The sequence below is a fragment of the Callorhinchus milii genome, unplaced genomic scaffold, assembly GCF_018977255.1.
Source record: "Callorhinchus milii isolate IMCB2004 unplaced genomic scaffold, IMCB_Cmil_1.0 Scaffold12, whole genome shotgun sequence".
Classification (NCBI taxonomy): Eukaryota; Metazoa; Chordata; class Chondrichthyes; order Chimaeriformes; family Callorhinchidae; genus Callorhinchus; species Callorhinchus milii.
In genome coordinates this window covers 3750759-3894937 of record NW_024704753.1, presented here as the reverse complement: position 1 = coordinate 3894937, position 144179 = coordinate 3750759, and the positions used below count along the sequence as shown (strand labels likewise).

The window sequence follows — 144179 nt, the reverse complement described above, 5'->3', positions numbered from 1 at the left end:
GTTGATAATTTGTATCTGACCCTTCATGCTGTCACTTATCACATGCACTTGGCAAAGCAGGCTAGTCTCTCTTTAGAATAACTGCAGTCTTCGCAGGAATAACAGAGTGTACACAGGGACATTCCCTGAAATTTGCTGTTGCAGACGACTATCTACAAGTACCAATGTCGCTTCGATATTCTATTCTAATCTATTCCTCCACATATTTCCTTGGTTGTCTGAACTCTTCACTACTATTACTTCATTGATCAGCACATGCACTGTATGAACTATTAATGGAAAATAAACTACTGAATTATGGGCTCTCACAACAGCTCAGTGAGTAAATGTAGAATTCGGCTATACAGATGTAAAAGGTCCCTGGTTTGATTCCTCTGTTCCGTGCAGAGAAACCTGACCACAGTCATGGCAAAAAAATGGGAGACTATGAACAAGCATCAATGTCCCTCGGAATTAGGGAAGTGAACAAAATAATCCAGAGTTTCTGTTCCTAATTACTGTCTGCTTCACCTCTGCTGAACAGTGCGAGGATGTGAGTGGACGGTTCAGGGCAGGATCGACCGGCTTGTGAATCTCGGACCGTAAATTTACAACTACAGAATGATGAATTACCCAGCTTCGTAAAACAAGGGACCCAACTGGAAGCGAGGGGAAATATAGACATCTAAAGGATTTCATGACCTTCATGGTTCACGTATGTGCAAAGTGACAGCAGTTCATAGCGGTGCATGCAAGATTTATTGTGATTGATTCATATACAAAATTGGTCGCAGCAGATATTGTTACCAAAAAAATTGCTAATTTTAAACAAAATCTATCAGACTCAGTTATACTGCATGGCTGAATGAGAGTGATCATATTTTTTTAAAGCAACAAAACATCATTTAAAGGTACTAGCTGAAAGACCAAAATGGGTATCACCTTAAAATTATATATTTTTTCTTAAATCCATCGAACACAACCATCTGGTCTTATCAATCAATGATATGTGGGGAGCACAGAGACGTTCCAAGCAGAGCAGGAAATTTTCACTCAGCATTTAACGTAGGGCAATTTAGCTTCTGCCTTGGGTGAGCAAATAAAAATACAAAGCAAGTTGCCAGCTTGGATGTAACATGTACATGGTTATCCCTCCAGCCCTGATCCCTTATAAATTCTTCCTGCTCTTTCTTGCTAGATATATGTTTTTGCCTGAATTCCACCTTCCCTCTAAACTGTTCGGAGCCCTTTATGAACAGTGTACTGCTCAGAGATAGGAATAATAGATCGTGCACAGTAACATTTGTTTGGAGATATTCAATGTAAACGACCATAATAAAATTGTATAGGAAGGGATTCCAGCTGAATGACCTTTGCTGCCATTGTGGAGTGAATGTAATGGTACATTTTATCAGTTTTGAAGTAGGGTCTGGGCTGAAATATCTTTCTTTTTAAATCCCGACTTTCAACAAGTCCATTTTTATTTCAGATTGCCACCGTTTGGAAATTTCCATCCAGAACAACATCTTTATGTGGGTTGCTTCAAATTTTCCTCAATAAGATAAAATGCTTAATATAAAAAATGAATACGATAATAGGACTATAGGATTTAATATAGGGCCATTTGCGTTGTTGAAATGTCTCAATAGTGCTTCACTCTATTTACTGTAAAATGTAGAGACTAAGCATTCGTCAATCAATGCAGCAGCCAATTTGGGCACAGCAAAGTCGTGAAGTGAATGACGAATTTTATCTGGAGGATTGTTGGCCAGAGCAGTGGGAGAAACTCCTGTTTCTTTTCAAATAATGCAATGGGATCTTTATCTTCCACCCGAAAAGGCAGACAGGATCTTAGAATCATAGAATCGTACAGCACAAAAAGAGGCCATTCGGCCCATCGAGTTTGTGCCGGCTCTTTGACTGTCAATCCCACTCCCCAGCCCTTTCCCCATAACCCTGCAAACCTGTCCTCCTCAAATACCCATCCACTGCGTTTCTAAAAGTAGTTATCGAATCGGCCTCGACCGCCCTTTCAGGCAATGCGTTCCAGATTCAAACAACTCGCTGTGTGAAAACATTTCTGCTCACCTCCCCTCTGCTTCTTTTAGAAACTATTTTGAATCTGTGGCCTCGAGTCACCGACACTCCCACCAGTGGAAACAGTTTTTCCCTTTCCAACCTATCAATTCGCCTCAGAATTTTGAAAAACCTCTATTAGGTCTCCTCGTAACCGTCTCTGCTCCAATGAGAATAATCCTATCCTCTCTCGCCTTTCCTCATAATCAACGTCCCTCATTCCTGGTACCATTCTTCTAAATCTCCTCTGCGCCCTTTCCAATGTCTTAACATTCCCTCCAGTCAGAAAAGCAGCCGTTCACCACAACTCTTTGCTTTCTGTCTCCCAGCCAGTTTGGGATCCATGCTGCCACTGTCCCTTTTATACCATGGGCTTCTATTTTTTTTATGTGGCATTTTGTCAAATGCCTTCTGAAAGTCCATATAAACTACATCAACTGCGCTACCTTCATCCACCCTCTCCGTTACCTCATCGAAAAATTCTATTAGATTTGTTAGACAAGATTTGCCTTTACCAAATCCGTGTTGGCTGTCCCTAATAAACCCATATTCTTCTAAATGAAGACTTATTCTGTCCCGGATTATAGTCTCCAGGAGTTTCCCCACTATTGCTGTTAGGCTGACTGCTCTGTAGTTCCCAGGTTTGACCTTCTGTCCCTTTTTGTACAGGGGAGTAACATCGGCCACTCACCAGTCCTCTGTGTCCAACGAAGATTGAAAAATTGTAGCCAAAGCCTCCCATAGTATCCTTGGCTGCATCCTGTCCGGAATGGGTGACTTGTCTACCTTCAGCCCAGTCAACCTTTTCAGTACTTCCTCTCTGTTTATACGTATCCTATCCATTTCCTCTACCCTATCCTCCGATACTGCGGCATTTGGTACATCCACTTCTTGTTTTAACATCTCATCCCTAGAACTACACTTCCAATAACAACTTGAAGTGATAAATAGAAAAACAAAATCCTTTCCTTCCTGGTACTCTCAGCACTTCTTAAAAAGTGAATTTTATTTCAGAGAAATGTTTTCAGACAGATTCATAATTGCTACTAATCCATATTATGTTGAATGTGCAGAGTATATTTATGAGTCATTTGTAACTTAATGAACTAAAACAGTGCGAAAGTTGTATCATGTGAAACCCAGAGTGCTATCACGAGGACAGAAATTCATCATTCAGCAATTAATAAACCGAAACTTTAGTTGGCACGTTATCCTGTTTCATCTGATAGTTTTATCTTGTTATATTTGTGTTTCATATTCTCTCTCTGTTTTTTTGGAAACGTTGGCAGTTAAAAATTGGTGCTATTTTCACCTTTTTGATCCCTGTTTTTTCTCCCCCATCCTCTTTTACCCGGCTTCTTCAGTCAGATGGGCAAGGGAGGTTGAAATAAGGCAAGTCAACCCTCTCCAAATCCATACTGAACCCCACTTGAGCACTGAATGCCAAATGAGAATGGCCTGGTTTGACTCACTCTGGGATTTCCATCCTTCGCTCTGGGGAAGCACCTTATTTCTGTTTAGTGCATCCCTTTGGGGTTACAGCGGCAAGCTGGGACTCATCGCATATGTACTAACTCTCGTCCTGTCATCCTGCACAACATTTTGCACTAACAACAAAACATTTGATGCACATGGGTTAATTATAGACGATTTTTAAAAAAAAACTCAAATGACTATAACGCAACCTCAACTCATATCTATAGCAGAATCTCAGTTTCACACCACAGCAAAACAGTAGCTAATATGCGAGGAGGAAGGCAATAGAGGAGTGTAGGAGAAGGTTAGCGAAGATATTCTCCCTTATGCAATTGGTCATTCACTTCACGGCTGTTTGTTGGATGTTGCTGTGCACAAATTGGCTGCATCGACTGCCCCACCATTAGCGGGCGGACCTTCTGCCACTCTGCCCCACCCTTTGAAACTGCATCCCACAGTCCCTCAACCTCGCCCCTTCGTTTGCCTCCTTCAAGACCCGTCTCAAGACCCTCCTCTTTGGCCGTATCTTTGGTCACCCTCTTTCCCCCGCTGCCCTCCACCCTCCCCGATCCCGATCCCCAGCTCGGGTCCGAAACTTTGATTGTCCAGCACCTTGGGACGTCCTGCCTACGTGAAAGGCGCTATACGCATGTAATTTTGTGATTGTTGCCTTGTTCAACGACAAAATCCACAATTTACTCCACTTTCCGGTAAATCCAGGAAAGTGCTTTGAAACATCCTCTCGACATGAAAGGTCCTATATCAAAAGTAATTGTTATTTAAGAATTATTAATCAAACAGGCTGGGCATTGCAGAGGACAGCTAAAGCGGAGAGGTACTGTTTTTTTTAAAATAAGAAGTGAATGAGACCCACAGGCAGGTGTTCCAAGAGATTAAGAAGTTTGATTCCTAACTAAAACACAGACAAACAGTCACTAAAACTTTTATTTCACACCACAGGAACTTTAAAAAAAAACGGCTAAGTTATCAACTCGCTAGACCAAATCCTACTGTGGTGTTTCAATTTAAGCTATATTTTCCATTGCAATTTGGAATATCTAGTTAGAAAATTGTACATTTTCTGAGGACACGATCTGATCACTGATCAATCTATCCGATGTCAAAATCAACGGTTTGATTCACTTAGAAAATTCTGATCTACTATTTTGAGTTTTCATTGGCTCGTTTTGTCATTTCATTGCACCAAAGTTTCATTTGCTCAAAGATTTAATGTGGGTCAATCAGAAACTTAACCTCAACTTCCTCCTCTAGACTGCAGTTGTACCACATTTCATGGAGCAACGACAACTTTATAGCCGTATCCAACACCAAATCACATCCTTTGACTGACAGATACTGTTCCGCCACAGCGGAAACAGCACCTGCACAGGCACCACCTCCTCCTCCTTCCACTTTGGGTTATTTTGCTGTGCTGCGCATGAGATGTTAAACCAAGGTCCTTCAACGCCTGATCAGATGGTACATTAAAGATTCTATCCGACTATTTCAAAAGAGAAGGGAGTTTCTCCCAGTGCTCTGGCATTTCACATAGCGCCTTTCACATTGGAGAGACACTTCTCCGCGTATACTGTAAAGTGTGGTGACTGTACAATTTGTAGGCGGGCGCAGCAGCCGATTTGCATGCAACCTTCTGACTCTGAGGCTAGAGTGCTGAGCCAGGCTGACGCACATTCACAGGTTTGAAGCACGTGGATAAGACGATTGGGGGTACAGGATTATAAAATGAGGAAACAGCGAGTCAAACTAAGTTTAGAAGGAAATATAGTTTGGGGGCTAAACCTGAATCAAACTGCACGGTTTCTATTCAATTCATTAATCACTTGTTGGTGAGTCCGAAATGAAGGCCATAAATAATAATAAAAAAAATTAGCCTTATATTTGATATAGCGTCTTTCATGTCTGACCTGAAAGTCTGACCACCATCCAACCACGTCAAAACTGCTACCACAGGCCATTGATTTTAGAACTGGAGAACGATGCACTGGAAATCTGGGGAATATGTAACAAAATTAGTCGATAACAAAATGACAAAGGGGGCAGGTACTGGTAACTTTACAAAGCTGTCAATGTTTAGTAAGAAAAGTGTTGGAAACAATCACAGACTTGGTTGAAACAGAGCTTGGAGTTTATTAAAGCCATCAAATTGGTATTTACAGATACACATCTCGAAAAGATCAATCATAAATACTGGAGACATAAGAAACATTGACTTGAAATTAAATACGAAACTTGATGGTACAGTAGAACAAAAGTGCGGAAAGGGATCAATTAAAATTCAGAGTGAAGGTTGGGAGCAAAGGCGAAAGGATGGATGGCTTTATATAGTACTGTGATGCCATATAAACAATGCTACTGTTATTCATTATAACAATCCTTACATTTCATACATACACACACTATATCCTGTATATTTCACATTAGGAGGATACCTCAAAGAGCTTCTCACAATATATTGTAAAGTGTAGTGACTGGATTTTTAGGGGGGAAGGTAGCAGCCAATTTGCTCACGGAAATGTTGTCACATAAAACCAATGGAGTATGTGATCAATTTTATTGGTTGGGGGGGGAGTGGGGGTGGTGTTAGCCGGGACACTGGGAGAGAGAAACTTTGTTGTGTCACCGTTGGTGATCGCATTCAGCAAAGCTGCAGGAAAGAAATTTGGGTTTGAATTTTCTCAGATCTGCTCCACGGTAAAGAGGGAAGGCATCTCCGGAAAATCCATCTCAAAAAGTCTTGTGACACCATCAATGGGTCTGTAAATGTCATTCAGCCTCCACGAGCTCCTCTAAATGGCTATTAATCTGATCAAAGACCATGCCTGCAGAAATAACAAATATATTGCAGTTACCCTGCACTCCACATCAGTGACAAAGATACATTTGTCAAAGCTTTCTTTGGTAGCATTGCCCGCAGGCAGGCAGGCCTTGGAACTGGAGAACAACACATCAGAAGGAAATATCTGGATTCTTCCCACTCCTTCCGTTGGGATCATCTGGGCGTCTTGTTCACCGTAGACCTATCATCATTGGTGCTAACTTTGACGGGTAATAAGAGCGCTGAAGCGAGAGGAATAAACGAAATAATAATCAAATTAAGACTCAGGAAATTGCCCATTTGGGCTCACAGTGCTTATGTGATTTTCCACAGAAAAGCTGATGTGAGTCAGAGCGTTGCAATTGGTCTCAGAGCCCCAGGCTACAGAGCAGAAAATCTGTCCAGTATTTCCACTTATGATCACTATCATGTGACATGTGGTAAAAGTGTGTGGGTGTGGATTTTGGGTGAGATCAAGTTCAGCCTTGTCTTTCTTTCTCCCTTATTGTCAAAATAGCCTGCAATCACTTACCGCCCAGTATAAATGTCACTAAAGTGGGCTAGGAGTCAGCTGCTGGCATCCAAAGCGCTGTGGCCAGCAGCAATTACCGCCTTAATTACTGCCTTAATTAGGAGATTTTTTTTATTATTATTTTTGCATCCAATTTGTCATTATGAAATGTGCCCCACCTCAGCGGAGAAAAATACATATTACGAGGGAATTGGATACACATCTGACTTGACAGAAAATGAGATTTTTCTTTTTCTTTCTTTCCTCTCTCAAAGAAACGTCTCTCTTCTTATTAAAAATAGACAACTACATGGCCACACCCGAGAAACGTCAGCAATGATTTCAATTTCCAATATTTCATGTACTTAGGTTAGCAAGGGCTAGAGGCTATATTGAGTCTTTTTTTTATATATTGCATTTTGTAAAGCACTTCAGAATAAGGCAGGATTCTATACTTATGGTTGAACTCTTGTTTTTAACACACTTCCTTGTACTTGGTTTATGCAGTACTCTCATCGCTGCATTGATTTCCAGGTTAAATTGATTTCAAACCACCATCCCTTTGGAAGCCAAAGGAAATGCTAATCAATGTCTTCAGACTCCAACCTCATTTGTCGACAGTTACAAGTAGACTGGATGTATATGGTAGACACAAAGTGTGATGGACGAGAAGTCTAAGTCTTTTAAGATGATCCATTGGGAACCATTCCCTTTTAAAATCAAGTTGCATTTTCAGTCTGATTTTTACAATCCATTAAGCTTTCCCCTTTTTCAAAAGAAAACAAATACTGTACAATTTTTTTGGAGGTGAAGCGAAATGGGGAAAGGTGATGAAATTTAAAATTGCATTCTTTTTATTAAAAAAAATAAAATTTGAAATAAAGAGCTGCTAGAAAACCAGGGTATCATATTATCTGAAATGGTAGCTCTCTCACCTCCAAGTCAGAAGGCTGTGGGTTCAAACCCCTTGTCGGGACTTTGATCTTACAGACGAGGCTGTAAGACTGGTAGATCACTTTCCCGCAGTAATAATTCCTTCCAAAAAAATAATAATAATATGACCACTAAATCCACGGCTGTTTGTGGGACGCTGCTGTGCGCCATTGGCTGCCGCTTTTGACATTTACAATACAGTCAGTCGGCTTTACAGTATATCCTGTGAAGCGCTTTGAGACGTCTCGAAGACGTGATAAGGCACTATATCAAATCCAAGGATTATTAATTGTTATTCGGTGCAGTGTTTGGGGAGTGCTGTACTGTTGGAGGTACCGTCCTTCGGATGAGACCTTAAAACCGAGGTCCGGTCTGCCTGTTCAGGTAGGCTTTCCCATGACACAATTTGAAACGAAGGGGAGTTTCTCCCACTGTACTGGCCGACAGATAAAAATGATCGTTCTCACATTAATGTGCGCACAATTGTTTTACGAAATATAGTCACTGCACTTTACACCAAAATGCTGTGAAGCACTTCGAGATGTTCCACTGACGTAACAGGTTCAAAATCAAATACAAGAATTATTATGGTTGTAAATGAGGACTACCCCCCACCCCCCCACCGCCCCGTCTCCCACACATCCCACACTGCTCCTGCAATGGCAAAGCTACTGTCTGCCGTAAAACTGAGCCACACACATCTGTGTGTTTCGATGGCTGGCTGTGCTTACCTGAGCAGAACTTAGCCTCAGTTCCCTGCTGTCAGGAACATTGCTCCTAATCACCGTCTGCAAATCCCTGCCGGAAAATGCCCACGTGTTGATGTCAGAAGAGGACAGAATCTGGCTTGTCGAATGCTCCTTGAATAACCTAATTGGACTCACACACAGAGAACAGGGCTCGTTATGAATGGGTGCAATGCCGAGGGCAACCCACGGAATCATAGTCCAGGAAGAGTCAGGACAGGAGAGGGGAAAACTGCCGGAGGCAGAAAGAGAGAGAGAGAGAGAGAGAGAGAGAAAGAAGCAAAAATCAGGGATCTTCAACAAAACATAGGGGGTAAAGTCAATGCATTCCGCTTCGGTTTGACACGGGAAAGGAGAGCGAGAGGTAGCATACGTGTAACAATAATAATATTATCATACTAATAATATTTATATTTATATATTGTCCTTCACAACTAACGGAGCTGAGACAAGAGCGTGTTACAAGACAAAGAAACTGACCAAGCTAACAAACCAAACCGTCCCACTGTGAACTGAAAACCTGCCTAAAATTGTAAAATTCTGTTCAGACCCAACAGCAAACAGTTTAAGGAATCATCCTTTTCAATCTCTCCCTGTCCCGGTTGCCAATGGATCACACGACTTGTTCTGCCCAGATAGGTAATATTCAAAATACCATTAAACTCTGTCACCAGGGAAACAAGGCCATGATTAACTTCAGTCGATCATTTCAAAGCTGCAGTTTGCCAGTGCTTCTCCTTTATCTTCACACAATGGGACGTGTGATACAGTCCTACTAATGAGGTTTAATAATGTCACAGAGCAGATAGGGCAACATTAACAACTGACAAGTGCCAACAGCTGATGGGAAATTAAGATCCCTCTGGACGTATAAGTTGATAGTTCAGGCTGATAAGAGTACTTCAACGTTGCCATTCTCTTATAGTGATGTGGTTACACTAAATTTTCTCACTTTTAAGTCAATCAATAGACCTAAGGATTTCCCAGCTGCGTAGCTGTGCAGTTGCCTCATCAGTTGTGTTTAGTGTACCCTATAGAAGCAGCAGAAGAAGATGATTTAATACCTTCTTCACACACAATCAAGTGCTGGTATGTTTCCTGGAAAATAATATAACATGGGTGGTAAACTTTAGGGATACCAGTGTCTGGCTCCATGAATCTGCCTCTTGATTTTTTGCAGCCCTCAACCCAGCCGTGCGGAGGATGATTACAAAACCCTTACAAGAATAATAATAATCTTTGCATTTGATACAGCATCTTATCACGTCTTCGAGACGTCTCAAAGCACTTCACAGCCTATACGTAAAGTGAATTGACTGTATATTTCGTGGGTGAAACGCGACAGCCAATTAATTGCGCACAGCAGCGTCCCACAAACAGTCGTGGATTGAGTGACCCAAATTATCTTTTTTTTAAAAAAATTGGGGGAGGGATTACTATCCCCGGTTACAACAATAACAACCACTAACAATTTTACACATTACCTTCACTTCGGGAGGACATCTCAAAGCACTTGACAGAACTGGCTGGGAGCCCAGGCTGGGGGTGGGGAGGGTGGTGAGGAGGAGGGGAAAAGTGACCAGGTTTGTGGTTGGAAAAAAAACGACATAAGGCAGGCTTTAAATGGGGGGTTGGGGGGAGTTCCAGAAAGCGCAAACGCAGAGCGTCTGGAAGCTCAGTCACCGATGGTGGAACAGGTCAGGCAGTTGGGGAGGGGGCACGGGTACGGTCAGTGTTCACTGGGCAGAGGAACCAGCACCAGATCCGGACCGGCACCTGTAGGGTTGTAAGTCTCGGTTTCACTGGGAAAAGACACTGAACAAACTGTTGGGGGGCTCTTCTTTGTAAACATGAAAATGGAAAGCAGACTGCTGCAGATTAAGGGTGCTCAGGAGGTGGCAGGGTGCCAGGGGATGTCCTGTAAATTGCAAGCAGCTGTTTCCAGGCTCAACACCAGATACACACACGCACAAGTTTGCTTTTCAATGCCATAATTCTTGCTAAGAAGGATGGGTACATCACAGATACTTTCAGATGTGGCATTTAACTATATAGTCGTTTTTAAGGAGTTGGAAAGAAGGAAGAGACAGTTTGAGACGGAAACACACAGATTTTCATACATATTAATGGTAACATACCAACAGTTTCCAATTGGAATAGACCGTTGGCCGCCAATTTCCCAAAAGATCCCCTTCGACACGTCTAACTCACCTCTATTAACTTCCAGAGAAATGTGTCTCGTGCCTTTTCAAACTCTTCATGGTGCCTTGTCCCACCATCTCCCAAGATCACAAATTGGTTTGGATGAAGGAGATCCTTTGGCCCACCTTCTAGAACATCTACCAACGAGACCAAACCTGGATGCAATAGTCCAGATGTGGCCTCAACAAGGCCAGATGCAACTTTAAAACCATTCATGTCTACGTATGTCAACGTATATGGTACACCCTTAGTTCGAAATCCAAATATTTTGCTCTTTTTAAAAAACACAAATTACAGTATCTTTGTGGTTTTGGTGAACAAGATAACAAAACCCCAATGCCTCTCTCCAGTTCTGATATCTCAGGTACATTGTCTTTTCAGCAAATATCCGCACTATCCTTCCTTCTCTCAAATCTTACAAGGTTATATTTTGCTCTGCACCTGCCACCTCTTTACTCACACAACCCTGATACTTCCCGATCCCTCTGGATGTTGTGCACGTCCAATCATTTGTTGCTCCTCCCCAATTCAGTGTGACCTGCACACTGGGGCCTCTTTGATAAGCAGTCTCCAAAGCTTTTGTAATTTTTTTGAGCTCTGCAGGGCAAGAGCTATCAACGCTGGCAAATGAATCTCTAGGTTCTGCATTCACTGCGTCAGTGGCAATTACTCCCAGGTCAAGTGTAGATTGAAGTACTCTTGTTCAAACAATGCATTTTCACGTTTAAATCCAACCCAGGGAGCGCATCGCTGCTATCTGTATCACCACAGCACCGCCAGTTTCCATAGCAGGCAGCCTTCTGGCCTCTCTGAGTGAGAATGCCAATTTAGCACCAATTAGTGGTGAATTACAGCCAGCTTTCTGCTGTAAACTCAGAGTCGCTGGGTCCTGGATGAGATTGTCCAGACTCGCTTCACATCGTACCCCTGACTTCATCCATCAGTCTGCGCCGAGATTGAACTCAGGCTCCAGAGTTGAAGACAGCGAGCTCAGCAACCTGTTCATCTATTTTTCCTGTCTGTACAAATGCCCGATATGCAAAGAGAATTTTAATACAACGTGTGCTGATTACTTTTGCATTCTATGCAAAATACCGCTGTTTATAAATGACTGGCATTACACATGAGTGTTTTCCCTTGAATGATACATAATACAACAGCAACTTGTATTTATATAGCGTCCTTCAGGCAGGGGCAGCATCTCGGAGCAATTGATAGAGCATTATAGAAGAGTTGTGGCCAACCCTTAGCCCTCGGGCTAGAAGTGGATTGACTGTGTATTTTGTGGGCAAAATGCAGCAACCAGTTGCGCACAGCAATCTCCCACAAACAGCCATGGAGTGAGTGACCAATGTTTTTATTAGGGGAAACACCGGGAGAAATTCCCTTCATTTTTTGAATATTGCCATGGAAACCTGGACATCCACCCGAGCAGGCAGACGGGACCTCAGTTTGACGTATTATCTGAAGGACGGCACCTCTGACAATGCATTGGAGCGTTACAACAACAACAACAAGATTCCATTTATTGAGCGCCTTTCACATCGGGAGGACGTCCCAAGGCGCTGTACAGTTGGGTTAGTCAAGGTGGTCCAACTGGTGGCCAATGGACCGACCCCCACACACAGACACACACACACACACACGTACAGAATGCCAAGCGGTTCCTTCGTGGGCGCAGGTTAAGGTACCATGAACTGAAATATGTGGCCCACTCACTTGGACTGTACGGTCCAAAAGTAAAATACCTGCTCAAATCATTTTGCTAAAATAATTAAAACATTTTGTACAGTTGTCAGTTGACAGTATCTCCCCTCAGAGCGTGAATGTTGTGGGTTCAAGCTGCACGTTGGGACTTTGAAGTTGACGCTCCAGTGCTGTGCTGAGGGTCGGGGGTGTCATCCTTTGGATGTTAAACTGAGGTCTCCCCGGTTTGTTCACCTCGACATTAAAAGATCCCGTGGCACTGTCTGAACACAGGAGAGTGCTCGTCACTATGATCTGCTCAACAGTCCCCCAAGTAAAACCGATCATTCATTTCATGGCTGTTTGTGGGACATTGCTGTGCGAAAACTGGCGAAAGCGCATCTGCCTACAAAATAAGACAATCACTTCGCAGGAAAGTCCGTGAAGGCTGTTTGAGATCTCTTCCCAATGAGATAAGTGCTACATTAGCTGCCCGGGTAATTAATTATTAATTATGGTTGCATATTAATGACGAGACAGTCGCATGTTCAGTTGGCTGCAGCGAATCACACGTTTTAACGCCTTTTGATTCAGCTACAACTGTGCAACCGATCGCCGCATCTCGTCCTCAGCCCCCTGTACAGCCAAGCAAGTGGCCTCGCAGTGTGGCTGAGGTCAGCAACTCCCCACAGTCGCAGACTCTGCAGCTGTGTCTCGCTGTTCCACAGATCCCCAGAGCCTGCACCTCGCTGCCTTTTTAATCATTTCAATTTAAAAAACAAACATTTTTGAAATGTTTCAGCGGCTGCCGAATATGCAGCTGCAAACAATCGTAGAGTTAGGACTTTATCATTAAAATCCCCTCCGTGCTTTGGATGCAGGATGTGGCCACAGCCCTTGTAAAGAAACCTCAAAGTAGTGGAACATTGTCCAGGGTTCAACAATGCTGATCCCTACAAGCACCTTTAAACAGAGTTTCTGTAAACTCTTTAAGGAATATCAAACAAGCTTATTTTCTGATCGCTATCTGGTGCTATTGTAATTTGGGAAACGGCATCAATCACCACCTACCTAATTTGTAAAATGTCAAAATTGCGGGTCCTGATTTGGCAGCGGACACAGAATTCAGTGCCTTTTTGTTAAAAAAAGAACCTTTTTATGATCTCGATTCAGTTGGAGTAGGGTTAAAAAAAAATTAGCAATTTTTAATGAAAATGAAAAAAAAATAACTCGGAGACTTGTTCGGTGCCAAAGCAACTCATGCATTTAAGGTGGGGCGGTCAGGTCCCTGAATGAATATTTTTTGTACTCCAAGAGTACCTGGATAGAGTATTTTTCGGAGCCAAGAAGCAGCAACGACCGGGGGCTCGCATAGCTTAGTCACAAGTTGCAATGTAAAACTAAAATGAAAGAATCCGTGCGAAAGCTCAAGGCAATTCTCAACTCCAAATTCAATTTGAACGCCATACTGTACTGTAAATTCCTCTTACAAATGCCTGTGCCCTGAAAAAGAAAATATAGTCTGCATTTGCATACAAGCAGAGAAGGCACAATAGCATTTAAAACCTGCATGCCTCGAAGCAAAATAATGTTATATAAAATAGGAAGGGCTGTTGAATGATAAGCACCAAGCCATCAGGTAATCCTGGCTTTATTTTAGATGCTCACCATTGGAAGTCAAGATAAGAATATTTCTATTAAAAGCTTTATTCCCCATCAAAAGCACATGACTTGGATGTCACACACGCACTTGCCATGGACCACGCAATCATCTTCCCTGTATATGTGAAACATGCAAATATACGACAGTGGAGCACAGTAAAACTGCGTTGAAATAAATGGGGCAGAGAAATATTACAATAAAAATATCACAAGAGGCTTTTACGTAGGTTAAAACAAAATATTGATCAATTTCACTGCAAGGAAAGAATTTCTTTAGGTTCCTTTTTCCATCCTTCCACATTCCTTCGGGTGAGACGTTAAACTCGTGTCTGCCAGTTCAGGTGGACGTCAAAAGGTCCCATAATGAAACACTAATTATTATTATCCTTAAATTTGATATAGCAACATATCACATCGTTGAGACATCTCAAAACACTTCACAGAATATACTGTAATGTGAATTGACTATATGTTTTGTGGGCGAAATAAAACTGGCCGTGGCTATTCATGCATGAATTGGCTGCAGTGTTGACTTACAACATATAGTCACTCCACTTTATAGTATATCCTGCGAAGCATTTTGAGACGTCGTCCAAAGTGAGAGGCGCTATATCAAATGGAAGGATCATTATTATTATTTGCATGTAGATATTTGTTGCTATGCACTGCGCTCTTATTTTGATGCAATTTTGTGCATGTAAATTTAATTGATATCTCCAGCTGTAGGGCTTTCAGGGAACAGTCTGAAGTCTGCTTATATGAAAGGTTTCCACAACTGCTCATTTTCCCGCTGATGAAATGAGGTGCTGGAATCATCCTGACATAATAACACTGTGCTTCTCCTGTGCAGCTGAATGTGCTGTTAATCCCTTAAATTTTTCTTCTGCCTTTTCTTTCAGGCGGAGACACATGCAGAGCCTACAATCGCCAATAAATATATATTTTTTTGAAGGGCACTGCATAAAAATTGCCAATATTAGATTGGGACACTGTTAGATTAATGTGCGTCTGTAACACTGGTGTTATTGAGAATCTGCCTCTAAGACATAGCAGGAGGACTGTGAAGGTTGGATTAAGCAATACTACATTACAGAAGCCCTTCTCCATCTAAGTGATTCTGCAATATAATACAGCATAAGGGAAGCACTGAAAGTTATTACTCTAGCTTGGCGTAGAACGCTTTCCCCGTGGTGATTTGATTCAAGAATCTTCCAGCGTATATGTTAAATATCCTTCAGTTTGTTTACTTCAACTTTCAGGAATCACGATTGTATTAATTAGACTCTCGCTCCGCTATCGGTGAAGAGCAAACTATGATGCACAACTACCTCTGGAATCAAAACAGAGTCCCTCGTAACATAAGTGTTTAGCTACATTTCTGCAGCAGAAATCTATTTGGGTAATTAATACTCACACAGACAGTCTGCAGTCTTCGCCCCCCCGGTGGGTGCCAATCAGACACAACCTCGGGTGCAGAGCACATCAGCAGCCCCACGGCCCGAATTGCGTTGGACAGATCTCAGTCTCCAGCACAATATAAAAAACCTGCAAATCAATGCTGCTTGCCTTGGGCCACTGTTGTGTTATCCTTCCTCGCAACCCATTAAGGCACTTAATTACAGAGCCGCCACGGAGAACTGTAACTTCAAAACGAGTGAGGCGCGAGACCGACAATGAATAAGTGGGTTGTCAAGTGAGAGGAATAATCTGGGAAACGCTCACGCAAACACAATCCAGCACAAGATTACGGCATTTCGAAACTCGGAATTTTAATTTTAATTTAAATTTGCTCGTGTTTAATTCTTTAATCCTCCCCTGCCCAACCAGACATAGCGAGAGCAGCCAGGGCAGGGCTCCCACCTTGACTTTCAGATTATAATAATAATAATAATCCTTGCATTTGATATAGCGCTTTTCACGTCTTCTCGACGTCCCAAAGCGCTTCACAGAATATACTGTAAAGTGAATTGACTGTATATTTGTGGGCGAACGCGGCAGCCAATTGCGCACAGCAATGTCCCACAAACAGTCGTAGATTGAAAATGACCAATTTATTATTGTTTTGTTTTGGAGGGATTATTATTAGGCTCTGTGTGGAGTAAGGAAACTTGCCCGAGGTTTCACCCTCTGCCTGGAATTGAACTCAGGTCTCTCACTTGCAAAGCGAGTGCTCTAACCACTGAGCTACGGGACTCCACTATGCCTGAAGACGATGTCCTGGGTTGGGCAAGCACATCTGGAACATAAAACATAACCCCACCCCCCCCAACCCCCTCCCCCCAAAACTGGGTGCAGCCCAACCACCACTTGATGACTTGATAACATGTGACGTTAAGATAAAAAAAAATGTCCATTTGGCTCATTCAATCTCATCCTTCTGGATATTTTTAATTGGTCGCCCGGCTGTCTGACACGAGCGGAAACTCACCCACCGCGCTTAAGACCATTCAAACCAGACTAAAAGTTTCACCTATATATTTCCACGTACACAGAAAAAGGCGTCTCAAAGCGCTTCACAGAATGTACTGTCACGTGAATTGACTGTACATTTTGTCCGTGAAATGCGGCAGCCAATTGCGCACAGCAGTGTCCCACAAACAGTCATGGATTGAGTGACCAAATTATTATTCCTGTTTATTTTTGAAGTGATAAATACGCCCGGAAAGCGATCTGCCAATCAACTAACAACTGGCTTCCTACTTACTAACCAGAGGCGTGTGGAGTAAGGAAACTTGCCTAATGTTTCGCCCTGCCCGGATTATCCAGGAAAGGGCCAAGCTTTTATTCCAGACAGGAAGAAATGGCTCAATTGAAATGACCCGCATTTCTCTCTCTCTCTCTCTGTTTTAATTGCTATACCTAAGGTCACTGTGCCCTGTTTCCAGGTAATCAGCCACTTGAAATTGAATACAAGCCACAACTCTCTCAAGCGTATATACACACAACAGACACATATTACACTACATTAAGTGCGCCAAATTTATACATAGTAGATTGCAGATATTCAAAGCAGAGACGAGCCTAGTTTTCAGCCTAATTCAACTGCAATTGACAATGATGTAGCACCAGTCCTACACATCTACCCCACACCGTCACAGAATGTAATCCATGCCACAATATGACAACAATACAAAATTACACTTGTGTAGCGCCTTTCATGTCATGAGAACGTCCCAAGGTGCTGGACAGTGACATCTTAATCTTGTTCTAGATCTAGTCAACAGTGCTAGCCCAACCCTCGGGCTGTTAAAGTCATGCTGGAGGTGGATTTACTTCCTAGATTACCTCCTAACCTCTGGAACTCTCTCCCGTCTCACCCCCTCCTCCCACCTATCTACCCACCTCAAAACCTACCTCGTCAAACACATCTATGGCCACCAGCTCTTTCCCCCACCATTCCTTGGCATCCAACTCTCTTCTTGTAAAGCACTCCAAGACGTTACCCTAATGAAGGGTGCAATATAAATACAAGGATATCGGCTAATTCAATGCAATCCAGAAAACCCAAGACCTTGCTGATTTGGATGCCTTATAACTACAAAAGCACACAGCAAGTAGAGTTACACCTAACCACCAAGTTATTGAGAGAGAGAAACCAAAAGTGGGGGAACGATTTCATGGTTTCAGAAGAGAAAGCAGACGACCTTGAACCATCGGAAAAGCAGCCATCAGTCGCTGGGAATCTGTCATTATTATTACGCCCTCAACAAGCCTGAGCTGAAGTTTAATTTGCTACAAAAAAAATATGAATTCTCTTGACTAAGGTTTAGTCGAATATCGTCACATTGAAAGGTTAGTCCTGACAGCTCACTTGTTGTCTGTCAGCACCAATGCAGCACTATCCAACCATTACCAGTAGAATTGTCATTGAAACTTACACACGTCTTTGCCGAGGGGGCTGTAAAGGAAGGAGCAATTACTGGAGGAAGCTGTGGGCACCGCACAGGCAGTGACACAGCACAGTTCACTGACTGTCCGTGCACATAGCAGGTGGCTTTAACACTGCTCACACGACATTTTAACCCTTCGAGGATTAAACGCCCTTTGCATCTCTCAGACGCTGCAGTTCAACATACATTACAGAAACCCGGTTCGCCCTGAATAAATTTGGTCCGCTGCCTCATGGTTGTTTGTGAGACGTTGCTTGGCACAAATTGGCTGTCGCGTTCTCCTGCAAAAATACACAGTCACGACACTTTATAGTAAAGTGTTTTGAGAGGTCCTCCTGGGATAAACAGGGCTATGTCAGGGTCTGGAGTCGTGCCTTGAAGGAGGCAAGGGAAGGAGCGAGGCGAAGGGATTGTGGGATGGAGTTCCAAAGAGTGGAGGCAGAGAGGTTAAAGGCCTGGCCGCCAATGGTAGATTGGGAGACCTGGAGCAGGCCAGAGCCTGCAAAGTGGAGGGAGCGGACAGGTGGATAGGAGGTCAGACATGTAGGTGGGGGCAAGGTCGTGGAGGGGTCTTGAAAGTGAGGGCGAGGATTTTGAATTCTATCCTCTGAGGGATGGGAAGCCAGTGGATCCGGGCGAGGGTGGGGCTGATGGGGTCACGGAGCCTGGTGCGGGAGAGGACACGAGCTGCAGAGTTCTGGATCATCTGCAGCTTGTGGAGGGAAGAGTCGGGGAGGCCGACAAGGAGGGAGTTTCTGTCGTTGAGCCTTGAGGTGACGAATGCGTGTATGAGAGTTTCGGCGGCCTGAGGGTTCAGGCAGTGGTGGGAGTCGGGCAATGTTGCAGAGGTGGGAGAAGACAGAGCAGGTCACGGCGTGGATATGGGAGAGAAAGGACAGTTGAGGGTTGAACAAGACGCCCAGGTTCCTAACTGGCTTGGTGAGATGGAGTCTGCAACAGTGGATGCCGATGCCGCCAGTGCCTGAGGTGCTGAGGTGCTGGCACGGGCCAATTAGGAGGGCCTCAGTCTTGTTGACATTCAGCTGTATAAAGTTGGCTCTAATCCAGGAGTTGATGTCAGACAGACATTCTGTCAGGACGTCAGTAGTCCTGGAACTGAGGTTGGAGGCAGAGAGATAGAATTGGGTGTCATCTGCATACATGTGGAAGTTGACCCCGTGTCTTTGGATGATGTCACCGAGAGGGAGCATGTAGAGGTTGAAGAAGAAGGGACCGAGGACAGAGGCCTGAGGAACATCACACGAGACTGTGCGGGGGCTGGAAGAGAAACCGTTGGCGGTGACAAATTGGAGACGGTGTGAGAGATAAGACCTGAACCACTCAAAGACAGAACCGTGAGGGTTGAGGTGAGAGGAGAGGCGGTGCAGGAGGATTGAGTAGTCCACGGCATCAAAGGCAACATAGAGGTCGAGGAGGCAGAGGGAGCCCTGGTCACAGATGGACAAAATGTGGTTTGTCACCTTGACAAGAGCAGTTTCCGTGCTGTGAGGGTCTCGAGCGCAGCAAATTCAGCACAAGCCTGAGTCCAGCCTGTAATCTGATAAGACTGCAGAATCAGAGCTAACGCAGCATGTAACAACTAAACACTAGATTCAACTTGGATCATCACAATCAGAATTCAATCTGATCCCTGGTGTAAAAGGGGCTTAAGCAAAGCCAAAAACAGTTAAGTGGTGGTTAGAGACCTTATATAGTGGATTAGGTGTTGCTAAGTACAAGGGAGACTGTCAAAATACNTTTTTTTAACAAAACTGTGCACAGTTCTCTTGAAAATACCAACCCATTTGGCAAATAAAGAGTCTTAAAAACAATTCAATGCCCCTGTAGAAGCAAATGCACAGAAAAAATATTTTTGCTGGGTTTTGGGCATCAATTAATAACATTAAGGAAGAAAGAACATGTAGTTTTATCGCATCAAAACAGCTCAGAACACTCAAGAGTCAAGTGTAGTGACTGTTTTGGAGGTGTTTTGCGACAGCAATATCCCGCAGTAAGCCACAATGTTAAGGAGCAACTATCTGGTTGCTGATCAGGATAGAGCGAGAGAAAGAGAAAAAGGGAAATGGGGATGAAGGGAGTTCGCATTGTAATTGGACAACTGTTCTTGTAGTATTTGTCACGTTCGGTTCGTACTAGTTCAGCTCAGTTGGTATCACTCTCGCCTCAAGGTCAGCAGTTTGTGGATTTGACTGCACAACAGAAGGATTTCAGCTCCCAATCCTGGCTGACCATTTAGTGCAGGACTGAGAGAGAAAGAGGGAGAAAAAGGAGGAGAGAGAGAGAGAGAGAAAGAGAGAGGTGGTGGGTGGGAGAGAGAGAGAGAACTGCATCGTTGAAGGTGCCTTCTTTCAGATTAACTTCAGCTGTGAAAAATGCCACTTTTTTTTTGGCCGGGATCAGCTGGCAAACAAGAAATGAGAGTACAGCAAGTCTGATTGATATTTGAGGGAAAGAACAATCGGTGAGACTTCCTCACATTAACCCAGGAAACTAGGTTTGCGTTCCCAGGATTTGTCTGCGTTTAGTTCAGATTTCTATCATTCACCGTTTTCGTTTTATCCCCATAGCAACACAACGCATCTCACAAGAGTAACGCTGTGCCTTTAAAATTGTTCATCTAAATGGAGGCTGTTTACTACGCTGTCGATACGAGGCATACGAGAGATACACAGAGAATGAAATGGCTATTACTCTTAATTTGCTTTGTAGTCCCGTGACATGTACTTTTAACCCATTCATCTTCCAATCGGGCAGCTTCCGCACCTACGCAAAAGAATAGCCGGATTTTTCTCGAAATTACGGTGCGTTTTATTTCATTTTATTTTATTTTACTTTGCTGCCGTGTGCCATTTCCTGGGACTTCAAAAAGGCCTGCAAAGTGAAAACGAAAATAAAAAAGAGTTTCTGCCGTTCTGCTCGCGGAACAAAAACTAGCTACGTAGCCACGGTCGAGGAGAGGAGGGTGGAGGGGAAGGATTCCAAATAGAAAGGGTGAACCAAAAAGAGGGCTTAGAAGAAGGAAGGAGAAAAGGCAGCGAGTGAGAAGGCGGTGTGAAAAGAAGCTTCGGTCAACTGATTGTTCACTTCATGGCTGTTTGTGGGTCTTCGCTGAGCGCAAATTGGCTGTCACGTTCACCTCCGCAACACACAGTCACTGCACCTTACAGTGAATTCTGTGGAAACGCTTCTCGTCTGCCTGTTCGGGCGGACGGACATTAAACATCCCACTGCACAGCTTGAAAAGAGAAGGGAGTTTCTCCTGGCGTCCTGGCCAACAATCCCCCAGATAAAAAACAGTCATTCACATGGTAGTAGTTTATGAATTCGCTTTGCCCCCTCCTCCCCCATTTTCAGGTTGTGCCTGAAGACCTTCCACTTCAACCTACAGTAATCACCCCCCCTCTCCCCGGCTCAGCTTTGTGCTCCGTCACTGTCAAGTGCTCTGGGACGCTATCCTGCGTGACGGGCACTATATAAATGCAAGTTGTTGTTGTTGTTGTTGCGAGCCGTGCTTGTCAACAAAATACGCAGACACTACAGTTCACAGCAAAATCCTGTGAGGCGCTTTGAGACATCCTCCAGAATGCAAGGGCTATTATTACTATTAGTATCCTCATACAACATATACAGCAGGATTCGAGGCACTGTACTTACTGGTTGATATGAGCCTCAGCATTGTACTCTGAGACGTATCAGCCCCGCGATCAGGGTCAACGTGAACCTTTGTGCCACTGCCACCAAAATAAAACAACCCTCAGATGAATGAATTGCTGCATGGTTCAGATAAACTCTAGGAACAAGAAACCTCTGCCGTACATTAGGAAATTAGTCAATGCAACAGAACGAATAGCGTTCCCCGGCTATTATCACAAGCTCCCCCTCACCCCACCCACCCCCACTATGGTTGCAATTATAGATAGGAACTTTTCGAATCGTGCTATTGTTTGGTTCGCTCTTTTATTGTGTTCCCCTCACGCCTACACACACACACATGGACGTACACACGAGCACATGCCCGCAATCACACACGCAGACGACCACAGGCCCACACAAACGCGCCCACACACGATACACCAAAAAAATTGTGTCAAACCCATCAAGGGATCGATTCTATGTGACTGAAAATTACAAGAGTCTAAAGAGTTCAGCAACTGACCTGCTTCTTGCCCACTGTGTTGCACACTAATCCGGATTTAAAACCATCATTAAGGTTGTGCAAGTCAAACGAAGTAAATGTAAATGCCACTGGTCGGCATAATTAAAACAGTCAGGAACGTGGTTTAATGTCTCATCCGAAGAGCTGGGCCCCTGCACGTACTGGAGTGCCAGTCGAGCTTAAAGTCACCCATGTGGGACTTGAACCCACAACCTTTTGACCCAGAAGCAAGAATGCTATCAACTGAAGCAAACCGACAAACAGTGAACACCGACCACACCCTCATTACTACATTCATCACCAAACTACCAAACTTGCACTGTTCTGGACTTAAGAGAACAAACAAAGAAGACCTAACAAATCCAGGAGTGTATTCTGTGCAACACATGTGGCAAATATCCTCAATTGCCTGGATTTCCTGAGTTTGGCAGAATCTCCCTTTTGCATTTATCCCATCGTTTCAAGCGAACTTAACAATACAGCTGCGAGCATAATTCAAGAGCCCATATGTATGTAATAAACAATGCACAGACCACATAAAAGCGCAAAATTAGGAGATGGAAAAATAAAGGGCACAATCAACAAATGCGCTGCACAAAAATTGTGCAGTTTCCTCCTCAATTTTATGGCAGTCTGTCGCCAAGTAAAGCTCCACTTCAAAAACTTGGCTAAAACGTCCAGACACTGTGGACAGGGTACTAACAAGCTGCCTTGCAGGACATTATCACGACAGATAATAACAGGAGCTCCTACTGAGGGAGCAGGAAGCGTTACCTACTGGTTAGGCAAAGATAGCACCAAGCTGGGAACATCAAAGGAATTTGAAGCATTCAGAACCTGAAGCAAATGCAGCATTACAACCAGCACTTAACCCCTCAGCTGAATTTGACTTCAGTGTTAGATGAAGTTCTGTGACGGAAAATGTCTTCTCAAGCTAAATACCCAGCAGTCGGTCCAAACAACTCGCATTCACGTTGCGCCGTTTATATGAAAGAGCATCTCAAAACGCTCAGACAGCCCTTATTGTCACGCGGAACAAAGTAGTCAACGTTTTACTGTGATGTGAAAGATTCACTCCCACTGCTGCCCACCGAAAGATCAAGAACTCGGAAGTCTTTGTAAATGTATGACAGTTTTGGAGTACAGTAATATTAGAACCACATTTCCTTGGGGGTCTAATGTACTGAAAATCTCATGCATTAACTTCCACTGGCTTGAAGCTTTACTCCACATGTTCTCTGCAAATATAGATTTTTTCTTACTGTTTAAGGAAATCCAGTTTGAATTCACTGATTGACATTCTCCTTGTTACTGAACACCGTTTGAATCAGATTTGTCGCATGGCCTTAAATCAATAAATAATCCTTACATTTGATGCAGCGTCTTGTCAGGTCACCGAGACATCTCTAAACGGGTTGTCGAGTTGTCTCGAAGAACTTCACAGGATATACTGTAAAGTGGAGTGACTGTGTACTTGAGGCCAAAATGCCTGGCGGCCACTTTGCACGGTGCAGGTCATTTATTTGCATGAATAACGGAGCAAGCTTTTTTCTCGTCGTCGGTATTTCCCTGCAATAAAGTTGCTTCTTCTCATTCTCATAAACTGTAACATTCTGGGAAACACAATGCATCGCCTTTTATATAATAATAATAATCCTCGTATTTGATATAGCGCCTTATCACGTCTTCAAGAAGTCTCAAAGCGCTTCACGGAATATAGCGTAGTGTAGTGCCTGTGTATTTTTGTGGGTGAAACACAGCAGCCAATTGCACACATGTATGTAAAGGGGATTCTTTGGCTCTCTAACTCAAAGCACCACGTGACGTGGTACTGATCCACGCAGATCAGGAAGGTCCCGGTTTTCGATTCCCGATCAGCGCTGAGCCAGGCAACGGGGGATTCCAAGGTTAGCCTCAAGATTCCCTGGAACGTCAACCGGGTGTCCCTGATCTCAATCCAGAGATTTTGCAGCAGAAGTGGACGTGTGTGAATCCTTGGCAACTGCAGTGCTTGGGCGAGTGCATGATGAACTCCACCGTCAAACAGCTTGGCAAACACTCGCTGCTCGAGGCTCTCACATGAAGAATGACCACTTAAGTGAGACGCAGAGTGCTCCTGCCATATGTGTATGCATAACCCAAGCATGAATCATTGCTTCAACAGGAGCAGCGATTAGAGGAGAAACACTGGAATAAAAACTGAAGTCAGAAACAAAAGCTCCTCTCTTTAACGTGCTCACAGCTCTACACACGGCGCCCGATGCATGCATTCCGATTAATGTACAGCAGAAGTGTACCTATAATGTACAGAATCATAGGTAATTGTCAATGTTTGTATGCACAATACTACAGTCGAAGACTTTAATGATTGAGCTGGATAAAAAGATACGATGACAACAACAACAACAACAACAAGATTCCATTTATAGAGCGCCTTTCACGTCAGGAGGACGTCACAAGGCGCTGCACAGTTGGGTCATGACCCGAGCAGGGGGAAATGGTCAGGGTGAGGGGAGGGAAGGGAGGGAGAGAGGAGGGGAAATGGTCACGGTGAGGGGAGGGAAGGGAGGGAGCGAGGAGGAGGAAGAGAGTCGAGAGGGGAGCTGAAGGCACGGTCAAAGAGAAAGGTCTTGAGACCGGCCTTGAAGGAGGAAAGGGAGGAAGCGGCGAAGGCACTGGGGATGGAGTTCCAGAGCCTCGGGGCTGAGAGGCTGAAGGCCCGACCACCGATAGTAGGGCGGTTGGGGCGGGACGTGGAGCAGACCGGAGCCAGAGGAACGGAGGGTACGGGCAGGTAGGTAGGGTGATAGTAGGTTGGAGAGGTAGGAGGGAGCAAGGCCGTGAATGGCCTTGTAGGTGAGGATGAGGATCTTGAAATCAATCCAATCTGGATTTACACAGCGCCTTGCAGGTTGGCAGGACGTCTCAAAGCGCTTGACATTGCTAGCTGGGCACCTGAGCTGGGGATTGGAAGCCGGAGGGGGTGAGAAGGGGAAAGATGACTTAAAGCACAGTCAAAGAGGTGAGATGTGAGATAGGCCTTGAACGAGGGGAGAGAAGGAGCGAATCGGGAGGGAATCCAGAATGGCGTTCCAGAGAGCAGGAGGGGAGGTGGGGGCAGATCTGAAATGTGACAGGAAGCGTTTGCTGATACCATGATAGCAACATTTATGCGGGAGATAAATTATCTAAAGAGACAATTTTTTAAAAAAGCATTGCTCCCAAAACAAAAAGATCTATTTTTTGAACGCTTACCGGTAATTAATAATAATAATAATCCTTGAATTTGATATAGCGCCTTATCACGTCTTCGAGACGTCTCAAAGCGCTTGACAGAATGTACCATAAAGTGAATTGACTGGATATTTTATGTAATCATTGCCAGAAAAAGCACAAAATTCGTACTGTCAAATAATACTTACAAATCATTTGCCTTTCACAGCACAAGTCTGAACTTCGTTCAGCTCAATGGGATTATCACAGTTGACTCGACTTAAACCCAGGGACAAACAAATAAAAATAATTAAAATTAATTAAGATCTAAGCTTAGTTAAGAGGAAAGAATTTTAATTGCTGCTCATTCTCCCTTGGAGAAATAAATGAAACCTCCCAAGCTTAAGAAAAGGAATTAAATCCTCACTATATAACGGTGAATTCAATGTTGTGAATATTTAAGTTACAGTCGGCAGCAGTGTCAGCTGGGTGGCATCAATCCGAATCACTGGGCAATGGGAAATTAATCACTTGATTCCACGCTAATTTCATAGCTAATCATCAGATTGAAAAAAAACACAGATATGCAAAACCAAACGCGAAGAGCAAAAAAAAAATCAAGCTCATGAAAATGACTTGTGCTACTGCAGTTATCAGCTATTTATTTCTTCTCTCTGGCAAACTTCCTGCTACTCGACCAGCTTATCCTACCCCCCACCTTACGCTTTAAAGTTTTCTCTCGCAGGGTTACCAGGAACCGAGTGGGAAGAATCCTGCCTCCCACTGACTGGTCTCCCCCCCCCCTCATCAAGGTCCTACGAACGAGCCAGGCTGACTGTGCCATCATCAGCAACGCCCTTTGGTCCTGGGCTATTGTGGACCTGCCCGGCTCAGGAACCACACGTCCAAGACCATCGCAGAGGGTTGGCTCAAATCCGACATTCTGTTGCCAAACACATCATTCAGTTGCCAGCTCAGCTCTTAGGAGATCCCACTTACCTCCTTCCCCCCACCCCCGGCTTTTAAATTTTAAGTTGGAGTTGAGGTACAGATCAGCCGTGATCTAATAGAATGGCGGAACAGGCTCGAGAGGCTGAATGGCCTACTCCTGTTCCTCTGTTCTATGTTCTCCACCACCCCCAACCTAGCTATATGCGACCTTGATGAACTTTGATGCAGATCGATCTTGTGCATGTAAAAACAGGTCACATTACGCAACCAGTTTGCTTGAAACCTTTCAGCCTGTGCGGAGTGAGCTGACCTCAGGGGTTGTTAAGTGGCCTCAGTGCCACGTAACAGTCGGGGAGGGAAACAATTTAATGGCCTGAACAAATTACCGCCCGACACATACACCTTCGGAGGATCGCAATGCGGCAAGAGGAACCGGTTTGAAGTGAAGCGAGCGGGAGACTGATTTGATTTGATCTGGTCGGGGTTTTTGGTCGATCCAGAAATAAAGGCAGCACCTTTACAGCACACGGAGGGATATATAAGCCCGGCATTGTGTAATTTTGGAACCATTCCAGTTCCCAAAGTGAAATATAATTGCTCTATTAACATCTCTCAATACTACAACTACTGTACATACATTTAATTTTACTGTTATGCTCAACTGATCAACAGGAGTAAGACACATTAAGAGGTAATCTCACTCCGTCAGGCTGGTTACACTTATTGCACACAACATTCTCCCTTTACATCACTGCAATTGCGTGCGTGCGTGTGTGTGTGTGGTGGGGCGGGGTAGAGGTGAAACTCAATCAGCTGGGTGTAGAGTGATTTTGATGTACTTCGTGGCATTCTGACATTGTGTGTTAGCCTGGCTCAGTTGGTAGCACTCTTGCCTCGCGAGTCAGGCGGTTCTGGGTTCAACAACAACAAAATTACGTTTGTATAAGCTCCTTTCACTATTTCTTTCACTATTCCTCGCGTCAACTCACACAGTCTCAGTTGACGCTCCAATGCATTGCTTGAGAAGCCGTCCTTCGGATAAGACGTTTAAAACGAGGCCTGTTTAGGTGAACGTTAAAAGATCCCGTGACACCATTCGAAAAGAGAAGGGAGTTTGTCCCAGTGTCCTGGCCAACAATCCCTACAAATAAAATTGGTCATTCGCTTGTTCGTGGGAAGTTGCTGTGCACAAACTGGTTGCAGTGTTCACCCACAAAACACACAGCCACTCCCTCCATTTTGCAGTAGATAACAACAACCCTTGCATTTGATACAGCGCCTTATCACGTCTTCGAGACGTCTCAAAGCGCTTCATGGGATATACTGTAAAGTGAATTGACTGTGTGTTTTGTGGGCGAAACAAATAAATCCTGTGAGGGACTTTGCGACGTCCTCCCAACGTGAAAGGAGCTACATTAAAAACAAGGATGATGATGGTTATTATCAATAAGTAAATTTGCATTGGTAACCAAACCACAGCAGTGAGTGACACACAGGCTGCTGTCGACGTGAAAAATTTCTCTCTTTCTCACCGCAGGTTTGAGAACTGCCGAGCAACAGAGACATCAGTTTCAGTTCAAATCTCACATTGGGTTAGTGAATCCAGGTGAAGCTTTGCAAGGTGCGTTCTCATTTAGGACACAGCCTGCTGGCATCAATCCATTCGTAATTTATCAACCTTCCGAACACCATTTGCTGCAGACATCATTACTCCAGTAGATTTTACACAGACATCATGTCACCGACACATCCTCAGGACAGATTTCACAACAGTGCGGGGGACAGGAGTCCGACAAGAGTATTAATAGGTTTTTGCAACATAAGAATTAACGATCAGTTTTCCATGTTCTTATTTCTTACTGGGTTGCGGGGGAGGGGGGAGGAAAGAGGAGATGACAGAAGAGTACCACATGTTGGTTCGCTCTGTAAGGGCTTTATTACCAGAAACATCTAACCATGGCATTTGCATTTCATTACAAGCAGAAGACCAAGCTAGCACGCATTTAAACGCAGACCGATTTGCATTGATCTTATTTCAAGGACGAATGAAGAGAAGCACATGCAGATCACCACCAACAACTTTCATTTATATGTTGCCCCTTTGTTACTTCACAGTTTTCTGTAAAGTGTAGTGATTGTATTAACGCACCAGCCAATTTGCGCACAGCAATGTCTCAACAAACAGCCAGGAAGTGATTGACCACTTTTTAATAATTAATAATAATCCCTGCATTTGATACAGCACCTTTCACATCACACGGACATCTCAAAGCACATCACAGGATATGCTGCAAAATGCAGTGATTGTGTATTTGTAGGTGAATACAGCAGCATATTTCGTCCCACAAAGAGGAACAAAGTGAATAACCAATTTTATTTGGGAGGAGTGGGGTGTGTGTGGGGGGGGGGTGCGGGGGGTGCATATAGCGTCCCCTCACACAGGGTAGCGTCCCAGAACGCTTGATAGTGGCGGAGCACGACTCCCGAGCCGGGGCAATAATACGGCCAGTCGATATAAACAGGACTCAAATCAAAAGTAAGACACGCACACAATCCACACTCGGGCCTCCTTTCTCTTATCTAGTCATGGTTTTGGAGCACTCTCTTTCCTATCTCTATAACAAATGGGAGCTGTAGAAAGTCCTACTCACTGGAGCCCATTTATCTATTTGACATGTATTTCCCAGTTTGTTTTCTGCAGCCTTGAGTTGGGCTTCACAGCTTTTAGTCATGTCAAACTGACTAGAGTCCCCTAGTCCCTTTACTGACATGCCGTCAACCACACTCATATCAAACACTTACTGTAGTAAATCCAGGAATAATGTCTGCTTTTCTCTGTGATTCGATGGTCCGTCTTTGATGTCCGACGCGGAAGCAGCCGGTAACGGTACACCACTTAGAATGCAATTTTTATTGCCATTTGCGCATTTGTCTGTGATAAACCGTTCGTCTGACAGATTTACAGAAGGCATGCTTTGAATGAGGATTGACTCAGCCTCAAGCAACCTGCTACTGCAGCAGGAATTCATCAAGACAGCTCAATTGTCCACCGTTTTTGGTGCTGATGTGCAAGTTAAAGCGGTATCAAGAATAGAGTTTTCCCAGATGTCCTGGGCCAACAATCTCACTCAGCTCCACCTCGCCAACCCCACTCCTCTCCCAAATAAAATCGGTTATTCACTTCGTTCCTTTGTGGGACGAAATATGCTGCTGCACTCACCTACAAATACACGATCACTGCATTTTGCAGCATATCCTGTGAGGTGCTTTGAGGCGTCCGTGTGATGAGAAAGGTGCTGTATCAACTGCAGAGATTATTATTAATTATTAAAAAGTGGTCAATCACTTCCTGGCTGTTTGTTGAGACATTGCTGTGCGCAAATTGGCTGGTGTGTTAATACAGTCACTACACTTTACAGAAAACTTGGAAGCAACAAAAACTTGCATTTATATAGGACCCCTCACGCAGAGTAGCGTCCCAGAGCGCTTGACAGTGGCAGAGCACGATGCCGACCCGGGGGAGGTGACCGTAGTCACGGTCGAAGAGGAAGGTCTTCAGGCGTGACCTGAAGATGTGGGAGGGGGCGAGGCGGAGGGATAGAGGAAGAGTGTTCCAGACTTTCGGGGCGCAGTGGCTGAAAGACATTTTGATGCGATAAGGCATCAAATACAAGGATTATTACACAGGATTACTATTTGCTAAGATTAACACTACTGCTCCAGTAACAGTAGGTGTCTCTGGCGGCCTGTGTGAAAAACAACTGTAGCATCTAGTGGTCAAACTCATACATTGCAAGTGCTTTTCTGGCTTTAATTGAGGCTGGATGAGCTGGATTACATCGGGTGCGAAGAGGTGTTGTATCCTTCCGTCCCACGTGGGCTTGTAAACACGAGAACACACACTTCTCTGAGGACTCAGGGAACCAATAATGTTGTCCCTCGGGGGCCATCAGTGTTCTTGCAGCTCTGCACAAACAGTGAAGGCTTCAATCACCACTTTGCATAACACGCGACAGGCATCATTATATCTCGTCGAAGTTCAGCAGGTCCAAAAATCAGCTGCTTACTATCGTCTCTTTCTTGCCTCGGAGCACAGAAATGAGAGGCTGCAAGGCCACAGAGGCCTCAGGAAGGTGTTTCCGAAATTCAGGTTTGTCCCAAATTTGCAGGCATTTCCCAGGCCAGGCGAGACGCCTGTAAGTGACAGCAAACGGACTCCACAGTCACCATAATTGGGACAAGCGTCAGGTTATCTTCACCGAGAGCTTCTCTCTTAATGCAGTTTTTTTTTAAAACCAAGTCTGAATGGGTAATATATTTCGTATTATAATTGGAAATATCATTAGTGGTCACTGTAGGCAGGTGACCTCTCGCGTAGCTTTCATTGCCAGTGAATTAATTTACTTGGCTGTCAGTTTGGAGACAAACACTTCCTTCCATTCCCTGGAACCTGGTTCAGTGATGACGGGGATGCAATTTACAGGGATGCAATTCCGCCTCCTCTCTTGCTCCTCCTCAAAACTGTTCGTGAGTGCCTTCTGGGTTGAACTCTTCCCGTCTACTCAATCTTCCCACTTTAATGAGAGGGCATTGCTCTCGGAATGCAAATTTGACTGCCTTCATTAGCGCGGAAGCCAATTCCTCACTCTTCCTGAGTTCTTCTACAACACATTGTCACATTATATAACCTGTCATTTTTTTCCAACTCTCTTCCCCCTCCCAGCGTCATACACACTTTCTCACCTCGCCTTAGATTCACCCTGCTTCACGTCACGCACCTTAACGCAAAGGTCAGGAAAACAACTCCCCGAGTCAACGTGCTGGCTGATGTGAGGATAATAATGACAATAATAATACTATTTGCCTTTTGATACAACGCCTTTCACTTCAGGAGGTTTCAAAGCATATAACGCGATAGACCGTAAAATGGAGTCACTGTATTTTGTAGGCAAACACAATAGCCAATTTTGTATACAGCACTGTCTCAAAAAGAGCCATTCAGCCAATGATCAATTTTATTTGAGGGGAGGATTGTTGGCCGGGACACCGGGATCTTTTACATCCAACTTGAATCGGTGGATGGAATCTCAGGTTAACGTCTCATCCGCAGGTCGGAACCTCTAACAATGCAGAGCTCTCTCACCCAGGAATGTCAGCTTAGACAAGGCAAGTTCCAGGTTCCCGGCATGAGGCTGTAACCCACAACCTTCTCAGTCGCGAGGCAGGCTGACACATCTTGCCGGGTGGGAAAACCACCGTCCCAAACCAATCTGCAACCTCCTACAAACTCCACAGCACAAGTCTATTAACCTCTGCCACAGCTTTGTCATTTGATCCCCAATGATGAATGGATGAGTTCAAAGCAAAAAGGTAACTATACATAACATGCTGGTCAGATTCAATTAAGATTGTTGTGATCCAAACCCAATCTCAACTGGAGCACAAACTCCTAATTGTTAAACTTTAAGGCACTATTGCGATTTAATGTTGCAACAACACACCCATGTGGGGGAGGGTGGGAGGGGGGGGATGGGGTCATAAATTCCAAATACGCAGACTTTATTTTTAAAGCCTTGCAGAAAAATATATAAAACATAACACACGTTATCCAGTAAAAAGCTGTTTAAAAAAACTATCTTTTAAAAAAACAGAAATTAAAATTGTTTACACAGTGAGTTCAATTTAACAAGTGCCTCGGGTTTCAAGTGGTGTCCACAACAGATCGTTCCTTTCCTTGCAAACAACCTGGGAGTTATTTACGGCGGATTTGTAAAACCGTCTGCACTATCAGGACTTGCAACGACCAGCAGGCAATTGCTCCGTGGAGACACCTCCAGGAAATTCTGCTGCGAGGTTATCTCTGGATGCTGGTGACGTGCCAGACTTTGATGAGGCAGCTCTGCTACAGCTGCTCTGTGTTGTGAGGCACTCGAATGCTCACTCGTGGAGTCTTCAAAGCGTTCTGAGAGCCTGGCTGACTGTAACTGATCTGCCAGCTCTTCTATCAGTTTACCTGGGGTGGATTGAGCCGAGCCTGTCTCTGTCAGCGTGCGTATACCTGCGTGCGATTCACCGTCCGCATGGCCAGCGTCTTTACTTCGCGTCGGATTATTCACTGCAGTTAGCTGCTCAGCTCCAGCTGCACGAGGCAGCCCTTTTAGGCAAACCTCCTCTGCACTTTGACAACTGTAGCTGTCCTCTTCAGCTGAATCGCTGGCTTCTGATTCACAGGATGAACTGCTCGCCTCCTCACTGCTGTCATCTCCTGTCTCGCTTGCTGATTGCAGCTCCAGAGGAACACTGTGACCTGCTCTCCTTGTGTCTCCTTCTTCCTCCTGGACTAAATACGCCGCTTTCTCCAATTCCTCCAGCTCCAAGTCCAAATCAGTCTTCGTGACTCTGGCGTTTTGCAACGATTCAGCCAAGTACGTGAGCTTCTCTGACCTATAAGGGTAAAAAAATACATTTGTTGACTGTCACGTTTATCAAGAATTGTGTAACGCTGTGTAAAGCTTCCTCGCAATATTCTGAACTGCTTAAATGCACGTCATGGCAAAATGATGTATGTGCGTTGCAAGACCTTCCTCTTTGACCGTACTGCCTTCCACCACACTCCCTCCCCCTCCTTCACCCCTTTTGATTCCAACCCACAGCTTGGGTGCAAACCCTTAACTGTGCAGCGCCTTGGGTCATCGTTCCGACGTGAAAGCCGCTATAGAAATGTAAATTGATGTTGTTGTACTGTGGTACTGTGCAGATTTGTAAGTGAAAATTAAACACAGTACAAAGTGTTTCTTGCTACGATCACTGATCTTTGGGAAGGTATCCAATGTTGCAAGATCAGAGTGATAAAGTATAACAATAATAATAATAATAATCCTTGCATTTGAAATAGCGCTTTTCACGTCTTCGAGACATCTCAAAGCGCTTCACAGACTACAACAACAACAATAAAATCACATTTGCACAGCGCTTTTCACGTTGGGAGGACCTCCCAAGGTGCTGGATTGAGACGAGTTATGGAAAGAATATACTGCAATGTGAATTGACTGTATATTTGTGGGTGAAACACAGCAGCCAATTGCGCACAGCAGCGTCCCAAAAACAGTTGCGGATTCAGTGACCAAATTATTATATTTTTTTTCTTGAGGGATTATTATCAGGCATGTGGAGTAAGGAAACTTGCTCTAACCACTGAGCTCCTGGACTCCGTGCAGGACTCCAAAGTATGCTTTTTTTGTAGAATCTCTATACAATAAGAATTATTATTATTAATAATATGTTTTCATGGACAATACTTCAGGTGACAGGATTGAATTTCTATCTTTGGAAGAACGTAAAATGATATTGAGTTATTTTAATAAAAAAAGAAAAGATTTGCGCTGTTCTACAAACAGAAAAAAAGGACTGTAAAAATAGTTACCACAAAACAAGAAAGTGCAACTGTGATGAGTCAATCGTGAAGACTGATCAGAATCAACACGAACCATCAGACAGACATCTACCAAATAGCCATATCCTGTAAATACCTCAATGTAAGGCTAAAAAAAATCCTTTGACGCATTTGGCTGGGTGAGGTGGGAAATGCATTTTTGTTCATTTAACCGCTGCAGACCTTCAACATCTGTGTGGTATTCTCTCTGCTACTCGTGTTCTATAACCACACACGCAAATTCTTGTCCTATCATTTGCTGGTGAAGTAGGACACCTCATTGTGGACATTCAATCAAACTGAGGGTACAATCCATTAATGATTCAAATCCACCCTGTAGACAACCTCCTTCACACGCCCCCACACACACACACACTACACACACATCACATGCACATTACACACACACACACTACACACACATCACATGCACATTACACACACACACACTACACACGCACACCTCCCTTCAAAATCAGATTAACATCTTCTAGGATTTAAGTGGTCGTCTCTTTTTTCGTGGTTTTTCTCTTTGACCGAGCCTTCAGCTCCCCTCTCGACTCTCTTCCCCCTCCTCGCTCCCTCCCTTCCCTCCCCTCACCCTGACCATTTCCCCCCTCCTCGCTCCCTCCCTTCCCTCCCCTCACCCTGACCATTTCCCCCCTCCTCGCTCCCTCCCTTCCCTCCCCTCACCCTGACCATTTCCCCCCTGCTCGGGTCTTGACCCAACTGTGCAGCGCCTTGGGACGTCCTCCTGACGTGAAAGGCGCTCTATAAATGAAATCTTGTTGTTGTTGTTGTTGTCGTCACTCTTATTTGTTTTGCCCACAAATTCTATAGTCAATTCATTTTACAGTATATTTGGTGAAGCGCTTTGAGACATCGCAGCGACGTGATAAGGCTCTATGTCAAATGCAAGGATTATTCTTGGTTTTTTCTGCCCTCACTTCTTTTCGAATGAAGGCTCCAGTCTTTAATCTTTCAAAGTTTCTTCCCAGAGGCTCGATAGCTAAGATGACATTCCTACAATAGAGCGAAAGCTAACTGCAGTCTGGACTAGAAAAGACATTAATAATTCACTCTATTGTAAATTCAGCAAAACCTCAGGCTAACTCGTGCCCCCACACTCCCACCCCCATCCCCATGGAGAACTCCATCCTGGAGTCTCTCCAACTCCCTCGCTCACCTCATTAGAGGTCCATCTTTTCCCCTTGCCCTGCTCCCACTCCGCCCCCTCCCTTGGCTCCCAAACCAACCCCCACCCCACAGATACCAAGCCAATATTGTCAAGGGCCTTGGGTATCATTCCGATGTGAAAGTTGCCGTACAAATGCAAACGTGTATTGTATTTTATTGTGTTGTATGTGAAGCTCTGTCAAACCTGCAAGGCTACAAAGTAACAGAAAATTTATTTTTCCAGAGGAGGAGGATATAGAGTAATTTTACACACCAAAAAAAGACTGAGACGTCGCCACAATTAGATTGATATAAATAGTTACTGCATCTGGTTTCTGGCTCCAGTCCGCCAGTTCATAGAATCAATCAACTTTTCACCACTTCCTCAACAGCTATCGCTAGTATAAACTGCACAGCAACTGTTTCATTTCCTCTGTTCGTGCCTTGTAATCTGCAAGGCACGAAACATTCGCGCACGACTGACAGTGTAATTCATTGCCATGGAAAATGAGCTGTGGATGTAAGAGGTGCCTTTCGCCCGCATTGAGATGCATCATAACTGCTCGTCTCTCAGCACTAAAAGGATTTTCTTGTTACCATTTCTCTCTCTCTCTCCTCCTCCCACCCCAACCGCGCTCGCTCGTCCAGGCTCCACTGACACCTGCCTCACCTATGCTTTATAGGTCACCTCTCCCACACCTTCCTCGCTCTCCGCCCCTCCCGGATGGTTCTCTCATCTCACGGCAGAGACGGTTTCCAGCTCCTTCCGAAGGGCTCTATTGAACCAGCCACTGAGTGCTAATCAATTCCAAACGCTCACAGCCCCTTCGAGTCAAGACATCTCTCCTGACCTCTCGCCTAATATTTCTGCTGACAATCTGGAGACATATTCCCCTTTCATCAGGGATTCCCCGCCAGCTGTGGGAGTCAGTCCCCGGCCAGGAAATCAGAGTCACTGGACAGAAAACAGGATCTTGCGTCTATTTTGCCCTCTCCAACCAGACACATGGAGGCCAACTGCAGTGGTTGCGAACTGAGTGGAGCAAAACTATACCATGACTGAACCTCAGTCAACAACAACTTGCGTTTATATAGCGCCCTTCATGAGGGCTAGCATCCCGGAGCGCTTCACGGTGGCAGAGTCAAACAACGAGCCAGGGGGAGAGGGAGGGGGGAGGTGACTGTAAGCACGATCAAAAAAGAAGGTCTTTAAGCGGGATTTGAAGGGGTGGGGCGGGAGGGGGCAAGGCAGAGGGATTGCGGGAGGGAGTTCCAGTCGTTACCAATACCTGATATTTGCCGTCTGCTGGGCTCTATGCCTGTAAAGCCAGCGGATAATAAAAGAATTGGTTGATTAAATTGCCGGCACTCCACGCTAGAAAGCCGTTCGATAAAACCCGCGAGCCCAAAGCCTCCTCCAAACACACAGTAATGATCAGCGAGAAGCTGGCTTCACCAGGAAAACTGCACAAAAGCAGGAAATGGCCTTCATCACCCAAATAACAAGGACAACAACTTGCATTTATATAGCAGATCGGTAAAGCAAAGGTCAGTTCGCACCACTTTTACAGTTCCCTTTGGGTAGCTGCGACGTCCAAATATAATTGGGCAAACAAATGATCTTTTCTCAGGCATCCGTCAATGCTTTTAAGAACCAATTATCAGAGAGGACTGCTCTCTGTCTTTAACAAAACTATTAAAAAATTCCCTCAGTAACGAGCCAAGTTCTGTCATGTAATATAAGCCTTGCATTTGTTATAGCGCCTTATCATGTCTTCGAGATGCCTCAAAGTGCTTCACAAAATATATTGTAAGTGAATTGATTCACTGTATATTTTGTTGGCGAAACGTAAGCCAGCAGCGAGATTGAAATACAGCCGCTGATAGAAACACAGATAAAATTATGAATTGTAGGCGGAAGGGGAGATTGAGGGAGGAGTTCACTCCACAGACTTTATCTTGGTTAACCGGGTGTCTGACATCTGTGGAAATTCACCATCACACTCAAAAGAATATGCAAACTAAACTGAGGAGTTCCCCCATGCGGACACCAACCACCACCTAGAAACTTTGTATCTGGAATGGAGTGCGCACTCTCTCCTCTGCTTACCTATTTCCCAAGCGTATTAGGCAAACGTTGGCGAGAGTGGCTTAACAACACGGTGAGAGAAAAGAATTCTCCCGACCGCCCCGTTTCCTAGCTATCCTAAACCTGATGCCCCTCTAGGTCCTGACTCTCCACCCAATGGAAATATATTCTATGCATTGACCCTATCAAAACCCTTCATAATGTTAACGACCTTCGTAAAACTCTGTAGAGAATCATAGTAGCTTTAGGACCGGAGCAGGTTTACTTACCCAGTTTAGATCATGCTAAATCCCCTACTTGAATAATAATAATAATAATCATTGCATTTGATATAGCACCTTCGTCTCAAAGCACTTCGCAGAATATACTGTAAAGTGAATTGATTGTATATTTTGTGGGGAAAACAATTTACTTTAATCTACTTCTCGTTGGATTAGACAAGTACGGTTCCAACCAATTCACACACTTTTTTTTGTTGACTGAAAATCCGATTTACGTCTGCGGAAGGTGAGGAGTTTGTCCTATTTAATTAAAAAAAAATTCTCTGCGCAAAAAGTCATTAATTTCATTTCAGCATCTTTCGTGGCTGAACAAACAGACGAGCTCGATCGAATTCAAACTCGCTGTAAAGACAGATGCTGCCTTTTAAAATGGAAATACATTGCACGCTGTGCCCAAATCACAATGTTGACCTGTTTAAGTGAGCACTATAATTTTGTTCGTCTCAGCACAGCTTGAAGAGTTTGAATGAAATTGACCTCACACAACACAATCAATACCTCACCAGTTCCCAGTTGTTGGTGCCGAACAGAATATTAAGTTTTCCCATTACCTCGAAGAATAAGTCTCTCTAATACCAAAAATACCAACAGGATTAAGAATAAAGGACTACATTTACAACATTGCACAATGTAACTGGTAGGGGGCTGGGTGGGGGAGTGGGGAGAAGAGAGAGGTTTTAAACACTAATTGTACTAAACATTTGTTTCTCTCTGAATGGTGCAGAAATCATATAGGTCTCAGAATAGTACGGATGTGCTAGAACAGGTCTGGAATTTTTTGTCCCGCAGAAAATAATCCGGAGCAGAGTATTGATCCTGCAGAGGTGGGGAGGTGGGAAGCTCTCTGTACTGTGTGGCCAGCTGCTCTGTGTTTTGCCCTCCCTCCGCTGAAACTGCCCTGTTTGTGTGTTTAATCCGCCGGGAAATTTTGTAGTCAGGTGAAGTGGAGAGAAAAACCCCAGCAGCCATGATACAAACTAACAAGCCCACGAACCTCTCACCCTCACCTTCAATCTGAGCCAACACAACCTCAGGTCACTGGTTCATTTCCGATTCGAAGGAATCCAGTTCTCATGTGTTACAATCTCAGGATAAGGCGCTATATCAAATGGAAGGATTATTATTGTATAATAGTGGCACTGACAAGTTGATCTGAATGGCCAGTTCCTGTGCTGTAAAATCTATATAAATAATAATCCTTGCATTTGATATAGCGTCTTATCGGGTTTTATATTTGAGATATAGAGACGTCTCAAGGCATTTCACAAAATGTATTGTAAAGTGAATTGACTTTTGTATTTTGTGGGTGAAACGTGGCAGCTAAAATCTACCTTGAACCCAACTTTTTGGGGGGGTTCTCTGCTGTTGCAAAAGGAACTAGATGAGAGGTGGGAAAGAGTTGTGTGTACGTGCATGCTGAAAAGGTATAAAAATAATCTTTGCATCTGATACAGAGCCATTCATGTTGGCCGGATGCTCCCAAGCGTTTTACAGGATTTACTCTGAAGCATACTGGCTGTGTAGGCGACATGCACTCACGATCATTCACTCCCTCATACTCAACCTATACGATACCAAGACACGTGATATTTCTTGTTCCGTCTCGAAACACAGCGCAGCACAGCAACATCAGCCCAATATACACTGAACTGCCTGAGTGAGAACTTCTCCTTGTCAGCCGCAGTGTTAACTGCAGTTTGGCACAAGGCCAAACATTCTTTTTATTTTAAATAAACTTCTGAGAAAACACACTTGACCTCTCGTACTCACGCTGTTGATTGAAAAGAGCCGCCTGATCAGGTCATAGGTGTGGTATTGGAGACAGACAGCATCAATCACAATCTGCACGTCTACAGAACCTTGCAAATGCCCCCATGGAACACAGAGTAACCGGTATAACTGAGTGCTTCCCGCAAGCATTGCCATGCGAGCAGAGTCAGGGACTTAGCAGCAGCAGTCAAGATATATTATATATATTTATATACACACACACACATACTATAGACTCCTTTTCAAATCTGCTCAAAAAATATGTGGGTTGGAAATGATTGGGCGAGTTTTAAAATAATAAACAAGTTTTGCGCTTGATACAGAGCCTTTCATGTCGGGAGGACGTCTCAAAGCGCATCACGGGATACGTTGCAAAGGGTAGCGAGCGTGTGTTGTTGTAGGGCGAGTACACACACAGCAACGCTCCGCCCACGGCCGAAAAGCGAAAGAACAATTTTTTCCCCCCTATTTTGCCCATGCTCTGTAAATTCAGCTCTGAAGCCATTCCCCCTCTGCTCCTCACGTTGGTAAGAACCCGAACAGAATTTAGAAAGAAAACAAAAACCAGGATTTTTTTTAACCCTCCCTCCTCTTCCTCCCCACCTCCTCCCCCGTTCTCAGTTCGAAGCATTTATAAGTTAAGCGCAGACCAAATCACTTCTTTTGCTCACTCATCTCTCAATTCTGTCCATGAGCAAAGTAGCAGGTAAAATAATTCCTGTGTGCCAAAAGCAATGGTTTTATGGTTTAAGAACGAATGGGTGGGCGGAGGGAGGGAGGGACTTTAAAAATAAAGTCACGTTTGCAGAATTTTCTACCAAAACATGGAAACGATTAATTATCAGCTTTCCTGCCCGGCCCCTCCCTCCCCCACTCTGGCCCCCCAAGGGGTGGAACATAGTTCTCCATAGGGTACCAACCGAGTAGCCATCCGTCATGTGTCAAGCCAAGAACTAATGGTCTCCAGCTACTTGACTGAACGCAGAACCTGATCCCATTCCAAGGCCCTGACATTCATCCAAACACATTGCAAATTGAGTTTGTTTGGATGATGGCCAGGACTTGCAATTCTATCTTGATATCCCCCCAGCCCCCATCACCTGGAGAACACTAGAGGCCACAAAATAAGTGGGGGTGGGGGTGGGGGTGGGGGGTGGGAGTGTGGGGGCAGTAGGGTCTTGCCAGCTGAGATAAGCTGACTCAGCACAAACCACACACAACCAATAAGGCCCAGCCTGTCAAAGCGTAACTTTTGGGGGTATAAATGTGCTCATTTTTCAACTGTTTGAAAATATACCTAAATTGGCAGATTACAGGCATTCCTAACTTGGTGCGTGCAATGTTAGAGAGTTCTTCAGTACAGCAGTGTACTCACAGTGTAGAAGCCTCTAAGAAACAGACAGTATTGTTCGTGCTATTTAACTAAAATATACCACAATTACAGAATACGGGAAAGAGATTTAAAAAAGAACGCAGGAAATATTTTGCTAAAAGATTAATCAGGAGCTGGGATTCTTCTGCTCTTCATTCGAAACTCAGCGGGAAAATATACTTTTTAAAAAAATTACAACTATCTGCACGCAGAGTAATAATCCTTGCATTTGATATGATGTCTTCGAGACATCTCAAAGCGCTTCACAGAATATACTGTAAAGTGAATTGACTGTGTATTTTGTGGGCGAAAGAGCAACAGAACATTTGTTATCCTACAACTACAAGTGTCGGGACCTACAACTGCTACAGAATAGTTAACTCCCACATACAGCACAACAGAGAAGGCATCTCAACTCCATCACGTTCCGATTCAGGCTTGTGTTCAGTGCTGCAGCTGCTTTGATACAATCTTTGTCCTCTTTGCGTAAAGTACAAGTATTGGTTGAAAAGAAAAATCAGTCCTTTTAACATAGCAACTTGTGGTACTGCTCAAAGCCAGCTTGCGTTGGGTTATAAAGAACCTTTGCTGCAGAATTGGCTCGGTTCAAAGTGTTTCACCAATGTCAGCCTGGCTCAGTTGGCAGCTCCCACTCCACGTCAGAAGGTTGTGGGTTTGAGCCCACGCTCTTGGTTTGGATACTCTTAAGCACGGTGATGTGTTTCCGCACGTGTCAGACACCAGGCTGACCCCCGAAAAAAAGCACGACCTCAGGGTGCCCACAAGTTTAGAATGCAAACTCTTAAGCGCTCTGGGAAACTACCGTGTGTGAGGGGCGCTATAGATGTTAATAATAATCCTTTCTAAATTCCATGTACATTTATAATATATATACTTACATTTGATATAGTGCTTTTCACGTCGTCTAGACATCCCAAAGCGCTTCACAGAATATACTGTAAAGTGAATTGACTGTATATTTGTGGGCGAACGCGGCAGCTAATTGCGCACAGCAATGTCCCACAAACAGTCATGGATTGAAAATGACCAATTTATTATTGTTTTGGTTTTTTGGAGGGATTATTATTAGGTGTGTGGAGTAAGGAAACTTGCCCAAGGTTTCGCCCTCTGCCTGGAATTGAACTCAGGTCTCTCGCTTGCAAAGCGAGTGCTCCAACCTCTGAGCTACAGGACTCCACTGTTGTTGTTGTTGTTGTTGTTGCAGTGCCCGGGACAGAGTAGAGTAAGCAGGAGCATTGTATTGTCAGTGGCGCTGTCCTTCAGATAAACTGAAATCTGCTCTGCCTGTTCAGGTGGACGTTAAAGGTCCCATGGTGTTATTCGACAAGAGAAGCGAGTTGCTCCCAGTGCTATAAACACAGCTTGTTGTTGTGTCTTGACCAAAAAGCCTCGAGATAAGTCGGGCATTCCTTTCACAGATGTTTGTCAAACATTCCTTTGTGCAATTTTGCTGCCGCTTACAATCACAAAGTCACCACCGTTAACGTTTTAGGCGCGACGTGAGGGTTTATATCGCAACAACTTGTATTAAAAAAGTAACGCGGAAAACTTAAAGGTTAAAAAACACGCTGTTTTGGAAAGTAACAAGTCGCATTTGAAACCTAATCAACTCACCCTTCAACATAAACTGAAATTTAACTCGAGCAGTTAGTTACAGCAGCACTGAACAAGGTGATCAAATTGGGTTTAGAAGACACTTCTACGCATTAACGCTCCTGTTTACTGAGGCAGTCGTAATTCAAGCAGCCAGAGGGCAGACAGAAGAGTTGAGTGATTACAATCTCTCCTGTCACTTCAATGACACGCTGTGAATACAATTAATCCTCTGTTTATTTAAGGAGCTTCGCACCCTCTACAATGAACCAACAACTCCCTGCTGGCTACAGACCAGACAGTAATTATGTTGTAAAAACCTGAGATCAGCTTTCAGTAGTTAACAGCCAGATGAAAAGACACTGGAGCTCTGTAGAAACAAAACCTGGCCCATGTTGTAAACCGCACTGAAGTGACTGACTTGACACTGAAGTGATTGGGATTAATTGACGAACCAAACAGAAACGGGGAAGAACACTTTGAATCTACTCACTCCTTTGGTCTAAGACTTTATTCCAGCTTTAAAGTCCTGGTTTAAAGTCCTGGTTTACAATCACCGCTCCCTGTTTCAAAGGCCACATTGCGAATACACAAGATCCATTCAATTTGAATCAGAAGAACCCAAACTCAACTGGGTCAAGAGACCTCACAAATCACATTCGACTCCCCGCCCTCCCTGCCCCATCCAAATGATGTGACAAAAAGCTGCCCTCTGTTTATACCCATGCAAGGATTATTATATACTTTATATCAAATTATAAACATTAAACGATAACATTTTATTAGTTTATATCAAATGCAAGGATCATTATTATTATTATTATGATTATTATACCACCAACAAATTACATCATTTGGTCACTCAATCCACCACTGTTTGTGGGACACTCCTGTGCGCAATTGGCTGCCACGTTTTGGTCACAAAATACACAATCAATTCACTTTACAGTATATCCTGTGAAGCGCTTTGAGACGTCTCGAAGACGTGATAAGGTACTGTATCAAATGCAAGGATTATTATTTTTATTATTTCAAAAACTCCGCCGCTATTTGCCAACAACTCAAATTACATTTTCCTCGATTACCAGCTTGGTGGGTCGGACTGAACTTAATGGAGGCGGGGAAGGGGTTAACACTCTGCTGCTGTCTAAGACTGACTTATGATCCTAATCTCACCGGGGCCAACCAATACATTTCTCTTCCTGCTCCTCCGAGTCCAGAGAACGTAGTTCCTTCCTTTGAACAAATGCATTAGGCGAAAGATGGCAGCTCCACGAGTCCACTCAACTCACGTGGGCCCGGCTCAGTTGGTGTAATCTCGACTCTGGGTCAGAAGATTTCAGATGCAAGGCCCCCACATCGGGGGACGTTAGAGTTCACAGTCTAAACTGATGCTTCAGCCCAGCCTTGGTGGAACCGTTCTTCAGCTGAGACATTAAATTGAGGTCCAATCCACCTGTTCAGGTGGACATCAAAGATTCCCATGACGTGACTTGTAAAAGGAATATTTGTAGGTAAATCCAGCCGCAGCTAATTTGAGCACTGCAATATCCCACTAACAGCCATGTAGAGAATGACCAATTTTACCTGCGGGGAATGCTGGCCTGGACACTGAGACAAACTCCTTTCTCCTTTCGAGTGATGCCATGCGATCTTTAGCGTCTATCTGAACAGGTATAGACGGACCTCGGTTTAACGTCTCATCAAAAGGTTGGATCAAAGCGTAAAAGTGCTTTTGAACTATCTTGCGATTAAGAAGAGGAAATCAGGTACCTCTGCTGTCAGGTGCAATCTGTTCGTTTGGTTTTCCAAAGCTCTTTGTGCTCAGCAAATTAGCATGCAAGCTTGATGTGCTTCAGAACACACTGGATGCATCGCATCAGGCTGTAACTGATGAATACATGCTATTGTCAAAAAGGTAAAAAAAAGAATTTCTAATTGTTCCAGTTTGTCTTGAGATCTTTGAAGGTAAAAAATAAAGTGCAATGCAGTGGCATCACCATTCCTCCTCCCCAGAAAACCAAAAAATCAGTTTACTTTAAATAAGATACAAATCAAATCATGAGAGTGATCTAGATGTAATGCCATTTCACAGACATGATTCAAAGCCAAAGGGCAACAGCTGAACGATTAGTTACTTGCATTACAGTTGATTCAAAGTGTGCCAATCGATGGCTATCAAAATGAAAGAATTTACTGCAGTTATCAGTTGCTAAACTCTCCTATATCAGGATTTTATGCCATTCGGGTTCCATCCCAAACTGACAACTCAGTCAGTAGCACTCTTGCCTCTGATTCAGAAGTGGCTTTGAACTCAAGAGTCAAGGTTGACACTTCAATGAGATTGCTGGGGAGCGTTTCATTGTTGAGGCACGGTCCTTCAGATGAGACATTAAACCAAGGTCCCGACTGTGCCTATTCAAGTGGACGTTAAAGATCTCATGGCACTATTCAAAAAGAGAAGAGTTTCTCTCCTGGTGTCCTGGCCAACAATCCTCTGTTAAAATTAGTCATTCACTGCATGGCTGTTTGTGGGATGTTGCTGTGCGTGAATTGTTTGAACGCTTTGAGATGCCATCCTGATTCGAAAAGCGCTGTTTCAAATGAAAGGGTTATTATTATTACTTTTTTATAACTAATACATTTCCAAACAATTATGTTCCGCGGCTTACCTCGGGAACAGCCTTACACGAGACAAAAGTGCGACGGCCACAACAATTTACGCTTTATATAGCATCTTTCATATTGGGAGAACGTCTCAAAGCCTTTTAAAAAAAAGGCTGATGGGAGTGCAGGCTTGTGGATTAGTCATTTCCAGTCCTAAACCCAAGTGCTCCAGTTGCGATTACCACTAAACGGGTTTGGGACACCCTTTAATAACTCAACACGCTATCGGGAAGGTAGAGGTGAAAACGCACATCCTCTGTCTCCTTGCCTGTTCTCACCCTCCTGTGAGCAGCCCACACTGCAGATTGGCATGTCAGTATCAACACATTAGCATACCAGTCAGCCTTCTGTTCAGAATACTAAACACACCATTAGATGTGGTACTCATGTTGGCCCTCCCCCACCCCTAACATCATCACTAACTGTATCTAGTTACATGTAATTCGTACAGTTTGCAGCAGAGATTAGGTTAGTCTGAAGGGTCGCGCTGTCGGCATTCCCCCTTACATCAGAGTGAAAGGTTGATGGCCAAAGAGAGAGAGAAAGAGAGAGAAAGAGCTCCACAATAGCACTAAATTTGCTAGAAGAAACGTGGGTGGCATTTGTACTCGCTTATCCATCTCTCCATCTAATCTGGATTGAAACAGCCTTTTGTTGGCACCTTGAAAGGAACACAACATGAAAGTTTTCACTGTGTACGACCAGGCCAACTGGAATGGTCTCAAGCAAGAAAATGGTTTGATCTGAGTGGCAACCCATCTGTCATTCCAGAGAGCCAGCCTTCATTTGAGCCCTGACAAAAATATGGAGGTAAATACATATTTGTTAGGTCAGTGTATTAAGGGATATGGGGCAAAGGCAGGTAACTGGACTTGAGGTATAGATCAACCATGATCTTATAAAATGACAGAACAGGTTTGAGGGGCTGAATAGCTTACTTGTGTTTCCATGTCTATGTATCTGTGTAAAAGTGGGTCATATTTAGGGCTCAAGGTTTACCCCCTGGAACATCTCTGAATCCCTCTAACTCGCCCCCTCCCTCGCCTCCTTCAAGGTCTGTCTCAGGACCTTCCTCTTTGTTGGCCACACTGAAAGTAGAATCTACAGGAGAATTGCAAAGCACAAAATGATCTGTGAAACCCAACACTACATCCCAATACGTTTACGATCTTAATGTTGCCTACATAACGAACGAAGGCCAGTGTTCCAATAGTTTTGTACAACGTTCAGTTTTTAAGCACTGATTTATTGTCGCTCTTTAAATCCATTTTGATATAAAGGTTAAGTGCATTCCTCTTTAAATGAATGATTATGTCAAACTGAACTAAAGAGATAGCGGTGAGCAGATATTGGCAACTACCAGACGTATTAGTGCAGACGAGATTAACAGTTTCCCCCAGGAGCTGTGCAGATTGTTGATTTATATGCAATGCACTTGGTGAGTAGCTTACACGAATCAATACAGACTTATTTCGCCAGTTGTACTCTCGGTGAACTGAGTGACATGTACATGGTGGGGGGAATTCAAACACCTGAATCATTAACCCTTTCTAAATTCCATGTACATTCATTTATAATATATATACTTACATTTGATATAGCGCGTTATCACGTCTCGAGACGTCTCAAAGCGCTTCACAGAATATACTGTAAAATGAATTGACTGTGTATTTTGTGGGCGAAACTTGGCAGCCAATTGCACACAGCAACGTCCCACAAACAATTGAGTGTGAGAGTGTGTGTATCTATTATTATTTTATTTTGAAGGGATTATTACCCCCGGAAAAGCATTCCGCCAATTGATTAACAACCAGGTTCTTACTTACTGCTTATACATAAGTTTGCATTTTATATACATTGCTGTTGAAACTTCCAAGGCACAAAGTGGTTCACTAATTTGCACTGAATATCTTTGACAATTGCCATCACATGGCTGGACAGTCGAAATCCGATTTCATCCTTTTTCTGATCCACGAGGCAAAGGGACTTCAAAGGGTGGAGTTTGGTCACTTCAATCCACGACTGCTTGTGGGACACTGCTGTGCGCAATTGGCTGCCAATTATATTCTATATATTCAGTATATTCTGTGAAGCGCTTTGAGACGTCTTGAAGACATGATAAGGCGCTATTTCAAATGCAAGGATTATTATTATTATTATTAATATAAGGGCATTTAGGTGCCACGACCCTGTCTGTGAGACGTGTCTTCTGCACATTGTAATAGTGACGGTAAAGAAGAGCGAATCATATATAATTCAAATCTGTGTAAAAATTCTGTGCAATTAATTCCATGTTGCTCGCAGTGCTAAAAGCTATTATTAGCATTGACAAAGGCTCCAACGCACACAGCGGTGAAAACAATCCTGTCGCCTTAGCACTCTTAGCACAGCCTAGACTCCTGCTCGGAAACAGTTACGAGATGCTGTGTTGTAACCATCAAACATTAGGCTTTCATTTCTCTCCCTCACAAGACAAAATCATACTTCCACCCATTCCCTGCCTCGAACCGAAGAAGCTCCACGTCATTTGCAAGTTATTTGATAAGAAGTATTTTTTTTGCAAAGCTGTCATCGTGTTCACCCTGCGTACAAAAGCATTTCAACCTGACAAGACAGCAAGGGTATGTATGACAAGCCTAGACTGCAGACTGGTTCACCTGCCACATGTTCAAAGTCATTAAAAGTCACAGTGATGTTTCCGCTTAAAAGAAAACGCATCTCTTTTTCTGAGAATGCAAACAACATGCATTTTTTTGGGAGGGGAGAGGAGGGGCCATGAAAATACGATGCAAACAGCAACAGAGCAATCTCCACGATCACTTTACGTGTCACACTTCGCGAAGGTTACTTTCACTCTCTACCTGCAACCCCCCCACTCTCCCCCAAGGTAACTGCAAATATAACTGCCACGGAAGACAACGGCGGAATTCTTTTCAAAGGGAAAAAACACAAGAAAAAATATTGCAACCTCTTGTCCGTTGACCAGAGAAAGCACATTTGTAAAAGATCTGCGGTTGATTCAATGCAGGTATAAATGTGGGACGACATATTTTGGCAGGCACTTAACTTCCCCCTTATGCATATTCAATTTGGCTCGCTGCTGTCACCTAGCAACCCCGTGGAGGTATGCAAATGGAAAAAGATTTATGCAAGGTGCGACACAAATTTACCGCAGGGTACGGAGTTGTCCCTGTGTGGCAACTTGTTCCCTTATTGCTGAACACCAGTCGGTCGTCAGGTACAAAAGGAAAAACTGGGAAGCGACACTGCTATAATCAGGGACAAAACCCCAAGCAGGTTAATCAGCAGCCGAAAGGAAAATGAAGTCTTTCGGGTAAAGCCTTCTTCGCGCACATCAATGCCTGTAAATCCCCTGTCTGCATGTCATAGCTGGTTCTCGCTCACCTTCCCATCGTCTCGTGGGCTGCATTTGCTGCTTAAGTTGTGTTTTCCCCCCAGACAGGTGAGACCGAGTGTGGATATTTGAGGTTGCTTTGCTGAGCCAACCCCCGTTCTGTTCTTAAACGTAAAATCCCGACCTCTCTGTTGGTCGCTATGTGAATACCCCCATCCCACCCTACTTCCCAATTATAGAGTCTACCGATTCACAATTACTGAGCCCCAGTGTGAACCTCCACTGTTCTGTCCCCGACCCCCCCACCCCTAATCTTATTTTCTTCGGAAACTTTTGGTTCGCAGGCCTGGACATCAAGTCTGAACACCTTCAAGCCTCTTCGTCAGTTTCCCATCCCCTTCCGTTATTGGCGAAATCTCGCACCCAGTTACTGCTGTTTCGCCTGCCGTTGTTTACCGAACGTTAGCAGCAGATGAAACAATCTGTTAATGACTGTACATTTTTTAAAAAAACAACTCTTGCTAATGTCACATTCTCCTTCAGACAATTATCGCCTGCTCTCCCTTATCCTGTAAGATCCAGTCCATTGCTCGGCCCTTCTCTTCCCCCCCATCACCCCCCAAAATGTTTTTAAATTCTGACAAAGGGTTAAGCTTTTCTACTCTTTCGAGTCCTGATTGATTTGCTGTGGGTTTCTATCCAGCAATTACGTGTTTGCTTTTCCCATGGTGTGGGCAGGCACAAGACTCACTTGGTTCTCTGAATCCAAATGCAGTAGTCTGTTATGTACAGATCATTAAGGATGTACGCAGGGTCATTCTCTCTGAAGATCTCGTGGATACCCAGGAGGCACTTGAGTACCGCAGGCTTACCTAGGTTTTAAAGAAGCAGAAAAGGATAAATATTTCAGAAAAACCCTAATAAATATTCTACCCATGCTACGCCTTCCTCCCTCTCCACCCCCCATCATTAAATTTCTTTTCGATCAAAATCTAGAACAAACATTACCAGCCAATCACTTAAAAAGTTAACCTACAAAGGACTATATGTAATAATAACAATTTAATCACTGAATCCAAAACTGTTTGTGGGACGCTGCTGTGCACAATTGGCTGCTGCATTTCACCCACAAAGTATAGTCAATTCACTTGACAGTATAGCCTGTGAAGTGCTTTGAGATGTTTCGAAGATGTGATAAGGTGCTACATCAGACGCAAGGATTTTTATTATTTTTATATACACAAGAACAGGGTTCGGTTCACGGCTCAAGCCTATGCAATCCGTGGGATGTAAAAACAGAGGCAGCTTTCGAACCTGCTTAGAAATTGAGCTTGTGATCTGGTCACTGGAGGGATTTAATTTGCTTGCCGACACTTCACTTCAGTGCCACGGCAGGCAAGGTGTTGTGCAGCCATCAAAGCAATCCGCAAAATTTCTCTAGCATTCCCGTTCTTGCTTTGATGACAATTCTAGCCACCGAATCTTAGCTTTGAATGCCTTTGGGGGAAGGGAGGAAAACCACAAATCTATAAAGAATAATTCAGACTTGGAAGATAAGAAGCTGGGCTCATTACTCGCTCAGGAAGAACTCTGGATATAGTGTAATCTGGTGCACTAATTATAAACCTATCACAATACTAACCGTTTGTGAATTGCACTTTTGCAAATCCCTTCCAGAAAGTATAAAGTTTATTCCGAGAATACCAATTCTGTGCGCTCCATATTAAGTATCAGCCTGGCTTGTTAAGTAAGCATTCTCATCACTAAGTTACAAGCTTGTGGGTTCAAGCTGACTCTCCGATACAGGCCTGAGGGGAGTTCTGCATGGATGGAAAAAGACATTAAACCGAATTCTCTTTTGTGCCTGTTCAAGTGGGTATTAAAGAACTGTGCTAAAAGAAGACAGTTTTTTCGGTGTCCTGGCCAACAATCCTCCTGGTTAAAAAAAGCTCATTCACTTCAGGGCTGATTGTGGGACACTAACATACGCAAATTGTCTTCCGTGTTCACCAACAAACACGCAGTGTAAAAGCTACATCTCCGCTTAAGTCTCCTGCGATCTCTGAGACTTTTAGATGAGATTTTGTGCAAAGAATGTCCTTGTAGCAAACAAGACGTTCCAAAGTTAAATTGACAACACAGCTTTCAAACTGCCAATGTGATGAGTTGTTGGGACAGAAGTCAAGTACTCCAGGGCACTCACAGAACACTTGACTGTAATGCATGGCCAGTCTCATAATTTTGAACAAACAGCTTAAATGTTGCAAACGTGCGAATCTTTGACTCTGAACGAATGTATGAATGTTTTAATTAAAGCGGGGGTGGGGGGGGGGGGGGCAGGAGGAAATAAAACTCAAGACAAACAAATACTACACAAGCTGGGATTTTAAAATTCTCTTAATAGTCATAAAAGTAGGGCTGATGATTATTGGCAATTATACAACGATTACATTAGATCGTTAGTTAATAATAATAATAATCCTTGCATTTGATATAGCGCCTTATCACAACATTCGTCAGACATCTCAAAGCGCTTCACAGAATATGCTGTAAAGTGGATTGACTGTATTTTGTGGACTTATTCTTATTACTGTTAATTAACCTTTGATTCCTCAGCGTCGTTGTGATGTTGCACAACCGTGAACAGGAGCTATATGCAGATGAAAACTTCAACATCAAATTACATTTTGCCCTAAAGACGACTCAACTTAGCAGAGAAAGCACACAACTTGAAAGTTCATTTCAGATACAAATAACAATAATAATCCTTGCATTTGATATAGCGCCTCATCACGTCGAGACGCCCAAAGCACTTCACAGAATAAAGTGAATTGACTGTATTTTTGTGGGCGAAATGCAGCAGCCAATTGCGCATAGCAGTGTCTGACAAACAGTCATGGATTGAATTGACCAATTTATTATTTTTTTCAAAGGAATTATTACCCCCCGGAAAAGCGATCCGCCAATCGACTAACAACCGGGTTCCTACTTACTACTCGGTAAACAGAGGCGTGTGGAGTAAGGATACTTGCCCAACATTTCACCCTGCCCGGGAATCGAACCCAGGTTCTCTCGCTTGCGAGGCGAGTGCTATAACCACTGTACATCCAATGACCTGCGAAGTGTAGTCGAATGTGATTTGATGGCCTCAAGGAAACAATTTGCCACGTGTTGTTGTTTAATAAAAATTGTTTTGCTTTGTTACTTTGTTTTTTGACAATTAAACACTAAAGAAACAGACAGACACGAGAGAGAAAGAGAGGGAGAGATCGATCATTGGCACATTCACTCTACACATCTCTAGCCGGCAGCATTATATTCAGCTGGTGTGCAAAACCCAATTGACATGCAGCTTCTCTTTAATTAATTCTAGTTTTTTTTTAAAAAAGTAGTCATTCTATTGCAAAATATTTCCAACATAGAACCTCCTCCCCCACCCCCATAATATCCCTCGCTTGCACTTGGCTATCCTTCCTTCCTTGCATTTGATATAGCGCCTTATCATCACGTCTTTGAGACATCTCAAAGCGCTTCACAGAATATACTATAAAGACTGTATATTTGTGGGCGAAATGCGGCAGCCAAGTTGCGCACAGCAGTGTCCCACAAACAGTCGTGGATTGAAGTGACCAAATTATTATTGGTTTTTTTCTTGAAGGATTATTATCAGGTGTGTGGAGTAAGGAAACTTGGCCAAGGTTTCGCCCTGACCTGCCGGGAATCGAACTCAGGTCTCTGTCTGTCAATACTAATTAGCTTTAGCTAAGTGTGCCTAGTTGATTTTTTGGGTGGAAAGTCTGTATTATCGCAGCCACTCTCCTATATAATAGCTATCAGCACGAGTGTCATTGTCTGTGATACTTATCCCTCCTGTCAGGTCGCTGGGCTCAAGTAAATGAGGAACTTGGGGAAATTCGGCAGAAAGCTTCAGTCACTGGCTCCCCCGAGGGACATGGAAAGTAGTTAATCTGCTTTTCAATTTTTAATAAAGGCAAAGGCACAATCTTGGGAATTTCTCGCGGTTAGCTTGTCATCAGGAAGTGTAAAAAAAAAACTCCACTTGACGGAATTGTAAGTGACAATTCGGGGATAGTTCTGCAATGAACATAATTAATGAAAAGCCAGGGTGCACTTTATGAGGGGAAGATTAGGTTTTCTGGGCAATTTAGCTTGGTTTAGGCACACTCAACTGAACTCGTCAATTGATGTATTACATAAGTGCACACAAATGATGAACGGTGGATTTTTGAGATACTCCTGACTTTGAGTAAAGGAGGAAGGGCGGGGGGGGGGGGGGGGTGAATAGAGACAAAAAGTACAGAAAGAATAGATCAATCCGGGAATGGGTGGGCTAAGGTCTTGACAGCCACTTTTCTCTTTAATAAAACAGCACCGATGCAAGACAGTTGGAAAGCAATGATAAAGTGTCAAACTCTATTTTACTAGCTACAATTATACATTAGGTACAGGTGAGAGACGAGTGCATGTGGTAAACAGGTCCAGAAGAATTCCTGATTGCTGAATACGTTTAAAATTTGAACACTAATTCTCTTCCCATTAAAAAGTAATGGTCATTGGTATTGAAGATTGAGTCACTGCACTATTACAGTAAATCTTGTGAAATGCCTTGAGACAACAACTTGCATTAATATAACACCTTTCCCATGGGGGTAGGGATTTGGAACGCTAAAGAGCTTGGCGTTGAGCCAAGGAGAAAGAGAAGGTGACTTTAGGCATGGTTGAAGAGGAAATTCTTCAGGAGTGAGGTGAGATGTCCTCCAGGCGTGAAACGCGCGTATCAAAAAAAGTATTATTATTTACTTATTATTTTACTTGACAATTGGTTTGAAAAGGAACAGCACAAGAGGGAGTGAAAAGGGAGCACAGAATTGGGATCGGAGCTCCAGTGGAGAAGCTGTCACTGCCTTGACGTGGAATGGTGTCTGGGTCTCATTTCTAGGATTCCATTTTCGAAGCCCTTTGAAAACAAACACGTTTTCAAACACCAAGAGGAAGGAATTAACATATGGACATGATTTCCTCCAGAAAATCTGTCAGAAAGATATTCCCAAGTAGAGTATGCAAGAAGCAAATCTCTAACCACATCCTTGAGACTTTGTACTGAAAGCACGGCCAAAACGAAACACGACGCTTTCTACACATATAGTCGTTACATTAATTGTTTCATTAAGCAGCTTTATTTTGTTTAAAAATAAAGTTTATGTATACATTGCTGCTTTATTATACAGCAATGTATACATAAAAGATCTGAAGTGAACTCAGCCTTTCATCTTTACATCATAAAGCTGAACTTCTGAAAGAATTGATTAATCGATTAATAATAATCCTTACATTTGATATAGCACCTGATCACATCTTTGAGACGTCTAAAAGCGCTTGACAGAATATATTGTGAAGCGAACTGATTGTATATTTTGTGGGCGCTCTGCCAACACAGGGTCTTGGAATTCAAACGGTGCTTCTCTGCAACTCACTTCCCAAACTGTCTCCTACTCACATAAATCACCATGGTACACCAGTCACCTCTGCTTCCTTAAAGCACAGTTGCGTGCCGCTGAACGCACTTGGCTTAAATCGAACCTAATGGTTCATCGGCAGATCTGGCTGGACCTTATCAAATCTAACCGTTCCGCCCTCGCCTCCGCTAAATTATCATTCTACTCCAAGACAATTTTGGAGGCCAAGGACAAACCCAAGCTCCTCTTCTCCATCACCAACAGGCTCCTCCGCCCACACTCTCACGCCTTGCCCATCCACACCTCCAATCCCAACTGCGAGGCGAGGCTGGACTTCCTCAAATCCTCAAATCCAGCTGCCTCTGCCCTTCTGTCCACTAACCCTCCCCATGTCCCCCTCTCACCCCGGCCCCTACCCATCACTCCCTCCGACCTTCGAACCTGTCTCCCACTCCTTTCTCATCACCACTATAACCTGCTTGAAACCGATCACCTGTTCCCTCAACCCCATCCCTACCCTTCTCCTTACCTCCCAATTCCACCTCCTTGCCCCTCTATTCAGACACCATAAACCTCCCCTTGTCCACTTGTATCGTTCCTACCCCTTTAAAAATGGCTGTCATCACTCCTATCCTTAAAAAAACCTTCCCTGGACCCATTCCTGCTCTCAAACTAATGCCTCATCTCCAATCTCCCTTTCCTCTTCAAGGTCCTGGAATGTTGTTCGTTGCCTTCCAGCTTCACTCCTTCTTCTCCTGCCATTCCCTTCATGAACCCCTCCAATCGGGTTTCTGTGCAGCTCTGGTCAAAGTGGTAAATGACATTCTGTCCATCTACGATCAGGGCTCCTCTGCCTCCTCATCCTCCTTGACCTCTCTGCTGCTTTTGACACCGTCGACAATTCTATCCTCATCCACCGCCTCTCCTCTCACCTCAACCTTCACGGTTCTGTGTCTTTCAATGGTTCAGATCGTACCTCTCACACTGCCTCAACTTCATCTCCATAAATAGCTTCTCCTCTAGCCCCCGCACCGTCTAGTGCAGTGTTCCTCAGGTCCCCTCCTCTTCAACATCTATATGCTCCCTCTTGGTGACATCATCCACGGACAAGGAGTCAACTTCCACATGTATGCGGATGACACCCAACCTTACCTCTCTGCCTCCACCCATAACTCCAGGACCCACTGCTGACCTGACGGAATGTCTGTCAGACATCAAGTGCTGGATGAGAGAAAACCTTCTTTAGTTGAACGTCTCCAAGACCAAGGCTCTCCTGATTGGCTCCCATAAGCGCCTTCACACCTCAGGCGCTGACAGCATCACCATCCATGGTTGCTCATTCCACCTTACTAAGCCAGTCCGGAACCTTGGGGTCTTGTTTAACCCTCAACTATCCTTTCTACCCCACATCCATGCCATGACCCGCTCTGCTTTCCCCCACCTCCACAACATTGCCCGGCTCCGACACTGTCTCACACTGCAGGCCGCTGAAACCCTCATACGCACATTCATAACATCGAGGCTTGACTATGCAAAATCCTAGCCTGTCGGCTTCCCCAACTCCTCCCTCTATAGGCTGCAGATCACCCAGAACTCTGCAGTCCGTGTCCTCTCCCGCACCAGGCTCCGTGACCTTATCACCCCCATCCTCACCCGACTCCACTGGCTTCCCATCACACAGAGGATACAGTTCAAGATCCTGGTCCTCATCTTCAAAGTCCCCCATGGACTTTCTCCCCCCTTCCCTGTGACCTCCTAGCCCCCTACCATCCTGCGCGCTTAGCGGGCTCCGGCCTGCTTCACGTCCCCACCTCGCCTACCCCACCATTGGTGGGCGGGCCTTCTGCCACTCAGCCCTCACTCTCTGGAACTCCATCCTGCAGTCCCTCCGCCTTGTCCAGCGCCTTGTGACGTCCTCCCAACGTGAAAGATGCTACACAAATATAATTTTGTTGTATATATTACAACCATATACTGTACTTCTTACACAAATCGCAGGTGAACTAAGCGCTCTGGGACCCTGCGCTGCGTGAGGGGTGCTATATAAATGCAAGTTATTGTGGAATGAATTCAGTTTTGCTTAAAATGGTTTAGTCAAACACACTATCAGAGTTACCAACTCAATAGAAAGAAAGAACTACTATTTTTAAAGTGCTTTTTGTAAACCACAATTAATTAATTATTTAATTGCTGCGTCGTCTGCAAAATACAGTCAATCTACTTTACAGTATATTCTGTGAAGCGCTTTGAGGCATTTCAACAACGTAATAATGCAAGGATTATTATCACTATTATAAAAGAAGTCACAAATAATCTAGCAATAATTATTTTAACACACGGTAACTGGATTTTGTTGGGCAAACAAAGCAACCGTTCTACACAAGGTCCTACAAACAGCCAGGATATCAATAACCACTTCATGTTTAGGATTGTCAGCCAGAGGACCGGAAAAGAAAGAACCAATTTCTCTTTTCAAAAATTATGCCCATTTAACACCCACTTGAACTCTTGAATCCGCAACCTTCTGACTCAGAGGCAAGAGTGCTACCACGTCTTATCATGCCATTGAAACATCTCAAAGCGCTTCACAGGATTTATTGTTAAGTGTTGGCAAACTTATTATGTATTTTAGGCTGATAGCAATGCCCACAAACAGCCAAGGAGTGAATGACCAATTTTCGTCTGGGAGATTGTAGGCCATAACGCAGCGCTCCTCCAGCAGTACAATGGATGGTCAGTGTAGACTATAAGCTCAAAGTGGGCTTGGACTCGCAACCTTCTGACTCTGAGGCAAGAATCGATTCAACAACAACAACAACAAGCTTCCATTTATTGAGAGCCTTTCACGTCGGGAGGACGTCCCATTCAAACCCATTTCAAGCTATTTCTTTTATTCCTGTTGTGCGTTATCATCGACCTTCAACTCCCCCTTTGCACCCTTTCTTAAAAATGTAACAGATCAGCCCGCCTTTCCCCATTGTAAGAAAAATAACCCAAAATGAATATCGTTATTTCGGAAGTTTGCCCTCCCCCTGATCTTACGAAGACGGCAATTAATTTCCACATGTCCGCCCGACAGTGCAAAGTTTAATGTGTTGAACTAATAAGAGCTTTTAACTACTGCTCTGAATACCCGTTAGTCAGTTAAGGATATAAATTCTTGGCTCCTTTTAACAGGTTTCTCACCTAATTGAAATATCAACGCTGCATCGTCAATGGCTTTTAGGGCCAACTGGAAATGTCTGTAGAGTGGATAACACAGGACTCTTCTACTGAAGGATACGAGCATTTCCTGAAGAGAATGATAAGTCTGCAATGTCAAACAAAAGAAAACCATCAATTAGTCTTCCTTCACATCACAAATGGGGTGGGTGGGGGGAAATGTCAAGCTGAGAATTCTGTTGAATAATAATAATTCAACTATTATAATTGTGACTCAGTAGAACATTGGTTTCCGGGGCTAATAATTCCTCCAAAAATTGTGGTTGCTCAATGCCCGACTGTTTGCGCGACACTGCTGTGCGCAATTGGCTGCCGCCTTTCGCCCACAAAATACACAGTCGATCCATTTTACAGTATATTCTGTGAAGAGTTTTGAGTCGTCTCAAAGGATTATTATTATTGTAACATTCTTTCCTCCTTATTTCAGTTTATTGAAAGCAAAATAAAATTCTAAACTTTGTAATGAAAAAAGTCTGCAAGAAAAAAAAGCAGGAGAGAGATGCAAATTTGTCTGTGCTGATTTACAATCACTCCAAGTGCGACTACAAAAAAAACAGAATCTCGTGTAAGCTGCAGATTACTCTAGGGTCATTTATACCCTCGCCTGCAATTACTCAGCTTCACTAGCAAAGTAGCATTAAAGAAGGAGTCTCAGCAAGGCAGCAACATTTCCTGCCTCTTCTCTCCAAATTCATATCTCTTTGACTGCGCTTTTGGCGATCTTTCCCTACCCTCACCCCACTCAGCTCCCACTCCCAGCTCGTGTGACCAGTCAGGATTAGATGTCTTGGGATGTCCTCCCGATGTGAAAAGGGGCTATATAAATGTAAACTTGTATTGTACTGTAATTGCTGAGATCAGTCCTGCTGAATTCCTGACTAAACACACAATTTAGGCTCATCCCTAAGGAACTGAGATACTGGGCGGCGGGGAGGGGGGGGGGGGTGTTGGGGGAGTGGAGCTGCACGCTCCATTACATCGTATTTGAGCCATTCTAAATATTCAGCAATGAAATACAATCGACTCTCATCCCAACAACGAAGGAGGGAATGAATACTCATTGCTCAAGTCAATCAATAAATCCCACCAAATCAGCACCATTCTCCAATACGGTTGTCCTCTGATGGAGCAATTAACAATGTCCTTACTAGTTGTAGCTCAGTTTCTGACGTGGCAACAGCATTTAATTTGATTAGGGTTGTAGCTATAGCGAACTTATTGGAATGGGTTATTTACACAAGTCGATGTGTAAAGCTGGAATAAGTCCATGTTAAATAAAAGCTGGAATAAAATTAGTCAAAAAGATTTAATAATAATAATTTGGTCACTCAATCCACGACCGTATGTGGGACACTGCTGTGCACAAATGGCTGCCACGTTTTGCCCATAAAATATACAGTCAATTAATTCACTTTACACTATATTCTGTGAAGCGCTTTGAGAAGTCTCAACAATGTGATAAGCACTCTATAATAATAATAATAATCCTTGCAATTGGTGTAGCGCCTTATCACATCTTTGAGGAGTCTCAAAGCGCTTCACGGAATGTACTGTAAAATGAATTGATATATTGACTGCATATTTTGTGGGCAAAATGCGGCAGCCAATTGCGCACAACAATGTCCTGCAAACAGTTGTGGATTGAGTGATCAATTTATTTATTTTTTTCGAAGGAATTATTACCCTCGAAAAAGTAATCTGCCAATCGACTAGTTAACCGGGTTACTACTTACTGCTAGTAAACAGGTGTGTGCGGTAAAGAAGCTTAACCAACGTTTCACCTTGCTGGGAATCGAATCCAGGTCTCTCGCTTGCGAGGCGAGTGCTCTAATCACTGAGCTACTACAGGAATCCACAAATGCAAAGATGATTATTATTAATAAAGTGAGTAGCATTAAAAAAAAGACATGGTACTTACTCCGAGCCAACAAAGAGTGGAACTCAGTTTTCGAATGTTCCACGGAGATTCGGTCTGGAAAATACAATCGAAGTAAAAATTCATCAGGTACTTCATATGAAAAACATCTTCGTCCCATTTATTTATATTATAAAAGGTAAAGCCTGTGACACTCCAGGCAGATCTACTCTCTGCCCACTTCATGGCTGCTGCGTTGAAATAACAGAGCTTTTAACTGCTGGACTGAACATCCGTTAGTCAAGACAATAAGGATAAATTCTTACCCTTTTTAACATGCATTTCAGAGATCCAAAGTACTGTAAACACTCTCGGAGACTGAGTACTGCCACCAAAAGTTATCTTTTCTCACTGTTCAGTCAGCAATTCAACCCTTGCACAAAGTCCAGCTGCGCGTTCCGATTGTTCCCTGGGTCAAATGTTCCCTCCGTACCGCCCTCCTTCAATCAATAAGGAAGGCGAGGGAGCAGGGGTAAGAAGCCGAGGATCTCACCATGAAAGCAACCGTATAGGAGGAGAAGCTTTGTCTCAGTGGTTCCTGTGAGTGCAATCTGGCTCACAGTACAAATGGGGCAGTTTCCAAAAGAGCGCTGGGTCCCTCAGGCAATGTTACATACCAGGCTGCTGCTACGCTTGACCTAGAATTTGCTGATCCATGAACTCGGGTGTCAAAAGCTGAAGAACGTTCCACTTTTCAGCAGCGGCAAGATTAGCAAGCCAGAGGATCATCACGTCTTACAAGCTGCCAGTTACTCAACTCCACGGCTAAAAAGAAAACTTACATTGATCTCCCCTTCTGTACAGCGGACTTCGTAAGTGTAAGCAAGGATTATGTCGACCAGGCTGAGGTAAGCTTGACTGCAAGACTTCTTTTCTAACAGATAATCTTTGTTGGGGAACTTTCTCAGCTGTTGCTTTTCATCTTCATAGAAAACGACTGAAAGGGCAAAAAGAAATCACAGAAATGAATATAATAATAATCCTTGCATTTGATATAGTGCCTTATCACGTCTTTGAGACACCTCAAAGCGCTTCACAGAATACACTGTAAAGTGAATTGGCTGTATATTTTGTGGGAGAATAATAATAATCATTGCATTTGATATAGTGCTTTTCATGCCTTCTAGACATCTCAAAGCGCTTCGCAGAGGATACTGTACAGTCAATTGACTATATTTGTGGGGGAAATGCGGCAGCCAATTGCGCACAGCAGGATGCCTTTAAAGAATGCCTTTAAAGTAGTTTGATTTTTTTAAAAAAGAAACTTGTGTGTGGTTACCAATAGATATAGATGATGATTGGTAAAAAATGCTGAGTTACGGAAAGACAAATCTAAATCTAAGGACAGTGAAGACAGCCCCTACGCTGTGTCCTTATTCCTTATTGTAATCTGGTAACTTGTGCTGCAAAGCACATCAGCGGACATCAAGCGAGGATGTGATTAGTCCCGACAACCAAGTGAATAGCTGCCAACACTCTCGCTGGCTGGGATACTGAGCATGTAAGCAGTGGACACTGGGAGGTTCTCCGCAGGCCTCAGAGTGCTAAACCATTCGACTGACCCACGCAGACAAGCTCAGCAGTTGTGGTCACAAGCCAACAACAATTAGCTCCCCTATCGAGCTCTGCCATCTACGAAACACTACAACAATAATAATCCTTGCATTTGTTGTCGCGCCTTTTCAAAAAGCCAATGCATTGCCAGCAGCATCTCTGCATTGTCAGAGGATCAGAAGTTAAACGGAGATCCCGTCTGCTTGCTCAGGTGGATGTTAAAGATCCCCTGCTCTACTCAAAAAGAGAAGGGTGTTTCTTCCTACAACTACGCAGGCACTACACTTTACAACAGACTCTGTGAAGCAATTTGAGACATTTTGTCTCTAAGGCTCTATATCAAATGCAAGGATTATTATTGTAATATGGCATCTTAGACACAGGTTTGTTGCAATAACCCTCAGGGAGGCTTTTAATTTATTACTCGCTTGAGGAAGCCTTCCTTGTAAACCACTATTCAAATAAAACCCAATTTGGTGATTTTTCATGTTAAAAAATTACATTGCATTTTTCCTGCACTATCGGAGTAAGTCATATTAGATTTCATTAAAAAGGAATACTTTATTAAAAGATATAAATATATATCTTACACTGATCTTTTATATTTCCCATTCAAACAGACATGAAGCCTCACCTCTGCGTTAATTAAAACAAAACAATTATGAAACGTCAATAATAATCCTTGCATTTCGCCCACAAAATATACAGTCAATTCGTTTTACAGTATATTCTGTGAAGCGCTTTTGAGACGTCTCGAAGACGTGATAAGGCGCTGTACCAAATGCAAAAATTATTATTGTTATTTGATATAGAGCCTTATCCCGTTGTTGAGACATCTCAAAGCACTTCGCAGAATATATTGGATTGACTGTGCATTTGTGGAAACAAAACAATATAATAGGTTGTGAAGCTATTAGTTCTGTAAAACGGTCCATTGGGCACAATTCATAAATGGGTTTTTGGTAACAATCAGAAGCAACTGAATTGTTTTATTCTTCACTCCCCTCTCTCCCTCTCCCTCCCCCTCCTGAGCTCAGGGCCACTGAGACAAGTTATAACACCCACTGGAGCTGCCCCATCTGATTTCTTCTAATTTATCGGAGGCTGGGGATTGAACGTCGAAAATTCCTGATCTGCATGGCTCAGCTGTGCACTGGACGGTGTATTTTCTAACTGAGCCATCAGGGGAAACTCTCATAATTGCTGTTCATTTTGGAGTTGGCTGCCTCCTTAATTTGTGCTAATAGGCATCTGCAATTTTTAATGAAACCGTGATGCTTCCAACCGGTTTGGATATTAGACGTGACTCTTCAGATATTAGATACGACTGACAGCCGATCCGGGGGCGGTCTGCTGAAGGTATTTCCAATTTAAAAATCATTATTTAATTTGTTTTAACTCGTGATTTGGCCACAGTCAACATACTGAATTGTTATTAAAAGAAAGGGGGTTAAAACCTCACAAGAATTCATCATTGTGGGAAGATAGTTTTTCCAGTTTAATTCACATAAATCCCATTAATCTGAAGTCCCACCATTTCATTTTGACAAATTTAAAATGTTTTTGGTAATTATCCAGAGTGCCATCATGACAGCATTCGGATATCTTCCAGGAGCTCTGAAGATTGAACTAAAAACAAGTTTGACGAGAATATAAATAATAATAATAATAATAATCCTTGCATTTGATATAGCTCCTTATCACATCGTTGAGACGTCTCAAAGCGTTTCGCAGACTATTCTGTAAAGTGAATTGACTATATATTTCAGGGGCACAACGCGGCAGCCAATTGCGCATGGCAGTGTCCCAGAAACAGTCGTGGATTGAGTGGCTAAATTAGTATTATTTTCATTTTTTTTATTATGTGTTGTATAAACACTGTACAGACTGGTTGGGCGGAATGTCCTGTTTCCCTGCCTTGCAATTCTATGTAACTCTAACCTACATAGAAGCTGCCTGTCTCAATTTAGACCTTTCAGCAGGCGGACCTTAAACCGCAGGGATTTTTTTTACTCTTGCTTGCGTTAACGTGAGGACGTTAAAAGTGAGGAACGATACACAATCCCATTAACGCTGGCAGGCTGTGCAGAAACTAGCTCCCGCGCCCCACATTAATCCTGCCACAAACCTATTAGCTACGTCAGCTGTCATTCAGCTAGTTTGTGGTCAATGAACTGGAAAAAAAAATAAGAGCTGAAATTGAGCAATCATTCCAGCCCTGTACTGACAGCTTGTCTGTGCATTGGAAGGTCCTTCGCACATTAACCTTCGTTGACTTGCTGAACACACGGAGATTGAGAACCGTGCACGGTCATTAAATTATGACCTTTAATTTGAGACAAGTTAAATTTAATTCAACTTAAATGTTTCTCGGAACACGAAGCCAGAGAGCCATCACAGAGATATCATTTAGGAAGCCCGGTGGCCCAACACCAGTGACTTTGAATGATTCTGTGAGTCCCATTACCCACAACCTCTGAAGAAACGACAAAATAATAACCAGGCACCATGGTGGGATGTCAGAGGAACGGTTAGAGTTTGAGACGAGCCAAAGTGAAAGCAAGAAACTGAATTAGAAGGCAAAGACATAAAATCATAATAATAATCCTTGCATTTGATAAAGTGCCTTATCATGACGTTGAGACGTCTCCAAGTGCTTCACAGAATATACTGTAAAGTGGATTGACTGTATATTTTATGGGTGAAACGCGGCAGCCAATTGCTCACAGCAGTGTCCCACAAACAGTTGTGGATTGAGTGACCAAATGTAATTTTTTTTTCTTTTTTTGGGAGGAAATATTGCTCTCTGGAAAGCAATCCGCCAATCAACTAACAACCGGGTTCCTACTTACTGCTAGGGAGACGTGTGGAGTAGGGAAATTTGCCTAAAGTTTCACCCTGTCCGCGAATCGAACCTGGGTCGTCATGCTTCAAAGATGAGTGCTCTAACCATCAGCTAACCTCAACAGGTGTCAGCCTTGGCTCAATTGGTGGCACTCTCACCTCTTATGTCAGTGAAGGGAGCGGCTGGCTCGGTAGGGTTTGTGGAGGATGCCCAGGTAGGGTGGGGCACACACACAACCCTGAAACCCTGTTCAAAACATCACAAGTGGGGGAACCCTTCCTTCGTGCACGTGGGAACTCCACTCCAGAAGCAGATTATACTTCCAGTTAAATCAGGTTAGGCGGATCTGGCTGACCCTCTTCATCCGAGCGAATCCTGCAGATTCAGTCTTTCAGAGCAAATCAGTTTAGACTTATCCCAGCGAGCGCTAACTATAAAGGACTTTGATGCCGTCGGAGCGGTCTCTGCGTTGTAATAGAGTGTAAATATTTACTCTTGGTAATGTGCTTCAGTTGAAAGGGCCACCGAGCCCTGGGGATCTGGTTTATGTCTGCGGACTCACTTTAAGAGACACTTCTTCAGTGCATAAACCTTGAAATATGTGGTTACATACTCAGCTGTCAAGCGCAGTGTCTCAATCAGGCTTAAGTCAGTGAGTGAATCTCCAGACATCTTCATATTCCGCATGGGTCGAGTTCCAAAACACAAAAGCCACCAGATTTTTTTTGGAGGAGCTTTTTCTTTTAAAAAAGCAAGTATAACACACTAATAATAATATTGATAATTTGGTCACTCAATCCACAACTGTTTGTGGGACACTGCTTAGCACAATTGGCTGCCCTGTTTCACCCATAAAATCTACAGTCAATTCACTTTACAGTATATTCTGTGAAGCGCTTTGAGACATCTCGAAGACATGATAAGGCGCTGTATCAAATGCAAGGATTATTATAACACTCAAGCAGATGTTGTAAAACTAAACTCTGCTAAAAAAAATCAACAACTCCAGAACTAACAAAAAAGACCAGAACTAATGAGAAAGATCATAATTCCACAGTAACCTCTTTATAAGGCATCCCAGTTTAGTGCGGATCCCACTTATAGCACTGGTGTGCTGTGCACCTCCGGTGTGCACCCAGCTCTCCGCACAACAACATGGTTGCCTACTGGATTGTCAGGTAGGTTGCCTCCTGACACCACTTTGTGTGCATTGCGTGCATGTGCAGGAATTATGGCTGACATCACTTTCTGCGAGTTGGCTGGATTGGAGTGATTCCAATCAGTTACTCACCAAATTCTTTTGCTCGTTTAGAAGCGTCCTTGTGTTCATTCTGGGGTCGATTTGGTGTCTGCTTTGCCGGATGAGCATCGGCCCACCAGGCTTTGTATTTCAGCAGGTGCTGAATGGTGTCGTCCTCGAACAGGTCAGCCCTGGAGAGAGGAACCATACAATCTGACCAACAACATCAACAACTCGCATTTATACACTGACCTTCACTCAGGGGAGCGTCCTGGAGCGCTTCATTAACCTTTGAGTCATGATTTCTTTGAAGAGCCACAAACAAAATAAATGTATGGGGAGGGGAGTGGGGGGCAGATTCCATTAGGTGTCAGCCTGGCTCAGCCGGTAACCTATCTTGGCTCTGTGGCAGAAGGTTTAAGCCCCACGTCAGGACTTTGAGCTCACAGTCTAGGCTGACACTCGAATGTAGTGCTGGAGGTTTGGGGGAGGGGAGGGAACACTGCATTATCAAGAGGTGCCATTCTTCGGATGAGACATAAAACAGAGATTTTCATCTGCCTGTTGTGGTGAACGTCAAGTCCGTTTACACTTGTGCTGACGAGTTATACTATTTTTTTTCTCTCCATTCACCCTCTCTCAGTCACGCCATATCTCATTACAGTCACAATCCAGTTGCATGTAACTCAAAAAAACGCTCAGGGCAAGGATTGCATCAACCTCATAATTGGGTGAGCACAAGCCATCACCAGTACTCTGACTGACTTAAGTAAAACGACTCCCCTCAGTTTTTCAGACTTGGACGTCAGTCCATCATTCACGAGCCTTAAGACAGACAGAATCAGAACTTGGTAATTATAAACCCCTTTTTTTTCCAGAATAAAATATTTTTTTAAAAATGGAAGTGTTCAACTTCTAAACTACGAGTTTTAAGTTAATAAGAGCCCAGTCGCATCTTAAGTGCATTTATCAATTAAAAGACAAAGTGCTTCATAACGTTATCAATATTAAAAACCGTCTCCAACAATAAGCCGAGAACTGTATCCTTACGTTTGTAGTTTGTGCTTATGTGAGATCCGTGTTCATTTGATATATGAGCCTGTGTACGTCGCAGACTTGAAAGGGTAAATTTAATTTTTTTATGCAAAAGGAAAGTGACTATTATTTCAAAGGGAGTTTAAAATATAAAGGGCTTGCACTGCAGAGCTCTGTAATTTTATACCAATTAGAAACACATGAAACTGACTCCATTTACAACTATTGAAATAAACCAAGGCATTAACAGACTGTGAGACTTCCTTTAACCCCCCACCAGTTCCCCTTTAAAATCAAACTATTCAATTAGCTTGAGTGATCAGCATTCCAACAATTTGGATCGGATTTGATTTTGCTTAAGAGAGCATAAAAGAGAGAAAAAGAGAGGGAAAAAAATCTGCGTTCAAACTTTCACTTCAATGATGGATCAATTTTTCTACATCCCCTGAGTCCCAATGTATCATCCACCCCACCATCTGGATTTACTGTGAAGGGTTAGTGGCTGTGTGTTTCGTGGGCAAATATCTTGGCCTCGATACTAAAGTACTGCAATACCTATCTCTTTGACCATACCTACGGGCATCTTCTGCTCTCTCCTGCCCCTCATTGCTCGGTGTCCAGCACTGTCACTGTAATGTCCCTCAGAGTGGTCCAACCTTTTGGCAGCTGAGGGCTGTATATCGGATTTGGAAAACATTCGCAGGACGCATAAACAATGTTACCCCAGTGACCATCTCTGGAGCCTGCGTGTTGCTTGTGTCTCCTCTCACCTCAACCTTCATGGTTCTGTCCTTGACTGGTTCAGATCGTACCTCTCACACCACCTCCACTTCATTTCCACAAACGGTTTCTCCTCTAGACCCGGTACCACCTTGTGCGGTGTTCCTCAGGGCTCTGTCCTTGGTCCCCTCCCCTTCAACATCTATATGCTCCCCCTTGATGACATCATCCACAGACATGGAGTCAACTTCCACATGTATGCGGATGATACCCAACTCTACCTCTCTGCCTCCACCTTTGACTCCAGGACCCACTGCTGTCCTGACAGAATGTCTGTCAGACATCAAGTCCTGGATGAGAGAAAACTTTCCTCAGTTGAACGTCAACAAGACTGAGGTCCTCCTGATTGACTCCTTTCAGCAGCTTCACACCTCAGGCGCTGACACCATCACCATCCATGGTTGCTCACTCCACCTTACTAAGCCAGTCCGGAACCTTGGGGTCTTGTTTGATCCTCAACTATCCTTTCTACCCCACATCCGTGCCATGACCCACTCTGCCTTCCTCCACCTCCACAACATCGCCCGACTCCGACACTGTCTCACACTGCAGGCCGAAGGAAACCCTCATACATGCATTCATAACATCGAGGCTTGACTCTGCAAACTCCTAGCTTGTCGGCCTCCCCAACTCCTCCCTCTATAGGCTGCAGATCATCTTCACGTCTTCAGGTCGCCCGCCTCTCCCACCCCACCATTGGCGGGCAGGCCTTCTGCCACTCTCCCCCAACCTCTGGAACTCCATCCGTCAGTCTCTCCACCTTGCCCCATCCTTTGCCTCCTTCAATACCCATCTCAAGACCCTCCTCTTCAACCGTGCTTTTGATCACCCTACGTCCCCCCCCTGCCCTCCACCCTCCCCAATCCCAACTTCCAGCTCGGGTCCAAGACACTGACCGTCCAGTGCCTTGGGTCGTCCTCCTGACATGGAAGGCACTACACAAATTTATGAAAGTGGAACAAGTAGAAGTATTGGATCGTTCGATAACAAAGCTGGAAATAGTTTGTAGACCGAAGGAACTCATCGCCCAGGCCAGATGCGGCCCGCGGGCCGCCAGTTGGACCACCCTGCCCTACATGAATACCTACATGTACTTACGCAAGCCAGTGTTGCAATAAAATAGAAGATCCCCATCATCGAGTGCACTTACAGATAATGATCGGAATCGAACTTGGCCTCTTCGGCAGCCAGCCTTAGTTGCCGACGTTCCTCCCATGTGGTGCTGTCTGGTTCCTTTAGATCGATAACATCGCTCAGCTCATTCTAGAAGAAGCCCCAAAATACTCGTCAGGACAAAATGGCAACCCACTCCATTTTTTCCTCCTCAACTGCGTGGGTCCTTACAAGAAACACTGAGTGAAATTAACCCCTTTCAATTGCCAGCAGTTTTGAGACCGACTATCCCAAACCTCTACATAACATGACCAGCAGAATAATGATTCGGAAGCAACACTTGTGAAAAAAACTTTTGCTAGATAAATTTGAATTAGCTTGGGTACTTTGCCAACCAATAGTACACCAAACACCTTGGACAATCTTGTAAAAGTACCGAGATGCTGTTATCACTCCCCTCCCCACCACACCTCCCCCCACCCACCACGAAAGGCACTCTATCAATCTAAATCATATTGTATTGTATAAGTGAGTAGAAACGGGTCATTAATCGGTGACACAAAGTGAAATTGCCTCATAATTTCCTCATAAATTACATAAATCTGCCTTGTAAATTTAATAATGGCCGCATTACTTTCCCAATCCTGTCAGGTATTCGCTGCTTGTAGCAGTTTTACTTTTAAGTTTCCTCTGTGTAGGCGGAGATCCTCGTTTGCAAAGCAGTATGATGGCCTGCAGGAGGCAGGACACGGAATGGTCTGTGCTGTGAGATTTCCGTTTGGATGACGAGGCAGGAAGGTGCAAAACAACAGTAAATCACTTTAATTACGGGGATAACTCTAAAGTTATTAGGCACTGGTGGGGTGACTTAACAAGTCTTACGTGCTGATCCTTTTGTTGTTGTTTTACTTCGGCATGATTTTCCTTGGGATTAAAAAGATGCCTTTGGAGTACGCATTCCATTCCAATAATCTATCACTGGGATTTCCATGTGTAAGTGGGAAGCCTGGAATTCTCAGCTTGGTTTGGATACTCTTAAGCATAGTGGTGGGTTTGCACATGTGTCAGACACCCAGCTGAGCCCCAAAAACGCTGACCGGGCTTGTTTTGCACTGGGATGTGACAAAACAAATGACTTCAAGGACAATATCTCCCATTATTAAATCTGTTTTTTGGAATAAGGAAAGGATGGTGTGGACCGATATTGTACAATGAGAGCCACAGTAACAAACAGCTACAATTAAGCCCCAAATTATCATCAATAGACAACATTCTCAATGCCAATTCAAAGAGACCCTGAATTAGGTGTTTTTCTGCAGAAATTCTTGTTCTACACAAAGAAATCCTTTCCAATGAAATCTTAAAACAGAGCCCACTAACATAAAGCTTGTCAGCCATATATTTAGTGTGGACTCGTTCCATCCTAAACACCAGCAATAATAATTCACAGCCTTGGACTAAAGATCCAGTTAATGATTTAGCACAGTTTTTATAAACATCTGCTAATTTGTTCGCTTCGAGCAAGGGGTTCACAGGACTGATGTCCAAAGGCAATGCATCGGCCACCAATGCGAAGAGAAAGAGGCTCAGTGGTTAAACGCATCGCGGGGCATGGTTTCTGATCCATGGAGAAGGAGAGAGTGAGAGGTCCCTGTTCAATCTGTCATCTGTGCTGAGTTAGCTGATCTCAGCCGGGGAAACACTATAGTTGGCCTCAGGCTGAAGGTAGGAAAGGGAAAAATAAATCAGCTGGGCTCCTGATTGTTATCCAGAGAGAAAAAAAAAGCATGCTTGTGAGCAGCTTCAGTCTTAGCTGGGAAGCTAAGTAGCCTCCCACCCATACACTTTCCCCATATGGTCAAATGACCTGCTAACACTCACTGGTTGGGCTCACACTTGAACAGGGTCATGATTGCATCCGTGATTGGCAAATGTTGCCGTCTCCACGAAGGGCGGGTGGAAAAGAAAATGTTTTTTTAAAAAACGAGCAGCAATAAACATAAGAGAAACACAAACCAATGCAACATCATTTGAAATTGCATGCGAGCTCCCCCTGATGTTTTGTCCTAGATACTGCAACACCGTTAAAGGAAAATAATCTCCACTTCTGATCTCAACACCGTAATCTGTACCTGCAGAATGCTGTTGCAAACTGAATCGAAGCCTGACCTAGTTACTGAACATCTCATTCATCATCAATTGCTGTGTGCCAAATTGGCTGGTGCGTTTCAGCCACAAAACACAGTCACTCCACTTTACAGCATATTCTGTGAAGCGCTTTGAGACGTGATAAGGCGCTATATCAAATGCAAGGAATATTATTATCATCACATTTAGAATTCACCTGCAGCCTCTTGAAAACCCCCCATCGCAGGTTTCCAAAGCCATAAGGACAGCCTGAACTAGCAATGTTTTCTTCCAAGTCCACGAACGGACTTTGCTCAATTTCCCAGTCAAATTCATCCTCGTCCTCTTCAACATCATGATCGGCAGTGCCTCCTGCAAAAAACCAACCCCCCCACACAGGTTGACTTCTTTTTTGTGCAGAAATTCACATGTTTCTCAAGAGTTGTTCAGAGATACTCCGAGCTAAAAACGGCTTACGTTTATTGAGTCAATACATTCAGGCTGGTTATCTGATAGCAAGTTAAAGTTTCGATTATGAAAGCAAAACAATGGGGTGCTACAAAACATACCCAGCTCTTCCACCAACGGTTTGGCAGATCTTGACCCTTTTGGCGCCAACAATGCAGTCAACATATCCAACCCCTCAAAATATTCTCCCGCAACGACTTTAGGAACCTTTACAGTAAAATTTCCTGCAATGGGGAAAAAAAGACACACACAAATGAACGTAATGTGGACAATTCATAACATTGCCTGATAGCACAATGTGTCCCTGCAGTTTGAGTTGTGCTACACCAAGTCTTTGTTTCTTAAGTTTTTCTTTTTTTCAGAGAGAAAAACGAAGAATTATTTTTGGGAGGAGTGAATTTTAATCAAACAATCTGTGCATGTCTAGGCTTGGTTAATATTATGTTGCTCGATTATTATTCCTTGGGTATCAGCTGCTCTCTTGACCTGTTACATCTTCATCAATGCATATACAAGTACTGCCTACTACAACAACTTGCATTTATAATAGCGTCTTCACACTGGATGGCGTCTTGGGAGTGATTTAAAAAGGGCAAATGAAGAGGGCTCGACTGCCTGCATAAAATGCAGTCTGCAGTTGGGAATTTTAACTCGCATAGTCTAGGCTGACAGTCCAAGGCAGTGCTGGGGGATCTTTGCATTGTTGGGAGGTGCCATCCTTTATCTATGGCATTGCTCAATAACAGAAGTGAGTTTTTCTCAATCCCGGTGTCCTGGCCTACAATTCCCCAGATAAAATTGCTCACTCACTTCATAGCTATTTGTGGGACACTGCTATGTGTGGACTGGTTGCTGTGTTGCCCTACAAATACACAGTCATTTACAGAAAAATCCAGTGAAGCGCTTTGAGTCGTCCTCCTGACGTGAAAGTCACTATACCAAGTGCAAGATTTATTTATTTAATTAAAGCCAACACCGAACCCGATCTCTTTTGCATTCATACCTTTATCAGAATCGTACAAAGCCTTTTCTCTGCCATCTTCCACAATCTTCCCTGGAAGAGTCAATCTGCTTTCAGAAAGTGAGAACAGATGTTGCAGATGTCATCGTTTTAAAAACACTGCTTTACCTCATTAGGGCGCTGTCACTGACAAGCAAGTTTGCTCGTGCAATATACCATAATAAAAGTTAATGGAAGAACTGGGCCGTGCAAGATATAAAACACAAGTCCCACCGCTGTCAGCCTGGCTCAGTTGCGAGCACTCTTGCCTCTCGAGTCTGAAGCTTGTGAGTTCAAGCCAAGCCCCGCATGGGGAGTTTAAACTCGCCGTTTAGGCTGACACTTCATTGTAATGTGGGGGTGGGAGGGAAGCTGCTTTGTTGGAGGTCCCGTTGTCCTGGCCAACATCCCCCAAAATAAAATTAGTCATTTATTTCATGGCTGTTTGTGGGACGTCGCTGTGCTCAGATTTGGCTGCCAAGTTTGCCTACACGATAAATACTTCACAGTATATCCTGTAAAGGGCTCTGAGACATAAATAAGGCTGTATCAAACACAAGGATTATCATAAACTTGCCTCAGGAAGTATGGCTTGGCATAAAATTTGAAGTCTTCTCCGTCAATGTATAGGTCAACTTCTGCAACTCTTGCGTATGGGACGCGGATGCTGATGGTGAGGAAATCAGGGTCTTGGCTTAATTCAAAGGCCGGGGTGATCATAATTATTCCGGGTGGACGTTAAAAGAAACTCCACAAAATCCTGCATGAAATCACATCATAAAATTCAGTTCAGTTGTGAGAGAAAAATTAAAAGAAATCCTCTTGTTTTTGTGTTTTGGTTTGGAATGTTGCCTTCAATACAATAATCCTTTAAAACACACACACACACACACACACACAGGCCTGTCAACACAAGCTGTAAAGCAACGATCAGAGACCAAGTGTAAACCGCCCCACGCCCACCCACAAAATCACACAATTTCCAAAAATCTGAAAAATTACCCTACCCCAAAAAAGCCTTGGGGAACAGATCTCTCACACAACGATTCTATGCACCGTTGTTTCAGTGGATTTAATCTCCTTTTCATTCCGAGTTCAATAGGTTGAATAAATACTTCAGGGCATGCAGACAACCATCTGCTGTGAAAGAAGTTTGGAATCCACAGCACTGTATTTCAGAATCTGGCGTGGTTCCTTACGCAAAGCAGACAGACAGCACAACACGTTTCGCACGCTCACAAATATCTGAATAAGTCGGTTCATTCTATGGGCGCCCAATGCTTTGGTAGGCGACAAGTCAATAATAATAATGATAATAATCTTTGCATTTGATACAGCGCCTTATCACGTCTTCAAGACGTCTCAAAGCGTTTCACAGGATATGCTGTAAAGTGAATTGACTGTAGATTTTATGGGCGAAACGCGGCAGCCAATTGTGCACAGCAGAGTCCCCACAAAGAATCGTGAATTGAAGTGAGCAAACTATTTTCTTTTAAGGAATTATTACCACTGGAAAAGCGACCTGCCAATCGACTAACAACCGGGTAGGTAAAGAGAGGCGTGTGGAGCAAAGAAACTCGCTCAACGTTTCACCATGCTGGAAATCGAATCCAGGTCTCTCACTTGCGAGGCAAGTGCTCTGAGCACTGAGCTACAGGACTAATGCATCGAATACCAGCTCTGCCTAGGGTCACTTGTTTGGAGTTGTAATATTGAGCATTTCTCATGTTTATGCATACAGAATTCAAATTGTTCCCATGAAAACGGTGTTTATCAACACAATCTCTGCTCTTCAAATCCTCGCTAGTCTGGCTGTCTGACTGGCAGAAACCCGGGAGGTTTTTTTTTTCTGATTTCAGTCTCCGATGCAGTTTTGCAGGATCAGTGCACAAAAAACAAAAAGTTCCCCCAAATCAACTGCTGTTCAGCACTATGCCCAAAGTCAACTTTGGATAGAAATTGAATGCAATTACAGGGCACTGCAGCCGTAAACAGTGTCTCTTTGTTGAAGCCTTTTCAATTAAGTGAATCGTTAACCAGAATTTCAGTTGCAAAAAGATTCCTGGTTTGTATGCATTATTCCATTTGTTGCGTTTCTGTGGTGCGCATTAAAAATAAACTACAGAAGATAGGGAGCGAAGCAAACTGGCCTTGCATTATTTATTTATCATTTCGTTACCTTCCCTCATGTAAGTACAATCCATTTCATTTATAATGTATGGCACTCATCCCTTTGTGGTTATACCATTTCCAACTAGGATAAGAAACTTGTCAAATCCGTCAACCACAAAAGTGGCCTTTTAAATAATACAAAATATAATTTGCATGTGGCAATAGTTAATCGTATTCTCGTTGCCAATGATTGCACAATATGATTTAGAACTGAAATTTCACACATATTACTGCACCCAATAAACTTCTTTCCCTCTACTGCATTGCTCGCCAAGGTTCTTTCTTTTTTCCCCACTCTTTTAAAGGTTTGACACGACATACAATCGTCCAACTTAGAACTAACTAGCTTTCGGGCTTTTTTTCTAACCACAATAATGGGACTAAGCTCGTTTGCAATCTAATTTGTTCTCCAAGGGAGGAGGTATTCACATTTCTTCCACCGGTCTCAATTACACAATCCATTCTGTTGGCTCTGAACCAGAGTGCAGTCTGACCTCTCCCCACGCTAGAGAAAGCAGACAAAACTCAGAACTGGAGCGATCCCCTCCCCCCCCAGGCATCCGTCCCAAACAGAGTTTTTAACCAGGAGCAACGCATGCGACACCAGGATGCCAGACAGACAGACAGACAGAACTACAGCACTTGCACACTCACAGTAACAACTTGCATTTATACAGTGCCCTTCACACGGGGTAGAGTCCCGGAACAATGGATTGAGGCAACGTCTGATGACAATACTTTGAAAACGTCAAGCCTTTTGTTTCACAGCAGGCTACAAATCACCAAAAGAAGCTGCCGGCACCCGAGTCTTCAAATAATAATCCTTGCATTTGAAATAGCGCCTTATCACGACATTGAGATGTGTCAAAGAGCTTCACAGAATATATTGTAAACTGGATTGACTGTGTATTTTGTGGGAGAACCGCGGCAGCCAATTGCGCACAGCAGTGTTCCACAGACACAGATTATTATTATTTTTTTGGGAGGGAGTATTAATTCCAGAAAGCAATCCACCAATCGACTAACAACCGGGTTCCTATTTGCTGCTAGGTGAACAGAGGTGTGTGGAGTAGGGAAACTTCACTTTGCAGAAGTCAATTCATTTTAAAGTATATTCTGTAAAGCTCTTTGAGATGTCTTGAAGACGTGATAAGGCGCTATATAAAAAATCCAAGTAGTTTTTTTAATCGAACCCGGGCCATCTCTCTTCCGAGGCGAGTGCGCTAACCAGTATACTACGGGACTCCAGTTAGGATTATTAATAATAACTATTAAAGGACTGAAACACCTTTTTTTTAAAAAAAAAAGTCTTTTAGCTTCCTTCCCCATCTTCTATTCCAAAAGAGGTGTGTGACGGTTTCATTTCTAGTAGGGTTCCCATTTCAGTCGGGTCCTGGTTCAGTTCCACAATTGGTGCCAGTTGTCTAAATGAGTTTCTCACACACTTATTGGAAGTGCGTGCGAGAAACAAAAGTACATCAGGAAATCTCAAATTGGGCACCTATGCTGCACAATTACAATTTCTGCTGCCTCAAGAGAATATTGTTTTTAACAAAAGGCTTGCTGGGACTTTAATTTGCTGCTCCTTTTTCCTCCTGAAATCATGCCAGATTAAATTCTCCAACATCTCCTCCACTGTATCCTACTGCCAAGTGGAGCAGGTGAGAACGGCGCAGAAATTCTGACAGCTCTCAGCGTGATAGGTGCTTTATTGTGGTTCCGGCTGCCGGCTTGCCTCAGTGGGGCGAGATGGATGAAGAGTTATGTTTCGTCACAGTGGGATGCCTCGTCTAACTAACAGCGCGGCTGAGATCTGATGCTGTCCATCACTCAACAAAGCAGACCTCTTCCAAGTACTTCACCCTCGTCAGAGATTCAATTATTAAGTGAGGCAGATTAGCACAAGCGCACACTTCAACAAACCCACTTCAGTTTGAGGGCTCGTTCTTCGAGGGCTAGTTAATTGCACAGAGATGGCAATGTGTTTCAGAAGGGGCCAGTTTCACCATTAATTAGATCAAGTGTTGAAAATGTTAATCGAGTGAAAACCTATCTAGAGTTTCTTCTACAATATTTTTAGATAAACTACAATTTCCCTTGCCCAGGGAGCTTTCCTGCTAATTGCCCAAAAAATTACTGGTCACACTTAGATTTTCTTGATTTGAGTCAGGCAGAACCACAGATGGATGGTGCAATTTATTCTTACTATTTCCCTAAATACAGCAGTCCATATTAGAACTAACTATCATTAGCCACACACACACACATCCCAGAGGCTAATGAGCAAAAACATCTTAAGCCAATATCACTCTGAAGCAGATGCTCGGAGATGTGCAAAAAAAGTGAGGAAAATGATAACAACATTCCTTGCATTTGATATAGTGCCTTATCACCTCTCAAAGTGCTTCACAGAATATACTGTATATTTTGTGAGCGAAACCTGGCAGCCAATTGCGCACAACAGTGTCCCATATATAGTTGTAGATTGAGTGACCAAAGGTTCTTCTTTTTGAATGGATTATTGCACCCGGAAAAGTGATCAGCCAATCGACTAACAACCGGGCTTCTACTTTTTGGTAAATAGATTCTCCTCACAGCAGCTTCCCCTCCCGCCGCCCCCCATCCACACACTCCAAAGTAGTTAACCGCCCTACCATCGGTGGCCGGGCCTTCAGTCTCTCAGCCCCGAGGCTCTGGAACTCTATCCCCAGTGCCTTCGCCGCCTCCTCCCTTTCCTCCTTCAAGGCCGGTCTCAAGACCTTTCTCGTTGACCGTGCCTTCAGCTCCCCTCTCGACTCTCTACCCCCTCCTCACTCCCTCCCTTCCCTCCCCTCACCCTGACCATTTCCCCACTGCTCGGGTCCTGACCCAACTGTACAGCGCCTTGGGACGTCCTCCCGACGTGAAAGGCGCTCTCTAAATGGAATCTTGTTGTTGTTGTTAATCTCCATTCAGCAATTCCCCATCTCGACCTGATTAATACTGTATTTTGATCTTGTGAAGGATTGCTACAAGATGTTGCGACCCATTCTCATATTTTCACCCACAAAATATAGGCAATTCACTTCACAGTATATTCCGTAAAGTGCTTTGAGGTGTCTTAACGACTTCATAAGGCATTAAATCAAATGCAAGGATTATTATTATGCGCTCTGCAATGGGACTCTTAGAGTGGGGGCAAGTAAAAGAAGAGAATATTGAACATTGAGAGGATAATCTTCCCCATGTTAAATTATTAGCATGGATTTTCTTGAAGTGCCTCGTCAGACCCTGATAACGGATACCTATCCTTAGACGCACAAAACTGAGGGTCCTAAGACACATTCAACAGGTTACCAAAATGACAGTGAGGGAAATGCACTTCAACTTAAAAATGGAACTGAGTTTCTTCAAAAAGAAATTCCTCGAGCTCAACCCAGAGATTTCCAACTAAGGCAAAATGAGCTTTTAGCCTCAATTCTTCTTGCGTTTCTGGACCATTCAATGAAAGCTCCAGAACATCAGCTGGAGTCATTAATCCTTTCTCCTCACTCGGGAGAGAGAGAGAGAAAAGTCAAATACATTTGACTTAAAGGCACGACAATTCCAATCACTGACGACCTCAGCAATAAGGTGAAAGCTGGGTTGAAATATCGGAGTCACTGCCATTGCTAACCTTGGTATGTTTAACAAGAGACTGTGTAAACAACTTTCTTTTTTTACAAAAAAAAGGTTGCTTCCCCTCAGTAAAGTTTAGGACTTCGAAATGACTGGACATTTGATAGATAATAGGGCTATCTGCTTACCGTCAGCGGTATCACAGCATAGCTGCCAACTTCAATTTGTCTCTCTTTCTGCACCTCCATCCCCAAAGCACTTTAATCAAAATAACAGGAGTCACCCACATACTTCCCTCCCCCAAAGAATCCACTAGCTTTCCATCCAAGTGGAGTTTTTGCCCCCCAATAGCAATTAAAACATCACAAAGGTGACCGATCGATGCAAAATTAAATCTGTTGAGTTATTGATGGCTTTTAAAGTAGAAAAAGTCCTACGGTTAAAACTCTCTTAGCAAGGCATAGGATGACAGAAATGACATCTTAAGAGGCTTCTCTGCGTAACGAGCCTAAAGTGGAGCAAATTAATCTCCTGGAATTTACTATTCTAAACCCAATTTTTCTTTTCCCATACAGTTTTAAGTAATTCCTCTTCAAATGCTAATCCAATTCCTCTTTCAAATGGTGTTATGGTCTTACCCTCAGCAGCCTCACTCGTGGCACAGCATCTATAAGGTGAAGCAGAACTGGGCAAAGACTGGAATATGTTTTGCGCTGTTGGCTGGTTGCTAAGGAGACTAGCTTTAACCAAGGAAAGGGTGCAAAGGAATAAACCTTCCCTCAATAAATAAATTATATACTTAGCCTTCCCTCAAACTACGCTGATTGATCACTGGAATAAATTTTAGTGCTTTCAAGATTTTCTTACTGAATTAATAAAGCCGAACTGGTTGAAAAAGTCTTACGTGACAAACCCAAGAAAAGTACAATCATGAGTTAAAACATAAATCACACCCATCTGGGAAGTTGAAATGATGGTTTGGGGGTGGTTTTTTTTTTGCTCTCAGAAGTTCCTTTGTCTTCTATTAAAAGATGTGTGCATCACCATTCATTTCATTCTCTGCCTAACACCCCACTCCCCCAACACACACACACACACACACAATCACCCTCCAGATCTGTCTGTGCCACTCACACTCAACGGAGATCTCAAATAAAATCGAGCAATCCATCAATACCCATCAAAAACCCCACATGTAGCCCTTTGGCTAATTGCCACCCAGGCTGTCATTGGCTTGCATGGTTGACGGCCGTGCTTTCACATGTACCAAAAGAGCTACTGTGAACGCATGGATCAAAACACAGTAAAGCTCACACAAGTTGTATCAGTTGGGCCCAACATTTAACATGACTTACGCAAAGTAAGAGTTACGTCAAACTTGCATCAAATATAAACTCTTGAACGGGACTTGGGCAGATGTATGACGTGGGAGATTATATGATTTATACAGATCTGACTTGTGCGAGTTTTACTGTATCAAATGTTATAAGAGCTGAGGTTCTCCTCACTGCTGAGACAGCAACATTTTCTCCCATGTTTTTCTCTGAAAGGGGATGAAAGAGATAAACTGAAGCACTTCTTGTTCTCTGCCTGATAACTGAGCTGCGATTAAAACTTTACATTTCATAGAATCATAGAATATTACAGTATAGAAGGCAGCCATTCGGCCCATCGTGCCTGTGCCAGCTCTTTGGAAGAGCTACCAACTAGTCCCACTGCCCTGCTCTCTCCCCATGTCCTTGCAAATTTGATGCAACATTTTGAAGGAATCTGCAACATCTTTATCCCATATAAAAAAAACTCCACTGCAAATCAGCGAGGTAAAAAGTGAAAGCTTCAGATTAGTGGCAGCCAATTGTGCACAGCATAGTCCCAAAAATAGTCATGGATTGAGTGACCAAATTATTCTTTTTTTTAAAAAATTGATTGGATTGTTACCCCCGAAAAAGTGATGTGACCAATCGACTGACATATAAGCAGTCTAAGCACTCCTCAGTCTGATAGCACAGGAAAAAATAACAATTGGATGCTAATCCTTACAATTGTTACAGTCAAACTTTTGTGATCTGGTTTTGATAGGGAACAAGATGTACAGATTGCCTTTGATCTGCGCGTCTGTGCCAGTGGGGAAGATGTTCAAGAAAACCTGCTGCTAGAAATTCAATGCACTCAGTCCCACCAGCAGACAATGCTCTGATTCACGGATGGCATTGCAGACAGCCTCCGTACTTAATCAACGTCCTTTGAGAATAACCACCTGGTACCAGTCTGCGCCTTCAGTCGGTTGAAACGGAGGCTAGCTGGGAATACATCTCCAGAACACCTACCAATGCTCCAATCCCTCAAGCTACTGCTCACACTAATCAACCGGCAGAAAGATGAAGGGGGAGTCATTCAAAGGACAGGAATTTTGGCAGGCTGACAAGTAATCAGGGAAATGAGGGGAATGGGAATAGGAGGCCATGAATCTTGGATCCATCTGTCTCCTGAGGGGGATCTCTGACAATCACGATAAATCTGTATTAATGGCAAGTCAATTGGTTCAGTTTAATACGCCAACTAAAATACAAGCAAATGATTGGTTTCCTAAGAGAAGTCCCAAGGACAATTACTATCCGAGGTCCTAGGCATTGTATCTATAGGTAATTAAGTGCTAGAACATGCAGCGTCAGATAGACGTTAAACCCAAGGATTTGACTGTATTCCATTGACAGATGGCACCACGACTGCTCCTTATTGATTGGAATTGAAAATTCAATGAACGCGGTGCTAAGAACAGATATCGATTTGGTCAGGTTGCTTTGGAACACGCCGCGCTTGGAACAGACTTTATGTCTCACACTTGGATTTAAAATCAATCCAGAAAAAAGATTTACCACTCACTGTCAAAACCTGGCGGGATCTGTCACGCTCCCCTCCCAAAGGAACAAAGGATACGGGGCAAAGGCAGCTAAATAATAATGACGTTATTATAATAGGCGTTATAATAATAATCCTTGCATTTGATACAGCACCTTATCAGATCTTCTAGACATCTCAAAGCGCTTCACAGAATATACTGTTAAGTGAATTGACTGTATATTTTGTGGGCGAAATGTTGAGGTACAGATCAGCCGTGACCTAATTAGAATAGCGGAACAGGCTCGAGGGGCTGAATGACCTACTCCTGCTTCTATGTTCCTCCCAAAATAAGGGCGCCTTTCCCTCTATAGCCATGATCCCCAGTTATTTCAGTGAGATCATCTGAATAGTGACAACCATTGTGAATTCACACTACACAATAGTGACACTGAAAATACTTGTTTTCCTCAGTGAAAAAATGAACATGGGAATAATTTGAAGGATTCAGGCAATTCCATTTTAATTTTTATTTAAAGTAAACGCAGGGAGAAGTATTATTTCAATAGGTAAGGACACGGACCACCTAATGCTTGACTGTAGGTGATGCCCAGTTTTCGTAACGGCTCGAACACTTTGAGATGTCCTCCCTGATGTGAAACATGTTATATCAATGTGTATTGGATTTATAATCAAATTGCCTCTACTGTCCAACAACTTATAGTAGATCAATAGTGGGAATGACAAGAAAAAGTTAGAGGCTCATAACTGGAGTCACTGTTCACACGGTCATGAAACCCTTCCAGCACGACACTTGGAGTGGAGTCAAACTTTTTTTTTAAGCATGTCCCGAATGCAGCAAGAAGATCACAGTCCAAATTCTCACCCCTGTACCCGTCCGTGGCTCTGAGACGCTATATTGTGGGAAGGGCGCTATATAAACCCAAGTAGTTGTTGTTTTGTTGTTGCTGAGTCTTTGCAAGGAACCAGGTGTAGTTTGTAAGACACAAAAAAGTAAATTTTGTCCGTACGATGCGCAACCTCGTGCAAGAATGGTATACTTTATATTTTGGTATATAATTATTATTCAGAACTCTGCAGCTCCATTTTCTTTCCTGCACCAAGCTCCTTGCACCCATCACCCCCATCCTCGCTCGGCTTCACTGGCTCCTCATCCCCCAGAGAATAGAGCTCAAAATCCTCACCCTCGCTTTCAGAGCCCTTCATGGCCTTGCTCCTCCCTACCTCTGTGCCCTGCTGAGTCCTTACTGACCTGTCCCGTTCCCTTTGCTCAGTCGGGTTCTGGCCTGCTTCATGTCCCCTGCTCAGCCTGCTCCACCATCGGCGGTCAGGCCTTCAGCCTCTCTGGCCCAACCCTTAGGAACTTCATCCCACAATCCACTTCGCCTCTCCCGCCCGCCTTGCCTCCTTCAAGAACCTCCACTTCGACCAAACTTTTGGCCACCCTCCTACCTCTACCCGCCCTGCGTTTCAACCCTCCTGGTTCCAACCCCCAGCTCGGGTGCAAATCCTTGACCGTCCAGTGTCTTGGGACGTCCTCCCGACATGAAAGGCGCTGTACAAATGTAATTTGTTGTTGTTGGGATAATTCCACATTAGCACTGCAGGAGAGTTTGTCCCTAAAACTCACGCAACACCTGTAATTTATAAATAAATAAGTAAGTAAGTAAGTAAATAAATAAATGAAGACGTTATTAACCCTGGGATGTTCCACCCTGGAGATTCTGAAGCACTGGTTAAAGCTGTATCGACGGTGACGTTGACAGAGCGTGCACCAGGATGGGTTTGGTTTTCCCCCCTTCCTCTGAGGGCGCAAAGTGAAAGTCGTGCTGCACGATGCGCTTGTGCTGCCCCCTTGTGCCAAATCCTGGGTGACGTGCTGCCTTTTCGGATCCCAGTCGTTCAATAAGTAAAATGGAAGCGCAGATGATGTGCAGCGAGGCCCGGAACACCCGCATCATTCATTTACCAGGTCACTGAGAGCGACGCCAGGGCTGTCAGGTCCTAACGGCGTTTGGCAGTTTCTAAGTTCACGTCTCCTTTCCCTGTTTTGATGACACAATCGGACATTCTCATCCTTCAGCTGCGTTGAAATACCGGCAAAACAGCCGAGGCACAAAATAAAAAAGTATTAGTGCCACTTCAGCAAGTCTCCCCCCCCCCCCACACACACACACACATACACACACACACATACACAGAGCAGAACTGAAGGTTACAGCCAAACTCACAGCTGAGAGAAGCCCCTCAACCATCAATATTACAGCCCCTCATCATAACCACAGGGACGTTGCTGGGCGCCCAACTGGCTGCCATATTTGCCTATAAATACAGTCACTTTACAGTAAATCCTGACATGAAAGGTCACTGTTGCTCGCTGGTGTCACTGATACTCGCTATCATCACTGTTACTCACTGGTGTCAGTTACTCGCTGGTGTCACTATTACTCGCTAGTATCACTATTACTCGCTAGTGTCACTGATACTCGCTAGTGTCACTGTTACTCGCTGGTGTCACTGTTACTCGCTGGTGTCACAGTTACTCGTTAGGGTCACAGTTAGTCGCTGGGGTCACAGTTACTCGCTGGGGTCACAATTACTCGCTGGGGTCACAGTTACTCGTTGGGGTCACAGTTAGTCGCTGGGGTCACAGTTACTCGCTGGGGTCACAGTTACTCGCTGGGGTCACAGTTATCGCTGGGGTCACTGTTGCTCGCTGGCGTCACTGATACTCGCTGGTGTCACTGTTACTTGCTAGTATCACATTTACTCGCGGTTGTCACTGATACTCACTGGTGTCACTGTTACTCGCTAGTGTCACTGTTACTCGTTGGTGTCACTGTTACTCGCTGGTGTCACTGTTACTCGCTGGGGTCAGTGTTACTCACTGGTATCACTGTTACTCGCTGGGGTCAGTGTTATTCACTGGTATTACTGTTACTCGCTGGGGGTCAGTGTTACTCACTGGGGTCAGTGTTACTCACTGGTATCACTGTTACTCGCTGGGGTCAGTGTTACTCACTGGAGTCACTGTTACTCGCTGGTGTCACTGTTACTCGCTGGTGTCACTGTTACTCGCTAGTGTCACTGTTACTCGCTAGTGTCACTGTTACTCGCTGCGGTCACTGTTACTCGCTGGGGTCAGTGTTACTCGCTGGGGTCAGTGTTACTCGCTGGGGTCAGTGTTACTCGCTGGGGTCAGTGTTACTTGCTGGGGTCAGTGTTACTCACTGGAGTCACTGTTACTCGCTGGTGTCACTGTTGCTCACTGGGGTCACTGATACTCACTGGTGTCACTGTTACTTGCTGGGGTTAGTGTTACTCGCTGCGGTCACTGTTACTCGCTGGGGTCACTGTTACTCGCTGGGGTCACTGTTACTCTCTGGGGTCACTGTTACTCGCTGGTGTCACTGTTACTCGCTGGTGTCACTGTTACTCGCTAGTGTCACTGTTACTCGCTAGTGTCACTGTTACTCGCTGCGGTCACTGTTACTCGCTGGGGTCAGTGTTACTTGCTGGGGTCAGTGTTACTCGCTGGGGGGTCAGTGTTACTCGCTGGGGGTCAGTGTTACTCACTGGTATGACTGTTACTCGCCGGGGTCAGTGTTACTCACTGGTATGACTGTTACTCGCTGGGGTCAGTGTTACTCGCCGGGGTCAGTGTTACTCGCTGGGGGTCAGTGTTACTCGCTGGGATCAGTGTTACTCGCTGGTATCACTGTTACTCGCTGGGGTCAGTGTTACTTGCTGGGGTCAGTGTTACTCGCTGGGGGGTCAGTGTTACTCGCTGGGGTCAGTGTTACTCACTGGTAAGACTGTTACTCACCGGGGTCAGTGTTACTCACTGGGGGTCAATGTTACTCGCTGGGGTCAGTGTTACTCGCTGGTATCACTGTTACTCGCTGGGGTCAGTGCTACTCGCTGGGGGTCAGTGTTACTCACTGGTATGTTACTCGCCGGGGTCAGTGTTACTCGCTGGTATCACTGTTACTCGCCGGGGTCAGTGTTACTCGCCGGGGTCAGTGTTACTCACTGGGGTCAGTGTTACTCACTGGTATGACTGTTACTCGCTGGGGTCAGTGTTACTCACTGGTATGACTGTTACTTGCCGGGGTCAGTGTTACTCGCTGGGGGTCAGTGTTACTCACTGGGGTCAGTGTTACTCACTGGTATCACTGTTACTCGCTGGGGTCAGTGTTACTCACTGGGGTCAGTGTTACTCACTGGTATGACTGTTACTCGCCGGGGTCAGTGTTACTCGCTGGGGGTCAGTGTTACTCACTGGTATGACTGTTACTCGCCGGGGGTCACTGTTACTCACTGGTATGACTGTTACTCGCTGGGGGTCAGTGTTACTCACTGGGGTCAGTGTTATTCACTGGTATTACTGTTACTCGCTGGGGGTCAGTGTTACTCACTGGGGTCAGTGTTACTCACTGGTATCACTGTTACTCGCTGGGGTCAGTGTTACTCACTGGAGTCACTGTTACTCGCTGGTGTCACTGTTACTCGCTGGTGTCACTGTTACTCGCTAGTGTCACTGTTACTCGCTAGTGTCACTGTTACTCGCTGGGGTCAGTGTTACTCACTGGGGTCAGTGTTACTCACTGGTATGACTGTTACTCGCCGGGGTCAGTGTTACTCGCTGGGGGTCAGTGTTACTCACTGGTATGACTGTTACTCGCCGGGGGTCACTGTTACTCACTGGTATGACTGTTACTCGCTGGGGGTCAGTGTTACTCGCTGGGGTCAGTGTTACTCACTGGGGTCAGTGTTACTCACTGGTATGACTGTTACTCGTCGGGGTCAGTGTTACTCGCTGGGGTCAGTGTTACTCACTGGGGTCAGTGTTACTCACTGGTATGACTGTTACTCGTCGGGGTCAGTGTTACTCGCTGGGGGTCAGTGTTGCTCACTGGTATCACTGTTACTCGCTGGGGTCAGTGTTACTCGCTGGGGGTCAGTGTTACTCGCTGGGGGTCAGTGTTGCTCACTGGTATCACTGTTACTCGCTGGGGGTCAGTGTTACTCACTGGGGGTCAGTGTTACTCACTGGTATGACTGTTACTCGCTGGGGGTCAGTGTTACTCACTGGTATCACTGTTACTCGCTGGGGTCAGTGTTACTCGCTGGGGGTCAGTGTTACTCACTGGGGTCAGTGTTACTCACTGGTATGACTGTTACTCGCCGGGGTCAGTGTTACTCGCTGGGGTCAGTGTTACTCACTGGTATGACTGTTACTCGCTGGGGGTCAGTGTTACTCACTGGGGTCAGTGTTACTCGCTGGGGGTCAGTGTTACTCACTGGTATGACTGTTACTCGCTGGGGTCAGTGTTACTCGCTGGGGGTCAGTGTTACTCACTGGTATGACTGTTACTCGCTGGGGGTCAGTGTTACTCGCCGGGGTCAGTGTTACTCACTGGGGGTCAGTGTTACTCACTGGTATGACTGTTACTCGCTGGGGGTCAGTGTTACTCGCTGGGGGTCAGTGTTACTCACTGGTATGACTGTTACTCGCTGGGGGTCAGTGTTACTCGCTGGGGTCAGTGTTACTCGCTGGGGTCAGTGTTACTCACTGGTATGACTGTTAGCCGCTGGGGTCAGTGTTACTCACTGGGGGTCAGTGTTACTCACTGGGGGTCAGTGTTACTCACTGGGGTCAGTGTTACTCGCTGGGGGTCAGTGTTACTCACTGGTATGACTGTTACCCGCGGGGTCAGTGTTACTCACTGGTATGACTGTTACTCGCGGGGGTCAGTGTTACTCGCTGGGGGTCAGTGTTACTCACTGGTATGACTGTTACCCGCGGGGGTGACCGTTGCCGTTGCCGCGCGCGGTGGGTTTGAAGCTGCTCCCGGTCTCGCGGCTCCTGTCGACGAGGCGAGTTGCGGGTGGAGAGAGCGGCCGCTCAGGTGCGGCTCGGGACCCACAGCGCCCACCCCGGGAGCTGCGGCCGCCAGGCGTCAGTGCAGCCACGGGCCACTCCGCCCAGAGAGCAAGGTCTGGGGGGGGGGGGGGGGGGGGGGGGGGGGAGGGGGCTGGACTCAGGCAGGTGGTCCTGGGGGCCATGTGATGGCACTGTGCCCCTCGTGTCTCTGCCCAGAGCTGGTGGTGAGAAAGGGCAATGGCAGGTCTGGTGGGGAGCAGGTGGGGCCGTCCATCCCCGGTGAGACGTTAAAGCCGAGGTCCGTAGCGCTGGCGAGTAACGGTAACAACGGAGAGTAACAGTAACGACGGCGAGTAACGGTAACGACGGCGAGTAACGGTAACAACGGAGAGTAACAGTAACGACAGTGAGTAACAGTAACGACGGCGAGTAACGGTAACCCCAGCGAGTAACGGTAACAACGGAGAGTAACAGTAACGACGGCGAGTAACGGTAACGACGGAGAGTAACAGTAACGCTGGCGAGTAACGGTAACGACGGAGAGTAACAGTAACGCTGACGAGTAACGGTAACGACGGAGAGTAACGGTAACAACGGAGAGTAACAGTAACGCTGGCGAGTAACGGTAACGACGGAGAGTAACAGTAACGCTGGCGAGTAACGGTAACGACGGAGAGTAACAGTAACGACGGCGAGTAACGGTAACAACGGAGAGTAACAGTAACGCTGGCGAGTAACAGTAACGACGGCGAGTAACAGTAACGACGGCGAGTAACAGTAACGACGGCGAGTAACAGTAACGACGGCGAGTAACAGTAACGTTGGCGAGTAACGGTAACGACGGCGAGTAAACATTAATGACGGCGAGTAACAGTAACGCTGGCGAGTAACAGTAACGACGGCGAGTAACCGTAACAATAACGAGTAAGGGTAACAGTAGCGAGAAACACTAACAACAGCGAGTAACAGTAACAGTGGTGAGTAACAGTAACAGTAGCGAGTGACAGTAACAACGGTGAGTTTCTCGCCCTGTGTCCTGGCCAACAATCCTCTAAATAAGACTGCGCGTCCCCTTCGTGGGCCGTTTGTGGTGTGGGAATTTACTGGCGTGTGCGCCTCCGAAATACACAGCCGCTCGCTCCGCTTCACAGTGTATCGCGTGGAGCGCTTCGAGACGTCCTCCCGGCGGGAGAGGCGCGACGTCGGAAGCCAGAAAAAAGCAGACACCGAAGCGGAGATATCGCGTCGTTTCAATCAGTAGGGAGTTCCGCCTTTGCGCCACTCACACACCACCTCGGAGCGCGTCCGAGCAGCGCGAGAGAGAGGGGTTGTACAATGAAGGAATGTCGCTCGTTTCGGAGTTAATGGCCGTGCGCCTAAAACCCCCGTCGTTTTCCAAACCACCCGCAGCCCTTTGCTGGAGCTGGAGCTCTGGCTTCCGTTCAGAGCGACCAGAGGCTGATCTGACCAGCGAGGAAGACCAACAAATTACGTTCACACGGCGAATACAGTCGCCGGACCCCGAGCGAGCGAGACGAGGGGAAAGGGGAGGGGGAGAGAAGTAGATGGTCAAAGCCGCTTTGGAAGAGGTCGTTTTTTGAGGTGGGATTAAACCGGACGGACTCTGTTCTTCTTTCGCCTTGCACGTTCCTATGCCCTGAAGCGAGGGGGCTCAAGAGGTTAGGGGAGTAGAAACCGAAGGTCGCGGAGTCCTGTGGCTCAGGGGTTAGAGCGCTCGCTTTGCAAGTGAGAGACCTGAGATCAATTCCAGTCAGAGGGCGAAACCTCGGGCAAGTTTCCTTACTCCACACAGAGCCTAATAATAATCCCTCCAAAAAACCCAAAACAATAATAAATTGGTCATTCTCAATCTACGACTGTTTGTGGGACATTGCTGTGCGCAATCGGCCGCCGCGTTCGCCACAAATATACAGTCAATTCACTTTACAGTGTGTTCTGTGAAGCGCTTTGGGACGTCCTCCCGACATGAAAAGCGCTATATCAAATGCAAGGATTATTATTATTATTATTATTATTATTATAAAGCCCACCTGAAATCCCATTCGCAGGCAATCTGTGCATTCAGTCAGCGGAGGAGAGATTTAATATCTGCCTCCGTCCACCTGTTTCCGGTGAGGCTTTAATAACCAATCTGTGCGACCAGACTTTTTTTTAAAAAAAAATCCCTCACAGCTGAAATCAACCGTGATGGTCTTTTGCTGCAGTGCATATCAAGCCCTTTGAGACGAGAGCATTTAATGATTATTATACGGAGCAAAGCGCTCTGTATAATAACAACTACAATAATAATAATAATAATAATCTTTCCATTCGATATAGCGCCTTGTCACATCTTCGGAGACCCTGTCTCGCAGAATATACACCGTAAAGTGAGTGGACGGCATATTTTGTGGGCGAACCGGCATTTATGTACAACTAATCTTTGCGTTATCGCTGTGTAACTCGGCGTAGCTCCGCGTTTGTTATCGCGCTTTTATGATCCAGGTCAATGGAACTATTTGGAAGCGCTTCGCCGGGTTCGCTGTGAAGGGCAGTGACTGCGCGTTTTGCAGGTGGCATTCTCCTCACCCCCACCCCCCCCCCCCCCCGCCCCCCGGCAGCGTTCCCACGAGGAGCCGCAAAGGGTAGAGGTTGTCGGCCAGGGCTCCGTGACCCAGCGCCACGTTTTCCGAGTACGCGAAGCAGATCCGAGAGCCTCACCCTCTTGTGTTTGCCACGGACGGATGCGACGACATTTCCCTGCGCCTGGAGCGGAGCGCGCGCTCGCTGGAGGTGAGGGGGAACGCGCGGCAACTGGAAGCAATAATAATAATAATAATAATAATAACAACCCTTGCATTCGATATTATAATGATAGTAATGATCCCGAGATTTGACACCGCGCCATCGAGACGTCTCAAAGCGCCTCACGGGATACACAGTCACGCGAAATCGACCGCGCCCGGCAGTTTGCCCCCAAATTTGGGGGACAAAACCCGGACAGGTGTGGCTTGAAGTGACCGAATTATTACTACCGTTATTATTATTTCTCTTGAATATAACTTGGCTTCTCTCGAGAGGGAAGTGGGTTGTCGATGGTGGTGAGAGAGAGAGAGAGAGAGAGAGAGACGGACACACGTTACACTCAATCCATCTCTCGCCATTCCCCCCTCCCCCACATTTCCCCCCTCCCACCCCCGCATTTCCCCCACTCTCGCGCCATTTACCCCCACACCCCCCTCCCACCATTCCCGTACCCCCCAAAGACCCATCCTTCCTTCCCCTCTCAGACCCCCATTTCCCACCCCCCATTGCCCCCACTCTCCCTACCCCCCACATTTACCCCCCCTCCCACCCCACATTTCCCCCTTCTCTCCCCCCTCCCACCCCTCATTTCCCCCTTCTCTCCCCCCTCCCACCCCTCATTTCCCCCTTCTCTCCCCCCTCCCACCCCTCATTTCCCCTTCTCTCCCCCCTCCCACCCCCACATTTCCCTTCTCTCCCCCCTCCCCCCCCACATTTCCCCTTCTCTCCCCCCTCCCACATTTCCCCCTTCTCTCCCCCTCCCACCCCCACATTTCCCCCTTCTCTCCCCCCTCCCACCCCACATTTCCCCCTTCTCTCCCCCCTCCCACCCCCACATTTCCTTCTCTCCCCCCCATTTCCCCCTTCTCTCCCCCCCCATTTCCCCCTTCTCCCCCTTCTCTCCCCCCATTTCCCCCTTCTCCCCCCCCACATTTCCCCTTCTCTCCCCCCATTGCCCCCTTCTCTCCCCCCATTTCCCCCTTCTCTCCCCCCCATTTCCCCCTTCTCCCCCCCGATTTCCCCTTCTCCCCCCAATTCCCCCTTCTCTCCCCCCCATTTCCCCCTTCTCCCCCCCCATTTCCCCTTCTCTCGCCCCCATTTCCCCCTTCCCTCCCCCCCATTTCCCCCTTCTCTCCCCCCATTTCCCCCCCTTCTCCCCCCCCCCCCCCCCCCCCCGGGGGGACAGGACGGGGCAAATCCCGAGCAACGTGTTACGCTGTTTGACGCTGCGTTGGTTTGGTGCGTGTTTTTGGGCACAGACAGAGAGAGGGGAAGGGGGGAAGGAGGGAAAGAAGAGAGAGAGAGAAGGGGAAGGGGGGAAAGAAGAGAGAGAGAGAAGGGGAAGGCGGGAAAGAAGAGAGAGAGAGAGAAGGGGAAGGGGGGAAAGAAGAGAGAGAGAGAAGGGGAAGGAGGGAAAGAAGAGAGAGAGAGAGAGGGGGAAGGGGGGAAAGAAGAGAGAGAAGGGGAAGGGGAGACAAGTAGAAGGAGAGAGAAAGAGAGGGCGAAGGAAGGAAGGAAAGAAGGAAGAGAGAGCGAGAGGGGGAAGGGGAGAAGAAGAGAAAGAGGGGAAGGAAGAGAGAGAGAGAGAGAGAAGGAAGAGAGAGGGAAAGAGAGGAGAAGGAGAGAGAGAGAGAGAGAGAGGGGGGGGAGGAAGGAGAGAAAGAAGAGAGAGAGAGGGAAAGAGAGAGGGAAAGAGAGAAGGAAGAGAGAGAAAGAGAGGAGAGAGAGAGAGAGGGAAAGAGAGAGAAAGAGAGGAGAAGGAGAGAGAGAGAGAGGGAAAGAGAGAAGGAAGAGAGAGAGAGAGGGAAAGAGAGAAGGAAGAGAGAGAGAGAGAGAGGAGATGTGGGGAGTGGCGGTATGAGGGGGTACCGCAGGTTCGCCGCCGCCGCCGTGTGTTTGGCGGTGGGTTTCATCCTCTATCTGACGGTGGGACCCACCGACCCCCTCCCAACCCCCCTCCCCCCCCACACACACCCCCACACACACCCCCACACACAGACCCACACACAGACCCACACACACCGACAGCGACCGCAGCAGCGCAGAAAGTCGGCGGCAACAGCGAGAGAACGGCGGCTCAGAGCGAGGTACAGCCCCACCGCCCCACCCCGGGACACTCTGTCTGTCTGTGTCTGTGTCTCACTCTGTGTCTGTCTCACTCTCTGTGTCTCACTCTCTGTCTGTGTCTCACTCTGTGTCTCTGTGTCTCTGTCTCACTCTCTGTGTCTCTGTCTCACTCTGTGTCTCTCTCTCTGTCTCACTCTCTGTGTCTCTGTCTCACTCTCTCTGTGTCTCTGTCTCACTCTGTGTCTGTGTCTCTGTCTCACTCTCTGTGTCTCTGTCTCACTCTGTGTCTCTCTCTCTGTCTCACTCTCTGTGTCTCTGTCTCACTCTCTCTGTGTCTCTGTCTCACTCTCTCTGTGTCTCACTCTCTCTGTGTCTCACTCTCTGTCTGTGTCTCACTCTGTGTCTGTGTCTCACTCTCTGTCTGTGTCTCACTCTCTGTCTGTGTCTCACTCTGTGTCTCTGTCTCACTCTCTGTGTCTCTGTCTCACTCTCTGTGTTTCTGTCTCACTCTCTGTGTCTCTGTCTCTCACTCTCTGTGACTCTGTCTCACTCTCTGTGTCTCTGTCTCACTCTCTCTGTGTCTCTGTCTCACTCTCTCTGTGTCTCTGTCTCTGTCTCACTCTCTGTGTCTCTGTCTCACTCTCTGTGTCTCTGTCTCACTCTCTCTGTGTCTCTGTCTCACTCTCTCTGTGTCTCTGTCTCACTCTCTGTGTCTCTGTCTCACTCTCTCTGTGTCTCTGTCTCTGTCTCTGTCTCACTCTCTGTGTCTCTGTCTCTCTGTCTCTGTTTCACTCTCTGTGTCTCTGTCTCTCTGTCTCACTCTCTGTGTCTCTGTCTCACTCTCTGTGTCTCTGTCTCTCTCTGTGTCTCTGTCTCTGTCTCACTCTGTGTCTCTGTCTCACTCTGTGTCTGTCTCACTCTCTGTCTCTCACTCTCTCTCTCTCTCTCTCTGTGTGTCTCTGTCTCACTCTTTGTGTCTCTGTCTCACTCTCTCTGTGTCTCTGTCTCTCTCTGTGTGTCTCTGTCTCACTCTCTCTCTGTCTGTCTGTTTTTTCTCTTGTTTGTTTCTCGGTGTTGGTCTCTCCTTCTCTTTCTCTCTCTGTGTCTCAGTTTGTCTCTCTGCCTCTGTCTGTGTGTGTCTGTGTGTGTCTCTGTATCTGTGTGTGTGTGTCTGTCTGTCTGTGTGTGTCTGTGTCTGTCTGTGTGTGTGTCTCTGTGTCTGTGTGTGTCTGTGTCTGTGTGTGTGTCTGTGTGTGTGTCTGTGTCTCTGTGTCTGTGTGTGTGTCTGTGTGTATGTGTGTCTGTCTGTGTCTCTGTGTCTGTCTGTGTGTGTCTGTGTCCGTCTGTGTGTGTCTGTCTGTGTCTCTGTGTCTGTCTGTGTGTGTGTGTCTGTGTGTCTGTCTGTGTCTCTGTCTGTCTGTGTGTGTGTGTGTCTGTGTCTCTGTGTCTGTCTGTCTGTCTGTGTGTGTGTCTGTGTGTCTCTCTCTCTGTACAGCAGTGTAATGTCCAGGTTTCTCCCCCACCCCCTCCCCTTTCCTGGGAGAGCAGTCGCCTTTTTTTGATTAATATATCATTTTCAGATGCTTCCTTCCTTCCAAGCAATTCACACACACACACACATATATATATATATACACACACACATAGAGAGAGAGAGAGATTTAAATTAAAAGAGCATTTAAAAATGTTGGTTTAGCGCATCAGGATTGCCTGCTCTCTGGAGGGCGGTTTCCCCAAACTTTGCAGAGGATGGGATCGTGTTTCAGCGACTTGAGTGTCAAGAGGTTTAAGTTTCGCGTGACTTTCTTTTGTTGGCGGCCAGAGAGAAAGAAACTTGAGGCGTTTTGCGGACGTAACGAGCGGCAGACGTCGCTGGTCCCTCTCTCCTGTACGATTCACTCTCTCTTTTCATCGCTCGCTCTACTTCAACGCCCGCGGTTCGGGGACATCCCCCGTCGTTGCGTTAAAGTCATTTGGTCGCTCAATCCACCACTGTTTGCGTCGGGAACGCTGCTGCGCTGTGGGCGTTTCACCCACAAAATGTGCAATCGATTCGCTTTGTGGTACGCTCCGCGAAGCGCTTTGAGACATCTCAACGACGTGATCAGGCGCTATATCAAATGCAAGGATTATTATTCTTACTTAAATTGTGTGGTTTTTTTTTTGTGGGGGGTGGGGGGGGGGCAGTGCGGCGCAATTTCATCCGGTTTCAGTTTCTGAAAGCCTGTTGATGTCTCCTGGTGGCATCTAACGACGAGAAAAAAAAACCACCAAATGCTTTCTCTCCGTTGCTCCCCAACAGCTTAAATAATGAGACGTTTAAAGTTCTGCTCTCTCTCCCTGTTTTCCTTCCATTCCATTCCGCTCCCCCACGAGAGATTTACCAAATTATTACCCTCCCAGAAATGGGGCACGGGGGCAATTTTAAATCATCTCGGTGTGTTTTCTCAGTCGGAAAGATTTATTATACTAAAAATCAGTAATAATTTCCGGCATTTATTGAAGTGACGTTCGTGCGGGGAGAGTTTCGAAGCGCTTCGCAGAATACGCTGTAAAGTGGAGTGACTGTGTGTTTTTGCAGGCGAGTGCGGGGCAGCGACGTGCCACAAACGGCTTCAGACTGAATGCCTGATCTTTTACACGTGTTGCGGCGTGGGATTAATAAAATAAGGTTAACGAAACAGTAATAATCCTCGTATTTGATAGAGCGCCTTATCACATCCTCAAGCCGTCGCAAAGCGCCTCCTCACAGGGTATGTATACCCTAAAGGGGGTATTTTGTGGGCGAAACTCGGCAGCCAATTTGAGCCGAGGAGTGAGTGACCGATGCATTGATGAGGAACAAATGGATAAAACATGCTGACGGCTTATATGACAGGTCCGGTGCTGGATATCTGTTGATCAATATTCTGTGGTGTTACCCTTCTCCCTCTCTTTCCTCACCCCCCCCCTGTTCCAGGAATCCTGACATGCCAGTCTTTCGCCTCCACACCTGGCAAGGAGAGGAACGCATACACCTGGCGGTTGTGGCCTGTGGTGATCGGCTCGAGGAGACGATGACGATGTTGAAATCGGCCGTCCTCTTCAGCGCGGGCAAATTGACGTTCCACATTTTCGCTGAAGATTCCCTGCAGCCTCAGTTCGAACACGGAGTGAGTGGCTCAAACCCGGGCGGGGAGCGTGGAGGGGGCTGGGGCGGGTTTCCATTCGACATAGCGCCTAGTCAACCCATCTCGAAGCACGTCATTCGCAGCATTTTTACTGTGGCTCCCAGCGGTGTCCACAAACAGCCCCGGAGTGAGTGACGGACTTTATCTTGAGGGTTTGTGGGCCAGGACACGGGGTGGGAGGGTGGCGGGGTGGGGGGGGGGGGGGGGTGGCGGGGGGAAACGCCCTTCCCTTTTCGATTCATTCCATGGGATTTTTAACGTCCGCTGGAAAAGGCAGACGAGACCTCGGTTTAACGTCTCATCCGAAGGACGGCACCTCCGGCATTGCAGGGCTCGCACAGGGGGCTGAGCTCGACTATGAGCTCAAAAGGTCTGACATGAGGACTTTATTACGGACCAGCTTCACGCTCAACAGCGACATATGCTGATGGCATGGTGGTGCTTTTGAGTAAACAGCAGCAGTCAGTATTTGCGTCGTGTGCCAAACTCAAACCGAGTGTGGAGAATACTGCCATAAACAAGGCTGCATAAGTGGGTTTCTGAAGAGCGTGGAAAACGAGGGAGCGACAGAAACTCCGGCGGGGCATCTCCAGAACGAATCGGAAACCGAAATTACTGACGTTTTTACAATCATCTTGAGGTGGAAATAGATTCTCCATTTAATGCTGCCTCTGCTTTTCTCTCTGCACAGTTTATGATCTTCTTCCGTAAAGTTTATGTCTGCGCGAAGCGCACAGTAATAATAATAATAATAATAACAATCCTTGCATTTGGTACAGCGTCTTATCACCGCGTTGAGACGTCTCAAAGGGCTTCACAAAATACACTGTAAAGTGGAGTGTGTGAGTTTTGTGGGCGAAACGTGGCAGACAATTGAGCAAACAGTCGTGGATTGCGTGACTTTTTTTTGAGGGTTTATTACCCCCAGAAAGTGATCCGCTGATCGTCTAACGAGAGTAGAAACATAGCAGTTTGCACTTGGCGATAGGGTTGTTTTCCAAATAGCATGTTCACGTGATCTTTTTGGAAAGCTCACTGTTGGCATCCAGATGGAAATAAATCCACTTTCATGCAATTCCAAGAACATAGTTTAGGGATTAGACCATAATGGAGTCTGGTAGCGTATTGGTTGGAGCACTCGCCTCGCAAGTGAGATCACCCGCGGTTCGATTTGCAGGCAGGCAGGGCGAAACCTTAGGCAAGTTTCCTTAATCCACATGCCTGTTTACCTAGTAACTAGAAACAGAGTTGTTGGTCGATTGGCAGATTGCTTTCCGGGGGTGGCAATCCCTTTTTTATAAAAAAAATCGTAGCTCAATCCACGACTGTTCATGCGCAATTGGCTGCATCGTTTCGCCCAAGAAATGACTTCAGAGTATATCCCTTGAAGAACTCTGAAACACCTCAATGACGTGTTAAGTTGCTGCACCAAATGCAAGGATTAATATTATCTTTCAGTCCATTGAGCAACTTCTACCGCTTCCTTCTTCACGCCAGCTCTCTCCTTTTTTTTGGTCCCGAGTCTCTTAGTCTTCCCAAACGACTAAAGCATCTCCCCCCTAACGCCCTCAATTGATGGTGGAAGTGTGGTCTTCCTCGGGCGACACTTTCCACCATCTCACGAGGCTTTGTCTGCGTTTGTTCTCAAATGACTGGTGGCAATGTACCTTCTGGTCAGTCGGCCACTGTAGTAGCGGATGTCGAGGACGTGATAAAGCCCCCCCAGGCGTGGGAGGCGGTGGGAGGTGGGGGGTTCAAGCCCCAATTTTTGCCTCCGATCGCCACCTGGTGGCTTTGACTAGAAAATGCACGTCTGGTCATGTTGTTACACATCTCCGCATTCGTTACCTGTCTGATCCGATACAAACGAGACTGTGTGCGTGTGCGTGTGGGGGGGGGACGGGTGGGTGGTGTGTGTATGGGGGGTGGGGGTGTGTGTTTGCGGGGTGTGTGTGGGTGTGTGTGGGGGGGGGGATGTGAGGGAGGGGTGGTGAGGGGGGTGCGAAGGGAATGCGAAAGAGAGTAAATTAGATTTAAAGTATAACAATTTATGAGAATATTTTTCTCTCTGTCATTCTGAATGCTGCTCCCAGTCTGAACTTCACTTTATAATTAACTTGGCTCTGAAATAACTGTAACCGCTCGTTGCCCAACTCCCCCCACCCCCTCCGAGTTTTGGGGGAAAATTGCTGACAGTGCTGACTGTGCAGGAGAGAATTTGTGTGCTTGTCACACCGATAGCTAACAATAGTCTCGCACAGAGCTCATTCGTTTCCGCACCAGTAGTGAGATCTCTAATTGTTTTTTCCAGCCTAAAGTATCACATTTTCCATTCTGAGATAACAATCCTTTGATGAATGTGTGACATTCAACCGGTGCTTGTTAATGAAAGACGCATCTTCAGTTAACCTTCCGATTAACCAGAGACCTTCCGCTTGTCTATTCATGACTCTTCAGACTGGGGATTGTTTTGTTACAGTGCATCATGTCCACATTTAATCGTTTAACACACTGGGAGCGTAGCGTAGGGCAAGTCAATGCCTAAACAACAGGATTTGAGCACAAGCAATTAGCAGTACAGGTGGTGCTGTGGCAAACGCAGGTGTACCGATCCCATACACCTCACCGGTGGTGGGTGGGAGGTGAGGGGGGGGGGGGGTGGGGAAGAATGGGGAGAAATTCCACCTGGGTACAGATTTATTCTCGCATTTCAGAGCGTTCGAAATTTGTCAAATACTCAAATGCAGTCATCGGGTTTGAAGTCCGTATTCTTGTCAGTTTCTTTTAAGATCCGCAGAGAAGCGGCCTCAAAGTTGAGACTGAATTCAACCATAACCATCCTTTCATTTGATATAGCCTCTTCCGTTGACTTCGGTTGAGATCTTAAACCGAGCTCACGCCTGGCTGTTCAGGTGGACGTTAAAGATCCCGCAGCGCTACTCGGAGCGCTTTGCTATATATACTGTACGGTGGTTTGGACTGTGTATTTTGTGGGTGAAACTCGGCAGCCAATTTGTGCACAGAGTGTCCCACAAACAGCCATTGAGCGAGCGACCAATTTTATTTGGGGGATTGTTGGCCGGGACAGCAGGAGAGAGGAAAACTCCCTTCTCTTTTCGAGTAGCGCCGCGGGATCTTTAACGTCCACCTGAACAGCCAGGCGTGAGCTCGGTTTAAGATCTCAACCGAAAGGCAACGGAAAGCGCTACCACTGAGCCAAGTTGACTCGCAGGTGCGCTAAATGACTCATTAATGAGTGCGTCTAGACCCTTGTGTAATTTTTCCTCACCTTCTGGGCACCTCTTAAGAGTTCAACACCTCCGAAGATCTACAAATGTTTCGGCGCCTCTGAATCCTGCGCGAAGGGTGTGATATAAATGTAAACTGTCGCCGTTATTTGTTTTCCAGAAATCTCTCATTGGAAGCTGGACCCTTTTTATTTTTATTTCGTAATCCCTTTTTTTATTCCTTTTGCAGATCAAAGCCTGGCCGTTTTCACACCGCTCCAAGGTGGAATACAGAATCTACCCCATCACCTTCTCAGTGGGCAATCCACAGGAGTGGAAAAAACTGTTCAAGCCCTGTGCTGCTCAACGTCTCTTCCTTCCGGTACGTTCCCTTTAACGTCGCCTTTGTCTCGTTGAACGAACGCGCTTGGGAGGGGGCGGTGGCGAGGGGTGGTGGGGGGGTGGGGGGGAACTTGCCGTTCGACATTTCACTGGCGAAATCTAAATCAGAATTAAAATAACAATAATAACCCTTGCAATTGATATAGCGCTTTATCATGTCTTTGAGACCTCTCAAAAGCGCTTCACAGAAATTACTGTAAAGTGGAGTGACTGTACATTTTGTGGGTGAAACTTCCCAATTCAACGGAAAGTTGAACCTAGGAATACGTTAACCCTTTGGGGGGGGGGGTCAACATGATGCCTGAGTTCAATTCCAGGCAGAGGGCGAAACCTCGGGCAAGTTTCCTTACTCCACACAGAGCCTAATAATAATCCCTCCAAAACCAAACACAATAATAAATTGGTCATTTTCAATCTACGACTGTTTGTGGGACATTGCTGTGCGCAATTGGCTGCCGCGTTCGCCCACAAATATACAGTCAATTCACTATACAGTATATTCTGTGAAGCGCTTTGGGACGGCTAAAAGAAATGAAAAGCGCTATATCAAATGCAAGGATTATTATTATTACTATTATATCCCCCAAACCCCACTGCTCTCTTTTGAACGCAAGTGCTGGTCTGATGGTTTCGTTTGTTGGGCTTCGAGCTTTAACTGCGATTGCTGGGAGGATATTTCACTCTGCTACCATCTGTGGGGCTCCTAAGTGAGGTCTGAAGGATTGGTTTGGATTCAGAGCGATGTCCTCCACTCCAGCAAACGACACCAACCGAAAATGATGGCATAATGAATAAAAATTTAAAAAAAAAATTGGTCACTTCAATCCACGACTGTTGGCGAGACGCTGCTGTGCGCAATTGGCTGCCGCTGTTTTGCCCACAAAGTATACAGTCAATTTGTTTTACAGTCTGTTCTGTGAAGCGCTTTGAAACGTCTCAGAGATCACCCCAGTCCTGGCCAGACTGCACTGGCTGCCTGTCCCAGAGAGGATCGACTTCAAGATCCTCACCCTTGTATTCAAATCCCTCCACTCCTCCGCACCCCCCGACCTCTCTGACCTCTTCTCTCCTCAAAATAGCACCGTTGCCTTCATTCCTCCGGGTCTGGCCTCTTCCTCGTCCTCTGAGTCCTCCGCTCCACCCTCGGCGGCCGTGCCTTCAGCCGCTATGCCCCGAGCGCCTGGAATTCCCTTCCTCACTCCCTTCGCCTCGCTCCATCTCTTCCTATTTTCAGGTCTCTGCTGACTACCTTTCTCTTTGACCGCGCCTTTGGTCACCTTCCCCACCCCTCGCCCCGGCTCGGCCCCGGGATCCGTTACTGTGAAGCGCTCTGAGCCGCCGTCCGGCGTGGAGGGCGCTATATAAATCCAAGTTGTCGTTGTTGTCTCGAAGACACGATAAGGCGCTGTGTCAAATGCAAGGAGTGCTATTATTATAATAAACTTTGCGATGATTTGCGCTTAATATTTGTTGCACGATTCGGATGAAATGTGATTACTAAAGGAAAAAAAAATACATGTTTTCGGTTCAGATGATCCTGAAAGATGTGGATTCGCTCCTGTACGTAGACACGGACGTGCTCTTTCTCAGACCGGTAGACGATGTCTGGAACCTCCTGAAGTTGTTCAACTCCACGCAGCTTGCAGCCATGGCCCCAGAGCACGAAATTCCCAAAATCGGCTGGTACAGTCGCTTCGCGAGGCATCCCTTCTACGGAGCAGCTGGAGTCAACTCGGGAGTCATGCTGATGAATTTGACTCGGATCAGGAACAAAGTGTTCAAGGTTTTTTTTTAAAAAAAAAAATTCCTCAATACGTTCCCAAATTAAATTTGTTTTTAACGTACATATATTTTTTGTTTTATCGTGTCAAAATGTCTGGGAGCACTTCATGTGTTTAATAATAATCGCTGTGAAGTCTTTTTTTTCCTCCTCCTGCCATTTAATTAATGGAAACATCTTGCATTTATAGTGCCCTTTTGATGTGGGGATGGCAAGGGACGAACAGAGGAGTGGGGTCAGAGGAGATCTCAGAGATAGAGAAGTGCTAGGGCGTGAAGGGATCTATTGCGATGTTCTCCTGCAGGAAAAAGACTGATCAGAATTTTCATATTTTGCTGTTATATAGCGCCTTATCAGGTCGGGATGTCATTACTGTTGAGAGTTTTTTTCCCCTCATGTATTTAATAATCACTAAATGTAATAAGGTCTTTTTAAATAACGAACATTTGATATAATGCCTTTCACGTCCGGGACCGTAAACAGTGAAGCACTTCACAGGATTTGCTGTAAAGTGAAGTTGCTGGCACAGGAGTGATGGACCGAATGTTCTTCTGGGTTATAAACACTGAGCTACAGGACTCCACTGTAGGACTGATACTTAATTGAAATGCCAGTTGTTCTGTATGTGCAGCTAATAGATTGTCTGGTCTTTTTGCAGAATAGCATGATTCCAACCGGCCTAAAATGGGACGAGCTTTTGTATCCTTTGTATCACAAATACAAGAACTACATCACGTGGGGAGACCAGGACTTATTGAACATCATCTTTCACTACAACCCAGGTGTGTAGTGCATGTCTAATGGAATCCATTCGCGGTAGAATCCCATCTTAATGCAGACAGTCAGGGCGTGGGGGTGGGGGGGGGGGGGGGGGAGAGGTCAGCTCCTAGTAACCCTGCAACCCCAAGCCCTAAAGAGTAAGATGGTCCGAGCTGGATAAACAGAGAGAAACTTGCCAGACAGTGATGGCTCTCAATGGCAAGTTATGAGGTTTTAGCTGGTTGCAGCCCAGCAGTTACCAACACATATTCTGGGTTCCCCAAGCTTGGCTCTCGCCAACCTGCGCCCCGATACTATCCAGAATTAGATAAGCAGGATGCGTCCCTCCGGGAAGAACGAGGGGGAGAGAGAGAGAGAGAGAGAGTGCGCATTCCATTCCAGATACCGGCAAATTTCCTCGCGGAAGTGGCTTAAATACTTGGAATTCTCGGTCTGGGTAGATGTTCTTAAGAACAGTGATGGATTTCCACCTGTGACCTGCAAATAAATTCGACAACTATTTTAACTTTTTTTGAAAAAAAAAGAGTATATTTGGAAGAACGAGCAACATGTTAGTGCAGGATCGAGTGTAGCGTTTTGTTAATGTTAATTTGTGTTGTTTAAACCCACAGAATGCCTATACGTGTTCCCTTGTCAGTGGAATTATAGGCCAGACCACTGTATGTACGGCAGCAATTGTAGGGGAGCGGAGGACCAAGGGGTTTCTGTGCTGCACGGGAACCGCGGAGTTTATCACGACAACAAACAACCTGCCTTTAAGGCAGTGTACGAGGCTTTACGGGATGTAAGTGTGAGAGTGACGGGGGCATTTTAACCAGCTACGCTTTGAGTTACCATCACTGCGAACTTATTTATTTCAGATTTCCTGTGATTACAGCTCCATTGCTGGCTTTCTTTGCTCCGTACATAAATCTCACCGTTCTGACACACTGACCGGGATCACAGCGTCAGGATCGAATTATATTTCGCCCACAAAATACACAGTCACTACACTTAACAGTATATCCTGTGAAGCGCTTTGAGACGTCCCGAAGATGTGATACGGTGCTATATCAAATGCAAGAATTATTATTATTATATATATAATATATTCTCAGCTTCCCAGGTTACAACAATGGCTTACATTTACATAGCGCCCGTCACACCAGGGAGCGCTTAAATTTAGTTATTCTGATCCAAAGAATGAGAATGTCTTAATGGTCCAGAAAAGAATTAGCTGGGAATGGGATAATCCATGCATTTCTCTTTAACTCTCCGATGCTTGATGTGCCTTTCCAGCTTTTGCCGCTTTGTTAGAATAAAAGCGTCGCAATTTATAATAGTCTCGTGGGGAATACCCTGCAATTGGTCACCCTGGATGTATGACAGTAATTTTCTCTCTCTTTCAGTTTCCTTTTGAGGATAACCTCTTTCAGTCTCTCTATTTCCCGCTGCAAAGCAGCTTCATGAAAACTGTGCACACGCTGTGCGGGAGACTTCCTCAAGTCTTCCTGAAGCAGATCGAACAAACGATGAGGAAAGTCTACGAGAAGCGAGTTCTCCGCACGGGATAACGGTCAGAGAGAGAGAGAGAGAGAAGGGGGAAATAAAAACGAAACACGAAGACCCCAGTCCATGCTCTGTCCTGGGCTATAGCCGAGAGGGAAACCCGACAGCTTGTAAGATTTCCAGTTTTAGTTTGGACAGACGTGGGATTTACTTGAGTGGATTACCACAGACTGGAGACGCACAACCCCAGCTTCGGAGGACCATTGCGTTTGGAACCTCGATTGAACCACTGATCGGACTCCGTGCTCCGTCGATACCGTGCTGCGGCTCAGATGTACCTTCGGATCATTCCCTACGGCTGGCAAACGTTCACCTGGTTGAGCCAGGAAGGAGATGGTGAAGTATAACGCACAGCAGCCAGCGCCCACCAGCACATGTGGAGGAACGTACCTAACGTTGGAAGATGGTATAACCCAGCACCACTTGAACCCATTGAAACTGGTGAACCTATTATGCATTTGAACATCTCTCTCTATATATACATATATACATATACATACCAAGGAAGATACAGTCCAGCTCCCGAGATTGAAGAAGTTTTACATCATTGCTATTAACTGTTTGTGTATTAATTCAATTGATTATTCTCTCCCTCACACACACACACATACACAAACACTTATATACGTCACTGCTATTCTGACCAGCTGTTTTCGGTCTCTATTTTGCAGAAACTATGTTTTTCAGCCATTCCAGCCCTGATCTCTGGAACTCCATCCTGGAGTCCCTCTGCCTTGGCCCCCTGCTTACCCGCATAAAGACCTACCTTTTCGAACAGGCTTTCGGCCACCTTTCTCTCTCGCTCTTTCCCTCCCCTCAGCTCATGCTCCCAGTCAGTTGTGTGATGTGCTTCGGATGTCCGCCCGACCTCGTACAAATGTAAATTGTTGCTGTTTGTGTTTGAAGCGAAGTGGACTTTGTTTTGCTTCATTCACGTTCCACAGAGACGTAGCCACGGAGCAGTTGTGCGCACGACTGAAATGGAGTCTGGGCAGCAAAACATTATCTCACATAGAACGCAGATATGAATGTGATTCCCACAGGATGTTGGTGCTTTTTCACGGAGAACTTATTTGAGAAGGGATTGGAGGAAATTCCTTTGTAAACTTGCCCTGGAACCAACAGAGTTTCATAAAGTATTTAGAATCAAATCTCACGTAACAACGTTACTCCCTACTGTGGCAACTTCAGTTTCTAACCATAAAAATGCCCAAATTGTTCCCCAACGTCAGCTATTGTATTGTGAGTGAGAGCTCACGTGATGCATGATGTTTGTTCTGTGCTGTTTTCATAAAACGGATGAGGACAGGCCGGTCCCGCTGGTTAATCAGAGGTCAATGTTACACAAGCTGATCTCAGCCGGCAGCAAATACAATTGGCAGCGGCTGGGGTTGAGGCTGCAAATAAACCGTGACCTGGGTTCTCGATCGCGACGCCATCGGATGGGTTGGGTGAGAGTAGGAGAAAGTTGGTAGCAGGCTGCGCTGGAGAATCACTTTTTCTTACTTATTTTGGATAAATAAAGCCCCCCATCTCCCCCCCCCACCCCCCCCCCAACCACACACACACACACACACACACACACAAACATCTGCGAAATGAACAAAAAAAATATCGGTACCACTTTTTGAACACGCATTATGTGCAAGGTATGTATGTTCAGGTCAAGACGATGGTTGCCCAGTTCCAAAGAAAGGAGTAGTTTAGTGGCTGATATTCCTGACTGCCTCAATGGCCCAGTGAGTAGACGTTCACTGGTGTAACAATAATTCCCACAGACCTGGAAGATTGCAGGTTCAATTCCTGGTCTGTTGTGAGCCAGTTGATCTCACCCGGCTTCAGAGCGATTGTACGCTTGACGGCAATCAACCATCCTATTCCAAGATGAAGAGCAAAAAAAAACCTATCAAAAGAAAATTATAATTGCCTGCTGGCAAATTTAAGATTTTTTTTTAAAAAAAGACTATATACAGATCAAATGTTTTTCACCGTGAGGTTATAAATGTATTCTCAGCAATATTATTAAGTGCAAGTTTTTTGGGCACATTTGTTTTTGTTTGTAACTTTTACATATAACCTCCATTTATTTATACAAGTGTTTCTTTTTAACAAAAGGTATTGTTTCAGTAATAAAAAAAATATTAATACATCAGTTATGGTGTATGATTTCTGTGAATTTCTTTTACGTAGAGTTATAATGGTTTTATAACAACTTGCAAGTCCTTGTGTGACATTCAGAAATGGAAACAGCTTCTATTCTGCAAACCTTCGTTTTAGACCATTAATCAGCTTAAATTTTGGTGTCTCATGAAGCATTTTGGTGATGTTGGCAGCTGATAGGAGGATAAATTATACTGTATATTATATAGTGCATCCCTAAAGATACCATGGATAGTGCTGAACGGAATTTCAGCCCGTAAATGTCCCTGAGGCTATTTGAAGTCTAACTTTGAGGCTGATGCCAACATCAATTACTGAGAAGTACAGAGAATTGTGTGTGTATGTGGGGTGGGGGGAGAGGGTTGAAAGATAGCATTAAAAATAATTGCTAGATAACATTGCTCATGCACTTCCTGGCTATTTGTGGGGACATTGCTTGGTGCAAATTGATTGCCATGTTTGCTTACATATGTGCAGTCACTGCACTTCAGAGTGAAATGCTGTGAAGCTTTTTGAGACATCTCAATGATGTGATGAGGCGCTATAAGAAATCCAAGGATTCATATATATTAGAATGTTTCCCTGCCATTTTGCATCTGGGATCATTGCTTTCCATGCTGTACAGATTGGTGCTGAGTGGAAGTTTGTTTATAGCCGGAGCAATAAGGAAATGTTCACATTTTGTATTCTGCTCGGAAGACTTTGGCACAGAAGAGTGTGAGATGTTCCACAGCTCATGAACATGCTAACTGCTTGTAATCACAAGCATGTATGCACACTACAAGCAAAGCATGCTGCATTTAAATTCTATTCTACAGAACTTCAATACACAACTGTTTGTGGGGACGCTGCTGCGCGCAATTGGCTGCCGCGTTTCGCCCACAAAATATACAGTCAATTCACTTTACAGCATATTCGGTGAAGCGCTTTGAGACGTCCCAAATGCATGATAAAGCACTATATTGAATGGAAGGATAGCTATTACTTAATAGATTTTATAGTTCATGTTTGATATGTTAATGTGTTACAAATGACATCAAAATCCACAGTAAATCCACTTGACAGCACCAATCTGTAAAGCGCTTTCAGACGTCTCAACGACTTGATAAGGGGCTATCTCAAATGCATGGATTATTATTAATATTATTATCCTTGTGTATGAAACGTCCTGAAAGGTAAGTTGCTGTTAAGTAATCTTTCTGCAGCAATTGAAAGGCAGAGCTCAATCGGGTGAGTCTTGTCAAGCCAATAGAAGCTGCCTGATCACACAAGATCACTTGCTGTTTTATTTAAATGGACCCAGTGTCCTCAACCATTCTCCCTGGCAACCTGTTCCAGTCATTAATACGAGAATACGTTTAGAAAACGCCGCCTGTGAAAGCTGAGGAAGAAGAATTGATTGAGGGCTTCGAGAAAAAGATGGGATAGTAAGGTAGGAAATATGATAGAAATATAATCATATGATACTAAACCTTTCATTTGATAATAGGACCTCATCACGTCATTTGAGACACCGCAAAGCACCTGACGGAATTTAACTGTAAAGTGCAGTGATGAGTATTTATAGGCAAACGTGTTGAAGGATGTGACTTAAGATAGTGAAAGAGGAGCGGTGAATAATGTCATGGAATGGGCTGTTGCAAAGTGGGATCAATAGGCCAAATGGCTTTCTCTGTTCCAAAATTCTTAAGTACAGTAATTAGAAATAGAACTATCTTAAAAGGCACCTACTTAGCAGCTGATTAATTCTAAGTCACAAATTGTATCTGAAATCGAAAAATGTAAAATAATATGCAATGGCACTGAAAAGATATCGCTGAAATGTGAAGTCAAAGACTAAATGGTGTTACCTTGGCAGTGAAAGTGCTTTTTTTACATTGTGTGACACCACACGCAAGCCAAATAAAACATTAGGTACTAAGTAGATCAATTAAGGACAAATCCCAGGAAACTGTACTCACACTTCATAAAGTACTGCTGAGTTCACACTTGAGGTATTGTGTCCAGTTTCAGTTATTATACACAGAGGAATTGTGGAGTGTTCAATGAAGGGAAGCCAGATGGTGCTGGGTCTTAAATCAATGAGCTATGAAGAGAAACCAGGGAGTTTAATCTATTCTCACTGGATAAAAAGACCGAACCATGTCCCAGGTTTTTTTAAATTAAATAATGAAGAGAATCAGCGGAGTGTGGAAATGGGAGAACGAGGGGTTACCTGATTGTAAACGAATTGAGTCGAGAGCTAAGTATAACTTAATGAGCGACTCCTATCAGCTAACGGGAGAGAAAGACGCAGCGAGCGTGAAGTCGGGTGAAAAATCATCAAAAAGGGAATTCCACCGAGAGGAGGTTATGGACGTGGGCTTAAGGAATAAAAAGAAATGAATTATTAATTAGTTATTGCAAGTAATCGTGCATTTCCTCGGGACACGAGGGCGAAAAAAAGCGTTGATTCTGATTTCGTGGGAAACTCGAGTTACTTTTAGAAGAAGAGTACCCCTGCCTCTTGAATCAGAAGGTTGTGAGTTCAAAGTCCAGGACCTGACTCAAATGCAAAGATTATTACATTGTGTTTTATATTTTTGTAAATCGTGGGTTGTATGCATACGCGTTTGACGTAAATAACAATGTTTTATACGGTTATAAACTGTGATTTCTGCAGATCAAAGGTGAGGCACAGATCGCAATTACCTGAAACTTGCACTCACATTCACACTGTCAACAAATGAAAGGCATCGCGGCAATATCTTTGGCTCTGGGTTCTGTTGCTTAGCAACATTCAGATGCTGTTTTGGAGCCTGACCGCATCAAATATAACTTTTTCCCTCTTGTTTCAACCTGGACTCCTGACAAGTATGATTTTTTTACACACCGACAAAACCGTTTTGGGATGGACAAAGTCTATTCGAATTCAAGACCCTCATCCTCACCTACAAGGCCATTCACGGCCTTGCTCCCTCCTACCTCTTGACCTACTATCCTCCTACCTACCTGCCCGTACCCTCCGTTCCTCTGGCTCCGGTCTGCTCCACGTCCCCCGCCCCAACCGCCCTACCATCGGTGGCCTTCAGCCTCTCAGCCCCGAGGCTCTGGAATTCCATCCCCCAGTGCCTTCGCCGCCTCCTCCCTTTCCTCCTTCGAGGCCGGTCTCAAGACCTTTCTCGTTGACCGTGCCTTCAGCTCCCCTCTCTACTCTCCACCCCCTCCTCACTCCCTCCCTTCCCTCCCCTCACCCTGACCATTTCCCCACTGCTCGGGTCCTGACCCAACTGTACAGCGCCTTGGGACGTCCTCCCGATGTGAAAGGTGCTCTATAAATGAAATCTTGTTGTTGTTGTTGTATTCCTGGAGGGAAAACAATGATCCCTTTGGTTTCCTTGGCTGTTGTCTCACTGGTTGTCTCTTGGATGGAGATAGCAGATCCTTAGCCTCCTGTTAGGCAACCACAGATGCTAGTCTTAGTGAATGCCAGGCTCCAGCTACTCGCAAGAGACTCTCCCATCAGAATTTATCCTTCAAAATACACAATGATAATAATAATCCTTGCATTTGTTATAGTGCCTTTATCACAGTCTTCCAGAAAAAATCCTGCGAAGTGCTTTGAGACAATCTTCTAATAATAATCCACCTAATAATAATAATCATCCTTGCATTTGATATAGCACCTTATCACATCGTTGAGACGTCTCAAAGTGCTTCACAGGATATACTGTAAAGTGTAGTGACTTTACACAAGCGAGATGATGTGGGTTCGATTCCCGGGCAGGGCGAAACGTTGGGCGGGTTTCCTTACTCCACACGCCTCCGTTTACCTCGCAGTAAGCAGGAACCGGGTTGTGAGTCGATCGGTGGATCGCGTTTCCGGGGGTTAATAATTCCTTCAAAAAGAAATAATAATAATAATTTGGTCATTCGATCCACGGCCGTTTGCGGGGACGCTGCCGCGCGCCATTGGCTGCCGCGTTTCGCTCGCACAATATGCAGTCGGCTCGCTTGGTGAGCGTATGCCGCGAAGCGCTTGGAGACGTCCCGGAGACGCGATAAGGCAGGAGCTGTGTCACAAGCAAGGGGCGTCGTGGTCGTCGTTGTTGTCGTTATTATTATTGTTATTTTGACGGCGCTGCATCTGAATGCGAGGACCGGCTGTTACCGTTGTTATTGCTGTTACGCCGGCTGTTAATAAATAATAATAATAATCCTTGCATTTGATATAGCGCTTTTCACGTCGGGAGGACGTCCCAAAGCGCTTCACAGAACACACTGTAAAGTGAATTGACCGTATATTTGTGGGCGAACGCGGCAGCCAATTGCGCACAGCAATGTCCCACAAACAGTCGTGGGTCGAAAATGACCAATTTTGTTATTGTTTTTTTTTTGGAGGGATTATTGTTAGGGCCGCGTGTGGAATAAGGAAACTCGCGCACGGTTTTGCCCTCTGCCTGGAATCGAACCCGGGTCTCTCGCTCGCAAAGCGAGCGCTCTAACCACTGAGCCACAGCGGAGGGCTTCGGTGTGAGATGCTGCAGGTGACCGAGGAGGGAGGGATGGAGGGAGGGAGGGATGGAGGGAGTGAGGGAGGCATGGAGGGAGGGAGTGAGGGATGGAGGGAGTGAGGAATGGAGGGAGTGAGGGATGGAGGGAGTGAGGGATGGAGTGAGGGAGGGATGGAGGGAGGGATGGAGGGAAGGATGGAGGGAGTGAGGAATGGAGGGGGTGAGGGATGGAGGGGGGGATGGATGGAGGGAGTGAGGGAGGGATGGATGGAGGGAGTGAGGAATGGAGGGGGTGAGGGATGGAGGGAGGGATGGATGGAGGGAGGGAGGGAGGGAGGGATGGGAGGGATGGAGTGAGGGAGGATGGAGGGGGTGGAGGGATGGAAGGAGGAGGGATGGAATGGAGGGGGAGGATGGAGGGAGGGAGGGAGGGAGGGAGGGAGGAATGGAGGGGGTGAGGGATGGAGGGAGGGATGGATGGAGTGAGGGAGGGAGGGATGGAGGGAGGGATGGAGGGAGGGAGGAAGGGATGCAGAAGCAATGCACTCACACACATACTCACACTGTGCTGTGGGGACCTGACTCCACATGATTGACAGGTGTGGAGTAGAGTGGTGGGGGCGGGGCGGGGTGGTGACGTCAGCGGGCCCCTCCCTCCCACCCTCCCTTTCCCCCCACGCACGCACGCACGCACGCGCCGGATGTGTGTCGCCGTCGCCCAGGGGGCCGGCGTGCGTCGAGTGACGTCAGCGGCGCCCGAGCGGGCCGGGGGCGGCCTCTGATTGGCTGGTTTCCCCACGCTCGCGGCGGTGGGGGGGTAACGAGGGGGGAGGGAGGGTGGTAGCGCGCGCGCGCGTGCGCCTGAGCGAGTGAGCGAGTGTGTGTGTGTGTGTGTTTCCGTCCGTCCGGGGGAAGGATTTTTACGGCGGACTCGTGTCCGGGGCCGCCTGGGAGTGTGGAGCCGAGGCAAAGGCGGGCGGCGGCGGTGAGGGGGGGGGAGAGAGAGAGAGCGAGGCGGAGGGAAGGTTTTGAGTGGACACCTCCAAGATGGACGCCGAAGCCCTTCTGGAAGCTCTGGCAGGTCAGCGCTCGCCTCCGCCTCGTCTCGTTGCCGCGTGAAACCGGCGCCTCCCTCCTCCCCGCCCGCCCGCCCGCCCGCGCTTCGTGCTCGGAGGGAGCCAGGGGGTGAGGGGGGAGCAGGACAGGGCAGGGCTGGGCTGTCCCCGGGCCCCGGCCTCCCCCCCCCACCCCTCCCTCCCTCTCTCCCTCTCTCCCTCTCTCCGGGTTTATAATCTATATATCTGTATATTTTAATGATGTTAAAAAAATATATTTTTTTAAATTTCGTTTGTTAATTTTTTTTGTTTTGTTTCTCTCTCTCTCACCTTTCTTTCTTTCTTCCCTCTCTTTTTCTTTCTTTCTCTCTCCCCCCTTCCTCTCTCTCTCTCTCTCTCTCTGTCGTCAGCAGATTTCGAGAAGAAATCCAAGAAGGAAGTGTCGGCGGTCCTGGACCAGTTTCTTTGTCATGTCGCAAAGACGGGAGAGACCTTGTGAGTGAAGGAGAGGGAGAGAGAGAGAGAGTGTGTGTGTGTGTGTGGGGGGGGACTGATGGGGTGGGACGAGAGGAGGGAGGGGGTGGGGAGGATCGGAGGAGGGGAGGAAAAGGGAGGAGCTGGGAGGAGGGGGGTAGGGGAGAGGGGGTGGGGGAGAAGGAGAGGGGAGAGGTAGAGGGGGTGAGGGAGAGGTGGAGAAGAGAGGATAGTAGAGGAGAGGGAAGGCAAATGGGGGTGGGAAAGCAGGGAAGGTGGGGGAACTGGGAGAGTAGAGGGAAGTGGGGGAAGAGGAGTAGAAGAATGGAAAGGTGGAGGGGAGAGAGGAGAACGGAGATTGCAGGAGGTCGGAGAGGATTAGGTAAAGAGAGAATGGGTGGACGATGGAAGCACAAAAGGGGGTGATTTTTCACCCACAAAATATCCAGTCAACTCACTTTACAGTATATTCTGTGAAACGCTTTTGAGACGTCTTGAAGACGCGATAAGATTATAATAAATGCGAGGATTATTATTCGGGGTAAACAAGATCAGAGAGAGTGTTGGGGGGGGAGGGGGGTGAGATGGGGGATAAAACTTTGCATTTGATGCAGTGCATTTCATGTCAGGCTGTCTCAAAGGTCTCGGAAAGTGCCAAACAGGATTTTATTATGAAGTGCAGTGGCTGTACTTCGTAAATAAGTGAAGAAGGGTAGGAGGTGAAACTGGGGAAAGAAGAGGTGGGTGAGGTGTCTGGTCAGGGAGGGTAACGGAAACGGGGAGGACAAGGCAGGGTTGGTGGGGCAATGTATGGTGGATGAGAAATGGTGATCAAGGTAGAAAGGGTTGGGGAAGGGGGAGAGATGAGAGAAGGATCTCCATATAGGAATATGAAGGGGCTGTTCAGAATTGTTCAGTTCTTTTAATCTAATTTTTCCACTTTTCCTCCATGTCCATTAATTCCCCTTAATTCCTAGTTATCTAAGCATCTTCTTTTGAAACGTCCCGATTGATGATTCTGTCTCCCTGGCGTTCTGGGGCAGTGAGTTCCACGTTTTTTTTTCACAGCCTTCCGTGTGAGGAAATCTTTTCTGCTCCCACTTCTAACTAGTTTAGTCCTCATTTTAAGGCTACGTTTGCCATGTGTTTTAATTCCCTCTTCCGTAGGGAGCTATCCAGCTTGTCAATTCCCTTAATTACTTCAAACGCCTCAGCTGAATGTCCATTAACCATTACACAATATAACCCCAGTTTACTCAACCGCTTGTCATAACTACATCTCTATCCCAGGTATTAATCTGGTGAATATAGTACAACCACTCATCCCTGGCACTTCTCTGCCTCTACACCATCGCCAATGAGGGGGATATGGTGGTAGATAGGAGGGTGGGGGGAAAGTGAAGAGAAGGGGGACTATCGGGAAGGGTGGGAGGCGGGGGGGGGGGGAGGTGGGAGGGGGGGGGGGGAAGAAGAAGGAAGTGAAGAGGAGGGGACTGGGAAACGGCCATGGTCGACTCAGTCCTGTGGGTGGGGGTGCGTTCTGTCAGATCCTCGTGTGTGAGAGTGTGTCTGGGGGAGTGGTGGGGGGTCAGTCAAAACTAGTGTCTGTGTCTGGGTGGGGGGGCAGTCAGACTCTAGTGTGTGTGTCTGGGGTGGTGGGGGGGCAGTCAGATCTTAGTGTGTGTGTGTGTGTCTGGGGGGGGAGGGGGCAGTCAGACCCTAGTGTGTGTATGTCTGGGGGGGGGCAGTCGGACCCTAGTGTGTGTGTCTGGGGCCGGGGGGTAATCAGACCCTGGTGTGTGTGTCTGGGGGGGTGGGGGGGACAGTCAGACCCTAGTGTGTGTGTCTGGGGGGGGGCAATCAGACCCTGGTGTGTGTGTCTGGGGGGGGAGGGGGCAGTCAGACCCTAGTGTGTGTGTCGGGGGGGGGGCAGTCAGACCCCTGTGTGTGTGTGTCTGGGGGGGAGGGGACAGTCAGACCCTAGTGTGTGTGTCTGGGGGGGGGGGCAGTCAGACCCCTGTGTGTGTGTGTGTCTGGGGGGGGGGGGGGGCAATCAGACCCTGGTGTGTGTGTCTGGGGGGGGTGGCAGTCAGACCCCTGTGTGTGTGGGGGGGGTGGGGGGGCAGTCAGACCCCTGTGTGTGTGTGTCGGGGGGGGGGGGCAGTCAGACCCCTGTGTGTGTGTGTGTCGGGGGGGGGGGCAGTGGTGTTTCTGCAGCAGGTGCCGGCAGCTCACTGCCGAGCCCCCCCCCCGGGTCCCGGTGTGAGTGCGAGGCCTGGGGGCTGGGACTCCCCTCCTGCTCCTTCCTCGGCAAAGCGCCGCAGCGCAGCCCTGTGTGCGCAGCGTGTGGGGCGGGCGTGAGCAGCGGGGCAAGTCCCCGGCGTCAGGGCCTGAAGCCTGAGCCTGAGGCCGGGAATGGAGGGGAGGGAGGGGGGAGGGAGTGAGGTGGGGGGGGGAGGGAGGGAGGGGTGGGGGGGAGGGAGGGAGGGTGGGGGGAGGAGGGAGGAGGGTGGGGGGGAGGGAGAGGAGGGTGGGGGGGAGGAGGGAGGGTGGGGGGGAGGAGGGAGGGTGGGGGGGAGGAGGGAGGGAGGTGGGAGGGAGGAGGGGGGGGGGGGGAGAGGGAGCGAGGGTGGTGGGGGGAGAGGGAGCGAGGGTGGGGGGGGGGGAGAGGGAGCGAGGGTGGGGGGGGAGAGGGAGCGAGGGTGGGGGGGGGAGAGGGAGCGAGGGTGGGGGGGGGGAGAGGGAGCGAGGGTGGGGGGAGAGGGAGCGAGGGTGGGGGGGGAGAGGGAGCGAGGGTGGAGGGGGGAGAAGGAGCGAGGGTGGGGAGAGGGAGAGGGAGCGAGGTGGGGGGGGAGAGGGAGCGAGGGTGGGGGGGGAGAGGGAGCGAGGGTGGGGAGAGGGAGCGAGGGTGGGGAGAGGGAGCGAGGGTGGGAGAGGGAGCGAGGGTGGGGAGAGGGAGCGAGGGTGGGGAGAGGGAGCGAGGGTGGGGAGAGGGAGCGAGGGTGGGGAGAGGAGCGAGGGTGGGAGAGGGGCGAGGTGGGAGAGGGAGCGAGGGTGGGGAGAGGGAGCGAGGTGGGAGAGGGAGCGAGGGTGGGGAGAGGGAGCGAGGGTGGGGAGAGGGAGCGAGGGTGGGGAGAGGGAGCGAGGGTGGGGGAGGGGAGGGAGGGTGGGGAGAGGGAGGGGGGGGGGGGCGAGGGGGGGAGAGGGAGCGAGGGTGGGGAGAGGGAGCGAGGGTGGGGAGAGGGAGCGAGGGTGGGGAGAGGGAGCGAGGGTGGGGAGAAGGAGCGAGGGTGGGAGAGGGAGCGAGGGTGGGGGAGGGAGCGGGGGTGGGAGAGGGAGCAAGGGTGGAGGGGGGAGTGGGAGCGAGGGTGGGGGTGGGGAGAGGGAGCGAGGGTGGAGGGGGGAGTGGGAGCGAGGGTGGGGAGAGGGAGCGAGGGTGTGCGGGGGGGAGAGGGGGCGAGGGTGGGGAGAGGGGGCGAGGGTGGGGGTGGGGAGAGGGAGCGAGGGTGGGGGGGGGGTGGATTGCCACCTGCTCTGCTGCACTGTGTGATCTCACCACCACATCTGAGGATTGCAATTGCTCTTAGAAACATCCCCCCCCCCCCCCCCCCCACACACACACACAAGTATTGTTTTATTTATTTCTCTGCCCTTCTCAAATGAAGGTTAAACTGCGGCCAGAGTTTGGGATACATTTAATCTCTTCGCAGCTAATCAGAGCTGGGATGAATAAAAAAAAATTGGGGTTGGGGGAGAGTTTAAAAAGAGTTTTAGATTAGCTGGGTCTCGGGGATGTTGGAGCGGGGTGGTGGGGGTGGGGTGCGTTAGCGAGAGAAGTCAAGGCGGGAAAGTATCAAATGCAAGGAGGAAAAGGATTTTTATGAACCAGCAGCGTTTGGAACGGTTTATCTGCGAGAGCGAGCGCTGTATTTGCAGGGCATTAAATTGAACTTAAACGCAGACGAGGGCGCAGTGTTGCTGTGCGGAGTTTTTCATCGTGATTATCACCGAATACAATTCGCCCCTCACGCGGGTTTCGAGAATTGTTCCGAGCTGCGACCGTTGCCGTGATCTGTACACGATTTGCTCTTGGGCGTTTGCTCAAACCGATTGAAACTTCCATCGCAGTGCTTCGAGATGTCCTTTAACTTGAATAATTGATATAAATCAAGTTAAAATAGATTGTTGCTAAGCACTTCACTTTAACGATGGCGCTGATTCCCTCACCTCAAGCCGTTTAGCTTAGATGCACAACATACCGCAAATTAGCCTTGACGTTTCACCCACAGTCATTCTTGTGTTTTGTCCTGTGTGTATGATCATGAGTATTTGGTAATGAACTTCAAAGTTGTCCGACTTCTCTCCTGTTTTCATTGTCCTCTAACCAACCGTAGACTTACCTTTCAGTGTTGTCATCTTTATTCTGGTAGCTACACTGTGGCTCCACAACAATTGTATTTAAGTCCTAAAGTACTGGTTATGTGGCTGATCAGAAGGTCCCAACGACATTAGGTTTCTCCTTAATTTCTCAGTGTCTAAGATTAGTCCATCAGCATTAATCTCCTCTCCTGCAAGATTTGTGTGGCACGTATATCTTCTCGGGGCTTGCACAGAATTTTGCACGTCTTGTATCAAAGTGCACTGCTTAACGGACTTTGAAATAGGGTATTGTTTACTTTAAAAAAATATATTATTTTCTTTGTAAATGGTTCCAATTTGTTTTGCTTGAGTGATTGTAGTGTTTCAGCTATTTAACATGTCACTTAATGTGTGCATGTGATCACACACTGGTCCTTTCAGTATTTTTTGGGGGGTTAAGCTTGTGTTAAGTGTGGAGCCAGCACTGTGATTAGCATGTCCCTTGATTTTCAGTGTGAAATTGGAACTATGTGTATACAATTCCAGATGCTAATCTGTTCCATGACTGGTGCATTGTGTTGTACCACATTTATTAAAACAAAATGCTTTTGATGACATTTGATATTTACGTCTTTAAGAGTGGAGCTTGATTTAGTGGGGTCAGGTGGAAGGAATTGACCTTTAAACACATAATTTTTCCAGCAGAAGAAATATTAAGTTTGAATTTTAAAAGCGTCACAGTAAAGAAGTGAATAATTCATTGCCTGATCTTTGGGGCTCGGTATTGATGCGCTTATCGTAATGAAAATTTGGTGATGTAAAATGGTGAGATGGAGTGCAATTCAAATGTTCCATTCACTGTTGTTTTTCTTAGTGTTAGTGTAGAGAAGTGAATGCGAACCTGCTGAGTTTGTGGATCGATACAAAACTAGGAAGAATCAAATCTATATTGGATTTTTTTCTTCTCAAAATGTGGGGTGTGTTCAAGATAAATGTTGATCTCTAAGCATCATAGTGGTTTCCCACAACACAGCCTACTTGTCGAGAGACAGTTTCTTGCATATTTTAACTAAATTTGATATAAATGGATAAAGAAAAACAAATAAACAAAGCTTTGATTTAGCATTTTCCGGGTACAGAATGTTGGGAATAAATTTGTTATCCATTTTTGAAACTTTCTCTGAAGTGCAGTGGCATTTAGTGAGAAAATATAATCAATTTCCAGTACTATAGAGGACTTGTTCTCTGTAGGGTTTATAATAAGCCCATGGATATCAATGTACAACTGACAATTGCTACTGACTGATAAATACACAGAGCTTTAATTATTGTTTGTTGTGGAGACAATGAAATCATTTGTGGCATGGAGAATATGAGCAGAAAGTGTAGGTATTTTATCCCTTGGAGCATTGAATTCTATTACCTTCCTAGTGTTTTGTGAAATCACAGCATTTGTTATGGTGATTTCACAAAGTAGGGTGTCTGATAGGGAAAATATTACATTTGCCTGCATCAATTTTTGGCCTCCTATAACTTGGTTGCAAGTGAGGGCAAGTCAGCAGTGGGCTGTTCTGCCCACTTTTCCCTCCAGAGAAGTATGCGGGCTCTGAGTTGGCCGATTCAGAGATTCAGGAGCTTGCAGTAGTCAATGAATGCACTGTATAATGTGGGTCTTATCTGTAGAACGGTAAGGTCAGGGGTTGAATCCCTGATCTTGCTTTACAAGTGCTAGAGATGGATATTCGGCCTTACAACTGAAGTCTGAGAACTTCTGTGTGATAATTCCCCTCTCCATATCACGATTGTTGAATTCTGTTCCAGTTCCCAAGCTATCAGTAGCTAAATCCGAGGCAGCTAATGTAAATGTCAGTAGCCTTAGTGTATTAGTACTAATAATTATTGGAAAAAATTCACCAGGGCCAATTTATTTCAATTTTGTGCCAGTGGGCAGTTTCTGCAACACATTTAACCTTTTGACTGCTTTCAAATCTATGGAAACTCCCTTCTCTGTAAAACAACCTTTTCTGTAAGCTTTCAGGTCTTTTGCTGTGCACAAGTCTCCCAGTTACTACAATAATAAAACAACTGAAACATTTGTAAGGTTCATTAACCTTAACCCACCAAAACAATACAAAAAAAACGAAAAGGAAACCATTTTGAAAACGTTACCTATGCTCGTGTTGTTTTAATTCCATTTTTACAGAATCTTTACTCTCTAACCATTTTCTAACCTTTTTCTGGCTTCTTGATTTTCAAAAGTTATCATTGTGTTTTATCAGTTTTCGGGTAGAAGATCCATTTTTGAGTTGACTTTACAGACTAGCTTTACATCCAAAGAAAAGCTGAAAGAAGGAAGGTTAGTGAGGTTGCATCATAGAGGTTGACCTTTAATGCGTAAAGTACTTCAGTAGGTGGAAGCTGCAGACTAGTAGACTTGTTTAATACCCTAAAGGGTACTTTATTCTCTCAGATTACCTCCAGTACCAAAAGATTAAAAGAAACTTTCCAGACCTGTTTGGAAGGACAAGTTTGTAGTTGTATCACTGGTTCTTATCCACAGTTAATAATAATAATAATAATCCTTGCATTTGATATAGCGCTTTTCACGCTGGGAGGACGTCCCAAAGCGCTTCACAGAACACACTGTAAAGTGAATTGACTGTATTTGTGGGCGAACGCGGCAGCCAATTGCGCACAGCAATGTCCCACAAACAGTCGTAGATTGAAAATGACCAATTTATTATTGTTTTTGGTTTTGGAGGGATTATTATTAGGCTCTGTGTGGAGTAAGGAAACTTGCCCAAGGTTTCGCCCTCTGCCTGGAATTGAACTCAGGTCTCTCACTTGCAAAGCGAGTGCTCTAACCACTGAGCTACAGGACTCCACAGTTAGTGGTTGTGTGAAAAGTTTTCATGCACCCACCATTAGCTATTGCCGAAACACGAATTGAGGAGCAAAGCAGGATCGAAAGGGGAAACCTGTAGTACGGCTGCACACAAAAAGGTCACACGCTTATCATTGTGCTTTACTTAAATCATTGTGGTTCAGTCATGAGGTTCAAACAATTGAAACTGTCGTCCTTTTTGTGAACCCTATTAATTGAATACCTGGTTGCTGAACCTTCTGGACTTTAGAATCTGCTAACTCATCAGGAACCCATACAGAACTCCTGATTCAGATGAGTGGTCAGATCTGGCACAACTCCCCTCTCCTCCCCTCTATTGAGTTAGGAGTTCCAGCAGGTGGTGATTATAATGACGGTGACAGCCAGCAAACCTTCAATTCCCGATCTTATAATGTTAAGTAGGAGCATGACACAGCAATAGCATTAACATTGGGGTTAGGGCAGTGATCCAGTAACCTCAACATATCCTTAAAACGCCTGATTTGAGTATTGTCCGGGTTGGCCCCAGGTAGTACTGCTTACAGTACAATAAATTGGTCAGTCAATCCACGACTGGGACACTGTTGTGCGCAATTGGCTGCTGCATTTTGCCCACAAAATATACAGTCAATTCAATTTAAAGTATATTCTGTGAAGCGCTTTGAGATGCCTCAAAGACGTGATAAGCCGCTATATCAAGTGCAAACATTATTATTATTGTATATTTAACTTCTGTTATTTCTAACGTACTAGAGCAACCGTAGTAAAATAATACTTAAGCTTGATATTTCACGTGGGCAAGATGTTTCAAAGTGCTTCACAAGATATACTGTTGTAGGCAAATGGTGAAAACAGTGAATTGTGGGAACTGGATACTGAGGTTTTTTTTTAAGGCTGTGAAAATGTTCCCACAAAGATGGGTCTAAAGGCATTCCTGTTCTGCCTGCTCTGCTTATCACTCCAGACTATATATTTGTGTGGTGGATCACTTTGAGGATGTATGGCCACCCTTTGATCTGCTGATTTCCAATCCTTTCACAATTGGCAGAATTCTCGTCTCCTGTTGCAGGAAGGACAGTTTTAAATTAACAAAATGGTGGGGGTTTTCAGCATAGCAACTTGCAGACATGACTTGTGCCCAGTCTCACTAACTTAATCTGCTCCATGGATATGCCAAATATAACATTTTAGGAATAGTTTTCTGTACTGGGTGAATATGGTAATGGTTAAAATGTTTGATATCCTGCTGTAGGTTAATATGTATAATAAGCTGCTGAAGTTAATATTCAAAAGATTTTAACATTTAATACTTTCCACATTGAAATTGTATTAGTTTCAAATGTTGAAATTTGTCCTGTGTGAACTCCATTACGGTTTGAACTCCAGAGCTTAGTGACAAGAAAATGGTTCACTTCCAAGTGGATTTTATGCTGCTGAATCTTCTGAAGTGCTGAAAAATAAATGATAAAGCAGATCAGATAGCAGCCTCGGCTAGAATCTGTTTCATTGCCCATCTCGCTTGAGAATCTTGTATGATGAATACTTTGGCATAATGTCTCTATGCTTATCCCAGGATGGTTATCAGAAGTACAACTTGCTCGTTTCTTGTTAATAGTGAATAATTTCTTCAGTCAGGAGAATCTGAGCCACAAATTTATCAATTCTAGCAATTATGAACTGTAGCAACCTGATGAAATCAGAGTATAGCTGACCATGCAAGGATAGTTTCAAGGTAGTAAGCTGCTTATTTGTTTATACAGGAGGTTGACATAGGACAGCACTGGATATGAGCACTAGTGTTATAATAATAATCCTTGCATTTGATGTAGTGCCTGATCACGTTGTTGAAACATCACAAAGTGCTTCACAGAATATATTATAAAGTGAATTGCCTATTTGCGGACGAAATAGTGTTAAGATACTGTTGTGGGTTAAACAACAAAAAGAACTTGCTTTTATATAGCGCCCTTCATGTCGGACGCAGAGCGTTTAACAGTGGCGGAGCCCGATGCCGAGCCAAGGAGAGGGGGAAGGTGACTGTAGGCACGGTCAAAGCACGACCTGAAAATGCGGAGAGAGGGGCGAGGTGAAGGGATTGAGGGAGAGAGTTCCACAGCTTCGGAAAGCACAGCCACCGATGGTGGGACGTAGGGTCCGGGGGGACGACGACAAGGAGGAGGCCGGAGCCAGTCGAGCGGAGGCAGTGGGCAGTAGTGTAGGGAAAGAGCAGGTTGGAGAGAGAGGGCAGTCCCAGGGAATGAAGCAATTTAAATAAAAGAGATTGAGGATCTTGAAATTGATCCACTTTGAAATAGTGTTAAGATACTGTTCCATTATATGGTGTTGCCTGTTTTTATTTTCTAAACCATAACTTGTAACTGATTACTGGATTGTAATTTCAGGATTCCTTGGTCACAGTTTAAAAGCTACTTTATGTTCAAGTTGGAGAAGGTGATGGATGACTTCAGAGCCTCTGCCCCAGAACCTAGAGGTCCTCCAAATCCAAATGTGGAATATGTCCCCTACGAAGAGATGAAGGACCGAATCCTTAAAATTGTTAATGGATTTGCCGGGTAAGTGGATCATAAAAATATACAGTCAATTCAAATTACAGTATATTCTGTGAAGCGCTTTGAGACATCTTGAAGACGTGATAAGGCGCTATTATCAAATGCAAGGATTATTATTATTATCATCGTCCGTTTTATTTATTTTCAGCTGTTTTTATGTTGCAATTTACAATGTGTAATAATAAATTCCGAATAACAGCCAACAGAATAGAATAAACTGCCAGAAAAGAGAGTGTTTCCTGATCACTTTGACACGTACAATACAGCCCACTGCACTAAAACTGCTGGGGCTCTGCTGCGTTGAGCAGAGGCAGCTGCAAAGTTCCTATTTGTCAGTCATTGTTGGACGCACGAGAGGCTGACCTGGGGAGGGGAATAGGTTGCTATGGTTTGGTTATAAGTAGCTTTTTTAAAACTCAGGAACTACTCTCCAGGCACCTGCACTGTAATTAAGGAAGGGAGATTGGGTGCACTGGAACATAGTTGTGGCCCTAGTCAATTTTATGAGTGCTGTTCAGTACAAAATATGAAAGTTGACACACAAAATGGGAGTTCCTCTCCTGGTATCCATCAGTAACCTGTGATACGCCATATGGCGTTTAATCTCCAGGCACCCAATGTTTGCTTTTCTTATTTAAACAAAACAGCCGCTCGACAAAATGTTAGGCTTTTCTCTGCGTTATTTCTAATGTACTGTGATGTGTGCAGCTAATCCAAGGGTAGGACATGATACAGTTGGTAGCTCATTTTAGGCTGTAAAATATGGCAGTAATTAAAATGTCTTCACAAGTTCACTTTGATTGTAAGGCTAAACTGCTCAGTGCAGCTACATAAATATGCAACTGAGGCAAAGTGGTTACACTATTTATTTAAAGATTTACAGTTAAAATTTGCAGTGATTTTAAACTGCTGATTAACATAAATTTGGGGGCAACAGGTTTATACCAAGGCGTGCATACTGATCTGTAGGCTTTGAATAATTAAATGTGCAATTGATCCATTGTAGGTAGACGATGGGTCATGTGCAGTAAATGTGAATAGGATGCCTGGCTAATTCTCTTTGTACTAAAAACATTCTTACATAGAATGTAATGTTGATTACATGACCAAGAATTGACCAGCTGTTAAATGCTTGATCTTGGGAACCTCGCAGGTTGTATATGGAATGTATGATTATAGAGGAGGAGCTCCTATTTCTGCGGTAGGTTTGCAGCAACCATATTTATTTAGTGCATTTCATGTCAGACGCCATTCTCCGTTTGGTTTGGATACTCTTTAAGCGCAGTGATGGGTTTCCGCATGTGTAGTTGTATGCTCACCAAATAAATATAGCCTCAAAGCATTTCAAACAGTGATCTGAAAACCTGAGCAGGGGATATGGGAAGGGGAACCTGAGGAGGAAAGAGGAGATGATAAGATGGCTGAAAGATGGATCTTACAGTAGATTTGAAATCCCTTTATGTCTTTGCAGCTCCCTACCTATCTGACTTGCTTACCCCACCACCCACCGCCTCCAGCCTCCTGTTTGTCCCTTATGCCCTCCGTTCCATCCTTCAGCCACTCAGCCCTGGAACTCTCTCCCTCAATCCCTCCGTCTTGCCCTGGTCCTTCCCCACTTTCAATCCCACCTAAAGAGCTTCCTTTTTCGATCGTGCTTGTGGTCACTTTCCCCTTCCGTCTCCCCCTGGCTCGGGATCAGACTCCGCCACTGTCAATCGCTCCGGGGCGCTACCCTGTGCGAAGGACGCTTTCTAAATGCAAGTTGTTGTTGGAGGGTTGAGGACAGGGTGGGGAGCAGCTCGAAGGGCGCAGTTTCAGAAAGCGGGGGCAGACCGGCTGAAAGCATGCCCACTGGCTGTGGGGCAGATCTGGGTGGGGGAATGAACCACGTCGGTTTGAGTCAGGGCAGCAGGTTGCAAATGGAGGTTGTGGCGATGGTGTGGAGGCATTTAATTGATTCGAAACGTCGAAACGTGAAGGTTATTTTCAGAAACTTTTCGCAACGGCTAGGTTTAATCCTTCCTTTGCTGGACACTATTGGAACGGCAACGGTAGAACCTTTGGTAAATTCTGTTGGAACCGATTCTTTGTAATCGTAATGATAAATAAGAAAATGATTTCATCATGCTTCATTAATGTAGCTACCATTATCATAAATGAAGCAACATCATTTATTTTGCTCAAATAACTCGCAAACTTGCCTTTTGTAGCATTTCACTTATTAATCCTTGCATTCGATAAACTGCCTTATGTTCAAACATCTCAAAGTGCTTCAGAGATTTTTCTGTAAAGTGTAGTGACTGGAATTTTTAGAGAGAGAGAGAGAGCTTTTCCGGACTGGCTTGATCCTTCAAGCAGCCGATCAATCCCATTAAATCAGTGTTATTCGCAGTGATCCTTGGACTCTGCAAGAGGAAGGATGCAAAGAAATTGCAGAGCTATTAAAGACTTTACCCTTCCAGCGCTCTCCCCTTCCTCCTGCCCCCTTACCCCCACCCCCCCCACCTCCTCAAAAAAAAACCTCTCAATACTGTTGTATAGTTTGATATGATTCTGATTGTGCATTCTGGAAACTGGGGTAACTCAAGTCGGGTTCCCTGTCAAATAGTATTGCATTAGGGCTGAAGATTGCATTGAGGTCTTTCTCGCCTGGTCCTTCCCCGCCCCACTGGCTGCAGAAGCCACTTTGCGCCACTAGAGAATGCTGTTTCACAATTCGTAAAGGCCGTTTAGCTGCAGAAACAAAGCACGGCGTTGAGCTTTGATCATGCAAGAGCGTTCACAAACACTTAATCAGCAGAAGCTCTAATCCACATAAACAGACTCGCACAACTTGCAAGACAAATTACCCTTTTGGTGTCTCTTTGATGTATGGAGTAGCTCATGAGTGAATGGATCACACCAAGTTTTTAAGTGTGTTATAATTAATGAACGAAAAACGGGCTAAGTAGCGTATTGTACTCCACTAATGAGCAATCTGCCAATAATGTGCGTTTGATTTTTAATATCATTTGAAGTGATCCTGCCTCTTGTATTGCAGGACTATTAGGAAAAGTAGCTCTGGAACTTTTAAATTTTGACTGCCTCCTTGTTCATAATTTATCTGCATTATCTGTAAAGATTGCCGGACAAGATGCAGGAGAATATGTAGCGGTGTTTGCCTGAATGGCCGAAGCTTTCCTTCGTGTACTGTTAATGCACGTGCTCCACTATACAAGGTTTCAAGATTTTTCAAAACAGCCAGTGCTGTTGCACGTTGTATTCTTCTGGAAAGGTTTGAACTTTTTTTGCAGTGACTTACCCAATCCCTGTAGAAACTCAATACAGATGGGAAGTAGCATAGTGAAATGAGCTTCCCTGTCACCTCAGGGAGTTGGAAGGAACTTACACCAGCAGCTGTGATGATTCTTTGCCACTTTTACCTTTGGTTCCAGTACTGCTTCAGTTTTTTTTAGTGCCAACACTGACTCCGTTGTGCTCCTCAGAAATTTGGAAACCTGCCCAGATATGTCTCTGACGAATCCCTGTATAGTAAAAGTGTGAATTGACTAACTTTAAATTGTAATTAGTAGGATCACAACACAATGAGCTCAAAATGATAGGGCCTAAATATAAGATAGCTAGTAGTAGATCTAACAGGGAGTTTAGGAAAGGGTGGTGAGAATGTGGAACTGACTGGGGGAAAGCGGTAGTTGAAGCAAATAGCATCAGTGTATTTAAGAGCAAACTTGATGTATTACATCAGGGGGAAGGGAATTTAGAGGTAGAGGAAAGGCAAGGGGTGGGTGCTTGTATGAAGTATAAACACAGGCACAGATTAGTTGGGTCGAATGGCCTGTTTCTGTGCTGTATCATTCTAAGTAACTCTATATGTAACAAGAGTGGGAATAAAAGGTGAGCGCTAACTCGTTCATGAATGAAATGTTTGTGGCTGGGGTTGGTTTAAGGGAGAAAAGAAAGAGGAAGGCGTTTGCTATTGTGTGCCAGAAACAGAAAGCTTTACTGTGGAATTATTCCTGTTGCTTCCATACAAGGCAGTTTTTTTTGGTGAGCAAACAGGTGTAAGGAAGAGAAAGGAAATACATCTTTGTCAACCTGGCGGAATTATCATAACCGCTTTCCTTTTCAGAGACTGAGACCGACTTTGAACATTTCAAAATAACAGGGTTGGCTCCTGTTTGTAATTTGCAATAATTCCATGAACGCTACCTGCTGCCTCAGTTTTAAGACCCATATTTGGGCGCAATTTGCTGGGCAAGTTTCCTCACTCCACACACACACACACACACACACACACACACACACACACACACAGCAGTAAGTAGGAACCCGGTTGTTAGTCGATTGGCGGATTGCTTTTCCGGGGGTAATAATTCCTTTTAAAAAAAATTGGTCACTTCAATCCGCGACTGTTTATGGGACACTGCTGTGCGCAATTTGCTGTCGCGTTTCGCCCACAAAGTATACAGTCAATTCACTTTACAGTATAATCTGTGAAGTGCTTTGCGACGTCTCAAAGACGTAATAAAGTGCTAAGTCAAAAGGATTATTTGATTTTCAAAAATTCTGATGCATTTAATTGTTTATTCATGTTAAATCTCTAATCTAAAACGTTAACATCATTGAAGTCCTGTACTTAAGCTTAAATTTGCTTTTAGTTATCTTGCTGTAATTCTTCATTTGAAACCTGGCCAAAGAGATTTAATTTTAGCACATTGGTTATGGACAGTAAATAAAGGTGTGTAATTACATTGGTAATTACACAATTCAGCTTCCTGCAAGGAGGAAAGCTCGGTGTGTTTGTGGATCAAGCTTTCCTCCTTGCAGGTAATACAGGACAACAATTTGCAGTTATAAGCTCCTTTCACATAGAGAGAGACGTCTCCAAAGAGCATACAAAGCATGAATGAGAGTTGAGCTGGGAGGGAGCTAAAAATAATAATCCTTCCATTTGACATCACACTATCGCATTGTTGAAGTGTCAAAGCAGTTTGCAGGCTTTTACTGTGAAGTGTAGTGACTGTGTGTATGTGGGCAAACATGGCAGCCAATTTGCGCACAGCAATGTCCCACAAACAGCAATGAAGTGAGTGACCAATTTTATCTAGCAAGGGTGAGAGGAGGTGGTGGTCCAAGGCATGGTCAACGATAGATGTTTCATACAAATTTTGAAAGCAGGTGAGGTGAAGGTAATTTCAGAAGAGAGCTCCAGAGGATGTGGGCCAAGTGGCTGAAAGTCAGCTCACTGATGAGCAGGCGGCTGTACAGCAGGTTAGAGATGGTAGAGTGGAAAGAGTGACTCGGAATCGAGTTGCAGGAGATTGCAGAGCTAGTTATTTATGTTTCTTCACATACTGTGAGTGTTTGCATGAGTGTAAATCATTTTGACAAACATAAACAAGCTGCATTTACTTTTGTGACTCACTAAATGTGAGCTCTCTTAAATGTATACGGTAATGTATATTGACTACACGGTGAGCGCAAGATAGTGCCAGAAACGCATTCTGTTTTATGAAATGACATATTTTAAGTGTTCTAAAATACCTCATCAGTAAATTTTATTCCGCTGTTGACTATGGGGGACTTTACATGCATCTTAAAGGCTTTTGAACCCATAATGGAGGAATGGTTTATATGTACATGGAGAGTTGTCAATACAAAAAGTACAATATAGATTCAGGCTTTTACTGAGGATACTATCAAGTGTTTAGAACCCCAAAGGAAATCAATGCAAACTTGATTTTTTGGCAGTTTCCTTGCCAAAGTCCCCAGCTTAGTTTTTGCTTCTGGCAGTCTAATGTGTAATATTGTGGTTGGTCTGTTTCTATTTGCAGTATTCCCTTCACTATCCAGCGTTTATGCGAGCTACTTACAGATCCGAAGAAGAATTATACTGGGACAGACAAGTTTCTTAGGGGTGTTGAGAAGGTAACCAACAATCCAATATCTTCATTAAATTTGTTCGTGTTGCACTACTGAGAAATCTCCTTCGCGTCTATGTTTTTTGAACTGGTGATGAAAGCCACTTTTTATTTTGCCAATCGTCTTTTACAACCAAGTCTCGCAAGTTTTAACTCAGTAAAGATGAGGTTTTGGGGAAAAACAATGGAGAAATTTCTTCTTTGAGACGCTACCCTGCGTGGAGGCACTATATAAGTGCAAGTTGTTGTTGCTTGCTGTGTGGAGCACTGATCTGAACAGTCCAAGGATGCCAGGTGTGTGCGTGTTCTCGTCTCAACCAGGATGCCAGCAGATTTTCTACACTTGGCTCCTGCCTAATAGCCTTTGGATGAAAAAAGAAATTAAATACGTTTCTACATAGCGAAAATGACTTATAAAATGTATCTATCCAGGGCTACGTGAATTTTTGTAATGTTCTTTGTGCAGAATATATTGCCTTTCATTTTCTTGAGAAATGTTGTTCTATTTATGTTTTAAAATGTTTTATTTTCTATTGCAGAATGTTATGGTTGTCAGCTGTGTCTATCCCTCTACAGAGTAAGTCATGTTTTTTTGAAATGTGTTGTCATTTTCTAACTTCGACAACTTGATTATGAAGCTTAGCTTTTTTTTTCCCGCTAATCTTGTTTAAATTTTTTTTAAGGAAATGCAACTTTGGCTCGAATAGTTTGAACCGGGTGAACGGCATTATGCTATCAGGGAGTCATACCAGTTACACAGACAGGTGAGCCCACATTATTTTCCTCTTAAGATTTCCAATCTCAATATGAGAGAGTTATCCCACTTAAATGTGAACTTTTGCTTTGCTGTTTTTGCCCCGCATTTGCGCACGTTGAACGATAACATCATGGGTGGAATGACATCGCCTAAATTGCGCAGTCCTGGTGACGTTTAGGATCACTTTATTTTCATGATATGTTGCCATCACTTTGTCATAATAATACTTGAATTTGATATAGCACCTTATCATGTCTTCGAGATGTCTCAAAGCACTTCACAGAAGATACTGTAAAGTGAATTGCCTGTGTATTTTGTGGGCAAAATTAGCTTCTTAACCTAGAAATGAAATGAGACTGCGTTCAAAATCCTTGTTGAGGCCAAAATTACAAATCTTACTTTTAGCCGTTGAGTCACTTTTGGTTGGAATATTGATTTGCTCCCATGTAGGCATGGAAAGGTTTTCAGAGAGGAGTGACCACATTGTAACTGATAGCGGGGAAAGAGAATGAGACGATAACACCCACTGAACAGGGATGAGAATAATGTAGTATATCTTAGTGTGGAAAAATTGAGGTGCAGGGAGTGTAATCTAGTTGATGGCGTCAGGTGTCAAACCTTGAGCGTTATTATATGGAGAGGTCAGATTTCAGCATTTAAGTCTCCCCTGTAATAGAGAATTTTATTTGGGTGGTGCACCCATCTTTGTACAGATATTGCTGTAACATTTTCACCCACAAAATATACAGTCAGTTCACTTTACAGTATTCTGTTAAGTGCTTTGAGATGTCTCAAAGATGCAATAAGGCTCTATGTCAAATGCAAGGATTATTGTAACATGCTACAGGTCAAATCTTGTACCGTATGACTTCCTAATTATTCTCTTTGATACTTGGTGAACACGAAACTGCGACCTCTAGGTGTCGTTGTCAGTTAGATTTTACCTCCCTTTCAGTTTCTGAACTTATTTTTAATCCTCACATGCTGAGACTCTTCCTTTACGTGTGCATTATTATTAATTAATCACTTCTTGAATTAGACACGGTGAACATTAGCACAAATGCTTAGTTCAAATGCAAAATATATGAAGCACAAGGGTTATACTGTTGTCCACTGAATGTACTGCAAAATAGGATGCCATGTTGCACCAATGATTCCTGCATATTGCGTACTTTATATTGTATGATTTGCCCACAAAATAAGCGGTCAATTCACTTTACAGTATATTCTTGAAGTGCTTTGAGACATCTCAACGATGTGATACAGCACTATATTAAATGTAAGGGTTATTATTTTTACGGTTGGATGGAAGAGGTATTAAATAAGAAGGTGTTTTTCCCCCACTTTTAAGGAGGGAAAAACGGAAAATGGGTCACTTTGGGGGGAGGGTAGGTCTGTGGAACAGAAACTGTACACGATACAAGGATCTCTGCAGAGGGAATGGTGATGGATGTTTGAAAACAAACATGCAAAAATAGTCTCTTTGGAATTTATATTTCTAGCATTTCCTGATTGCAGAGCAGTATATATACTTTTTTGTTCACAAATGCTGCGTGCTTGGTAATACCGAATAATGCGCTTAAAAATATATGCTCCAATAATTTTAAATTACTGTTTGCTCCAGTTGTTGGGCAGAATTATGGTTTGGTATTGTCTTAACAGTGGGTGATTTGCTGGTGGTTCAAGTTGAACATACGATTGTTGTCTTTGACTTTAATAATGAGATGGACTATGTCTCGTTTTGCATTTCAGGTCGAATATAAATGGTCCTGGCACCCCGAGGCCACTGAGTCGTTCAAAAGTTTCTTTATCAAGTGTTCTTACAACAAACGGTTTGCTGGACAGCCCTGAAAGTCGAGAAATAAGTGTGCAAAAGACGGAAGAAAAATTGCACGAGTATGTTTTATAATTCTTTATATTTAAAAAAAAACTAAATTAAGTAACAACAAAGCTAACCTTTAAATACATGAATTGTGAATAGTTCAGATGATCCTATCTGCCCGTTCAAGTGAATGTTAAAGATACGGCGGCACTATTTGAAAAGAGAAGGGGGTTTCTCCCTCCTGGGTCCTGGCCAACAATCCCCCAAATAAAATTGTCACTCGCTCCATGGCTGTTTGTTGGCCATGGCTGTATAAATTTTGGCACAAAATAAACAGTCAGTAATATCCTGCGAAGCACTTTGGACGTCTCAACGACATGATAAGGCGCTCTATGAAATGCAAGGATTATTTATTACTAATAATTCTCACAAAGGTATCTTTGCATTACAATATGATCTGTGCACGCAGTGCTGAAAGGTTACTAATATTGGTGGAGATATTTTGGGTACCAGTGTCCTTTTTGGCGATGTCGGTTTTATTTTTTTTGCATTTTAAAACTGCTTGTTCCAAATGTTTGGTGTCACTTGACGTATTTTGGCGAATTTTGGCCCATTTAAACGGACTCTGGGACTTTGCTTTTGTGCACAGCGAATCGCCAACCCCTCACGGTGAAGACTCTCCAACCAGCTGTTCAAAAAACAAGCATTTAGAGGATGACACGATGGAGGCTGATGCCCCTGAGGTGAAACGACTGAAATTTGACAAGGAGAGCGAGGAGGAAGCTCCGCCCGCCCTCGCTGAGAGTTCCTCGGAAATGCCTGAAGAAGCCGAGAATGCCGCAAAGCAGGAGGAAACCAAAGAGCCGAGTGAATGGGCTGAGCAGCCTAGCGCAGATAAGACAGGTACCGTTGCCCATTTATTTGACAGTAAATTGCCAAAGTGACCTCTTAATAAGTAAACATTTGTACACAAGAGAGAGATTGGTTTTCGACAGCAATAGATAATTTGCGACTTGATTTGACGTTTTGGAAAAGGAAAGTTTCTTGCCCTTTTTTGATATCCATTCCATTTCCCCCCCACCCCAAGCAAATTCTTGACAATGCATGAGAGGGAATGTAGGGTGGGGGGAATGTGCTAGAGTTGGGGGTTAAGATGGGTCGAAGATCGTGCAGTGTGGGTCTTAAAAAAAAAAAGCAATTGTTCAGCGCCCTGGGTCATGCTTCCAACGTGATGGGCGTTATACAAGTGTAAGTGGTTGTTGTTGTAAACACTGACATGGACTAGATGGGCCGAATGGCCTGTTTTGGTGTTGTACATTCTACGTAATGAGTGTTGGAATATCAAAGCTGTATTATAACCTATCGATAGCTGTGTATTAGTTTTGAAATGTATGTGATAATATATAAGTTCGGGCAGTAAATAGCAGTTTTGTAGTGGCACTTGTAGTGGTAGTATCGGCCTAAATGTAGACTTTAAAGTATTTGGATTTCTTTGATAGTAAGATAATAATTCCTTAATAAAAAAAATTGGTCACTTCAATCCAGGACTATTTGTGGGACGCTACTATGCGCAATTGGCTGCAGCGTTTTGCTCACAAAATATACAGTCAATTCACTTTACAGTATATTCTGAGAAGCGCTTTGAGACGTCTCGAAGATGCGATAAGACGCTGTATCAAATGCAAGGATTATTATCATTGGCCGCACTTGTAAAGAGAAAAGAGTTTTCTGACGTGTGTGTGTGTGTGCGTGTGTCCTTTCAGAGGCCCCTAGCTCGCCGGTGAAGACCACCACACTGGAGTCGGAAGAAAAAGGTGTCGAGGTTTCATTCGAAAACGTAGAAACTTCGGAGGAAAACAACCAAATGGACCAATCTGAGCCAACCAAGACATTAACTTCTGAGGAGAGTGAAATCAGTGAAAGCACTGACGCGGTTAGTAACAGTGCGGGCTGCAGTGCTGCAGAGGAACCAGGGACATCTGCTAAAACTCCCGACGACTTACCTTCCGAGAGTCCAATGGAGAATAGCACAGATGTCACAGAAGAACCGATGGAACAGGACTAAATAAAAGATATCTGGGCAGTATTTTCCATAAAGCTCTGATTTTACACTGTATAAAATTTTATGTAACAAAGCAGACCTTTGTTTTCCAGAAGGAGTTTTCGGGAAAAAAAAACTTCTCTGAGAAATGTCTGGAAGAGTTGTTAGATAAGAACTGTGAAAGCAGCTCCTTCAGGGCTCATCTACCTACCGCTGACTTTTTTTTTGTTCAGTCAAATCAGTGGTTTATGTATAGATTTTTATTTAGAGAGAGAGTTTTTTAAACTGGAAAGTAAAATTATAAATGTCAACTTGTTTGCAGTTCATCAGAGTAGGACATTTACCATAGGTTGTTTGTTCTTGTTGTTTTCAAATATCTTTGGTGAAAAAATAATTAATTTCCTACTTGGTCACTGTTTCAACATTCTACATGTAATTCAAACACTGCTGGAACGAACACCAAGTTTAAAAACACATTCCAGGAAAAACTCAAAACTTCTACACCACTTTCATATACTTCTGAGGTGCCTGTGTGAGTAAACGTTAATCAAAAGGGAGCCTGTGGTTTGTTGTCGAATCGAAACTCAGCAATGTTTGGGACTCATTTCAAGATTTACTTTGGTCGTAGAACGGATGCTTTTTTTTAGATTGAGTGTTGAAGCAAACAGCAAAAAGTGGGAGTTACTCGCTCAGTTTATATCCAGTGGTTATAACATTGTGAAGATTTGAGCGTGTTTCCTTCCAGATTACATTTTTTTTGTAGCATTGCAGACAGCGTGGGTACAGTACACCACTGACTGCATTAGAGAACCATTGCGATTTAGCCATTTAATTCGTTCACACAACCAAATCTTAGTACTGGCAATGCAATTTTTGAGGGTACATTGAACCACCATAATTTGTACAAAATTTTGAAATGATTAAGATAGATGTATGTTGACAGCCAGTGGTCGTACATTTTTGGAGACAAGTACGCAAAGCACAAATTTTGCTCTGCAATCCTGACGTTTTCTGATATCCATCCAGCTTGTATATTCAGAGTCCTTTAAACTTAACTTTCAGTCACAATTACTGGCTGCCAAGTTTGTACTCGTTTCTGGCAACTGTACTTTTTGATATTTAGAATTTTTAAATTTCTGTAAGTAGATTTTGTAGATTGTAATTGTTCACTGCCTTTGTGAAACGTTATATAATTGTATAATTTCTGTGTGTAAACTGAATGCTTTGGCTTTCAATACAGTATTCATATAAAGCAATAAATGTTATATCTGGACACGATGAGTCTGGAGGTACGCTCCAGTTCCAGTTGGCAAAAATTTGCACAGGTTTGCCAGAGGCCATATGACTGCACGTAACTGACAATCGGCAAGATTGACGGTTTTGTTTTTTCCTGTGAATGTCGTGTTTCGCACTTGTGAATACTCTAATATACTTTTGTGGGATCTTAAAATTCACTTTCTTATGAGAGAACTAACCAACTTCATTCTAACTGGTATGTAAAGTTTTTAAAAAGGATGCATTAGTGCTGTAACAATGTTTTTTTTCTTCAGTGCTATGCTTGGGAAGAATATGCATCTAAATTGCTAATTAAACAACAATTTTCATAAGTTTTTACCAATCTGACCAGCAAGAATGTTTTTGAATCGCGATGCTTTTTAAAGTTGTGATGTTCACTCATAGTTTTACCAGCGGAAGTGGTGGGCATTTCCATAATTCCTCTACTAAGTTTAACTCTTAAATGTACGGTTTGGTTAAGTGTTGGTACGTTTGGGGAGAGAATGGCGGATGCAATATTGCCTTGGGTAATTCTTTGTAGCTCTCTTGTTTGCTTGCTTTAATCATGCTTACAATAAGGTGAAATCTGATTCAGTTAAGTAGCAGACCTGAGTCTCATCTTTGAGGACTTCAGATAAAGAAAATGAAGACATAAGATACATCAAAAATGTTTGGGTGAAATGTTTAAAAAGTTGTGATTTCTCCCACTTAACTTCATATTTTGAAACTGGCACGTTTGTCATTCTACATATGGTATGTAGAAACTTCAACTTTCTACAGTGATATCATTTTTGTCAAATAGGTTTTCCATCAGGTTTAAATGTTTATGTTTAAATTCACAGATTTGCAATAGTTTGTTTTGATGACGCTAAAATGTTTGCTGCTTTATGATGAGCTCTGTAACTTAAATTGTTCATGTTCTCAGACTTGTTAATGTAATCATTACGAGCAAATCGAAACGGCTTCTGTACTTAAATGTTCAAGCACATCACCTGTTACTTTGCGAGGCTTCAAATGTTAGCGAAGTGAGCGGTTTGAGTTGAATGTCATTCTTGCCCCTGTACCATGGTTAGCAATGTTAACAGATTTGAGTGGGCTTCACAGGGCAAGTGGTCCTGCATGGCTTTAGCTGGTTAAACTCTAGCAATACCCCAATGCAAGTTCTGGAGTCTCCAAGCCTCGAGTCTTGTTCACCTGGCGTTCAATTCTCTGTGATGCGGTAGGCAGGGTAACTTCCACTGACGAGAGAGCACGAGAGCAAACTCCACAAACACTAGACAAATTTGAACCATACAGAATAATAATAATTCTTGCCTTTAATATAGCGTCCTGCCCACGTGAAAGGCGCTATACAAATGTAATCTTGTTGTTGTAGCGTCTTATCACATCCTTGAGACGTCTCAAAGCGCTTCACAAAATATACAGTAGGGTGAATTGACTATATTTTGTGGGCAAAATGCAGCAGTCAATTGTGCACAGCAGCGTCCCACAAACAGTCGTGGATTGAGTGCCCAAATTTTTTTAAAAATTGTAGGGATTATAGAATTAAGGATTAAATTAAATAAAAATTGAGAAGAAATGGGTAAGTCTGGTTCATATTTTGCAGCCCTTTACAAGTAGAGTTGTGCTAGATGCCTGGAGGGTAGAAATTTGACCTTTTTATAGAAAAATTATAGATAACTTAGCCTAACAAATGTATTGTGCAGAATGCTCGAGAATATTAGTTGGGATGTTATCAATACTCGTCTAAAGAGTGCAAAGGGTTGCCAAAGATTTAGAAGCAATATGTTATGCCTCCTAATTCTAGTTGACCTCTTTGAGGAAGTAACTATTGGATGATGATTATCCAATTTAAAATTCCCACAAAACTTTTAAAGAAAAATGGAATTAATGGCAATTGTGATAATTAAGATCAAATTTAGCTCAGCAATAAGTGTAACTCTCAATAATTTGGGGTAGGAGACTTAAGTGCAGGAATGTTTCCATGTCAGATGCCTACATTCCCCCAAACAAACAAATTGAGAGATTAATTAAAGTTACAGACAATTTTCAGTGCTGTTTTTCTGTAATGTTGGCAACCACTTCCCAAGAAATGTTAATTCTTGCTTCAGAGTTCTCTGTAAACTGAGGATGAAACAATGTGCGTGGGTTGATCTCAATCGATTCAGTAGTTCAATTTGAATGGACGCTCGCTACCTCGGCTTGTGCATGAAGACACACTTCAGAGTTCCTGTGGAACTATACCCTGAGATGAGTGCTTTCAAGAGGAGGTGGAGGGAAGGAAACATCAAAGTGATGTGCTTACATATACCTCGTCCAACTCCCTGTTGAAGGATTATTTTGATTTTGGGTGAGCTTCACCCCCCCATTGCGTGTTTGGGTTGGGAAGGGGAGAGTGGGGGAGAGACCAGATTAAGTAAATGTTTAATTTCTAATGTTCAAAAAAGCTATATCAGTGGATCACATAAGAAGTTCACCGAGGCAGTTGGTGATGTACCTGTCTTGCTAGTCGTATGTTGACATTTGTTACGGACTGGTTTTGTGAATTGAAAATTGGCTTTTAACGAAATTGTGAAATAAGAAACGGAAATGAATTTTATCTTTCCACATCTTAGAAGGTAGGTTTTAGGCTGATTTATTGCTCGACATTGAGGATCTCAGGAGTTCCTGTTGCTTGCCGCAGCAAATTTTACAATTATAAGAAAAATAAGAAAAGGATTCTGACATTTGATCTATTGCTTGTATTGCATTGACAATTTCGCCACTTCAAAGCCCTTCACACTTGACTGCTGTAAAGTGTAGTGACTATTTTGTGGGGCAAACGCGGCAGCCAATCTGGGCATAGCAATGACCCACAAACCGCGTGAATGACCAAACGTCAATATCCTCGATATTAAATTTAAGGAATAATTTTAAAAAGTTTTGAAATTGCGGAGTGCGACTTAAAATTGGTTTTCTTTTGAGAATTATCAACGACGGCCGACTTCCACCTCTAAGGAGCGGCTGAAGATCTAACGTGAGACTGTTGTTCCCGGACACTACCCTGCGTGAAGGGCGCTATATAAAGGCAAGTTGTTGTTGCTGGAACAGGTCAGTGATATTTTTCATTTGCCCTCTACTGACTTTACACGCAGTCTTGTGCTGTGGCATTTTCAGTAATGATCGTTTTCTAGAAGAAACCCGCGTACCATTTTGTTCGCCCACAAATACACAGTCACGCCACTTCACAGTAAATCCTGCGAAGCGCTTTGGGATTGCCTCCCGACGCGAAAGGTGCTATGCCGAATGCAAGGATTCTGCTTATTATTCAGTAAGAGCAGCAGTGTTTTCTTGCTCTTTGGCATAATACTGTGCATTAATTGAGCGGAACACTGACAGGCAATTGGTACTGGCACATCAATCTTGGATGTTACAGATGTTAATCAGAATCCCTTGATTGAATTACGATACAACCTTTTGTATCTCTCCCAGACATCCATTATTCTGACACGCAAGTGAGCGCTTAGCTGTGCTGAACGAATTCCTGGTTGCAATCCCCAATGCTTTGAATAATTCTTAATAGTTTCACTCAGGAGTGAATAGCTTTTGAGATCCATTTATAGCACCTGCTTAAAAAAACACGTCCTGCACGCGATATAAAATTCAGCAGTGATCCGAAGACTCATCAAGGTCACGAGAGCACGTCAAGGCAATAGCTTGCAGTGTGGTTACATTTCTTTGCTTGATATTTCATGTTATATAGTTGCCACTGTATTTGGTGTAAAATAACTTATTTTCTGTTTTAAGTATGATTCATACTGGATTCACCTAGTACCCAGCATTTGTGGAGTCCTGTAGCTCAGTGGTTAGAGCACTCGCTTTGCAAGTGAGAGACCTGAATTCAATTCCAGGCAGAGGACGAAACCTTGGGCAAGTTTCCTTACTCCACACAGAGCCTAATAATAATCCCTCCAAAACCAAAAACAATAATAAATTGGTCATTTTCAATCTACGACTGTTTGTGGGACATTGCTGTGCGCAATTGGCTGCCGCGTTTGCCCACAAATATACAGTCAATTCACTTTACAGTATATTCTGTGAAGCGCTTTGGGACGTCCTCCCGATGTGAAAAGTGCTATATCAAATGCAAGGATTATTATTATTATTGCGGTTAAAACCGAAAACATCCCTTTTTTTCTTCATCATTTATATGTTGTATGTTTCTGGAGGATTTCAGTTTAATTCTAGATGCCAGCTTGGCTCAGTTGGTATCGCTCATGCTTTGCGCAAATCGTTTTGCACTGCTGTGTTTGCCTGCAAAATATATTCATAATACAGTACAGTATTTGGCAGTAAATACTGTAAAGGCTCGTGAGCCAATCCCAGGTGGCATATAAAAGAGCAAGTTCTTTCCCTTTGGTTATTAAATACTTTTTTAAAAAATAGCAAATAAAATCCACGCTCCATTTCCGTTGTTCCACGGAACAAATTTGGACGGTTTGTGCAAGAAACTAGTTACTAGCAATTGGAGCCATTTCAGCTGTAAGATATGACGTTCTGCTTTATTGTTTTTCTCATTGCTGTTTGCCCACACATCTTAACAAGTAAATCATCGGAGAGGAGCTTGTAAATAATGAACAATCATTTGAATGTTATTGATACAAATGAGAGCAGGGAGTGGTGATTGGCTTTGCCCTTATTGCACTGTATTTCCGATCAGGGAGATTAGCATTATTTCTTTGCTAATTTATTTTAGTATTTGCTCAGGGTCTCCAAGGAAATAAATCAAAGTTACAGGTATTATCTGTAATGCTCCGTGTCATTGGTAGGCATTTAACTACAGACTCTGAGCATCCATCTCAGAGGAAATAAACTACGGTCATTGGTGATCATCTGCTTTGTGGTGTATGGAAAGCGGTAATTTAATATGTATAAATAAATGCCAAAAGTTATTAAAGATCTACACTTTACATACCAATGAGACTCAGATCCACGGCGACAATGAAAGCTAAGCAGGGCAACTAAAGACTAGATTTTTTTTTAACTGCAGTCGAGTTGTGCAAATAAATCTATAAAAATGATTTAAGAACCTTTGTTTGCAGTTGCTATTGGATAATCACGCAATAATAAAACTCGTTTCAAGATGTTTAACAACAATAAAGGTGAAATAATACGTTTTTTCTTATTGGCTAATTTTGCTGAAATAGTCGTTGAAAAAGCCTTAGGAAAATTACATTGAAAGGTTACATTCTCCTGTAATTTTTATTGCATGATTTTAACGTGAAGATTTTTATATTCAATCTGTCTTTGAACGTTTGTGGCAGACTTGTGTCACACCTTGTCCCCAACATTGCACTTGGATGTGCAGACAGAACAGGGAGTTTATGAGTGTTTGCGCCCACCTAAGTCCTGCACCAATTCATACATAATCCAACTATGGTTGTGTTTGACCTCCAACCCTCACCCCTTCCCCCAACTGGGATTCCAGTCCAGGGTCTCAGGTGCTGCAGCAGAAATCTGCCTGATAATGCCATTCACTATTGCATTGCTCAAAGGTTTTGAGCTGAAAAATATATATCTACAAATAAACATCAATTGCCTGTGAAACACTTCAAGATGTTTTCGACCGAGTGTGCCCCCAAAATAATAGCTGATTTTTCCAAATGTTTGTGTGGGATCTTTGACATCTACGATTAAGCATGGTGTCAGAGACCCAGCTGACCAAAAAAAATCACAATGCAATGCTTCCCCTACTACTATACCTATGAATTCAAGTCCTGATGTGAGATGTGAACCCACAGCATCCTGCCCCGAGGGCAAGAGTGCTACCACCTGAGCCAAGCTGACAACATTAAAAAACATAAGAACCTAAAAGCATAAGAATTTGCTCGGCGAAATAAGACCAAGGTCCATCCAATCCACCAACCTGGCAGTCACTTGACATGTCAACACCCCGTATATTACTGATTTACTGTAAAGTGATTTGACTGTAGATTTTGTGGGCGAAACGCAGCAGCCAATTGCGCACAGTAGCGTCCCACCAACAGTCGTGGATTGAGTGACCAAATTATTCTTATGATTTTTTTTGAAACAATTATTGCCCCCGGGAAAAGCGATCCGCTACTTGACAGAGGAGTGTGGAGGAGGAAACTTGTCTAAGGTTTCGGCCTGAGAGTGAGATGCAGAGCTCCAAGACTCCAACCTGCGTGAAGAGCGCTATATAAATACAAGTTGTATCTTTGGTATAATTTCTGCATTATATATAAAATGACATTGTTCTATGAAGGTGGGCAGGTTCCATGAATCTTCTCGAAACTAACAAAAGAAATGGATTTCTTTCTCGTAAACATGTCTGCTCTCCGAGGATTGATAACACAACAGGTTTCAATTACTCAGCGGACACTCCTGGCACCATGCAGTGTGAGCTGTCTGCCCAACAGATTTACCTAAACAGTAATGCATTACTCTAAATCATTACGTCTTTCTTAACCAATCTGGAACAATTTCAATTTGCAGAAAAGAGGTTAAAATCCCGTATAGATCCCACTTCCGTGTGCACTGCGAGTCATAAACAATTGCAAAGGACCTCATATTTGAGACAGATGAAGGACGCACTAACTCTTTGTCAGTGGATTATACCGATTTTTTTGTTTGGAAACGCAGGTTTAATAAACCATTTGTCAACAAATTTACTTGTTTAAACTGTTCAATTGTGATATTACAAAAGGTTTGTTCATGTTCTCTGGAAGATGGTGTTTGTCTCTATAGTCTTTGCCCCATCGCCCCAAAACTACAATCAATTCCCTTTACAATACATTCTGTGAACCCCTTTGAGACGTCTCAATGACATGATAAGGCGCTATATCAAATGCAAGGATTATTATCTTTGATTATATCTAGTGGCTGAGATGCTGGTATAGTCCTTTTTGTAGAGGGCAAAGCTTTGAAACATTCTCAAACGGTGAAAACATGCTGCAAGGGCATTAAGATTGCTGGTAATGTTTCACAATGAAAAAATGGCTATTAGTGCAATCTAAAATGGTACAATGTAAAACTGTAGCGTTGTTCCAGTTTGCCACAGGCTTTATTGCATTTGGATTACTTTCGCTGTATGCAGAACGTAATCAGTCGCACTTGTCATAGAGCGTTGAACTCTGAACTAGTAAAGCAACAAGCCGTAAGGGTAAAACAGAGCACCCTTTTGAAGAGAAACAAAAAAGAGGAGAAAGAACATTGTCACCCGAGGTAGTGAGACTCCTACTTGTTCACGAGATAAGCTGAGTGTCTTCGGAAGAATCTACGTCCCAGATATTTGTGGCTTCTCTATTATGTTTGCGTCAGGGAGGGAGAAGGGAATAGAAAGGTGGACTAGAATAGACTAGTTGGGTTGAACGACCTACCTGTTTTGATGCTGTAACAGTCTATCTAATTACCATACCATCCAATACAATTTTACATTTATATAGCGGCTTTCATGTCGAGAAGACGTCTCAAAGCGCTTGAGACTGCTGGATGGGGCATTGCAATGTCATGTGAGGATATATTAATGAATGCTATCTCGGAATTGATGGATTGTGCAATTAACTATCAGTCATTTAAAGTTGTAATGTCTTTGTGTGTTCTACAGTGATGTATGTTTGTAATAGAGACAAATGATGAAGCTGATTGTGGGTTTAGGACTTTCAGGTTATAAAGAGAGAAGATTTGCGGAGGTTGAAGTTTTCTTTTATTGGTGAAAAGAAGATTGAGTGGAACATGTCTCGAGTCATTAAACTACTGAGAGATTTGGATGTTGGACTCTCATCCCTTTTTTTTATTGGTCAGCTGGATCTCTCACACATGCAGAAACCATTCATCATGCTTAAGAGTATCCAACCCAGACTGAGAGTTCCACGTATTCCATTTTCGCCCATAGAATATACAGTTAACTTACTTTACAGTGTATTTCGAACCCTTTCCTCGCAAGCGAGAGACCTGGGTTCGATTCCCAGCAGGACGAAATGTAAGTTTCCTTACTCTACACGCCTCTGTTCACCTTGCAGTAAGTGGGAACCCGGTTGTTAGTCGATTGGTGGATTGCTTTTCTGGGGGTAATGATCCTTTCAAAAAATAATAATAAATTGTTCATTAAAATCCATGATTGTTTGTGAGACACTGCTGTGCGCAATTGGCTGCCACGTTTCGCCCACAAAATAAACAGCCCCTCCACTTGACAGTATAATCTGCAAAGTGCTTTGAGACGTTTTGAAGAGGTGATAAGGCGCTATATCAAATGCAAGGATTATTATTCTGTGAAGCGCTTTGAGACGTTGCAACAAAGTGATCAAATGCAAGGATTATTATCATTATTACACATTGATATTCCCGTGTTTGGAATGGAACGCGCACTCTCTCCCTGGAGGAGCACATCCTAATTCCTGAGAATGTTAGGGTTCAGATTGTGCGATTAACAGGACTGGAAAACGCAAGTTTAAAATGAATAAAGCTCAAGGAAGACTTGAACGTAAACTATTGTCTTAAAGTGTGAGGGGCAAATTCCCTGGTTTGTTGATTAACACCTACAAAAACAGGAATTTGATGTGTACGATCATATAAAACCAGGTGGGACGGCAGATTGTGGGCTAAATGTAGACTTGAGTTATTCGAGCTGTTTGTGACTTGCCTTGTTTGAACCTCTGCACGTTTTTTGGATAGTCTTAAGCACGGTGATGGGTTTCCGCTTGCGTCAACCACCCGGCTAAACAGAAACATCCAAACAAATTGTTTTTGTTCTTGAGTTTTAATGTAGCTAAATCCAAGAAAAGAAAATGTTCATTTTTTTTTCTAAAGAAGAATCTAACTGATGGCGTCTTCCGAGAACTCAACCATAAATTGCTAATCCTTAGTTCTAATAGAGAACGTCTCCTGACAGAAAACACGTGCTTTTGGTCCAACTTCACCTCTTTATTGTGCCTTAAAGTCGTGAATGGTATGCGTTAATAGTAACTGTTGACTACGTTATTCTTTCTATTTATTGTGTGACCTCGTTAAGAGCATTAATAAAAAAATCTTGCGTTTGTTTCAATAGGAAAAGTTTTGTTGTGTCACGTTTCCGAAACAAAAAGTGATTTTTTTGTTGTTCTTGTTTTATTTCTGTCTAATCAAACAACTAGCTCGAACAGCAATGCTCCCTTCACCTTGGAGGGAACTTTACGACTCCACTTTCTTCAGGAATGGTCAATCTAACATTTTAAAGAGGATTACTGAAGGATTATGCAAATTGCTCTTTTCCGCAGATTATATGTACTCATTAAACAGAGCTAATTCAGTGTATTTTAGCGGCCGACCTTTGTCAAAGATTTCAAGTTCATTTATCTTCTTTCTCGATTACTTTTCCTGCAAAGCTGCAGCGCTGACTTTAAAACGGAATAAAATAGCAGTTCGGAAAGGGACAATGAAGTAAAATTAGACCAAACTTTTTTTTAAACTTCAAATGTGACGTTTTAAGTTGCCACAATTATGTCAGTGCAATTTCCAACAACAGTTCACATTCGCACAGGACCTTTTCCCAGCGGGAGGATGTCTCAAAGCGCTTTGCATGGATGATCAACACCTGAGCTGGGTGCGGATGTGGTTGGGGTTGGGGAAGAGTAGAACTACATTCAGGGTATAATATTTAGGGGAAAGATGACTAAAAGAATGGTTGGGTCTCGAGGTGGATTTTGAAGATTACAAGATGCTGAGCGGAGGGAACGGCTTTGTTGATAGAATTACAAGAGGCTCTTTTCTAAGATTTAACTTAACTGCTTAATGTTTTATGTATGCAATATCCTGAGGCATCTGACCGCTTTGTTTATAAAGGCCTGATTTAGCTATACCTTTACCTCTGGAATAGGATTCTCCATACCTTCATCGAGGTGCAAACATGAGATTTGACACATTTATATTGAAACGTCAACGCAACAACAACAAATTACACTTGTACAGCGCCTTTCACGTCGTGAGGACGTCCCAAGGCACTGTCCATTCAGGGATTTGGACCCGCTCGATAGTTTCAAAGATATTTTGTTGACTGCGATAGCCTCCACACCATTTTTTTTTCTATTTTCTTGAAGAGATTCTTGTGGGTTGAGGAGGGGGCAGGAAGGGGAAGGATTCATCTCATATGAACTGACCTATTTAATATAAATAACTTTTAAAAAATATATATCAGGGGCCAGACATTAATTTACATTTTATTTTATAGTTTCCCATCTGTAGAATTATACTCAGACTATATGTAGGGCCATACCTCAGGCTAGACATAACTGCTGTTAGAGCAGATAACATCTTGTTTAATCTACTAATTCGGAATTGCTTTTGTAGCTTGCAGCCAAGTTGTACGTTTCCACCTTGTAACTGTACAAGATTGCACTCTGTAATCGAATGCAGCTCCCAGCGTGTTTCAAAGTAAGGAAGGGTGAAATATAGAATGATTAAAACATCAAATTATTTCATTTCCCTTAACACACCTGTCAAAAAGCCTTATGAAATGGCCATATGGGTTGTGGTGGGGGGAAGGGGTGGGAGCTGTTGGATGAGACATTAAACGGAGTTTAATTATCTGTTCAGATAAACTTTTAAGAACGTTCCTGTGACACTATTGGAAAAGAGAAGGGAGTTTCTGTTTCCCGGTGTCCTGGCCAACAATCTCCCAGAAGAAAATGGTCATTCACTCCATGACCGTTTTGGGGAACATTACTGCGCACAAATTGGCTGCAGTTTTCGCCCACAAAATACACACAGTCGCACAACTGTGCAGTACATCCTGAGAAACGTTTTGAAGGCGTCTCGACAACGGGAAATGGCGTTTTATCAAATGCAGGGATTATTATTGTTCAATATAATCGTCAACATTCCTGAAACTTGCGGGATAAAATATCAGCCGGGTTAATTTATTTTATTAACACAGCAGAGACATCTCAAAGACATGATAAGATGCTATATCAAATGCAAGCATTATTATTATTATTTCAGACTGTCCAGAATTTGTTAAGTTCTCAGATCGTAGTCATTAATTCTTTGAAGCCGGTTTTCTGCAAGTTTCTTTTAAGGACAACAGAAAGTGTGGCTTCAAGGTTAAAACTAAAAGCAGCGATTTGCCAAATCCTGGAACGCTCTGAAATGTTTATCGTTGACAGAGTGAGATTTTTACTCATTTTTAAGTGTCTCTTGGTTTGGAATTAATTGATTCATTTGCAATGGAATTAATTACCTTTTTCTCACAAGGCCTTCGAATTGATTAAGATCACGGCGTGGATTATTGTTAACAGTTCTTCAAAAGAAAACGCATTTAGTGCGGCAACACTACGACCTTACAATAAAGAGAACACGGTATTAATTCCTTGATGCTGTTGTCATACCCTCGGCTCAAATGTAATAATAATAATAATAATAATCCTTACATTTAATATAGCACCTTATTTCATCATTGAGGCGTCTCAAAGCGCTTCACAGAATATACTGTAAAGTGAATTGACTGTGTATGTTGCCGACGAAACTTCGGCAGCTGATTGCGCACAGTAGCGTCCCAGAAACAGCCGTGGATTGAGGTGACCCCGTTATTTTTTTAGCGGATTATTCCCCCCAGAAAGCGATCCGCCAACGGACTAACAACCGGGTTCCTACTCACTGCTAGTTAAATAGAGGCGTGTGTGTGGAGTAAGGAAGCTTGCCTTAGGTTTTGCCCTGCCCGGGAATCGAACCCGCGTCCTCTCGCTTGCGAGGCGAGTGCTCTATGGGACTCTGTGCTGGGCCGAACCGAAATGTAGAATCGACCTGGTGTGTTTGTGAGCCTTCGGTGCGCTGGATATGATTAACCAAGCTGGAAATAATGGATCTGACAAGCGAGTTTGACTGCTTGATATCTTTTGCAAAACGGCATTAAAACCAAATCAGCCGTCACTGGTGAAATTTGTTGATTACGCGCTTCCAAATCACTGTGACGGTCTGCACTGTAATTGAGGGTGAAATATTCCTGGATCATAATACCGCGCCTAGAATTTTTTTTCACACACACACACACACACACACACGCGCGCGCGCAAGCCCTAAGATATTTCTTTTAGTCTTAAGTTGGATCCGTTGCATTCCTAATTTAATGAAAATAGCCTACACTCAAATATAATTATCGCCTCTGATTTCTGAGTTGTGAGAAAATATATTCAATGACTGTCCTCGCGCTCAGTGTTGAACGATCTGCAAGTTACCCAAACTCAAACACAATCCACAAACCGACTTGCAGTTGACTAATCGTACATTCCACACATGATTTGGGCATCTCCTGCACTGGGGTAAAGTTATATAAAAAGTTGAGAGAGAGAAAAAGTTATAGAAAGATGTTACTAGGGAGACTCAGCAGGTCAGGCAGTGTCTACAGAGAGAGTTAGTGTTTCAGTTCGATGATCTTTCGTCAGAAGTTTTTATTTCAGTTTTTTTGCCTTTTTTTTAACATATAAAAAGTCGATGTGGACGCAAGGCTGATCCCCATTGTTAGAGGGACGTTCTATGAGAAAGGAAGGACTCTTCAGGCTGGAAGAGAGATGTCTCAGCGAGGATAATAATCACCTGTGTTTGATGCAACGTTTTATCAGGTCATCAAGATATTGTATCCTGTGTATCTTGTTGCAGAACGCGGCAGCTAATTTGCGAACAGCCGTGACGTCAGTGACAAAGTTTCATCTGGGGGACTGTTGGTCAGGACGTTGGGACAAAATACACAGCCGCCACGCTTCTCAGTAAAATCCAGCGAAGCGTTTTGAGACACTGCGACAAGGCGCGATATCAAATGCAAGGGTTATTGTTAATAATAATAAATTGTTGGCTGAACTTTAGCAGAGCAAAAACGAAGCTGCCTTTCACGTGAGCCCTGAAGCTCGTTGAATGAATATTAAATATCGCTTGGTTCAAATATTTGTTTGCGACGGGCAGGGAAAAAAAATGTCACCAAGCGGTTTTGCGTGTTTGTATGTGTTTTTACAATCACTGGTTTGCTGAAGAGAGTTAGATGCAAGTTAGTGTGAAATCTCAAGCTGTTTACAACCACGGTGACATATGTTAAGTCTCTACGCTGCATCTCTTTATCTCACCCGAGAAACTCGCAAAATAAATTCCTGTAATCACCAAAAGAAAAACAGATGTGGAGTGGTTGCCGGAACCTTATGCTGAAGGTTACCTTACAAGATGAAATGAACAGCGCTTTCAACAA

The 144179-nt window shown here is 44.5% G+C and overlaps 3 protein-coding genes across 8 annotated transcripts; 2 read left to right on the top strand and 1 right to left on the bottom strand.

Moving 5' to 3' along the window:
• Nucleotides 1–29983: 29983 nt before the first annotated feature.
• Nucleotides 29984–85366, bottom strand: shq1 (SHQ1, H/ACA ribonucleoprotein assembly factor). 6 transcript variants are annotated; one of them, XM_042339557.1, is made up of 13 exons: nt 85192–85212; nt 71448–71630; nt 70874–70938; nt 69972–70094; nt 69620–69774; nt 67313–67425; nt 64399–64538; nt 59491–59645; nt 58712–58765; nt 56758–56881; nt 48846–48966; nt 32352–32782; nt 29984–30304 (listed from the first exon to the last, which is right to left on the bottom strand). In XM_042339557.1, the coding sequence occupies exons 2-13, from the start codon at nt 71588–71590 to the stop codon at nt 30288–30290; spliced, it is 1641 nt and encodes a 546-aa protein (XP_042195491.1). In that variant the 5' UTR covers nt 71591–71630; nt 85192–85212; the 3' UTR covers nt 29984–30287. The 6 variants fall into 6 exon arrangements, with proteins under 6 accessions (XP_042195491.1, XP_042195492.1, XP_042195490.1 ...); XM_042339558.1 differs by having other exon boundaries at nt 32397–32782; XM_042339556.1 differs by lacking the exons at nt 29984–30304; nt 85192–85212 and adding an exon at nt 85287–85366 and having other exon boundaries at nt 31892–32782.
• Nucleotides 85367–90186: 4820 nt separating this feature from the next.
• On the top strand, nt 90187–102715 carry gxylt2 (glucoside xylosyltransferase 2). The gene is made up of 7 exons (XM_007895237.2): nt 90187–90277; nt 93217–93409; nt 96905–97036; nt 98588–98839; nt 99495–99618; nt 100228–100400; nt 101005–102715. Exons 2-7 carry the CDS (start codon nt 93227–93229, stop codon nt 101167–101169), a joined length of 1029 nt encoding a protein of 342 aa, XP_007893428.1. The 5' UTR covers nt 90187–90277; nt 93217–93226; the 3' UTR covers nt 101170–102715.
• Nucleotides 102716–108720: 6005 nt separating this feature from the next.
• On the top strand, nt 108721–131928 carry LOC103179793 (serine/threonine-protein phosphatase 4 regulatory subunit 2). The gene is made up of 9 exons (XM_042339606.1): nt 108721–108898; nt 109286–109367; nt 118992–119162; nt 124994–125087; nt 125620–125657; nt 125764–125844; nt 127590–127733; nt 128309–128562; nt 129423–131928. Exons 1-9 carry the CDS (start codon nt 108865–108867, stop codon nt 129722–129724), a joined length of 1200 nt encoding a protein of 399 aa, XP_042195540.1. The 5' UTR covers nt 108721–108864; the 3' UTR covers nt 129725–131928.
• Nucleotides 131929–144179: the final 12251 nt, after the last annotated feature.

Excerpts from the sequence above, each read along its gene's own strand:
- gxylt2 (XM_007895237.2), top strand. The coding sequence starts at position 93,227 with ATGCCAGTCTTTCGCCTCCACACCTGGCAAGGAGAGGAACGCATACAC. Across the intron at positions 93,410-96,904 it reads AGCCTCAGTTCGAACACGGA|ATCAAAGCCTGGCCGTTTTC; the intron begins GTGAGTGGCTCA and ends TTCCTTTTGCAG. Across the intron at positions 98,840-99,494 it reads TCAGGAACAAAGTGTTCAAG|AATAGCATGATTCCAACCGG; the intron begins GTTTTTTTTTAA and ends GTCTTTTTGCAG.
- shq1 (XM_042339556.1), bottom strand. The coding sequence starts at position 71,590 with ATGATCACCCCGGCCTTTGAATTAAGCCAAGACCCTGATTTCCTCACC. Across the intron at positions 69,775-69,971 it reads ACCGTTGGTGGAAGAGCTGG|GAGGCACTGCCGATCATGAT; the intron begins GTATGTTTTGTA and ends GGTTTTTTGCAG. Across the intron at positions 64,539-67,312 it reads TTCGATTCCGATCATTATCT|GGCTGACCTGTTCGAGGACG; the intron begins GTAAGTGCACTC and ends TCCTCTCTCCAG.
- LOC103179793 (XM_042339606.1), top strand. The coding sequence starts at position 108,865 with ATGGACGCCGAAGCCCTTCTGGAAGCTCTGGCAG. Across the intron at positions 108,899-109,285 it reads CCTTCTGGAAGCTCTGGCAG|ATTTCGAGAAGAAATCCAAG; the intron begins GTCAGCGCTCGC and ends TGTCGTCAGCAG. Across the intron at positions 125,658-125,763 it reads TGTGTCTATCCCTCTACAGA|GAAATGCAACTTTGGCTCGA; the intron begins GTAAGTCATGTT and ends ATTTTTTTTAAG.